Source organism: Haemaphysalis longicornis, unplaced genomic scaffold (genome assembly GCF_048455015.1).
Source record: "Haemaphysalis longicornis isolate Haplotype H1 unplaced genomic scaffold, Haemaphysalis longicornis Haplotype H1 scaffold_6, whole genome shotgun sequence".
NCBI lineage: Eukaryota > Metazoa > Arthropoda > Arachnida > Ixodida > Ixodidae > Haemaphysalis > Haemaphysalis longicornis.
Genome location: NW_027526407.1, coordinates 65152067 through 65273612, shown reverse-complemented (window position 1 = coordinate 65273612; position 121546 = coordinate 65152067). Strand labels below are relative to the sequence as shown.

At 47.3% G+C, this 121546-nt stretch overlaps 3 protein-coding genes and 1 non-coding gene across 6 annotated transcripts in view; 3 read left to right on the top strand and 1 right to left on the bottom strand.

Moving 5' to 3' along the window:
- The first annotated feature begins 14861 nt into the window (after positions 1 to 14861).
- Positions 14862 to 64629, top strand: LOC144142849 (aldehyde dehydrogenase 1A1-like). 2 transcript variants are annotated; one of them, XM_077674644.1, is made up of 13 exons: positions 14862 to 15039; positions 15096 to 15207; positions 40100 to 40204; positions 45729 to 45869; positions 47353 to 47479; positions 50002 to 50063; positions 53852 to 54094; positions 55128 to 55230; positions 57159 to 57348; positions 58779 to 59096; positions 61198 to 61272; positions 63427 to 63466; positions 64464 to 64629. In XM_077674644.1, the coding sequence occupies exons 2-13, from the start codon at positions 15169 to 15171 to the stop codon at positions 64494 to 64496; spliced, it is 1476 nt and encodes a 491-aa protein (XP_077530770.1). In that variant the 5' UTR covers positions 14862 to 15039; positions 15096 to 15168; the 3' UTR covers positions 64497 to 64629. The 2 variants fall into 2 exon arrangements, with proteins under 2 accessions (XP_077530770.1, XP_077530769.1); XM_077674643.1 differs by lacking the exon at positions 14862 to 15039 and having other exon boundaries at positions 15046 to 15207.
- A 3615-nt stretch (positions 64630 to 68244) lies between these two features.
- Positions 68245 to 68316, bottom strand: Trnar-ucu (transfer RNA arginine (anticodon UCU)). Its single transcript has one exon. It is a non-coding gene; the product is annotated as a tRNA-Arg (tRNA).
- A 4357-nt stretch (positions 68317 to 72673) lies between these two features.
- LOC144142847 (uncharacterized) lies at positions 72674 to 107029 on the top strand. Of its 2 annotated transcripts, XM_077674641.1 has the most exons (9): positions 72676 to 73129; positions 75814 to 76101; positions 80346 to 80517; positions 83542 to 83748; positions 85625 to 85911; positions 89154 to 89357; positions 90081 to 90270; positions 99286 to 99494; positions 105988 to 107029. In XM_077674641.1, exons 1-9 carry the CDS (start codon positions 73111 to 73113, stop codon positions 106056 to 106058), a joined length of 1647 nt encoding a protein of 548 aa, XP_077530767.1. In that variant the 5' UTR covers positions 72676 to 73110; the 3' UTR covers positions 106059 to 107029. The 2 variants fall into 2 exon arrangements, with proteins under 2 accessions (XP_077530768.1, XP_077530767.1); XM_077674642.1 differs by lacking the exon at positions 105988 to 107029 and having other exon boundaries at positions 72674 to 73129; positions 90071 to 90270; positions 99286 to 99441.
- Positions 107030 to 116662: 9633 nt separating this feature from the next.
- LOC144141611 (uncharacterized) overlaps positions 116663 to 121546 on the top strand; it is a 26129-nt gene continuing 21245 nt past the window's right edge. Inside the window, exons 1-2 of the mRNA XM_077673154.1 lie at positions 116663 to 116761; positions 121231 to 121506. Of these exons, the coding sequence (XP_077529280.1) occupies positions 116704 to 116761; positions 121231 to 121506 (334 nt within the window). The 5' untranslated portion in view covers positions 116663 to 116703. The remainder of the gene's footprint in view (positions 116762 to 121230; positions 121507 to 121546) is intronic.

The following is a 121546-nucleotide window of genomic DNA, read 5'->3' as shown; positions in this document are numbered from 1 at the left end:
GCTCTGCTATGCCAGGATATACGTAGCGTGAGCAATCCAGTCCAGTCCAGTCCTATCCTGTCCAGTCACTGCTCCTCTCGCATGCTCAGCACAGCTGTTCATGAGCCACGCGAAGCGGCTATCAAGCGGCTCCGGCGCCGCGTCAGACTTGGATACTGCGCAATTGAGGCGCACACCTTGGCACGTGCCGGCGCCAGTGCGTCTGCCGCGGCTATGACGCAACACAATCCAACACAATCCACTGTATTTAAATCCAAATCCAAGCCAATCCAATCCAATGCCCCTCGCGCTTGCGCAAAACGGCCCTTCACGGCCCACGCGAAACTGCTCAACCTCGGCCAGTGTAGCTCACGCTACAAAACCAAATAAGCAAAACCAAATTCGGCACGTGGAATCGACGCGTGTGGGCAGGTGGCTATCTATAAAGCCGGTGGTGCCGTCGACAAGGAAAACGTCGACAACTCCTCCACGTTGAATGAGTTTTACATGGCGTAGGCCGTCGTTAGGCTCCACGTTGAGCTAAACAACTTTAAGATTGATGATTGGCATAACACTCCCACTGAAGTGACTGGCCTGTGGCGGGGCCAGCTTATGTCAGAAGCACATAACTCTATCGATTCCTATATGAATGTGACGTCAACATACCAGCCTACAGTTCTCATATACCCACTCAAGCCTATTGCTAATGGCGCTGCCAGCTGTTGTCGGATGGTTATTGCCGTTTCAGTAATTTTTATTTTGGGGATACGCCAACATAGCAAGCCAAAATCTTCGACCACCCACTTAGTGGGATTCGTCAGTGACGACAGCTGCTGCCACGGGTTGATACATCAATTTCCTTTAACTGTGACGAAAATATATGAACTCCAAGGATTACTCAGGGAAGTTCAATTCTGACATTATCACTTTCGCATTGACACTCAAAAGAAGTGCAGAGATGTCCTCGAATCACCCCTGCTGAATTCCGTAGGGAGCTGTCATAGAGTCTCATACTAATGTACGCTAGAGGGGACACTGGCGATGCAATCGTTCAACTACCACGGGGCTGACTGAGTGACGTAGGGCCCTATTCTCGACTGCGCAAATTGCCGGCGATTCGCCATGTTTACCAGCAATTTCCCGGAAGTCGTTTAGATGCGACTGCATCTAATTCACTCGCCTTGTCCCTCCATACGTCGTTATTGTCCGTCCACACCCCTCCCACATTCTCCTCGCCGCGCGAGCTGCGCTCTCCGCCGCTCACCCCCTCTCATCTCCGATAGCGAACACTCTCTCGCGAGGGGCATTGGATTGGATTCGATTGGGTTGGGTTGGGTTAGGTTGGGTTGGCTTGGCTTGGCCTGAATTGGATTTCGATTGGATTGGATTAAAGTGGATTGTGTTGGATTGTGTTGCGTCATAGCCGCGCCACGTTGGGTCATAGCCGCGGTAGTTCCAGCACCGGCGTTCCAATTTCGAACACGTGCATAGACTTGATTTTCACTGCAAATTGCACGGTGGTCCCGTTACTTCACCATCCACTACCCGTACACTTCAGCGACCACAAGGCCGTCATCGTTAACGTTACGCCGCGTGGTAAATAAAGAATACATCATACGCGTTCCTCACACGTTTCACGCAATTAGAGAATCAACCCAACGGAAACACCAAGTGAACCCCCAAGATGCGTCGCATCTCCACAGGGTTCCCCTCGCGGGAAGGTGGGGTAATTTTCTGATTGGCTTTCAATTTTGGTCACCTGCTTCCGGTTGACAAAGCGGTTGTGTGTGCTGTCGTCATTTTGACGTTTTATGACGTTTACGGGCACTAGTTCTACAGTTTGCCTTATTTCTGTTTACTGAAAGCGCATAATTCTTCGCCGGCAATGAAAAACCAGACTAAGAGCACTAGACATGACAACGTAGGCCTGTCTTTGCTATTCAACAACAAGAATGCTTGTAATACACGCCCTCTCTAGGATTGGCTGAGAAGGCATGACGTAATTTAAACAGTTGGCGGGAACGATTACGTCATGCATTGGCAACTTCAGCCTGCGTAAAAGTGACGTAATGCTACGTAACAGCTTAAAAATGGCGGCTGTTTTTGTGGCAAAATATAAGCAAAATAGGGCGAAAAATTGCCCGGCTTTCGGCGCCGCGAAATATCCGCATGACGCGCTGTTTAAAGCGTGTTTTCTACCGATAGAATTAATACTTTCGACTGTTTCGAAGTTAGCGATTAGGGACCATACAAATAACGTGCCGTAGTTTGCTTTTATGTTTGACAATAAGATAAAAATTATTTGTTTGGCGTAACCGCAACATAAGAGGGCAGTACAAGTCTCCCCATGACAAAGATAACCCAATGCATGGTATTTGTCTACGCACCTCCTAGTAAGATGCTGGGTCACATGATCGAACTTAAGAGAAAAATAACAAAGAAAAATTTGCACCATCTTCCCGCGAGGGGAACCATGGGGTAGATGCAACGCATCGGGGGTTGCCGTTGCGTTTCCGTTATGTTAGCGATGTCAGCGTGTGGATTGCTGTTGTGTATCCTATTTACGCAGCATGTTCACCCCCGATGCGTAGCATCCACCCCATGGTTCCCCTCGCGGGAAGATGGTGTAAATTTTAAGTGCGAATGCACTTTATAAGCGACCCCAAACCATCCACCGCCGGCGGCGGCGGCGGCGGCGTCCGCAGTGCTCCTCTATATTTAAAAAAGAAACAGCATCCGGCGCCAGGTTTCGATTCGAGGACTTTGCGGCCGCAGCGCGACGCTCTACCGACCAAACCACGGACGCGACGCTGATATCAGTGTTAGTGACGCGCCTTATATCTTTAACGCATTCAAACTACGTCGTCAGCGGCGTGCGTTGGCGACTCAGCGGCGTTATAGCGGCTTGATAACTGCGGGGTGTACACGTGATACTACAAACCCGATGGAAGAGATGGAAGAGAAGGCGGCGAGGCGGTGGGCTGCGGGGGCCGAGCGCAAGCGCCGCAAGCGGGCCGACAACCGTGCATTCGCACTTTCACATTCTCCCCCTCGGGGAAATGCGGGGGAATTTTTTATCCAAGCGCAAGCTGTGCGCTAACGCACAGCTGGCACGGCGACGGGAGCGAGCGCAGCCGAGCGCAAGCTGCGCGCTGACCGCGCTGACGCACAGATGGCGCTGCGGTGAGAGCGGCACAGCGCGCAGCTGCCGCGGCGAGGAGAATGGGGGAGGTTGCGGACTACGTTCAAGTTTCCCGCCTACACAGTGCTCGAGCACCCCCGGTCTGAAACCACGCCAGCGGGAGTTCTGTTCTTTTTGATTGATTTATTGATTGTAGGGTTTAACACGCCGACTTAACGCAGTCGATGAGGCGCGCCGTAGTGGAGGCCTCAGGATTAATTTTGATTACCTGGGGATCTTTAGCGGGCACCGAAGTCTCGTACACAAGGGCCTTTTTGCTTCTCGCCTCCATAGGAAAAGCGGGCGCTGCGGCCGGGAATCGAACCCGCGTTCTCGTGCTCAGCAGTACAATGCCCTAGCCACTGAGCAACCGCGGCGAGTCTGTTCTTTTGGTGCTTGCTTTTCCTTCCGCACTTGCGGGCGTTGCACCGTCACGTTTTTTTGTTTCCTGTCGTAAAAACCAACCCAACTAGCGACCCTAATTAAATGAACGCGGGCGCTGCCAGTTAATTACTTATATTTTGCCTCAAATGTACCTCCAGTTTTCTTTGCGCTAAACAACGGGGAGATGTGTGACAAGCGCCGCCGGTTCATGAGTTTCGAACGCTTATGGCCACATAAACCGCTTGACTTTAGAAGGTTCTGGATTGCACCGCGACGACAGCCGCTACGACGGAACGCCGTGTGGCTCTACTTCGACCCAAAGAGAGAGGTACGACGACAAGGTGAGCCCCGAAAGTGCTCTGCACTTAAAATTCCAAGCCATCCGAACCGCACTATACAGCTAAAGAATTCCGCGCACTTAAACCGTAGGTTCACTGCAGCGTAGCTGTACTGGCTTATCTTTGTTCGTCTCCCGACGATGCCACATTTATTTCGTCCTTCGAACCACATAACGCCCCATATAATTTTACTTTGCCTTTCCTGTTGCGGCATTTCGTTTTCAGTTTTTCTCGACTGGGAACGGTGGAGGCAAGGGTATCACACCGCCCTTGAACAACTGTGAACAGCGGTGGGCTCGGGTGTACGAGGCGACAACTTCATGCAGTGCGCGATGCGGACTTCCATCAGCTGAATCTGGTGTGTTTTTGCGCGCGGTAACAACTGCTCTTGCAAACGCGCTGCTTTATAGTATCCGTTTGCACCGTAGCTGCGTCCCGCTCAAAAACGCCTACGCCTTCAGACGGTAACTCTCCCCTGCTTCAGTTGGTGCGCGAGAATTGTCTTTTGCATTGCCGTTTTATTGAAGGGCAATTTTTACAGTACGACGACGTGGAAATGTCCCCTATACGGAATCCCGAAGTAATGTTTAGACAGCTAAGGCGATATTTTCTCCTCTGGCGATTTCCTGCAGTTACTCGGTTGTAAAGAAATTCATTATTTTCCAATTTGCGGGATAGCTTGGTGGCTTTCGTAGCACGAAGAAATACGAACATGACTAAAAAAATGAGCAAAATATAAATGCAGCAATGCACGGGAAATCTTCTGCATAGTTTATGTCCATTTTCGTAGATGTGCTGTTTAACAAAATTGGAGCAGCTTACACTAATGGTGCAAGGCTGGAGAAACAGCAGATCTGGCGGCCCCTGAAGTTGGCAATTTCGTTTTTCTACGCTGTAAACATTTCACTCAACGTTTCTGAGTATTTCCTTCACCTCTTTAAGAGTTTCAGCTATCGACAGGTGAATGATTGTTGCACCAAGTGTTCTTGCGGGAGACATTCCTGAGAGGAGACATATTTTCTGTAAGCTCTTTGAATTTTTTCGAAAGAGAAGGAAAATTACGGGTTTTCTGTTGAAAAACCCGCGAGAACATTCGCGCGATGCTAGTAGGATCGAACAGCTGGAAGCATCTCTCAAGTCTGGGAGTGCATTATTTACTGTTTAACATTGATTTGAACACCGCAGTTTGACGCCGCTGCTCTAAGCCTAACGCCGTGGTCGGCACGTGCAACGGGTATGTAGTTCCGAAGTGGTGTCAGGCGCGGCAGCCGGCGCTGTGCGCATACTCCACGGAGAGAATGGGGATCGACACGACATGATGGAGACGCGAGGCTGCTACAATACAGGACAGTGTTTTATTTTCAACGATAAGGGTGCGAAGGTTGTAGAAGTATTGAGGAGTCACGAGAGACAATCAGACCGGGCGAACGCTTCGACTAAGGAGAAGCCCTCAAGCATCAACTTCTTGTGGGGATGTGGCCGGGAGAGGAGCAAAGGCGAAGACGACGACAGCAGTGCGCCCGGCACGAACTGTATCTCGGCAACCTGCTGGTGGACGAGATTAGGATAGCTGTATTTACACTATTCACAGAGCTACGAGGCACTGCAGCGGAAACACAGCAGCTCGCCGAGATACTGTTCGTGTGGGGGGCTCTGTGGTAGCCGTCTTCGCTCCCTTTTAGGCCACACTCACCTCAAGAAGCTGCTGCTTGAGAGCTTCTTCTACGCCAACAAGGCTATCCCGTAACCACACAATACTCCTTGTCTTGCAAATAAAAAACACCCACTTTTTAATACGAAAGTGTTTTATGACGGGGTACACAGGTCTCACCGACGTCATATCCGTCACTGAAATGGCATTACTAGAAACAGTTCCATCGCTATAGGATTCGAGCCCACGATCAGTCTGGCAACAACGGGAGGTGTGAAACGCTCTGCCAGCTGAGCCACAAGCAATGCCCCGATAGCTGTACGAACACGCCTTATGACCCTCTCTCTAACTTTTTCATTCAGATGGTGTTGCCGTCTAGGAGAGGTGAAGCGATGTAGTGCGTCATGACGCTAATGAGCTCCGATAGTTGGCGCCTCCATAGGGCAGCGTATAGCAGCAGAAGCTGCTGCCTTTATCCGTCCGCCGTCTGCTTGGAACGCCGCTCAGCTTGTAGAACGCCGCAGCCGTGTTTCACAAGCTGAGCTCGTCGCAACGCAAGCGTCTGGCGTACACGCCACGGAGCGGGACCAATATGGTCGCACCTTTGCCGAAGTGACCCGCCAGCAGGCCATCGCTTGCCAGCAGGACGTCGCTCGCCAAGCACACCCACAAGACTGCTGCCGACCCGCAAACCATGCTCCTTTCGCTGTGGCCGACCGGGACTTCCCCAAACGATTCGCTGACAACCCATCGGATTCGTTCGCTCGGTTTGCGAGCGCCTGGGGTTTCAATCGCATTTACGCAATGCTCCGGCGCGTGTAAGCCAGTGTCTAATGTTGATGTGTCTAGCGGTGCCATACTGACGATATATAAATAGTGATGTGCAAGTTCATATCGATGCACAATAAGTGCTGCTGTGAAGGCACATTTCACTTTCGTGTTTTACGGATTCCTATGAAAGAAGGATCAACCACATTTATTTTATTGTTTAGTTTAACTAATATTGCTTTTAACCAAATGATGGCAATGTTTGCTTGCGTACATTTATTTCTCGGTGTAACGCAGCAGCCACATTTTCTGTTCAGGAAGTTGGAACATGCCGCCGCCTCAACAACAAACGTAAATTATGTAATGTGCAACGGCAGCAAATCCTCTAAACGAATGCGGAAGTGCCGCCACAAACCATGGCCTCGCAAATGCAAGCGGCTAATTCGCAATGATTGTTATCGGCGATTGAGCGCCGTCCCTTCGGTGGCCTGTGGCCAAACTTACCGCTTACAAACGTAATTAAAAACTGATAAACAGGGTGATCGGTATTGGGATTTCGCTTGCAACGGCAGTACAGCTGCGGCCCTAGCTCGCTGCTTTCGTTCGTGGTTTCCCAGAGGCTGCATGGGAGCCGGTTGCGACGGCGACGCCACCTAAACCTGTAAGCACCTCGGGAGCCGTTTTGTACGTTGGGTTGAGGCAGATAGTTTTAAGACTGACCTTGGTTCTATAAACGTTGGTTCACCGAGCGATACCCTCCACACACAAAAGTAAAGCTGACACGGGTGGTATCCGCATTGCTTTCACACCGTTCATCTTCCCCAATGACGTTCCGGAAATGGCGCCCGGTCCCACGCACAACGCTCCCCTCGACCGGCGGAGAACTGCCTGTACAGGGACGCGGGAAACACAGCAAGTTTAATGTTACACTACAAGGTCGACATGTCACCCAAAATACTGGGTAAAATAAACAGAAAACGGGCAATGCTTACCTCAAACCGGCTCGCAGAAACACAACCATGTTTTCAATGAGCCACTCTCCTCTTGTGGTCACTGGATTTAGGCCTCGCGTTGGCTCTCTTCCGAACGGCTCTTGAAGGCCGCACGATGCAAACGCATTCCTCATTGGTTCCGCCTCTAGGCCTTTGTGTCACTGTTTAACTCGCATTCACGTTGCCATTTGTACACCGCGGGAACCAGCAAGTCACACAGATTACGATGACACCAACATCGTGGCCGTGGACCACCGCAACGGTCAGTTACAGCCATTTGTGAATTTGCCACGCTAGTATCTCCACTAGGCCTGACAGGCCTATTGAAGCCGCTGTCGTCGCCGGCGCAACATCTGCAAACGGCCGCGCCAGCTCCGGCGCATCGCCGCTCAGCGCAATACCCATCAAGGATAACATCGTGGAAGGAGAGGATATCGACCACAAAGAACTGTAGCAGCCGGGTGGGCTGCACTCCGCCACCGGCAACACGCTTTACGAGACCAAGCACGTGCGTCTACTGCAGCCACAAACACCTCGATCGCCGCGCCTGCACCCAAGCAAGAGAAAAAGCGTCCCCAGCATCGCCCGCCACCAGCTTCGCCTCTCCCGGAGTCTGATGCGAAAATCGTCCTTCGCCCTCGAGGAGGACTTGCACTGTCGTCTATAGGGCAAGCCAATCTAGCCGACGCAATCCAGGCCCAATCAGGAGTGGCGCTGAACCGGTAAAATGAAATTCGGGTACACTATGTGGCTAATTACCTCCTTATTAGCACACCGTCAGAAGACCGTGCCACCCGGTACACCGGAATTAGGTTCCTCGTGCTTCGCTGTCAACAATACGAAGTAGCCGCTCACGTGTCCGCGCCAGCTAATACTACCACGGGAGTTATCTTGAATGTTCGCGAAGACGACACCCGGAACTAGTGCTGGAGAGTATTTAGAATTATAACCCGGACTTACCAATTCTTGACGATTAACGTGTGAACACCTCCAACATAGTTCAAATCTTGTTCGACGGTCACCGAGTTCCTTTCTGGGTGCGATATAGGGCAGCGACGTATTGGTGCAAGCCCTTTCTCCGTAAGACGAAGCAAGCGCAGCGTGTTGGCAAGCTGGGCACCGGCAAGACGTGTGCCCGAACACCAAATCCCCTCGCGCTGCTTCAGTTGCGGCATCACGAATCCAACGGGGAACCACCCGTGCACTCCCCGGTGCAAACTGTGCGAGTGCCCTCACCTCACGGACTCCGCGGACTGTCCACGGCGCTTCCAACCCCGCAAGCGACCCCCATCGTACGCTCAGGTGGTCTCGGAACAAGGGAAATCAGCCAAGACTCCGAATGACCGCACCGCCGATTTTCCTGGCCTCGACCGCGGAACTTGTGCCGACCACCCTGAGCGCCACGCCTGGGGAACGAAAGACCGAAAGGAACCTTCAGGGGGACAGTGCAAACCTTGGAAGCAGCTGCCAACTGGAGGGCCAAGAAACTCATCGATTCACCAGAGTGCATACTCTTCTCCCCTGATGACTAACCTATACAAGAAGGCTACAACACGCACCCACCCACCACAAACAGAACAAGACCCTCAGCATTTGCAGGTGAGCCGCTCACATCTGCCCCCAATAATACCCCAACTCTCATTGCACCTCACTATTCCCCGGACCTCTTCGGGAACTACAGGCCATACGCGCCGAGATTGCACAGCTACGCCACGAAATTATCGGCCTCAAACAGGTAAACCGCGCTCTCTGCAATACTCTCGCTACCCTCAGTACCAAAGCACCTCCCACACTCCCCACGTCTTCCGACACCGACATGGAGCTTTAAGCATCCCAAGCCCTTTCCCACAAACGTAAAGCCCCGCCACCAGAAAACCCCCAAACTCATATCGATAACACAACGGATGATCGCCTCGGCTCCATTGAACAGGCTTTAACTAATCAAAGGCAGAAATATCTTCAGTTACACCGCACCCTACTAAGCACCCAGAACGCCTTACAAACTGCTATAACAGACCTTTGCGGAGAAATAGTCCTGCGTGCGGGCTCTCACAACAAATGCTAGCCTCGCCCCGACGGCCCAGCAAATCCTCCTCCCCCTTTCTGATTATGACAATGAGCAAATCTACACTTAATATTCTAGTCTGGCAGTGGGACTGCAGAGGTTTCGGTAAAAAACGCCGCAACCAGCAAATGCACATATCCAGTCACGACCCCAGTCCCACCATCATTGCGCTTCAGGAACCAGGGCTCAAAGTAAAACTCACAGGCTATCAAACAATACAATCCCGTAACAACCCCTTCACTGCTCCCATTGTGCACCACAACGTCTCGGTTGAGTCCACCTCCATTGAGGGTACGGACATACCACAATTTTATTATTCTATACCCTCCTGGACGACAAGCCGTTCGCCTCTACGTACTGAATGTTTACAGTAGCCACAAAGCCACAGCTCACAACTTCAACTCCCTCTTTACTCATGCCATCCGACGAGCACAGAATCACCCCCTCCTAATCCTTGGTGACTTTAATGCTCTCCATCTCGCGGGGGGTACCATCGCACCTAACCCAAAGGTTGCCGTCTGTGGGACCTTGTCCAAACCAAACGCCCAACTATTGAATCTGACCGAACCGCCCCCACGTGCATGGGAAACAGTGTTCAACGCGATACCATGCATGATCTCTCGCTCGCGCGCCACATCCATTGCTTACGCTGGCACAGCACACCGCATTCGCTCGGCAGCGATCCCTTTATCATTGCACTCGACCTCCAACCCATCCACTCGCTTGCATCGAAACCACGTCAGCAGTACCTCACAATTGGCTCCAGTTCCGTGCAGAAAGTGAACAGATTCCGCCACCAAAAAGCATCGACGCCAGCTCTCTGACCACTTGGATCGCCTAACTTGTAACAGCTAAATGATCTCAAGACAGACGAACCTGAAATTCCAAGCAACGTGGTTGACACTCGCCTCCATCATCTCTGGGAAGCGTATAGAAGTATTGAGCAAAGGTGGCGAGCTGGTATACACCGCTGCCGACTCCGCGCCAGATTAGCGCAACTACAAAAACCTATTGAGGCCCACGGCCTTGATCTCGCCCAACTACAGAGGGCACAGCTCTGTGATAAGATGCGCAAAAATCTGGGTATGCGTCGTACCTGGCACCTTTTCCGAAACCTACTGGACCCTAACTCCTACCGACCACAAACCCAATCACGACTCACTCAGCTTGTCCACAAATATCCTGGCACCAACATCAAACTCTTAGGTTATCTCCAACTACGGACATCGCACAGGGCCCACTTTTATCGCGCCCCGCTACTCTGGACCATAACACCCTGATTTAGATCGAGAAATCACACAAGCGGAGGTACGCACGGCGCTCCTTAGGATCTGCACCAACACAGCTCCCGGCCCGGACGGCGTAAAGAATAAACTTCTACGAAACCTCGATGATACCTCTATAGCCACTCTCACCAAATACTATTACCACTTCTGGATTACCGGCAATCTACCTCCCGAATGTAAACACGCTAAAATATCCTTCATACCTTAACCTGGCAATCCACTCGCACACGAACACCTCCCGCCTATGTCTCTCACTGCCTGCGTAGGCAAAGTGCTTGAGCATATTATTTACGCCCGCCTTACTCAATGCCTGGATGATTCCAACGCTTACCCCCCCCCCCCCCCCCATGCTTGGCTTCCGCTCGCGGCTATCAGTCCAAGACATCCACCTACAGTTCCTTCATGACATCATTACCCTCCCTCTCGAATGGACACGGCCGCCATTATAGCTCTTGATCTTCAAAAAGATTTCGACCAGTCTCCCATGAAGCTATCCTGAGCAACCTTGAAGCACTGAAAGTAGGCCCCCGGATTTATAATTACATCCGCTCCTTTTTAACCACCCGTACCACGGAGCTTCCCCTTGGACATGTCGCCTCCGCACCAATAAAAATGTCATCCATAGGAACCCCTCAAGGAGCAGTGTTGTCACCCTTTCTAGTCAACATAGCTGTGCCCGAGTGGTGCCCGAGTGATACACTTTCGCAATCCCAAAAACCACCCTCGTCGAAGACACCATCGACCCGCCGCGGTGCGTCTGTGGCTATCATCATCATCACCAGCCTATCTACGCCCACTGCAGGGCAAAGGCCTCTCCCATTAATCTCCAATTATCCCGATCCTGTGCTAACTGTGACCAATTTATCCCCGCAAACTTCTTGATCTCATCTGCCCATCTAACTTTCTGCCGCCCCCTGCCACGCTTGCGTTCTCTAGGGATCCACTCTGTTACCCTTAATGACCACCGGTTATCTTGCCTTCGCCTTACATGCCCTGCCCACGTCCATTTCTTCTTCTCAATTTCTACTAATATGTCCTTAACACGTGTTTGTTCCCTCCTGACCCACTCCGCTCTCTTGTTCCTTAATGTTACACCTATCACCTTCCCTTCCATTGCTCGCTGAGTCGTCCTCAATTTAAGTTTAACCGTGTTAGTGAGCCTCCAAGTGTCTGCCCCGTAGGTAAGTACCGGTAAGATGCAGCTGTCATACACTTTTTTTCTTCAGGGACAATGGTAGGCTGCCATTCATTATCTCAGAATGCCTGCCGGATTCACTCCACCCCATTCATCTCCTTCTGATTATCTCTGCCTCATGGTTGGGATCGGGGTAACAACTTGGCCTAAGTAGATATATTCGCTTACCACTTCGACTGCCTCGCCACCTATCTCGAACCGCTGTGCTGTCCTGAGGTTATTGAGCATTACTTTAGTTTTCTGCATATTAATTTTCAGGCCAACGGTTCTGCTCTCTTTGTCCAGTGCGGTAATCATGCATTGCAATTCGTCCCCCGAGTTAGTTACTTAACAAGGCAACGTCATCAGCAAATCTGAAGTTACTGAGGTGCTCTCCATTACCCCTTACGCCCACCTGTGCCCAATCCAATGTTCTGAATACTTTTTGTAAACATGCTGTGAATAACATTGGAGAGATTTTGTATCCTTGTCTGACGCCCTTCCTTATAGGTATTTTACTGCTCTCCTTATGGAGGGTGATGGTAGCTGTGGTTCGAGATGGTTCGAGATTTCGGCGCACATGAAAGATCCCCGGGTGGTCACAATTATTCCGGAGCCCTCCACTACGAGGCGCCTTATCACCTGTGTACCGCCTGCCCGTTAAACCCGTCATTCAAAAGTAAACAGATGAAGGATTCCACCGAGTAAATGTGCTGAACCTCACAGGCCTTCAGCAACAGGCCTTCTTCTTGTACTCGTGGTGCGGGTTTCTTCCGTCGCCACGGCTAGTGCGGGGCGTATAGACCGTTTTCAGCGCGTCGCCCTGAGCGAGGCCATGGTTCCGGCGTCACGTCATTCGGCATGGCTGGCCTTTTAGAAAGCGTTTCTCGCCGGGGCCTTCACTAGGGTGCCCGTGTGCATCGGCGAGTGTCGGCCCGGCTCGATGGGTGAATTCGACGATGTTGTAAGTGCAGAGCACTTTAGGGCCGCGCATGATGATGAATGCTCGTGGGTGAAGTGAAAGGAAGAAACGCTCCTTGTGTGCGGAATTGAACGTGGGTCCCTCGCGTTCTGAAGACGGCGTCTATCCGGCTGCTCCATTTCGTCGAAGCGAACGCAAAGCAGCCGGTATCGATTCGCGCAGTACACCCAAAACCCCAACGTTAGGCATACTGGCGTTGCACACCCGGTTGTTGCTGTGGGTATTTTTGGAAAGTGTGCGTCCTTCCAGAGGAGCACATACTCGCAGTGTGGATTGGCTAACTAACGAATCCATCACGAGAAAGCTTCACCTTCACCCATCGTCGTCGTTTGACGCAGGGGTGCGTGATTTTCTTGTGTTTTGTTTTTGTTGAGTTGAATACGCAAACTTAGAACAACGCCGTCTTTTCTTTATCCTTGATTTGCGATTGTATTTGGAACCAGGGCATGTCTGCTGGGACTATTGTCTCAGATCTGCGAAACCACTTCTAAATTTCAGTGCGGTGCACTCTAAATTGCTGAAAAGTGGAATAGCCTTTTTTGCGTTAAGGTCTGCGGTGTTTAAGTCCTGTTTGCATAAAACTGGAAAGAGTTTCAAGGCGCAGATTACCAGAATAAACGCCTCCGGTTTCCCGGAGCATATAATGCATAAGACTGCCCAGAAGTTAATTCAAGTGGTGGCTGCGGCAGCGCAATCTAGGAAAGATGGTCTTCTGGCAGAAAAAATGAAAACAGCTGTGATTCCGTATATTCACCGTTTATCACATGGTTTCAAGAATGTTGGCGGGCGTTACGGGGTTAGAGTACTTTTTTCTGCTCCGAATAAACTTGCTAGTGGTGTAAAATGGTGTAAAGGAAGTTGTCCGGCCAGAAGTCTGACAGTTGTTGCAATGTTAAGCATGCTTCGCCATTTGTCCCATGGTGCAACACGGGAATGGTGTACTCACTGCCATTATCATGGGATAACGTATATATTGGCCGGTCAGGCCGGTGCATCAATGTTCGACTGATGGAGCAGCGGAGGTCACTCAAGAACAACCTTAGTGCACATATCACACGGCATTGCGCGGACCAAGCGCAATGCTGTCCACTTTTCGAAAATACCAGCGTGTTGTGGCGACACAATCACCAATTGACACATGAGATAATTGAAGCTTTCTATGTAAGAAAGCACGATGATAAGTGTGTCAGCCACGCGTCGGTGGCACTGCATGAAAAGGACTTTCTGTTCTTATCAAATGCATTAACTGAGGTGTTTTGTGGGTTGTTTGTTGAATACGTACAGTGTAATCTTCTTTTTTTCGAATCGTAATCCTGTGACCTCTGTGTTTATCAAACCGCACTTTCGAGGGGTTGACCTGGGCACGTGTTCATTCCGAGTATATATTTGTGTTTATGCGTAATAAAATCAGTTGCGCGTTAGCGCCGCCGTGTGTCTTCTCTACTGTCACCCCGTTTCAAGCGCTACTAACGATGTATCTACACCAACTAGCCCAACTGTCAATTTTCTTGTATTCTGTTTTTTGAGTTATTTAGTTAGTCTTTTAGTCATTTTCGCGCAAACCAACCCGACGCAAACGTTTACTTAAAAGAACAGTACAATTCTTGCTAATACAAATTTGCTGTGAGTTATATCTGTCCAAGGATACCTGTGCTCTGAGAAATGATCGCATGTACAAACCACGCCACCTGCTCAATCAGTTTGGACAGGTTCGACCTACATACACTTCACATTCAGGTTCCTTTTTATGGACGTTTAATAGATATCGCTTGCGCATTGCAGGCGGAGAAAAAAAAAAGAACTGCAGACGCAAAAGTTCTGATGCAAACTTCCAACACACCGAGACCTCGCGTTACGAGCCAAAGAATCATACGCATAAAATCACATTTTTAGTGCAGTGCAGCTGTGAAGGCTTATCTCTGTTCGTTTCCCGGCCACGCCGCTCCTTTCTTTTGTCCTTGGAAGCAGGGAACGCTCCATATACTTCTACTGCATTAACTTTTGCTTTCCCTTTCCTGTGGCGGCATTTTGTTTTGATTGGTTGTGGACTGGGAACGGTGGAGGCAAGTGTATCAAACCGCCCTTTAACAACTGTGAACAGCGGCGGGCGCGGGTCTACGAGGCGACGACTTCATCCAGAGCGTGATGCCATCTGCTGTCAGCTGAATCTTGTTTCTTTTTGCGTGGCAACAGCTGGTCTAGCAAACGCGCTGCTCGATAACATCCGGCGGCCCTGTAGGTGAGTCCAACCCAAAAGCGCGTACTCCTCCCGACGGAAACTCTCCACTGTTTCAGTTTGCGTGCGGGAATAGCCCTTCGCAGCGTCCTTGTTATCGAGACGCAATTTTTATATTAAGACGACGTCGTAATGGCCCCTACGCGGAATCCCGAAGTGAAGTTTACGCAGGTAAGGGGATTGTTTTCCTCCGCCACATTTTATACTTACTGTCGTAGTGTGTGCCAGGCGCCGAAGAATTGCAACTGAATACATAGCCCCAGGCATTGCGGGCATGTGCTAGGCCTCAGCTAAATATCCCGTGCCATCTCCACTAACGTGAAACCTGGGGATGGGCGAAGCATGCAGTGTATAAGTGTAGTATTGGCACTTTGGCGTTTCTGCCAACGGAGATGAAACCGTTTGGGGTATAGATATACAGCTTTGCTCTAAAAGTCTCCTGCCTTTGTAGCACGAAGCTCTCCAGCGCGAGGCGTAAGCGATTTCCCCGGTGTTTTTATACGCGTTACGTTCTAGCGCGAGGCGTAACCGTGTTTTCCGGTGTTTTAGTACCGGTACTACATGTGACTATGATTACGACGACGACAGGAGACGCCAACCACCCCAGCCTCTAAGGGGGTTCGCCTTTAAAAGAAGGCGGTTGGCAAGGGGGTTCGCCTTTAAAAGAAGGCGGTTGGCAAGGGAATTCGCCTTTAAAAGAAGGCGGTTGGCAAGTTGTAGTTTCGAGGGGTCGTTCGAAGTTGAGGAAGAAGAGGTTCGTGCTGCGGCCTTCACGGGGCTCGCTTCTCTGTAGATACGTGTGTTAAATACACCGTCCTTTTCAAGTATTCCTCTTTAGCTGAGCCCTAGCAGATGGCCACAATGATTGGGGCTATGTATTAACTGCCCATTCTTCGGCGGCTGACACACACAGTGACAATACTCCTAAGTAAAGAAATTCGGTATCATTGTCACCTGTGAGTTAGCTTGTTCGCTCTCGTCTTACTAAGGAACGCGAATATTACTAAAATATGAGCAGGAGATAACTGCAACAAAGCACGCAAAATCTTGCGAGTTGTTCCTATTCAGAATTTTGTCTTTCTACGCTGTTCACATTTCAGTCAAGTTTTCTTTGTGTTTCGTGTATCTGTTGGAGTCTTTCAGCTGTCGACAGGGGATTGACTTTAGGCCCAAGTGTTCCACGCCTCTCGGTCTTGCGTCAGACATTCTACAGAAGAGACATTTCTCCCATAAAACTCGCCGAATTTTTTCTGAAGAGCATGGAGAAACACCTTAACCTCACGCGCTACCCTGCCAAATGACCACCACCGGTTGGCGATTCGCCCTAGGCCGCAAAAAGATGAAGAACGTTTGCTTGACGCTACCAGGACCGCGTAGAAGCAACTCTCCAGTTTGTGAGGGCATTATTTTTAGTTTAGGCTCGATTTGAAACTGTCTTCGACGCCGCCGCATTAAGCCTAACCCGGTGGTTGGCACGTGTAATGTCTGAGGAGCACTAAGCGGGGTCGGGTGCGGCAGCGGAAGCTTTGTGCATCCTTAACGGGAAACGGGGCTCTTGGCGACGTGTTGGAGACGCAGATCTGCTACAACGAAGGAGATTGTTCCAGTTTTAACGATAAAAAAGGGGGAGGGGGGTTGGTAGAAGGATTAACCAGGCACGAGAGACAAGAAAACAAGGCAAAAGTTTCGACTCCGCAGCAACTACAGGAAACAACTCCAAAGAGGCCCACTTCAAAACCACAGCGAGAAACACCTTGACCTCAGCCGCTGCCCTGTTAAATGATCACTAGAGCTTGGGAATTCACTCAAGGAACGCGGTCGGCTTTGGCTCGGTGAGCCGGGCACTAGGAAGACCACGGCAGCAGCCCCCATTATCTTCACTCCAATCCTAGAGTTGTGGGAGGCCGCGCTGTTCAGCTCGGGCCTGGAGGACACGCGGCGGTTAATGGTCCGGGCAAGCAGGACAGCAGCCGCCGCAGAAGCCCTGAGCTGAGGTCTTCTCCCGCTTTAGAGAGAGAACCTGCCTTCATTTGAAATAAAGTTTCACAATCAACTCTCGGCGGAAAGCGCCCTTAAAGGGGCGAACTTGACATGCCTGAAAGCCGAAACCGGCGTCTGCATCGACGTGACGTAGAACATGTGCATCGCCGCATGCCACCTGCAAAATCTACTCCCATGTCGAAACGACGACGCCGGGGGGAACCAGAAGCTTTCTTATCAGGATGATTGACTGCACTGTGTCTAGTGAGTTACTGGTACGGGCATTCAATAGCTTTCCCTAGCGTTCAACGAAACCACGCCACGCTGTTTCACCGACTACGGCTTGGCGTAGCCTCTACCCGTCGCTACAAGCACCTCATTGGCGTTACGAGAGCGGTGTACCAGAGACTATTTAGCATGTTCTCTGCCACTGTCCACGCTATGCGCATCCTCAAGAACAATTAGCGAGATCATTGGCCCGTTTGGACTGCCGTGAGGTGTCGGAGGAAGTACTGCTAGGACCTTGGCCACACGCGCAGCGTTCTCACAAGGCATTTAAAGCTGTGCTGACATTTCTGCGCAGCAGCGGCCTGTCAGCGATATTGCAGTTGAGACCCCTCCGGCTGAACTTTAACACATGCACAGTATAACTATAGGCACCTTCTGTACATAGCCATTTATTCATTTCTCCGCCAACTTCATCTCTCTCGTCCTCTATCCACGCTCTTTCCTCCACTTTCCCTTCCCACACACAGAATAGCTGGCCAGATATACTACCATCAGGCCGAGCTTTCTGTGTTTTTTTCGATAAAATTCCTCTCTCTCTCTCAACCATCGTCGTCACTAGATGGAGGGGTGCGTTTTCCTTCTTATATTGCACGTCCACGCGCCCCTCTCCACACCAAAACTTCTCCGACCATGTGGGAATGGCGAAATCGGAGAGACGTGGGCTTCGCAACGTGATGGACTCGGGTTCAATTCGGACCACGGAAAGAGATCTAATTTTTCTTCACTTCCCCCCACAATCCCCATCATCGTCCGAGAAAGTTGGCTTTCCTGCGGTGAGTTTTGGCCGGACTGCAGACGACATCAACGAGAAGCTGAAAGGTTTACTTTAAAAGCAGCGATGCAAAATACTCAGCTAAACGCCGAAAGAGGGACCCACCAGGACAGTCTCTTACAACTTGTGCGCCGCAGTCGCCTATGGCGCCCCATGGAGCAAGCTTTGGATCCATAACACGAATACGTAAGCTGCTGCCGCCTCTGAACGCCGTGGTTTTTAGTCGTAGCGGTAAAAGGTTACAAAGTACTCTTCTAAGCGAAGCTTATATGGCCATGGTTCCATGTATTTTTCATGACTGCGAACAAGATCTCCCAAGGACCCAAGTGTATTTTAAGTGCAAGGCGTTGGACTATGAACGTCCCAGTATGTACACTATTACCATACAGTAATCACCAAAGTCGCAAATCATTAAATGTATTTAGATCTCAAGCCTAAAACAATAGAATTTTTAAAGACTGCAGTCACTTTTTAGGATACTTAAACCAGAAAGGTTTGGTCTCTCTGTATGCCTGTCCTTTGGCTCAGCCATGCAGCCAAAAGGTAAAAGAATACTTCAACAAGAGGTTTATATAGCCAAAACTTTCACCGTCATCATCATCGTCGTCGTCGTCGTCGCCATCATCATCAGCCTGTCTACGCCCACTGCAGGGCAAAGGCCTCCCATAGATCTCCAATTATCCCGGTCCTGTGCGAACTGCAACCACTTTATCCCCGCAAACGTCTTGATGTCATCTGCCCATCTAACTTTCTGCCGCCCCCTGCAACGCTTGCCTTCTCTAGGGATCCACTCTGTTACTCTCAATGACCAACGGTTATCTTCCCTTCGGATTACATGCACTGCCCACACCCATTTCTTCGTAATTTCTACTAATATGTCCTCAACACGCGTTTGTTGTCTGACCCACTCGCTCTCTTGTTGTCCCTCGAAGTTACACTTATCATTTTTTGTTCCATGTCTCGCTGAGTTGTCCTTAATTTAAGTTGAACCCTTTTAGTGAGCCTCCAAGTTTCTGCTGCATAGGTGAAACTTTCGCGAACCACTAAAGTTGAATACATACTTTGTACATCTCAATATTGTTGAGCAAAAAGAAAGCATGCATATTTATTGCCAAATAACAATGCACAACTGGTATTCAAAGTGTTCTAATTGAAAATGAATTTTTGCCTAATATTTGCAATAAAAAATAAATATTACGCGTTTAAAACAATGCTTTTACCGAAAAATACAAAATGGCTGGTGCGACCCTAGACCTCGTGGCAGTGTTCTAATTAGAAGTTCAATAGTAAAAAAAGGTTCCAGTAGATGGCGGGAGTGGTGGAACGCGGGAAAATTTAACTGACTTTATCAAACCTCCTCCGTGTTTATCGTCGGAGAATCGAAAGAAAGGGAAACATCATGAGAGGCGGGACGGGGAGAAAAGAGCGGCATTTACGCGGCCGAGGTGGCAAAGGACTATTATTTTCCCGAGACATTTGCTTTTAAATGAGCAGATATACGCTGACAATATCTTAGGATGGAGGTTAAAAAGTAAATTTTAACCAATCGCCCATCCCAGAGAATAATAATAAGTTTGTGCCGGTGACCTACAGCGCGAACCCCTGCACCTAATTGGTAGTCACGCGATATTTGTGGATGCTGTAAATCATATTACATCAAACTAACTGCTGCTGCTTGTGAAGCAGCTCGGAATTCTGCAGTACCCAGCAGCTTGCGGGGGGAGTCATTTAAAAGAGAGTAATGACCAGCTCAGCAGAATCCTCAAATGTAACCGGAACAATTAGTCGGACAACTTCAAAAGGACGTAGAATGGGGCTAGTTGGTGATGTCTCATGTTCAATTGCGCTACTTATACAAAGACAAATAGGACGCTAACAGGACTCGGTCGAGGACTGAGACGAGGCGCCTCGTCGCAGTACTGTTAGCGTCCTATTTGTATTTGTATACGTAGCGCGATTCAATATAAAAGTCGGACAAGTCATTACGGCTATCAAGAATAGCTGTGCCAGAATATAGAGAACCTCGCACTGCTGCAAAAAATTGTCCTTGACGAGAACTTCGCACGTGGACGCAGAAATGGTTAGCGACCGTCCACGGAACCTAGAAAGCCGGACGCCTTGCTGGCTGGAAGGCCGCAATTTTATGGACATCTGCCCACTCCTTCCTGAGAGGCAACGAGCACGTCCGCGCAGGCCGCGCAGGAGACACAGGAACCCGCACCACCCACCATCTCCCCCTAATATACAAGACACTTCTATAGGCTCAGTAGAACATTCCCGGCACCGCACCCGGAGCTCACAAAGAACGAAGAAACCACACTCACGCTAAAACAGACAAACACGTTTCCCCACCCAGCCACGAAGCATTGGTTATACCACCCACAATTCAACACAGTTCAACCAAAACAACAGCCATGCAGCAAAGCTGGGGAATGTGTTGACGTGTTCATTTTTGCAACTCCATTCTGGGATTTAGTATTTTTTGGAACTTGCACCCCTTTTTACTCCCTGTAGTGCACAAAACTCAGTACATTCCACCTTGACGAGTGGCTCAGCAATTTTCCCTCATTCCTTTATGCTATTGTTTAATTTAAGTGTTCCTAGCAAACAGGGAGAAAAGGAATATTCTTGTGCTAAAAATTCAGGCAAAGAAGTAATTTCAGCAAAGACGTGGTTGAGCTTTTATGTCTAACAAAAAAATTACTCCCACCTCCCCTCGCGGGAACCGCTGTGTAGATGCGACGCATGGGGGGTTCCGTTGTTGTTTCCGTTAGGTTGATTCTCCCATCGCGTGAAACGTGCCGTGAACCCCCTGGCACGGCTATGACGCAACGTGGCGCGGCTATGACGCAACACAATCTAACACAATCCATTTTAATCCAATCCAATCCAAATCCAATCCAATCCGATCCAAGCCAAGCCAAGCCAAGCCAAGCTAAGCCAAGCCAAGTCAGTCCAATCGAATGCAATCCAATGCCCCTCTCGAGAGAGTGTTCGCTATCGGAGAGGAGAGGGGGTGAGTGGCGGAGAGTGCAGCTCACGCGGCGAGGAGAATGGGGGAGGGGTGTGGACGGACAACAACAACGCCGTATGGAGGGACAAGGCGAGTGAATGAGATGCAGTCGCATCTAATACTTAACTTAAGGCCATCCCTTTTAGTACGGCACACAAGCTTGCGGGCACCCAAGGATTACCAAACATTTAATGCAGAAAACAAGGATGTGCGAGTTAGTTTTTTTTGCCATCAGTTAGAGATGCCGTAGCAGGTTCACTCTCTCCCTCGGCTGGCCGTGTTAGCAAATTTCTGCTTCCCAGTGAACGTTAGTGGGAAGCAACAGGAAAGCTTCAGAAAGTACGGCTAGATGCCTTGGTGGACGCGTATCGCCAATAGTTCACGGGGGGTACTATTAATGACTTTGAATTAGATATGGTTACTGTTGCGTTATGAGTGCCGCAGGGATACTTTTTGGGTCCCCTGCTTTTCATTTTTGTAGGCCACAAACAGCATTAACTTTTTATCTCAGTTGCGGCTGTAGCTCCTCATTTTAAAGGGATAAAAAAATGAAGCGATGCTGCCTTGCACGAACGGTACATTTAGAAAAATAAAGGCCTTGTGGCATGCCAGGAATCACGATGCCCTATTTTCCAAAAAAATAGACAGTGAATGTTCACCCCGGTTTGTTACTTTATAGCTTTTGTTGGTGTTGCGAAGGCCGTTTGCGCGATGTTTTTAGCAGAGCAGCTGTTGTTACTGGCCGTAACTCCACCGTTGCAGGAAGAAATACCAACGAAATCATGCGAGAGAGAGAGAGAGAGAGAGAGAGAGAGAGAGAGAGAGAGAGAGAGAGAGAGAAGGAACTTTATTTGAGCCCAAACTGGTAGAAGGAAGGGGGTCACAGGGAGAAAGCCACCTGGCCTTCCCCGTTAAATGGCGGCCATGAGCCCGTGGGCCCTAGCGGCATCTTCCGCCAGCTGGACGAGTAGTTGTTGTAAGTCGGGCTAAGCCCTAAGCAAGGCGGCCTCCCATTGCTCTTGAGTCCTGATGTTTAATGCTCTATTAGGTGAACGAGGTTTCTGTAGGCATGCCCATATGATGTATTGTAGAGTGGCTTTGTCTGCACACCACTTGCATCTGTCGGAGTACGTGTCTGGGTAATATCGGTTGTAGAGAACGGGGTTGGGGAAGGTGTTACTGTATTCGTCTCCACGCAACCGACTGCCATCGGTTGAGGGAAGAGTGTGGTGCAGGGTACTTGAGGCGGCTCAACCTATAGTGGTGCGTAATCTCCCTGTACGTGGCCAGCCTGTCTCTGCTCCCCGTGAACGTATGCCCGATATCTCCGTCGAGGTCAGCCTAGTTGCCGAAATCTCGGGCTGCCTCGTGAGTCAGTTCATTCCCCGGCAGGGACGAGTGTGCTGCTGTCCATACAAGCGAACAAGCCTGCATCTGTCGCCAATAAACGTCGAAAGAATTTTGGCCGCTGGCAGGGATATTCGTCCCGCCAGGAAGTTTCTTATTGCCGTCTTGGAATCAGGCACAATAATTTTGGCTGCCGTGCTAGCTATTGCGAGCGCAATAGCCGCTTCCTCCACCACCTCAGGGTGCGCCGTCAGGATTGTGCCCGAGGTCACTGAGTTTCATTGCTGGTCTACCACGGCTACGGCCGCAGCCGGTCGGTCGTGATAATCCGCAGCATCCACATAGAGGACACATAGAGCCACACATAGAGCCACACAGAGCCACACAGCTGCCGGTGCAATGCAGAAGCTCTCGATCGGCTCTTCGGAGCGCGAACACCAGCTAAGGGCTATCCAGCGGCTCGAGGCTGCACTGGGCAAGCAACGGCGAAAGGAGAACCCGCACTCCTCTCGGCCTCCTCCTGCGGGAGCGAGGGCTAGGGGAGACAGCGGCGGCACTCCAAGTAGCCCGCGCCGACCAGACGCAGGCCTCGGGGTCGGCCCGACGCCGCAGTGAGCGGCGAAGACTACGGGACGGTGAAGCCCTGCGAGCAGTAGTATTAACTCTATGCCTGCGAGGCCTGACCCGTCCCCGACTGCAGGAGATCCAATAAAGTCCTTTCTCTCTCTCTCTCTGGCGGTTTTTCTGTCTTGATGATGATCCGGGTGCATATTTCGTGGTATGGGAGAACAATGGGTGTATGGTCGAGTGCTGTCATCCAGAGAGCATTTGATACCGTGTTGAGAGGCGAAGGAGATGCGCAGGGACCTTAGAATTGCGCGGCCAGTCTCTTTGCACGAGAGCCTGTGCAGCTGCGCCATCCTTTGTGCTTCTACTAGCTCTTCCAGGGTATTGTGCACCCCCATTGCTTGGAAGCGCTCCATCGATGCCATGACGGGTATTCCTACAGCTTGCTTAACCTGTAGGAAATAATGCGAGCTTGTGAGTGCGGGCCTTGTGGCGACAACCAAGCGTCCTCGGCACGCGCAGTGGTTTAGAAAAAAAAATTTCCCCGCATTTCCCCGAGGGGAAGAATGTGAAAATGCGAATGCAGGAGTTGAATTTGCGCGGTTCGGTAATGTTTGCGAAAGAGAGATCACACACACACACACAACTACAAAGAAAGAAAGATTCATTTATTCACAGACACCTATTTGTATTGTCGTTGTACTTGATTGCTAGAGCGGATCTCAGCTTTGAAATTTCGCGTCAGTACTCCTTTAAGCGGGTGCATTAGCCCTTCTCACGCCCGATTCCTGGCCAATCCCCCACCTGGGTATGTGCCATGCACAGACACCTATTTGTGTTGTCGTTGTACTTGATTGCTAGAGCGGTTCTCAGCTTTGAAATTTCGTGTCAGTACTCCTTTAAGCGGGTGCATTAGCCCTTCTCACGCCCGATTCCTGGCCAATCCCCCACGTGGGTATGTGCCATGTCAGCGGCCAGGCAGCGCGCGCCCATCTCCTCCCGTTGCCAAGGAAGACGAGGAGATTCCTGGCCAATCCCCCACGTGGGTATGTGCCATCTCCCCCCGTTGCCAAGGAAGACGAGGAGCGCGCGCACCCGCAGCTGTTGCTATGTGGACGGACGGCGGTCAACGGAATTCAGGGTCGCTTATAAAGTGCATTCGCACTTAAAAAAAGCAACAGCAGGGAAAAACCCCGAGGAGCGTGAAAAAGGCGAGCACGCGCGGCGACCACGTAGTCCTCGGCTCGCGCAGTGGCCTTAGCGAAAAGAAAAGGTAAACTCCAGTGCTGTCGTGAAGTGCTACGACGCATGCAAAAAAAAAAAACTCCAGCGTTAATGGTAAAGTTGAAAAGACTCCCTGCTTGAGACAGGCCACCGCGGCCATCTCTTTAAGCCATTATGAATGATTGGAGACATGGCTACAAGTGTGCCCATTCTTCCCGAGACAGTTTGCAGATCCCGCCACCGCCGCCTCGAGTTGATGGCGAAGAGCTGGCGGAAGTCTACAATGCTGAGGGTGACTATGTATCTATCACTCGCCGCGAAGAAGACGACGATATCTTCGATGCATATGACGACAATTACTGGCACCGAAACTATGAAAATAAAGAATGATACTGAAACTTAACTGTGTGTCCGGGAATGCTCACCTACAAAAGCTTCGCCATTCAAGTTGCACGTCAGTGCAAGCTTCCCTTAATTTTTCCTACCGTGTTTCCTGCTGCATGCCGGGAAGTAGGTTAGCGCATGGAAGCCAGCTGTATAGGACCAAGACGAAAAGGGTACCATGTCAAGAAGCACGGGGCTCCTATCCCCCCCCCCCAAAAAAAAAAAATTAAGCCATAGTCATTGCGGTTGATCGATTTTGCTTTACTATTTTGTTCCGAAGCTTCTTTACGTGATATTCAGCTGCTACACTTACTTGCACCTCCAGAGGCAATTGAAGTGGCGCATTACGGTAAGAGGTGTCTGGACAAATCTAATTGTGATTCTACAAGCAACGTTTGTGCTCTAGTAGATAAATAACCGTTTTACAACCAAGTGGCACCTAAGAAGGACACTGCTTGAGAAACACTGTTTGAGAAACTATAGACGTTGCCTTGCTAAGTAACTCCGGGGAGGAATTGCAAAGCATGCTTTCCGCACCGGCGAACAGAGTAGAACCGTGGGCCTGAAAATTAATATGCAGAAAACTAAAGTAATGATCAATAACCTCGGGACAGCACAGCGGTTTGAGATAGGTGGCGAGGCAGTGGAAGTGGTATGCGAATATATCTACTTAGGCCAAGTTGTGACCCCAGATCCCAACCATGAGGCAGAGATAGTTAGAAGGATCAGAATGGGGTGGGGTGCATATGGCAGACATTCTCAGATAATGAATAGCAGCCTACCATTGTCGCTGAAGAAGAAAGTGTATGACAGCTGCATCTTACCGGTACTCTCCTACGGGGCAGAAACCTGGAGGCTCACTAAGAGGGTTCAACTTAAATTGAGAATGCCTCAGCGTGCAAAGGAGCGCAAAATGATAGGTGTAACATTAAGGGACAAGAAGAGAGTGGAGTGGGTCAGGGAACAAACACGTGTTAAGGACATATTAGTAGAGATTAAGAAAAAGAAATGGACGTGAGCAGGGCATGTAATGCGAAGGCAAGATAACCGCTGGTCATTAAGGGTAACAGAGTGGATCCCTAGAGAAGGCAAGCGCTGCAGGGGGCGGCAGAAAGTTAGATGGGCAGATGAGATCAATAAGTTTGCGGGGATAAATTGGCCACAGTTGGTACAGGACCGAGGTAATTGGAGAATAATGGGAGAGGCCTTTGCCCTGCAGTGGGCGTAGATAGGCTGATGACGATGATGATGATGATGATGATGATGATAGACGACATCAGTGAGATGCTGAAAGCTTCGCTTTAATAAAAAGATTGAGCAAGTTTGTCGCATGAGCTCATTATTATTATTATTATTAACGCAATCAAAAATACAGTAATATCTCACAGTGATCACCATTTCCTTGTCACTGGGGACTTTAACGCACCGGGGATTTCTTGGGAGACTCAGCGGGTCAGTCAGGCGTCTCAACCAATATCTCCGAAGTGTGACTTTCTATTTGATTTTATTTCCTTTACTTCCTTGCAGCAGTGCAACCTCATTAGGAATTCATGTGGGAACGTCTTAGATTTGTGTCTGACTAGCTTGGAAGCTGTCGTCGTCTCGCGCAGTGATACTAACCTTGTAAAACCGGACACGTTTCATCCGTCATTACATATTTCATTGCCTAACGTATCTCTCTTTCATTACAGTCCCCCTGTTTGCACACCAGGAAGCAGTAGTTACGACTTTGCTCGTGGTGACTACATTGGTTTATTTCACTTTCTTAGTAACACTGATTGGTCACCAATAGGTAACCTGAACGAAGTTGATGAACAGACCAATTTTTTTTACTGAAGTTGTTCATGATGGCTTGAGGAGCTTTGTTTCCCGAAAATTTGAAAAGAAAGGCAATTTTCCGCGTTGGTTTTCTGCTGAACTTAAACGAGCTTTGGGGAGGAAAAATCGAGCGCACAAGCAAGCTAAGAAAACAGGGCAGGAAAGGTGGCAGAATGAGTTTCGTCAACTCGGATCTCTTTGTAAATGTCTGGTTAGGCGCGATAGGTCGAATTACATTGCCGCGGTTGAGGCTGATGCAACACGCAATGCAAAAGCTTTCTGGGGCCACGTCCGTTCTCAAACATGTGAAAATTCACCTGGGAACATTAACCTCATCGATGAACGAGGAGAGAGCATATCGGACGCTGCCAATGCATTTGCGCGACAATTCCGTTCCACTTATGGCAACAACAGTGCAGCTTGCCCCCCTCCACAATCTCTAGGTTACTGTAAAAACTCAGAAGTGTTGGTTTCGGAAAGTCTCGTTTTGAAAGCTCTGAAACAATTGAAATCGTCATTTTCATGCGGCCCTGACGGCATTCCTTCTGCCGTACTGAAAGCGTTTGGTGATATCTTAGTTCCAGTATTGACGTGTATATTTCAAACTTCTCTCAAGTCTGGCAAGTTCCCCTCTCGATGGAAGAATGCAAGGGTTGTTCCTGTATTTAAGAGAGGTTCAAAATTGGACCCCACGAACTACCGACCGATATCTATTCTATGTGCTGCTTCTAAATTGTTTGAGTCAATACTTCATAAACTACTCACATTCAGTATAAATACCACATTAATACCTGAACAGCATGGTTTTTTCGCGGGCCGATCGACCACTACCAATCTCGTCACCTTCATGCTGCATGCTTCGGAAGCTGTGCAAGGGAGAGGTCAACTTGATGTAGTCTACTTTGATTTAAGCAAGGCTTTTGATGTCGTCTGCCACGAGCTCTTAGCCAAAAACCTATCTGAGCTTGATATACAACCATCCCTGATATCTCTTATATGCAATTATCTATGTGATAGGTCATGTTTCGTGCATGTAAATGGAGTCTTCTCTTTTCTATGAGGTCACCAGTGGTGTCCCTCAGGGCTCAGTGCTCGGGCCACTTCTCTTCGCAATATCTCGCGGCAATATTTAATGATTGTAATTTTCTTTTATATGCCGATGATGTAAACATTGTAGGATCTCTTTGAAAGGGTTACAGCCGCATCGACATCGAGCGCCATAGGCCTGGTGTGGCCAGCCATTACCTGGACAAATACGGGTGAGAATCTCGGCAGCGATCACGATATCGTAGAGATCAGGACGAAATCAGACAACTTTAGAAGCAAGGCAAGAAAACAAAAGATCACTAATTGGGACGTTTTTCGAGAAAAGCTAAGAGAAACAGAAGAAATAGAAGACATAGACATCTGGTGTCATAACATAAGAGAAGCTCTCAAAGAGTCCACCAAGGAATTTGGACAAGAGAGCGAATACCTGTGTGTCGACAACCATCTGATCAGTCTATGGAACAAGAAACAAAAGCTAACTAAGCGATGGAAAAAGAAAAGACACAACAAGAAGCTAAAAGCAAGAATTAAAAAGATCACGAATCTAGCTAGGAAGTACGCGATACAACTCGCGAATCAGAATTGGCAAGACTTCTGTGACACACTCAAGAATACCCTAAATACCTCGAAGACATGGGCAATAATTAATGGTATGCTCAATCCGGAGACAACAAGAAGAGAAACCGGGCACAACATCAACAGAGTAGCCAAAGGTTTCGAAGGCACCAACGAGGAACTAATTAGAGCCCTAAAAGACAGATTTGAACTGAATGCGAAAATTCCACCCTCTACAAGAGAATACCGAGGTTCCCAAAATGCAAAGCTCGACAGTGACATCACAAAAGAAGAAGTGTATCAAGCCATCCTTGCCAGCAAACGAAAGAGTGCGCCAGGAGAAGATGGAATTGACAATAACATACTCAGGAACCTAAATGACTCACAACTGGAAGCATTAGCTGCATACATAAATGAAAAGCTATGGAAGCCGAACCGATTACCTATGCAATGGAAACACTCGAGAATTACGACAATACCCAAACCAGGGAAGCCACCAGCTATTGAAAATCTACGACCCATATCCCTAACCTCGTGCGTAGGAAAGGTGTACGAAAGAATTATCACGACAAGGCTTCAAAAGCACTTGGAGGAAAACAACATGTTTCCACACTGTATGATTGGTTTCCGCAGTGGACTATCCACTCAAGATGCCTTTCTACAGCTGAGACACGACATCCTCAATCGCAATGACGACTACGATCAAATTGTATTAGCCCTGGACCTGAAAGGGGCATTTGACTACGTATCGCATGAGGCAATATTGAAGGCAGCTGAAAAGGCAGGATGCGGCAAGAAAGTTTATGATTACATCAGAAACTTCCTGTCAAACAGAACAGCCACGATTGGCATTGGAAACACTAGATCCGAACCTTTCGAAATGCCTAACAGGGGAACTCCACAAGGGGCCATCATCTCCCCAGTGCTGTTCAACCTGACAATGATTGAAATAGCCAAGAAATTAGAAGAGAAAGAACACATCGGCAAATCAATCTACGCAGATGACATCACCATCTGGACCAAAAGTGGAACCCTCTCAGAAAAACTACTGATCCTACAAGAAACAATCAACGAGCTACAAGAGCCAATACGAAGAAATGGCCTAAAATGTGCCCCGGAAAAAACTGAACTCATTAGAATAAGACCCTCCAAAGAAGAAATTCCCTCTGGAAGCATAGTAATTGACAACCAAAACATTCTCTTCAAACCGACGATAAGAATATTAGGCATGCACATACAAAACGACAACAAGGCCACCACTACCTTGGACAAGCTAAAGAAAACAACACAACAACTGGCTAGAGCCATCCGAAGAATCACAAGAACAAGAAAAGGCATGAGAGAAGAAGACACTCTCAAGCTGGTGCAAGCATTAATAATGAGTAGAATTACTTACAGCTTACCGTACCACCACATCGACGCAAATCAACATGAGAGGGTCGACGCACTCATCAGAACAGCCTACAAGGCAGCTCTCGGTCTTCCCATATACACCTCAAATGAGAAATTCTACAAGTTGGGAGTGTGCAACACCTTTCGGGAGGTCACAGAGACTCTTCTAGAAGCCCAGAAAGAACGACTACTGAATACCAAGACTGGAAGAGAAATACTGAGAAGAGCCGGGTACTCTGTCCACTCAGAGTACATACAGAGAACGACAGAACTTTCTCCTCAACAAAGAGCAAGCCTCAAAATTGCACCGATTCCCCGAAAAATGAATCCCACATACAACAAAGGAAGAAGACTAGCACGAACAAGATACATAAGGAAGACATACGGCAAAGACCCGGACGCAGTCTACACCGACGCGGCAACTAACAGCCGTGGCAACGCCTCAGCGGTGGTAGTCAACTGCGACGGGAAAGCTCTAGACTTCCTAATGAGCAACAAACAGAGCATACAAGAAGCCGAAACCACCGCCATCCTAATGGCCATAAGGTGGGGCGAGCACAAAAAGGAAAATCTCACCATAATTACTGACTCCACGAGAGCAATTAGAAACCTAATTTGCGGAATAATTCCTAAAACAGCAAAGAATATAATGCCTCTGACACCGAAAGGCAAACACAAAATAATATGGACCCCGGCCCATCAGGGACTGGAAGGAAATGAAAAAGCCGACTCCCTCGCGAGGCAAATCATGGACCGCGGGGAGTCTGAGCATTCATACGCCCTTCCTCCATACAGTGCGGCTACCGACCGACTCCGGTTATGCCGACTAAGCAGAAAAACAATGCCGACACCTCATCTTCTACTAGACGCAGAGGAGGCCAGAAATCTTAGGAAAATTCAGACAAATACCTACCCACATAAGTCTAGATTAGCGCTCATGTTTCCGGATAAGTATAACGAAAAATGCCAGAAATGCCATCAGAAGGCAGACCTCTTCCACACTATATGGAACTGCCCGACCATATGGCAACAGAACAACTACAAGACATCAATAGAGTCCTGGGAAGCGGCACTGTCCAGCTCGGACCTCTCCAGTCAGCGAGAACTGCTGGAAAGAGCCAAGCTAGGGGCTTTCGCCACTGGAGTCCTGGAAATAGGATTCCACCCTTGACTCCACCCCCTCCTCTTCTACCTTTGTGAATAAAGTTTACCACCACCACCACCACCACCACCACCATTGTCTTGAAGGGACAGAGGTCAATCTCCCTGTGTTGGCATCATCGTCATGTCTCGGGCCACATGAGCTCACGCACTGTTTCTTCCTCTTCACTTAGTTCCGCTCTACGTTCCATTTAAGACAGACCTCCATGGTCGCTTCTCTCCCCACTTGACGGTCAAGTTTCGTCCTTGGAGGTCGACGGATCCCACAAACATATTTAAATCTGTTTCCAACTCTGCCAGCTGTTCCGCTCTCCAGAGAGCAATCTCGTCCTTCTCGCATTGGTGCTCATGCAACAAACTCCTCATTAATACATCTAAAACTAAGGTAATGACATACACAAGAAAGACTGACAACATCTTGTTTCCCTATAACATCAACGGTGAATTACTCCCCCGTGTGGTAGAGGTTAATGACCTAGGCGTCACTTTCGACAGTAAACTGAGCTTCTCTCCACATATTCAGGTAATTACTCGTACAGCTCTTCGATCGCTTGGCGTTGTCTGTCGCGTGTCCAAGGAGTTCAAGGAGCCGCTTTCTCTTCTCAAGCTCTACACAACTATATGTCGTCCTCAGCTTGAATATGCATCTGTTGTCTGGAACAGCACGTGCAAAACAAACCGTAAGCTTGTAGAAAGGTCCAAAATAAGTTCATATCTATCTTCAACCATCGCTTTGGCGATAGTAGTAATTATAACCCTGGATCGCCCTCTTCATTGACGCTATCATGCTTAACTTCCAGGCGGAACAAGGCTGATATTCTCTTCCTCTTTAAAATTATGCACGGCATAGTGTCTTGTGGTGAGCTGCTACATGTTCGTCTTTATGTGCCGCAAAAGTGCACCAGGAAACATGATACCTTTTGCAACCCCAATTGTCTGCGTGTCTTGTGCCCTGTGTTCCGACTGCAATGCACGTACAATCGGTACTCGGATTACCTTGATATATTTAATGATTGCCCTACTCTGTTTCGCAAACATGTCTGTGAGTTTGAATTGGCGTAACTGCCAACTTCTCTTATTCTGCATTTGTCTTTTATCCTTGAGTTCATGCACTTAAATGACTTTCATTCCGTAACTTCAACATAAGCTATCCTTTCGTTTTTTTGTATTTTGTATTTTATTTTGTATTTGAGAGATGTGTACATTATGTTTCCTGTGTTTCTGTTTCCGTGCGCCAGCACAAAGGCCCCCCCGGCTGTTCCTGGGCACGCAAATAAATGATTGATTGATTGATTGATTATTATTATTATTATTATTATTATTATTATTATTATTATCTATGTCTACATCTTCTTTGTCTACAAAGAAGATGTAGCCGACACGCCGACGTAGCCGACGGCGACACTTCTTTGTCTACAAAGAAGTGTCGCCGTCGGCTACGTCGGCTCCGCTGCAGTCGGTGTCTTCGGCTTTTCCGACACTGCCTCCCACTCCGTCCCCACTTTCCCCGCTGCAATCTGTGTCTGTGCTTGATCGTAACCCTCCTACTATTGAGAAGAAGCGCCGTAGCCAGGCATGTGTAGGTGCATCGGACACATGTGGACTCGTAGTCGTTCCGCAGCCGAAGCGCCCCAAAGCTATGTTCGTCTCAAAGCTTTCCCCATCCACCACCTCTGCTAGCCTTAATGCCCATCTGTCAACTTTAGGTGTCTCGTCCTTGAGCTGCCGACGACTGAAGACGAAGTTTGACACGTACGCATCCTTTTATATATCCGTCAGTGAAGAGTTTTTCGAGCGCTTGAATGACCCCGCTGTTTGGCCGAAAGACTGCCTCTTTAAGGAGTTTCGAGGCATGTTTCGCGAAGGCATGCTTCACAGCTCTGAGCGCATCACATAAGAAACGCAATGATGACTAGTACTTTGGATGTGTTTTATCAGAATGTGCGCGGTCTTCGTACCAAGGCAACTGACTTCTTTGGTAATGTTCTGGCTTCGTGTTTTCCGTTAATAGCTATCTCTGAAACTTGGTTGTGCCCTGATATTCTGTCCAGCGATTATTTCCCTCAAAATTACCATGTATATCGTAGTGATCGTGCCTTGACGGGAAGCAAACAAAAAGGGGGTGGGGTCCTTCTTGCCGTCGACAAATCTCTCCCGAGTGTGCTTTGTAGTGATATTCAGAATGCAGATGAGTCTGTATGGGTTGAAATTCTTATCTCTAAAACTGAAAAACTTCTTGTTGGGGTTTTTTACATTCCCCCTGATGTAGCTCCTGACGCATTCAATCAGTTAGTTTCCTCCATTGAACAAGAGCTTATTACTCAATGCAACCGCAAGGTCCTCCTTCTTGGAGACTTTAACGCTCCTGGCGTTCAGTGGAGCCATCTATCCTGTTCCCACCATAACCACCACATTGAACAGAAGGGTAATAGATTACTAGATTTTTCGTCTTTCACTTCCATGGCACAGCATAATCACATATAAAACTGCAGTGGAAACATTTTGGACCTGTGTTTTTCGAATTTTGATGATGTTAGTGTGTCACACTCTGATTGTCCTTTAGTTAGACCTGATAGATTTCATCCTCCTCTTTCTATTTCCTGTTCCCTTCCCACAATGCTCCACCATTCCGTAAGTTCCTGCAACACGCAACCTCGCTACGCTTTCGCCCGGGGAGATTACGTTGGGCTGTATGATTACTTTTCTGCTGTCCCTTGGTCGACAGTCATTGACGAACCTGATGTCAATGAACAAGTTGACCGTTTTACTGAGATTGTACTTTTGGGTATGAAGAAATACATCCCGCAATATTTACCAAAGAAGTTCAAATTCCCACACTGGTTTTCTTCTGAATTGCGGGATGCCCTTAAACTCAAAGAACGTGCGCATAGAAAGATGAAGCGCTCTGGTGCGAACCAGTTCACTCAGGAGTTTCGGCGCCTACGTGCCTTATGCAAAATATTGCACAAGCGTGATCATGCTTCGTACCTGGCATCAGTAGAAGCTAAAGCAACCCATCAACCGGGAGCCTTCTGGAAGTACATTCATTCAAGATCTAGTAAAACTAAAGAATCTATTCGTTTACTAGACTCCAACGGCAATGAGGTTGCGGAGGTGGCCGACTGCTTTGCTCGTCAGTTTTCTTCTTTTTTTGGAATTAGCGGTGGCAGTGATAACAGTAGCGCCCCTTGTCACCAGGGCGGTAACTCTGGTTGTTTCCAACTGGATGAGAACATCGTGCGGACCAGTATCAAGCGGCTAAAGCCCTCGCTTTCTTGTGGACCAGATGGTATTCCTGGCGCCATTCTAAAAACGTATGCAAACATATTCGTTCCAGTGTTCACTTCAATGTTTAATAACTGTCTCCGGTCTGGCACGTTCCCTCGCTCATGGAAAATCTCTCGCGTATTCCCTGTATTCAAGTCAGGCCCAAAAACTGACGCCATAAACTATAGGCCAGTCTCGCCCCTTTGTTCTGCCTCTAAACTATTCGAGTTATCTCTTCATATGGTGTTGTCTTTCTCACTTAAACACGTCCTCATTCCTAATCAACATGGCTTTATGCGTGGTCGTTCAACTTCCACAAACCTCGCGTGCTTCATGGAGCAGGCTGTCCCAGCAATCGTTGGTAGAAGCCAGCTTGATGTGGTCTACTGTGACATGAGCAAGGCCTTTGATGTAGTCAACCACTCGTTATTGCTTGCCAAGCTCATTCTGTTAGATGTCCACGCTTCTTTGGTGGGTCTTATACGTTGCTATCTCCAGCAGCGATATTGCTATGTAAGTGTTAACGGTCAAACTTCATTTAGGTACAAAGCAACAAGTGGTGTACCCCAGGGATCTGTTCTGGGTCCCCTTCTTTTCTCCATTTTCATTAACGATGTTGCTTCTGTAATTCAAAATTCTTCTTTTTTGTTGTATGCTGATGATATGAAAATCTTTAGAGAAGTGCGCAATATTCATGACTGTAATTATCTTCAGGCTGATATTGCGTCATTCCATCGTTGGTGCACCAAAAACGACCTAATTTTGAACCCCTCAAAAACGAAAGTTGTCTCCTATAGTAGAAAAACTCAACAGCTGCAATACTCTTATAAAATTGCAAGCACTGCATTGCCGAGGGTGACTGAAATTCGAGACTTGGGAGTACTATTTGATTCTTCTCTGACTTTCTCTTCCCACGTTACACAAATTACCCGTCGCTCTCTTCGATGTCTGGGTGCTGTTTGCAGGTATTCTAGAGAGTTTAAAGGTCCTCTTCCTTTTTTAAAGTTGTATTCGGCTCTCTGCCTACCTCTTCTCGAATACGGCTCTGTTGTTTGGAATGGAACTTGCAAGTCCAATAGTGACCGTATCGAAAGAGTTCAAAATAAGTTCCTCTTTATCTTTAAGCACCGCTTCCGTCATGTGCTAGAAGACGCTAACGGCAGTGTGCCTTTTCTGAAAAGTCTTCCTTCCCTTCGGTGTCGACGAATGCGAGCTGATATTATCTTTCTTTTTAAACTTCTTCATGGGGATATTTTGTGTGACGACTTGGTTACACTTATCAATGTCAACTTGCCGAACAAACTTTTCCGAACATTTCGAACTTTTAGAACAGATGCTTTAAGTAGAAGACGCTCGTCCATCTGCAGAATACAATGTGCATATAATGAATATTCTGATCGTCTTGATATATTTCAGAGCTCTTTTTCTTTGTTCTCAAACGACTTGAAAACTGTTGTAGCTTAAGTGCCTTTAGTCATTGCAAATTTATGTGCTGTATTTATTTTAGGCAAATCATGTTCTTGTTTGTTTGTTTTTCACATTTCCTGGTTTTGCGTTGCTTGAATTTCTGTAGGTTTGAGTGCCAGTGCTTGTAATGCTGAACTTCTTTCAAAGTTGAAACTTCCGAACATTTTGTTATAAAACCTTCGTGTTATGCGTATAACTTATCGCTGTCATGTTCAGTGAGTATTTCCTGTTTTTCACGTGCCTTGAACATTTCGCTGTCCGAGTGTCATGGCTTGCAACGCTAGGTCTCCTGTTTCTTTTCTTTTCTTTGCTTTTTTTCTTTTTTTTTGCTGTTTTGCTTTCTGAGATTACTGTAACTATCTTTACTTTATTGTTTCTTTCATGCATACAGTTTTGTGTGTTGTGTTGTCTTGATTTTAGTTTGTTTTTATGTACGATTTGTATATGGTGTACCAGTACCAAGACCCTAGGGTTGTTCCTGGGCACCGAAAATAAAGGTGGATTGATTGATTGATTGATTGATTATTATTATTATTATTATTATTATTATTATTATTATTATTATTATTATTATTATTATTATTATTATTACATCTAATAATAATCCACCCGGATGCGCCTGAACATTCTCTATCAAAACGTTCGTGGCCTACGGACAAAGGCTAGTGAGTTTTTTTATTCTGTATCTTCATCCGATTTTCATATTATTATTCTTACGGAAACCTGGCTTGAACCAGATATTGCCTCCGGGGACTATTTTACCGAAAATTTTAATGTTTACCGCAGTGACCGGGACTGTACAAAAGGTAAAAGTTTTGGTGGGGGTGTTCTCATAGCTGTGGATCGTTCTATTGCTTCCTTGAGGGGCAGTGATATCGAAACTGTGGATGAATCTGTCTGGGTTGAATTATGCGGCCCAGGTAAGCGGAATATATTACTTTCTACATTTTACTTTTCTCCAAATCTTCATCCACATGAGTATGAGTCAGGCATTTCGGCCATCGAAACCGTCGTCACCTCAAATCCCCGTCATGACTTCTGTATCGCTGGCGATTTTAACGCACCTGGTATCGACTGGTTGGATGGCACCGTCCAGCATCAATACCACTATGCCATACGGAAAGGCACCTGCCTTCTCGACTTCAATTCTTTTGCTGACCTCCAGCAAAAAAATGGTGTAAAAAACTGCAACGGAAACACGCTTGACCTTTGCTTTTCAAATCTTCATTCTCTCAGTGTTTCCAAGTCCGACTTTCATCTTGTGTGTCCTAACAAGTATCTTCCTCCCTTGTATCTCTCTTTACCGTGTTCCCCTCAGTTCATTCGCTCCTGTCCATCTGCCCGTCCTGCCTTTAACTTTGCCGCTGGGGACTACGTAGGTTTTTATAATTATCTGTCGGAGTTTGATTGGTCTGAGGTTTTGAACGCTGGAAAAGTTGATGAGCAAGTCGAGCAATTTTCGTCTATTATGCAAGAAGGTATGCGCAGATTCTTCCCGCGTAAGCGGCCCAGAAACTCTAAATTCCCCGCTTGGTTTTCAGGTGAGCTCCGCGTGGCCTTGAAACATAAGAAGCGTGCCCATCGGAAGGCACGGCCACGGTGTAAGAATAGTTTTACACCGTGGGCACGGCGGACAAATAGTGAGTCATGGCAACAGCAATTTGTCTATTATAGGTCTTTGTGCAAAGTGTTCTATAAGCGGGATCGGTTACTGTACATCTCTGCTGTTGAAAATGATGCTACGCGGAGTTCCAAATGCTTCTGGCAGTACGTCCGTTTTCGCTCCGGCACGAAGAGCCGAGAACACATCAGCCTTCTCAATGAAAAGGGAAATGATATCGCTTCTGTTGCCGATGCATTTGCTCAGCACTTCAGTTCAGTATTTGGACCCAATACCCTCTCCCGCGGCCGCGAACTGTCTTCTTCGAATTTCTGTATCAACCTTATATGCGAAGAAGACGTTCTCAAGGCACTCAAACAGCTAAAGCCATCTCTTTCCTCTGGTCTGGACGGAATTCCCTCCGCACTACTAAACGCTTACGGGGTCATACTAGCTCCGATTCTCGCTTCTATATTTAACAACTGTATAAAATCATCTACCTTTCCGCGCCTCTGCAAAGTCGCGCGTATTGTTCCTGTGTGTAAGTCTGGTGTGAAAACAAAAGTAGAAAACTACAGGCCAATTTCTATCCTCTGCTCGGCAAGCAAACTGTTCGAATCAATTTTGCACGTACGTAATTTTGTCGAGTAGTGTCAAAAACATCCTTCTTCCAGAACAACACGGTTTTTTATCTGGCCGTTGAACTACTACAAACCTTGTGTCTTTTATGTCATTTGCCTCAGAAGCTGTGCATTGGCGGGGTCAGCTCGATACCGTGTACTGTGACGTCAGCAAAGCGTTTGACGTAGTTGACCATTCCTTGCTTCTGCATAAAATGTCTACTTATAACATTCCCGTTTGCTTCGTGGAGTTACTCAGCAGCTATCTTAATAATAGGTCATGTTTTGTCTCTGTTAATGATAAAGAATCTGCTGCCTACTATGCTTCCAGTGGTGTGCCTCAGGGATCTGTTCTAGGGCCCCTTTTGTTTTCTTTGTTTGTTAATGACGTCTCAGCCTTTATAAATCACTCTTGTTTTCTGTTATATGCTGATGACATCAAAATATTGTAACGAGAAGACGAGGAAGTGGACTGCGCAGCCTAGTGAGATGGGCATCTTATACCGACGAAGACGAAGACGGTGGCGTGGAGCTATCGCTCGTGCTGTGATGGCCGAATTGTAAATAGCTTGCATCTCTTTCTGTAAATAGATCGCTTCAGCATCGACCATGGTTCATGTCATCCGTCCTACCGCCACGTAACATGGTTTGGTGGAGGTTGCGGTTCTGATTCCCTTCGTAGACCTCCAGCTACGCCCGTCTCAGTTTCTGAAGCGACCACCTCAAGGATCAAGGATCGCGTCGGTCCGCCCCAGCCCCGGTGAGCCATTGGCCTGCGCATTCCCCAGCCCGGTGTCCCCTGCCCGTGATCCGACGAGACCAGGCGACCTGACTAGCCGCGACCAGACCAGAAGCCGACGACATTCCCCTGCCCAGTTTTCCGGCGCGATTCCAAGAGCTTGAGGTTCCTTCGTGGCGTCGGCGGCATCGCTGTTCTGGGGCCCATCTTCATGAACCGATCAGCGTGTGCAGTGGCGGCAAGGACTTCACTGTTTATATTCATTTCATCTTCACCGCACGGGTTCATTGACTGTGACCTCGATCGGGACGGTCGTTTTGGATGGCGGGGGGTATGTAACGAGAAGACGAGGAAGTGGACTGCGCAGCCTAGTGCGATGGGCATCTTATACCGACGAAGACGAAGACGGTGGCGTGGGGCTATCGCTCGTGCTGTGATGGCCGAATTGTAAATAGCTTGCATCTCTTTCTGTAAATAGATCGCTTCAGCATCGACCATGGTTCATGTCATCCGTCCTACTGCCACGTAACAATATTTAAAGAAGTTACTAGCGCTGAAGATTGCCTAGCTCTTCAATCTGATGTGGATGCTTTTAGCAACTGGTGCTCCGCGAACAAACTTGCTCTTAGTGGCACTAAAACGAAGGTTATGTCCTACACTCGTAAACCAAACCCCATACTTTATCCGTACGTTGTGAAACGTGTGCCACTACCGCGTTTGCTGAAAATATCTGACCTTGGAGTGGTATTTGACAGTGAGCTAAACTTTTCTGCTCATGTGGATTCTATTTCTAAGCGCGCCCTTCGCCGCTTGGGGTTTGTCTGTCGAATATTTAGAGAATTCAGCAAACCTGTCTCACTACTAAAGCTTTATTTGTCTGTTGTCCGCCCTATTTTAGAATATGCCTCTGTTGTTTGGAACGGCACGTTCCAGTCGAACAGTAATGTACTTGACAAAGTGCAAAATAAGTTCATATCTATCCACAAACATCGTTTCTCCCGCCACAGTGGCAATGGTTCAGACTTTTTTACTTCTAATCCTCTCCAAAGTTTGAAGTCAAGACGAACCAATGCTGACCTAATTTTTTTATTTAAACTTGTACACGGGATTATTTCTTGTTCAGAGTTGCTTGCAAAATGTAAATCTTAGAGTACAGTCGAAACTTACCCGTAAGTCTCCTATAGTTCGTACCTGTAAGACTTGCAATAGACACTGCACATTGTACCGCCTTCAAGAAACATACAATCTCTACTCCCATAATATTGACCTGTTCCATACACCCCTTCGGTCTTACATGTGCGACCTTCTGACTTCTGTCTCTCCCTGATTTGGTTCCGACCAGTTTTAATTCTATTTTCATTGCCCTATTTCCGTTTATTTCGCTCGCCTTTGTTACTGTTCCTACTCATATATACCTATATCTGCCCGTTTGAATTGTCAAATTTTTATGACACTGTGTTTTATCGTTTCGTGATTGTTCCAACTTTAGTGTGCCCAAATCATTGATTTTGTTAAATGACCTTTATTCTTCATTCTAGTTTTGTTCTTCGCTTGTATTTTGTTGTTCTCACGCGTGGATGTATTTGTGTCGTCGTCTGTCTTTTTCTTAAGTGCGCCAGAACAAAGGCTACGGCTTTACCTGGGCACTATAATAAAGAGATTGATTGATTGATTGATTGATTGATTGATTGATTGATTGATTGATTGATTGATTGATTGATTGATTGATTGATTGATTGATTGATTGATTGTTATTTGAACCTGGCGTATTTACCGGCACGTGAGTGTTTTGTGAGTGTGTCTTACCTTGCACACGTTACAGCTGTTCATCAACAATGAGTTCATCAACTCGAAGTCTGGAAAGACGTTTGCCACTTACAACCCTGCAACTGAGCAGAAGATCGTCGAGGTGCAGGAGGGACAGAAGGTGAGAGCTCAAGCTAGTTTCTGGAATCTAGGTCATGCACCCAGAATACATTTCTTTTGTACCAGGGTATTACTTCCTTTTTTGCTTGCTTTCCCGATGTTCCTTTTCATTTTTTTTCTTCTTTTATTTGAGGAAATCAGGGTAAACGCTGGTGTGGTATGTACCACTCCCGAAAATTGTGTGTCTGCAGACCAAAACTACTATCGATACCCACATAGTGAATTCTATGCGAAGATAATCTTCTTCACGTACAGGTTTGCCAAGGTTGCGGCCTCATTGTTAACTTACGTCCTTTCTGAAACGCCTTTTCTTCCCAGCTCGAAGATGTTACAGTTCTGAGCAGGATTCCGCTGCCTGCCAGTTGATATAGGCTTTCTGTGTAGTTCAATGATAGAGTTGGTGTGACCATGATACAACTAACAGTAAATCATTTAGTAGCAGTATACTTTATTTATTTATTTATTTATTTATTTATTTATTTATTTATTTATTTATTTATTTATTTATTTATTTATTTATTTATTTATTTATTTATTTATTTATTTATTTATTTATTTATTTATTTATTTATTTATTATTTTTTTATTTATTCATTCAAGATACCTATAAAGGCCATCACGAGGAGGGTACTACATAGAAGGCGGGAGTTAGAAAAACAATGAAAACAATGCTAACAACAAGTTTAGGAAAACGAATTAAATACGAGTTGGTGCAACGCCAAAATAAACGTAAAGGAAAAAGGAAAGCTTAAAAAGCCACATTATACCCACCTGCAGTTACAGGCACCTACACAGACGTTGCAGTGAACGAACCAAAGCACGGACTTTCGAAAACCGTAGATTTCAAAATCGGTTGTCCACAGCCAGGTCAGTTTCCCCCTTTTATGACAGTAGTGCATCCCTCACCACAGCATTGTTTCAACGAGATTTTCGCACAGCTCGGACGTGCCCGACTCCCCAGACAAAAATTTGAAGCTACTCTACTCCGTGAAGGTGGACGACCAGCGAAGCTATCTAGCACATTGCAAGAGAGGTGCCACAGAATTTAGACGAAAGGAATGAAGCAACGATATTTCTCTCAACCGTTGAGGATGAAGGTCATCCATAAGAAAGCGTTCTGCGTCTCGGAAGCACTACACACATGCTACCGCAGCCATAAGTTTTAGAGTGGTTGAATGGGGTGAATCAAGTTTGTCGAGCTCGGTTTTCGGGTGACAGCGCGCTGTGAACATGAACACAACTGCACAGCAAAACAAAACACAGACGCTGTTCTGTGCAGTCACCGCAGTAAGTGCTAACTTGTGCTGAAGCTAGGGTGCCTGGATGTTCCTCCTCGCCGCCCCTCCGTGACGGGTGGAGACAACTGCGTCGTCTGCTACGGAAACCGCCATGTTGATCCCAGCGCGCTGCAAGCACGGGGATGTCCTATCGGATTCTTATATGCACACGCATTCCGTGGCCACAAACCGCTTCCAGAGGGAAGGAGAACTTATTTGTGGGCTTGTTTGTACGTCTTAACAGTGAAAACACTGCGCTAGCTAAGTCGACAAGAAGAAATAGCGGGAGAAACACGGCACACAGAGGCGCATCCGTGCCTACCGCCTATACGTGCGTCTCCTACTTTTTTGTTTTGTAAACTTAAGTCAGCGCAATGTCTCTACACTTTTAAATGTAACACGCATAATAATGCATCAATGAGGCTCGCTTCTTGATCGTTAGTTTTGGTGTTAAATCTCATCTGCGAAAAAGTTGCGTCTTATATAAGTGCGTTCGACCGGCAATGTATTGTGAAAAGACTTCGCGGGAGAGGTATGTTACATGAATCGCCCTGTTCTTCCACTAAGTCTGTCTGATTTCGCAGTTAACTGATATTAATCATGAGCCTTCTTTGCCGAAAATCATAGCCGCAAAAAGCATACCTTGTATATGCAAGATAATGCGCAAATGGCGAAGCGAGGACTCAGTTGTTGTAGTAGTGTATGTAGTTGTATCTCCAAGGGGAAAACAAAAGCTAAAAGTGAATGGACGAAATAGCAGAGGCTTATCTAAAGCACCGCGGTTAACACATAAAGAAAAAAAAAGAAAAATTGGCCAAGAAGCACCAAATGTAAACGCTTTGTAAATGAACAAAAATGCCTAATCGGCGAAGCCATTTAATAGGTACAGTAAATAGTGGCGCAGCATGCAGAAGTTAATTTTGGGTGAGGGGGTGGACCTTAGAGCTGTGCACGGGCCGAAATTTCTAGGCCCGGCCCGACCCGCCCCGATAAAGAGAAATTCATAAAAATTGAGCCCGGCCCGAGCTCGACGAATATTTAAAATCTGAGCGCGAGCCCGGCCCGAGCCCGCCAGAGTGTTGTTAAATATCATCCCTAGTCCGACAGGATATTAACATGAACTTGAAGATGTTTGTTGTTAACCTAAAAAGCGTAAGCACAAAGCGAATACGACTGTCTAAGATTTAAATTTCCTTTAAACTTGGACCGAACTTTGTACAACTTATCCTCACTTAGAAGCTTTTTTTTTTTTTCGGTAGCCGTGTAACTTCATTTGCCAGCCTTCGAAATCAAGGCACACTCGAGGATACCTTAAATGATTCCGAGTAAGGTGATTTTTTTTATTATTGTAATTCTTGAACAGATATTGCGCCTTGCGTTCTTTCATTCCTTGCTGAAATTTTTGTCTTTCCCTCTAGTTACGTTGGCAGCATGATTTTATCTGCGCTTCAGTTCTTTCTTGCCTTTAGTCATGGCTCTAAAGAAATTCTTGCCCGAAATAATTATGGGCTCTGCTTAGAAAATTGGTTCTTCAAACTCTGCACACACTGCGAAATCCAGGCCACGTTTGTTCTGTTTGTTTTAGTTTGAAAAGGAGAGAGCAAATACAATCATGTTGTAGTCGGTGGCTGGAGTGTCCTCGTTTCCTGGCCCGCTCTCTCCCACTAAGCTGATGGTTTGATTGATTGTAGGGTTTAACGCGCCGACGCAACGCAGTCGATGAGGTGCGCCGTAGTGGAGGGCTCCGGATTAATTTTGACCACCTGGGGATCTAACGCGCGCCGAAATCTCGTACACACGGGCGTTTCTGCTTTTCGCTTCCATCAGAAAAGCGGCCGCCGCGGCCGGGAATGGAACCCGCGACTTCGTGCTCAGCAGCACGAACTAAGCTGGTGGGACCCAGACGTTTCTTTTATTGATGTGAAGGCTTTCTAAGTGCAATCGTTTTTTTATCACATCTTTTAACGGCGCGGTAGTGAATCAGCACTTCCTTTTTTTTTTCACTTTACTGGAAATATCAAAAAACTTTCTCTTGCCAACAATTTAGAATTTGCTGCACAGGACAGCCGTGCCTCAGGAACTGCCCGGGCCGGATCGGACCGGCCCGGCCCGACAAAATTTTTGGTTCAAGCCCGAGTCCGGCCCGGGCCCGAAATATTGCATGCTACCCGGCCCGGGCCCGTGCACAGCTCTAGTGGACCTACCTCCAAAAATGGAGGAGGGGAACTTGTAAGAAAACTATCAGAAAAAAGAAAAATCGATTCACAAATAAAAGTAAAAGGATTGGGAATCATTTTGTAAAAAGTTAAAACAAACAAACACAACCAAACAAAGCGAGAAGTCATGAAATATAATTCAAGGGGAACTGATTACAACAGAAAGTCTCCCAGTTTGCTACACACAGCCACATCTCGTTATAATACTCAAAATGATGCAATGAAATCCCAAAAGTACGTGTCTGGTTCAGCACCTTCACTTGATAAATTAAAAATATTGCGCAAGATACCACCACAGAAACATTCGCCAACATTCGCCAACCATTCCTGCAGTGGTTTGTGCACAGAGGCACGCAGCAACCAGGCATTTTGAGCCGCTAATCGCGGCCAGACAGTTACAGCACGTCGGCCGCTGCAAAATTCGGCGGTTCCGCCGCAGTAGCGGGATTCGTAATGGCGGTCGGCGGCTCCGAAAACCGGTCGAGGCGGCGAGGGACCCTGCAAAGAATGTTTCCACCCTTCACGGAGGGGCGGGCGAGGAGGAACATCCAGGCACCCTAGCTGAAGCTTGCACGCAGCGCCACCTTGTATCATTTTCAACAGACTCGACAGCTGGGTTAGTTGGTATTCGTCCATCCTAAACAGCGCTTGACAACACGACGGCGAGGAAGAGGGGACTCAAGACGGCGCCGTCTAAGTGTCCCCTCTTCATCGCCGTCGTGTTGTCAAGCGCTGTTAAGGATGATTGTATCATTTCCTCATGACGCGTGCTCTTACAGTTCTCCCCTATCTGTCTCTCAGCAGCCATCTCTGCGAAACAAACGAGCGATTAGAGCTTTCACTGTCGAACGCACAAAACGCCGGGTTATCCTTGGCTGAGCCTGTCCTTACTCTCTCCGCTACCCCCATTTGCCGCCCCCTTCCCCTTTTAACGAAGGCGCGATTAGACGGTTGCACTGCGGAAGCCGTTGGTTTCGCGAATTGGTTGGGTTGGTGACCGATGGGTGGTCGGTAGAGCTTCCTTCGCCGCCGCGAAACTTTACCAGGCACCTGTTGGCCTTTGCTGAGCTTGAAGCTACTATGGAGTCTACCAGGCGTTTTGCTGGGTTTGTAACTAGAGTAATAGGCTTAGCTTGAAAACTCGTTTGCTTCCCTGTCGCATTCGTTACTCCGACGCGGCGCTATGGGAAAAAGGGGTTGAGTAAAGGAACGCGGTTGGAAGTCTGGTCAGGCGTGTTCCGAAGTCATATCCTCGCTTCACTGCTCTGAACCGCTGAAGATTAGCGTCATGTAAAAGGGGCAGCGCCATAGTTTTCAAAACTTTCCTCTTTATGCGTAACACTCTTGTGTAATGAGCCCGTTAGTTTTTCTGCAGCCTCTCTAACAGCTTGGGTAATTGAGAAGCGCTAGAGAACACTTAGCCAGACAGGTATTGGCTTCCATCGAACACCGAAGGCCTTCCTAGAAACAATGCGTAAAACCTGTGAAATTTAATTGGAGGATGAAACTCTTGAATCGTTTCTTCCTTCATTCCTTCCTGCCACGGTTCCTTAAATCACTCCTATACCCTTGTTTCCACTTCCTTGATATTAATATTTCAGACTTCTTCCCGCAACTTCATTAGCCAAAAGGTAAATATCATTTGCGGTTAGACGAACGTAGTTGCCTCGGCATCACCTACAAAGCACTCGGTTAATGTTAGCCATGAACTATTGGAGACAAGTCCTAGTGGTGCCGTTGCCACTATGAAAATGAATTTTCCTGCTCCTTGGCTTTCAAGCAACTACTAGCCACAATAAAGTGATGACCTGAAGAGTGACGTTACCTTACAGATGTGAAAAAACGTTGAAACGACCAGGGAGAGGAAATGTACCATTTCATGTCGCCTGGAAGAAGTCTCAAACAATGGTGCATCGATAGTAACTGCGTACGGAAATATTGAGGATTGCTGAGTAGATTGATTGCTTGCCTGCCGTTTCACGGGCATGCGCTACGCAACGTTCGCTCTACTACCATTCCCTCCAACGTGCAGGAGGACATTGATGCGGCTGTGAAGGCGGCCCGCGCGGCCTTCCAGCGTGGATCGGTGTGGCGCACCATGGATGCTTCCAAGCGGGGTCTCCTTCTCAACAAACTGGCGGACCTCATTGAACGCGACGCGGAATATATCGCGGTGAGCCATCAGCCTTGACTTTTGGTGAGACTATCTTGAGTGCAAAAAACGGAAGACACGGATAAGTTAGTCCCCGCAAACATAACACTAATGAAGCAATAAACGACTAATGGAACGTAAGTGGCAGATAAAATGAAACGTTTTCTTACTACAACGCTACTGACCGATGTTTTCGGACATTTCTGTAGTAAGTCGCGCAAAATGTTTTGCTCCAATAGCGATCGGTGTAGACTACCAAGTATAAATGCTAAAGGATCGTAGACAGCAAAAAACATGTTTCATGCGAGAACTGTGACCTGCTCACTCAATTTCGCAACGGCGGAAATTTCTTCTGGGCCCGCTCAAGACGCTTACACGCTCGGGCGAGGTGGTAGCTAATAAGATTTACGCTAACACGGCCCTAACCCCTCATGTACTACATAAATGGACCCACGGAGCCAGCTCGCACATCCAACGCTGCCCGTATTGTGACGAGAAGTGTATCCCTAACCTGTACCATTTGATATGGCACTGTGAGCACTTCAAGACCGATCGCGAGCCACTATTGGACCTCGGTTCCCCACCCGGAGATGAAGAAGCGCACCTGCAACGCGTTCGAGAGGACCCCTCAGTACTTGAGGAAGTTATTGAATACGCACTAACCAGTGGTCTTTACAAGCTGGTGTAATAACCTGGACCGACAACTCTAAAAATCGTCGCACCTATCTCTTCACGGTTTCTGCGAACTATATGTTCACGGACTTTACAATGCTATCCACCATTTAAGGTGATTGAACCTTGAACATTGTTCTTTTTTTTTCGATTATTCCCTCCCTTCCTTCATGTCCCTTTCCTTCCCCAACAGGGCATTCATGCCCCCTCTGATAGTAAAGGCATTCCTCCTCACTCCACTGCATTCGCAAATGAAAAGCTCATCACGCAATACATGCAATTGAAAGACCTCAACATTTTGTGACCTGTAGCAGTCCTGGTCACGTGTTGGCACAATTTCTTAGTTTTGTTTGCGCACTGGATTGTTAACTCGTCCATGTCTATAAAATATTTCAATGCACTCAAGTAACCCGGCGGCTATGACATATTATTTTGAATTTACCCGCCATTTGTTTTTAAATTCAAAACAAATTTGGTGAAACGAGCGTAGTGTAGGTGAGGTGTCTTGGTGTATTAAAGGTGTATTGGTGACCATGCTGCTGAAATGTTGTATGCAGCCTTGTTATTAACAGCACAAAATAGAAATACGATCATTATCTCAAAGTTTATGGGTGTGTGAAGGCTCAAACCAAAACGCCTTTTACAATACGCGATTTGACTGATAATTCGATTGAACTTCGGCGAAGCCTCATCAACCCGCTTCATCAATCAGCAGCGTTTTCGTCCCAGCATACCTGTACTGCAAGAACGGCGGAAATACTTAAGTGGGATTTTACTTTGAACTTTGAAATTGGTACCAGTTCCGATATAAAAAAAAAATGTTTGTTTTCAGAGCCTGGAGAGCGTTGACAACGGAAAACCAATCAGAAACGCTCTGGGTGACGTCTCAGTAAGCGTGAGGTGTCTGCGGTATGCTGCCGGATTTGCAGACAAGATCCACGGCAACACGATCCCAGCAGGTCTTTGACTTTTCTAACCTGTCTCCTGCCTTGTACGTTTCTCCAAAACTAGCGGCCATGAACGGAAGTTCTTGAACCACGAACGAGTACAATCGTCGAGCGGGTTTGTTGCTCATTTAGGCCTAGGTCGTTGGATAGGTATACTGTGGAACCCCGTTCATACGTTTTTCACCGGACGGGGAAAACAAAACGTTACGACAAGGAAAACGCAGCAGTCAGGAAATATTCGAAAATGAAGGGAAACATGCTAGCTTTGACTTGAAACCCTGTATTTCTGCAACTTTGCCTTACAAACTCGAGAATGTAGGATCGCCGCTTGTTGCGTTCGCTGGAGAACCCCAAGCGTAGCAATGCAAGGTCCCTAGCGATGTCGACTCTCTTCAGCGCTGGCTGCTGCTCTACTGCGTTCAGTACGTCAAGCTTTTCCTGAAGGGAAAGCGCCTCCAGTATTCGTGACCCCATCAAGGCACGATGAAGTTCGCGGTTGCAAGTTCAACGGAGTTCTCAAAACTTGAAGCGCACGATAACGACGAGAGCGCGTGCTATTCTTGCGGTGGTGCTTTATGAAAAACACGCACTTCCATCATTCCGAAGTCAGTTCAGTTCAGTTCAGTAAAACTTTATTGACGTTGGGGAAGGGATTAAAGGCAGAAACTTGGGTGGAGTCGTCTTTCCAGGGCCCCAGAAGCTTGTGCCCCGGCCCAGGCCCTGTCGACCAGCTGGCGCTGGTCCTCCAAGGCATCGCTGGCCAGAGTCACCTCCCACGTTTCTAGTGAATGAGGTGCATTGTTCTCTGAGTAAAACTTCCCTTGTAAGCGCAGTGATGATGGGGATAGCATAGAGTATTATAGGGCCATCTCGTGGTGACGAATTGCACCCACATGAGGCTTCATGCAGTCAGTTCCGCAGCCAAGCCTGGCCAGGGCTCGTCAAACGTCAAAATGGCGGTCCGCGCATTGCCCGGGCGGGTTCGGGGTGTCAGATTGCGACGAATGATCGGGGAACGTACTCTGAGCCACGGCGAAACACTGAGGATTTGAATACATGGGGCTCTATGTGAGCTGCGCCGGGTCTAGACAAAAACGACGTAGCAGCCGGGAAAACGCAGCACTGAGGAACGTAAGAGCGGGGTTCTACTTTATATAGCACTCGCAACCAGACAAATTGCCCATTAACATTAGCGGATTTTTGGCAACATGCCAAAGCTCTATCTCTATTATTTGAGCAGGTGGCAGCTGGTAGTTAGGGCAGGGAAATTCGTAGTTTTACGACATCCCGTTGGCGATTATACACAAGGTGATTTTGTTTACATACAAACGCCAGGAACAAGTTTGACCCCAAGTAACATTTGGACATCGTATTTGAATCTTTTGAAACAGACCTGACAGGTAGCGTGATTTCATAAATTCGGTCTGTTACTATGCAGATGTAAACACAAAAAAATCTCCGTTGTTTGACAGCTTTTGGCAAAAGTCGCCTCTTGTGAAACCTAACTACCTAATTTTAAAAGCCTTAATATTGACTCGTACTGCCGAAGATAGGCTTAGTTTTTACTGGCCTAGACCGTTTGTAAAGGGTGTACAGTCGAGCTTTCATGAATAAAGGACACAGAATAATCATCGTTTTGGATTTGGCGTAGACAGGGTGTAAGATTATTTCGGAGTACTTTAAAATACGTCTTGAAGTAACTGCACTACAGCTTTTAAGTGCGAATGCACTTTATAAGCGACCCCAAACCATCCACCGCCGGCGTCGGCGGCGGCGTCGGCGTCCGCAGTGCTCCTCTATATTTAATAAAGAAACAGCATCCGGTGCCAGGTTTCGATCCGAGGACTTTCGGGCCGCAGCCCGACGCTCTACCGAATAAGCCACGGACGCGACGCTGATATCGGTGTCAGAACGCGCCTTATATCTTTAACGCATTCAAACTACGTCGTCAGCGGCGTGCGTTGGCGACTCAGCGGCGTTATAGCGGCTTGATAACTGCGTGGTGTACACGTGATACTACAAACCCGATGGAAGAGATGGAAGAGAAGGCGGCGAGGCGGTGGGCTGAGGGGGCCGAGCGCAAGCGCCGCAAGCGGGCCGACAACTGTGCATTCGCACTTTCACATTCTCCCCCTCGGGGAAATGCGGGGGAATTTTTTTTAAGACATTAGGTAATTAGGTACTAAATACCGCCAAGTTTTGTGGAATTTAAGTTTTTCAGCAAACGGGAGAAACCCTGTTTTCCGCAGATTTAGAATTGGAACAAAACAGCAAAAATAATGTAGAAAATATTTTGTGAAATACGTGCTAGACCTTCTTGACAGGTATTCAATGAGAACAGAAGAGCAAGCCCTGAAGAAAATATTCTGAATATTTAACCAGTTATTATGGCTAACGCTTAAATGGTTGAAAATTACTTGTCAGGTGTGCGCACGTGGTACTTTGTCTCAAATTTTGTTGAAACAGACTGCATTTTTTTAAATTGCGCGTATTAGTGAAACATCTGTACAGTAATTCAACGTACTTTCTTGCAGACGGCCAACTTTTCGTGTACACTCGGCGGGAGCCCATAGGCGTGATCGGACAAATTATTCCGGTAAGAAACATACACGTTCTGCGACTTCTCAGGGGAACGTTAAAGTTGACCTCACACAACGCGATAGGATGCACCACCGAACGAAACGGGGAGGATGTGTGAGCTAATACACGGTTTTACTTTGGCAATTTACAGCGTTGCAGAATGCCCTTGCGTATACAGTAAAAGCTCGTTAAGTGGAACTCGAAAGGAACATAAAATTGTTCGATTTAAGCGGAGTTTGAATTAGCGGGCGGCAGCTAGAATGAACGGACAGCGCTCCACACTGTGCGGGCAGAACACAGAGAAGCCACCTCTGGGCTCGTTATCGCGAATTAGGCGCTACTAAACGTTTGCGGGGCCCAGACCAGCGACCGTGTCACAAAGAAAACCTGAAACGGCTTTCACGGGACCGGCGGCACGGCGCCCGCTGCGAAGCGAAATAAGTTGTCGCAACAGGGCAGAGCGCGCGATGTGCTGTTGTGTTTAAAGACGATACTCTTTGTTGGGCTACTTAAACCCAGACATTTTGGTCTGTCTGTATGTCTGTCTGTCTGTCTCTCTGTCTGTAACTCGATGCAGCCACCCGGCCAAAGTAAAATGCTTACTGTCCAATAGCCTTATACTCACAGCCAAATGTAAACGTCTCAGCCCAGTTTATATGTCCATACTTGTCAACTTTGTTGAATCATAACAAGACATTACGCAAATATAAGAGAGAAAATCAATGCATGAGTGATATTTGCAGTGTTCCTTTATTACAAAATTCCTAGATGCTTGGTTTTTCGATAGCAAATGATATTCTACATCTACTGCAGAAAACCGCCGCCTGCTGTTCTGTTGCCCGCACCACCTCCTGGCGGCATATGAGAAATCACGCGGCAACAGCAAAGAAAGGTTCCATTAGCTAGGTTTCACGTTCTGCTTGGAACGCACGTGGAGCACGGCAACGCGGTTTTATAAACCTTGAAGTCGGCCGACTCGATTCACGCGTGGCTCATCCGTACTGCACCGCTGGCAGCGAGGAACCCCGCCTGTAGCAGTGGAACGCGGTAAATTCAAATCGCCTTGAGAAAACCTTAGTGTGTTTACATTGGGATGAGCGCAACGGAACAGAAACAGCATGAGAGGTGACCGGTAAAGCAAAGGAGGACATTTCCTTGGCAAATGTGTACAAAGACTATCGTCTTTTGACGACATTTGCAACGAAAGGAGCAGAGACGCAGCCAATTTTTTGTTTCGTTGTTTTGATTGATTTATTGTGGGGTTGAACGCGCCGACTCAACGCAGGCGATGAGGCGCGCTGAAGTGGAGGACTCCGGATTAATTTGGACCACCTGGGGATCTTTAACGTGCACCGAAATCTCGTACGCACGGGCGTTTTTGCTTTTCGCCTCCATCAGAAAAGCGACCGCCGCGGCCGGGAATCCAACTCGCGACCTCGTGCTCAGCAGCGCAGCGCCTTATCTATAGCCACTGAGCCACCGCGGTGGGTGTTTCGTTGTTTTGAATATTGTCACGTGTTGTATAAGAAAGGGCACACGCAACGGTCGACGACGAGGAAGAAGAAACGGAATCTTCGTCTTCGGATCGCGCGCTGGGCCCGGTCCCTCGGTTCTCGAGCTTTAGGTTAGACCGTTAGACCCTTGGCTGTAGCCGCTTGGTGTTTTGTGCCTCATTAAAAACCCCTACCACCCGGAGCACGCATTCGCTGTACGCTACAATATCTAGTAAATTTGGTTTGATTTGGATTTGCAACACATTTTAATCACTCTGGGCCGACTTCTTCGAAGAGTGAGAGAAACCTGGGGATCCCAGTTCGAATGTACCGTTCTGCATACCTCCCCATTCGAATTATCGGGAGTTTTGCCTCATTGAAGTATACACGGCGGTGCCGGAACAAGGGCGTTAGTTTGAATTAACCGTAAGTTCGAAGTAACCGAGTCCGAATTAACAGCTTCACTGTATTTACAACCACAGGCATAAAAAACAAGCCAGGAGTCCACCGCGCTTTTTAGTTTATTTTGCCTGAAGCACTGAATTACCAAATTTTTATAGGCAGTTGAGTAATTTGTCTACAAGGTTGAAGTGAATATTAAGTGCGAATGCACTTCTTAAGCGACCCTGAACCTGCGTCCACCGGCGATGTCCGCGCACGTGGAGATGGGCGCGCACAGCCTGGCCGTTGACATGGCACATACCCACGTGGGGGATTGGCCAGGAATCTCCTCGTCTTCCTTGGCAACGGGGGGAGATGGGCGCGCGCTGCCTGGCCGCTGACATGGCACATACCCACGTGGGGGATTGGCCAAGAATCGGGCGTGAGAAGGGCTAATGCACCTGCTTAAAGGAGTACTGGCACGAAATTTCAAAGCTGAGATCCGCTCTAGCAATCAAGTACAACGACAACACAAATAGGTGTCTGTGAATAAATGCATCTTTCTTTCTTTGTAGTTGTGTGTGTGTGTGTGATCTCTCTTTCGCGAACATTACCGAACCGCGCAAATTCAACTCGTGCATTCGCACTTTCACATTCTTCCCCTCGGGGAAATGCGGGGAATTTTTATTAGGGAAAATGAACGGGTGGTCTTACTAACGTTAGCAAAGTCATGTTCCGAAGGACTTCCGTTAGAATAACTGAAAGTATTTTGTATCTTGAAGGGACTTCTTCAGAAGGCAACTCTCACTTAAGCCATGGACAGCCCATTAATTACTGTAAAGGAACGTCCGGAAGGAAAAAAAGCCAGGTGCGCTTCAGATAAATTCTTCAAGGCGTCCTCCTCAAAGGCACGTTTTTGGGAGCAGGTTAGGCTTCTACAATCGTGGCTGGCGTGCGACGCGCCAATCGTCGGGTGCCCTGTGGCCGGGACTTGACGCCGCCGTGGCCCCAGCTTTAAAGGGCGCACAGATCAGCCAGCTCTATCGCAAGCCGGTCCACGCATATTCTTAGCACCCTCTAAGGATCAAATATCTGCCGTTATCCCAAACTTGCAGCAGAGATAATTAGAAGGATAGGACTGGGGCGGAGTGCATTGGGCAGGCGTTCTCAGATAATGATTGGCAGCCTACCATTATCCCTGAAGAAGAAAGTGTACGTCAGCTGCGTCTTACTGGTGCTCACCTACGGGGCAGAAACTTAGAGGCTCACTAAGAGGGTTCAACTCAAATTGAGGACGACTCACCGAGGAATGGAACGGAAGATGATAGGTGTAACATTGAGGGAGGGAGAGAGAGAATAAATTTTATTTAAGAGGCGTTCATTGCGAACTCCACAATAGACGGAGGTGGTTCCCTCACTCCACGGGAATCTACATGCCGCTCTCGCCGCATGGCGCCTGGGCAAGAAGATAGCGGTGTAGGTCAGGAAACAAACGTTTGTTGAGGACCTGTTATTAGAAATTAAGAAGATACTGGGCGGTGGGCATAGATAGGCAGATGATGATGATGATGATGATGGTGATGACGATATATTTAATCACCGCTTGCATTAGAAGCGAATGGCGACCCCTTGCGTAAAAGTTTCACAAGCTATCATCCCCTTTACAGTATTTGTAACGTGGTTTCCGCCATTGGCTGCGCTGTAGCGAAAGGCGAAAAACTGTAGCCCCACCCGCCTGCGTCGTGACATGCGCAGAGGCACCGCTATGGTGGCGGCATTCCGGCAAGGCACTTATTGCAAACCGCAAGAAAATTTTCATATTCGGCGAGCTACGGCTCCTGAAATAGTTTGAATTGTTACGGTTGAAGAAGCGAGAAAAAGTTGCATAGGAGCAGCCGGTTGATGAAACCTGCCTTCAATGCATCCGCAGTGGAACGTGCCCATGGTCCTGCTGTGCTGGAAGATCAGCTGCGCTCTGTGCGCGGGCAACACAGTGGTGTTGAAACCAGCCGAGCAGACCCCGCTGACGGCGCTGTACGCGGCAAGTCTTGTCAAGGAAGCTGGTTTTCCGCCAGGCGTCGTAAACATAGTGCCGGGCTTCGGTGAAACCGCTGGTGCGGCACTGTCGAATCACCCGGATGTCGACAAAGTTTCCTTCACAGGATCTACGGAGGTACGACGTGCAAGGACATTGTGTCCTTCGCGGGCTTCTAGCATTCTTGGAAGCTGAATTATAGCCCTTCGTCTTTGCCACCGTCATTGATCGGGGAAGGTTCAGTGTTTGAGTGAGGTCGTATTCACTAGCTAGCGATCGCCTGTACCCCGCTCACTAGTCGCAACAGGGCGAAGGCCCCTCAGTGAGGTCATTTTATCTTTACAACTTCATTATTTTGTATTTTTGCCTCGTGTATTTTTAGCGCGAAAGCACTGGGTGCCCTGCCTCTTAAAATGGCTTCTGTCGTGCGAACCCTCAGTACGGGTCACAGAATGAAATCATGCCGCACTACCATGAAATCGCGGTGCAAGACGAAGCCGCTCAGTAAAGTTAACAAGGGGAAAAATGCCGCGCAAAAAAGAACAGGCGTTGCTAGGCGACACCCACGAGCTTTTGGTCATGAGCGTTTAGAGAGTGTCGTCTGCTGCCGTGCTTCACTACGGCTCTTCCTTTCTACCCACCATTGCGCGTAATAATCTTTGTAAATACCTAATGCCGCTGAGTCCGTGATCACGCTGCACATAATGCAGAAAGGACAGTATGCAAAGGAGGTTAGCGTATAAATAGCGGGGTTCTAAATTGCGTTATTATTACAGTGTATTGCTTCCACCGCCTTTATCGTCAACCAAATGGTTTCAGAGAGTGGATGGGGCGGACACTCCCACCAATATCGATGCTCAATGTCGCGCTCGCCGCGCTCAACAGAAGCGTACACAACGCAGCGCTCAGCGGGCTTCCGTTCAGTCTTGAAGCGGTATAGCTTAAATAATTTAATGACCCAGGAATAGAATAGCCAAGAATAACCAAGCGAGGCTTGCCCGGCTTGAGTGCAGCTCTCGCATTCAGCTTAATGAAGTAGTATAGCCACACTTAGTGACAACACTGTTTTCAATACCGGTCAGACGAACCAAATTTTGACATTGCGTGTTCGCTAGCTGTTCATCCTCGCAACAATACGAAACGGTATTCTTGTTCAATTTTTTTTTCACAGGTTGGAAAGCTCGTGCTGATGGCATCGGGAGCCTCAAACTGCAAGCGTGTGACCCTGGAACTGGGAGGAAAAAGTCCCCTCATCATCTTTCCCGACGCGAATTGTACGTATTCCCCACCGATACCGCTAGATGAGCGAAAGAGCCTGTTATATCTATTCCGCAGCATCATTGTGTTGCAAGTCATCACAGGTTTGGGCAGGTAGGATGAAGTTTTTATTACCACTTCTTGTGCGGCAGTGGTTTTCAGTTATCAATACTACCTACCGTATTTACTCGCATAATGATCGCACTCGCGTGATGATCCCACCCCTGAAATTCTTCGTCAAAATATGAGTTTTTTTTATTTCCCGCGCAATGATCGCACCCTGAACTTGCCGCAACCATATGTCGTATGTGTGCCAAGTCTAGACAACGATTCTCGTGCTTACGTTAGTTTCCTCCTCTTTCAAAGCGGACAGGGCTACGTTATTGCCGCGGACGCGATTATATTAGCGATATCGGCAAGCGTGAGTTCATTATTGGTGCGGAAGAAACTCTCACTAAATGCACATTATGTACTCACAAAACATCTACAAAATGTGCTCGGCTTGCTGTGTCAGAAGCCGTGTCTTGATGTCCCACACTGTGACAGCAGCAGCCACTTATTCGTCGACCTGTTCTCACGTCACACCAGACTCGTTCTGGTGCGTTCCGTATTGAAAACACTGCATTTTGTATCATTCAGTGGTCATTCGGTTGTCAGTGGAGTTTGTTATGTTTTTATTTGTTATGTTTATTATGCTCATGAGACTTCGTAAACATTGCGTTTTCTGCGCAGAAACTTTTTCTCGAAAAATTTACCTCGCGTAATGACCACACCCCTAACTTTGCATCATATTTAAAAAAAAAAGCGCGATAATTAGGCGAGTAAATACGGTACTTCCTTCCGGAGTAGTGAGCCTGAAGGGTAAGTATTTATATACGTGATATCTTGGGGCATAAATACCAGTCGTGGCGCGCGCGACCTACGCATCCCAACAGTGGGGGCACACGGGATACCGTGAGCCAATTTTAACTAGGAGACAAGCACACCAAAAGAAATTGCTCGGTTTATTTGATTAAAAGTTCTCAACATATTGGTTATTGCGAAAAATTGCCTGCCGATTACGATACTCCCTAATCCGATATTTGGGCGCAGCAGCAGTGCGCTGAGGGATCACTCACTCGTGGGTTCCCTCGACGGCAGGGATGATGAGCCTCTGCGTCGGCGGCGCGAAGTGCGTCTCAGGAAGGGACCGTGACCCGCGTCTTAGGCAGAGAACGTAAACCATCGTCACGTGTACGCCCTCCTCCCGTTTTCACCAGCGTCGCGCAGACAAGCGTCTCGTGCGGGCACAGCCTACTGACCCCTCCTCCCCACCACAAACTTTCGAAGAGCGCTCGCACCCCCACGGCGAACCGCCATCCCCTAACAATTTCGTGACACTTTCCACCTTACAGAATACTGCTCCCCTCCCCCACCCCACACTTTCGGAGAGCGCTCGCGCCGCCACGGCAAAGCGTCCTCCTCTCACCATTTCTCGACAGTCTCCTCATTTGCTTTCTTTCACTAGTCTGTCTCGCCATCGTTCACTCGGTATTTTCACTATTCGGTCTTGCCATCGCTCACTCGGTTACGACGACGACGCGGCTCAGCCCAGAGACGGCCGCCAAAAGGCCGCGCCCTAAAAGAAAACCCTGGGTTTACAAAACCGGCGTCTCCGGGAAGCGAGACAAAGGCACCCCCAAAGAAAATGTAAGAAGAAAGGCTGGCTACCGCAGTCGCGAGCCGCTTGACAAGCAACAATAACAAAACAAAAAAAGCGAAGAGGAATGGGGGGGAGGTTGGGGTTGAGGCGTCAGCTCGAGCACCGCCAACAACTACGTTCGGCTGGTTGGAGCTCCAAAAAAGTGGTAACTTCCTCGCAATCGCTGTTTAATTGTCGTCATTTTGTAGATCACATTGCATGGTCCTATTTTCAGAACTTCGCTGCCGGGATTTTATCTTACAGTGCAAGTGGCTGTCGGCGTAGCCCACCACTGTTCGTTCGCAAACATGGGCCAGGTCTGCTGCGCACCGTCGCGCATCTTCGTGCACGAGGACATCTACGACCACTTCGTCGCTATGTCGGTGAAGATGGCCCAAGCGAGGGTGTTGGGAGACCCGTTCGAAAATACCACCAACCAGGGTCCGCAGGTGAGGTGCCTCTCTCGTGAGATAAGTGCAAACAAGAGTAAGAAGCAGGCTATAAACTTTCGTGCTATTGTTCTCCTGAAGAGGGACTAGCAGTTCAGCACCCTCATTTTTACTCCGCGATAACACCACGTCGCTGCGATGGTTAAGCTCAACCAATATCCCCGTAGACATTTAATTAATGATTTTAACAGCAGCGGTTCGGCAGCGCATGTGTACAGCTTTGGGTGTACACCATACATATATAAACGGTATAAATACATACATACATACATACATACATACATACATACATACATACATACATACATACATACATACATACATATACGAAGTGGAGCAATTAAAACAAATCCGTATTCTACTCTGCGGATACGCGTTCCCTTGCGAAACATAGAATGAATAGGTTCTCGCGCCGGACTACTGTAATGTAAACGTTACTTCGAAGGCAAGTCCCTTGCCGATACGCGAGTAAACATTGTTCTTATTGTTTCTTCCGGGTTCGACTGTTTCCGCATACGATTTGTGCGCGCTGTTGGTGAGTGCTCTCTCTCTATTTCTCTCTCTCTCTCTCTCTCTCTCTCTCTCTCTCTCTCTATATATATATATATATATATATATATATATATATATATATATATATATATATATATATATATATATATATATATATATATATATATATAATCTTGTTTAAGTTCGCGAGGTCCCTCAGATTCGAAGAAAAATGTGTGCATATGTGCGTCTGTATGTAATCATGACCGTCTGTATGTTAATACAAATTAAGTGCAGGGCACTTAAGGGGCACGCCTTGTCGTTGTAGCTCGCTCGCTAGAACCAAGTAGAGCCACATGGCGTACCATTCTAAGGGAGTCCCCCAAAGCCTTTAAAAATTAATCAGTTTATATACTCATAGTCATTCTAAACTCGTGAACCACTGGCGCTTTTCATACATCCCCCCGTTGTTTAACGTAAAGGAATCTGCAGGTACATTTGAGGCAAAATACACGTAATCAACCGACAGCGCCCACGTTCATTTAGTAAGGAACGCTCGTTGGGTGGGTTTTTGCGATAGTAAGGAAAAAAAGTGGCAGTGCAAGAAAAAAATGGCCCGTTGAAAACTGCGCAGTAAGGCGCCGGCGGCGCCGTCCCACACGGGAGGACAAGCAAGCACAAAAAGAACAGAACTCCCACTGGTGCAGTTTCAGGCAGGGGGCGCGCGAGCACTGCGAAGGCGGGAAATTTGAACTGCATTGGACAAACTCGTTTCCATTCACCAAGAGAGGAGTGAGACAAGTCGGCGAAGAGCGTGGGTAGTAGCAGTGAGCGGATAACGGCGCTACAGCCCATTATGGCGAATCACTGTTCTGCACTTCCGACAGCTTTCACATTGAGTGGAATGACTTTAATATTGCTTGTGTTGCGTCATGCAGGTGAGCAAGGAGCAGATGGACAGCGTCCTCGGCTACATCGAGTCTGGCAAGCGCGAGGGAGCCAAGCTTGAATGCGGCGGCCAGCGCCACGGCAGCCGCGGGTACTTCGTCCAGCCCACCGTCTTCTCCGACGTGCGGGACGACATGAAGATCGCCAGGGAGGAGATCTTCGGCCCCGTGCAGAGCCTCTTCAAGTTCAAGACCACCGAGGAGGTCATCGAGCGCGCCAACAAGACCACGTATGGCCTCGGGGCCGGCCTCTTCACGCGGGACCTCGACACGGCCCACAAGGTGTCCCACGCCCTCCAGGCGGGCGTCGTCTGGTACGCCAATGTTTTTTTTTTTTTTTTTCGCGTTGTGCCTGAAGCGCCGTCAAAATGCACTTGGGTAATTTCATTGTTTGCAACCGAATTGGTATTTTTAGTTGGGGGCGAGACTGTAAAGAGGCCTTGGTGGAATCCAGAGCTTTATGTATTAGGACGGGTTATTTATAAATTATCAATGGCGTTTCAATCGGTAGAATTCTTTCACGATGGTGATGGAGGCGAAAAGCAAAACGCCCGTGTGTACGAGATTTGGGCGCACGTTAAAGATCCCCAGGTGGTCAAAATTAATCCGGAGCCCTCCACTACGGCGCGCCTCATCGCCTGCGTTGCGCTGGCGCATTAAACTCTACAATCAATCAGAATTCTTTGACAAGTACCCCCCACCCCAGCCAAAATTGTGTAACGCCGTACGTTTACGCAAAAATCCAGATTTGGCGGTAGTAACCATAACAGCGTAAATGGAGATAATTGGCTGAAATGAATTTTAAAATACCGGAACAATAAGAGAAATCGAAAAATACAAACTTCATGGAAATGATCTGATGAAGACAAAAATAGGCATCCTACATATCTACCCCCGCAACCCAAAAATAAACAGAGAATTTCTGAGCGAAAACCGTTCAAAATAAAAATGCAAAACCGGCGAAAAACCATGATACACCCTGCATTTCCACGAAAAATTCAGATTTGGCTGAAAGCACCTGTAGGACAAAATTAAGAAAACACAAACTTAACAACACGTTTTAACAAGAATGATCTGACAAAATCAAAAATATGTATCATACATTTTCACCCAAAACACAACAATAAACAAAAAAAGCCCACAAAAACATTCTAAATGCGCATAAAACAAGGCGAAAGGCAAGGCGAAAGGTTCCGAAAATCTGCGTAACGTCCTGAATTTCTAGAGAAACGCTGATTTGGCGATAAAAAAATTCTAGTAGTCGTTGCAGTAGCGTAAACGGAGAAAATTTGTCGATGGGAGTTTTAAAATGCCATAAAAGTAAGAAAGAAGAAAAAATAAAAGTTTCAGTGAAATTATCCGAGAAAAACCAAACTGTGCATCTTATGCATCTCCCCCCAAAAATGACGAATGAAAAAAAGTCCGCAAAGAATGCTGGAAATACGCACAAAAATAGTGGAAATGGGCGAACTCTGTAGTACCGCTTGCTTCGTCATGAAAAAAAAAAATCAATAGTTAGCGAAGCAAAGGCACTTCGTCGCTATAATGGCACATATGTGCATCATCAGCGAAAAGAACCAAAGGAAAACGTAAAAAGACTAAAATGATCCAACGTCTTTGCCTACTCACAGCCATATTAGGCAGTGTGGCATAAAAAGGCTACGCATTAGGAGACAATTGTCTGTATTTCTGCAGATTTTTTTCGATTACTGGAAACCACCGTCTTTGCAAGGGAAGCACCACCTATGTCCACACCGGTTCCTTGACGGTGGATAAATCCTCTCTCGGTAAATCATGGATTTCAGTCGGCAGTTCTGTCGTTGCTACCACTTAGAAGCAATTAAGTCCGTAAACGATCGTACGGGGAGAAATCCGGCGCTTATGTTGCTAGCGAATTCCCGCTCAAGGGGATTTTTCAATGCCTATCACAGCTGCCATTAGACGCTTACCGCCAATTCACCACTTCTTATTAGATGCGACGCTGAGAGGAGCATCTCTTGCCGGCGGCCCTGTCCTGCGTCCGCCGTCGTCGGTGTCCGCGTCCGCACAGCTGCGTCTCTCCTCCGCTCACCCCCTCTCCTCTCGCCGTGATAGCGCGCCCTCTCCCCCAACATCTGTGGCGCGCAGTGCAGCGCGCTTTCTCACTCCGCCGGTCAAGCGCGCTGTGCGCATGTGCAGCGCCCTCTCTCTCCGTGGTCTCCTCTACTTCGGGCGCGCTGCGCATATAAGCGGTCTCTCAGTCGACGGTCGTCCGCGCTACGCTTGCTCTCTCTCTCTCCCTCTCTCGCATTACCCGACGATTTTCAATATTACTACCACTGATCCCCCCCCCCGCCCCATGTAAGCGTCTTGAGCGGCACGTCTATTCGAAGAAAACTGAAAAAGTTTTGCTTCCACTCATCTTTTCGCTTTCAGGATCAACACTTTCATGGAGCTCCCTCCGCAAGCACCGTTTGGAGGTTTCAAGATGTCGGGAATTTCTCGCGAAATGTGAGTTGCCCGAATCTGCATTGGTGTCATTTGTGCCGGATATTTTAAACTACAAGCTAATCTGCTTTATGCGCCTTTCTGTCGTGTTTCGACGTCGTGCTTCTCTGATTTGATAAGGCAGGGTCGGCACTAACGAGGCTGTCATGCCCGTGTAAACTTTTAGAAGCAGCAGGGAGACAGATAAGAGAATGTACACGCCACCACCTTTACCAACTTTCTCTTACCCTGAGAAGACCTGAAGTTATTTACGTGCATAAAAGCTGATTAATCAGTCGAAGGAAAGCGTGTGCGCGCAGTCAGAAGAGGTTAAAATACATTTTATGACAAGTGATAGAAAATTTTGATAGTTGTCTGTTGCTGCACGTGCATTTTCAAGGCGCCTTTCCATTTCTTCAACCTTAAGTTTCCTTAGTTGTTTCGAATGAACACAGCAACGCCTGCGTAATTACGTCAAGGCGTCGGGTGTAGCATGGACCACGATTTCTCAAGTTATTCTCAGTTTTTTTATACTTCTGTTCTTTTCCTCTCAGGCGATTCCATTAGGGCGCTCGACCAAATATACAGGGGTGTTTTTACCAGTTCGTTCGGAGTTGAAAAATTTTAACTCTTTCTTTTATATGATATTTGTTGATGCTATTGGATTGTGCAGCCTTCATAGTGTTACCACTTCATGAAGTATACTGACGTGTTTTGTGTTTCCAATCTTCCTGCGAAGAATGGTTGCCAAGTTGACGATCAATTACCAAAGTACCATATTTCGCTATAAATATCCATATCAGGGGACTTTTTGTTTCATACTGGTATATTTATTTTTCTTTTATTTCGCTATCAAAAGACGGGGCTTGTCGGAAAAATTTATTGTCGCTCAGCGGAGTTGCGTCTATCTGTCAACCAAGCGCACCACAGAAGAACCGGAGACGATAGTGCTGGGAAAGCGGCCTTCGCAACGACGGCGGCGTTGCCATTGAGAAGATAGGTCGAATGCAGCTCGCAAGCTATTTCTGCCTCGACAAGTCTTGGGACTCCCGCATCCGCTTGATTGTACGCGTTCAGTGTGGGGTGTGCAACCAGTGCGTGGGGAAGAAGAGAAACGAACTGTATTTACGGCGAGTAAAAGCCGGTGCTATTGGGGGCAACAAAAGGAGCGGCAGGTAGCCGATGCCGCCGGTAAAGTGAGCCAACGGGACCACTCAGACGGTTAGAACGCTAAGCACGCTGGGTATACCAGTACCCCGTATACGGGGTACGAGGCATGTGCAAGAAAAGTCGCGTTGCAAACTGATGAAGCCGGAGCAATTCGCGTGCATCGGGCTGAGCTTTAAAGGGACATTAAGGCGACTGGCAAGTTTGATTCAGACGAACGTTCAACTGTACCGTAGCCCTCTCAGCGTTTATTCGCCGGCGGAATATGCTTTACATGCCGAGTAATTGCCAATTGCAAAACTTGTTTCTCTCTCTTTCCTTTTCCTCGCACCATTTCATGATGCGAAGGAAAGTTTGACATTCACCTAAATGCAGCCATACGGCTACAAAGAAAAGCTGTACAGCTTTCTCAGAAACTTCGCAGTTGAAGAAAAATACGTCCTGGTCCAGGATTCGAACCCGGGACCCGGGACAACATTAACACCATTTCATGGTGTTTCGCGTGACGAAATCCGCCACCGGAAGTGAGTGGGACAGCCGTGTGGTTTAGCAGGAAAACTAAAACCGGTTGGAATGGTTTGAATTATGCCTGTACATTTAAACCGTTGATGAATTGTGAAGGTTGACGAGCAAAAAAAATATTTTATGGGTTTGTTTGAGAGCTTGTATGCGCGCTCCTCTTACTGCTGATTGTCACATGACACTTGGCAAATCCGGTCAGCCGCTCTGCTGAACGACGGGATGGCTTCATTTTTTTTTATAATTCCCGAAGATATTTTGAAGGCACTGTCCCAGAGACTGGTATATTCGTGTTTTGAGGACACCAATTTATCTATTTAAACCTACTTCGGTTTTGAATTCAGTGTCCCTTTAACCTCGCCAGGTAGAACGATGAAATGCTCACGAAACATGAAAGATACGGCAATGGATGTTCCATTGTTTTTTTCTTTTTTTTTAATTTGCGTTCGTCGAGGGCCTTAACAACCGACGTTGCTGCTTTCCTTTTTTTAGGGGTGAAGAAGGCATCCTGGCGTACACCGAAGTTAAGACGGTGAGTGAAACAAAAGAGTGAGAAGTTTCGATCTGAATGCGCTCCTGTAAGGTTGAGCCTAAGGTTTGGCTTTATACTGATTTCGGTATCCGTTTTGGTTTCTTGTGTGACCTCAATTATTATGCACAGCGTGAAGTGGCCCATTGAGTGAAAAAGCAGGATTCGGGCGTCTGACGTCCGTAGCGGAGAAACGGCTCCAAAACTTCTAATTGGTTGTGGTGTGTGGCACAGCGATGGGCACGTGTACTGACCAGCGCTTAAAAAAGCCAGCGACAAAGCAATCACGCGGTGCCTGTAGCAGAAAAGCGGATCCTAGACATCCTACGTCCTGTGACGCCTTTCAAAGCGATACGTAGCGTATCGCTGTGGAGTGACCAGCACCTGCAACACCGGATGCCGTTGCCTCGTGAATAGTGGAACATGCCCGCCTTCTCGAGGCGACCGCATATGCGTCGAAGCAAAATTAAAGAGCCTGACTTGCACCCCAAAACTCGAAGGAGAATGTTCGTAAACTGCGCTTGAGGTTACTGAGGACACAGTTTTTTTAAGGAAAACAAACGACCGACGTGTACAGCCCGAGAAGCAATGCGCTCGCGCTGTCCGCGTCGCTCGTGCTGTAAACGTCGTTCGCTCGTTTTCATTAAAAAAAGTCTGTCCTTTGTAACCTCAACCGCAGTTTACGAACATCCAACACCAACTAGCCCAATTCCTTACCTTACTGTCGAAAGAGAACTCCGCAGAGTTCCATTGGACTAAAGCTTCACGTCGGACTAGTTGGGTACACATGACACCCAGGGAACCAGGGAGGCAAAACTAGGACTAAGGAGAAGACAGACAGGCATGAGCGCTCGTGTCTGTCTGCCTTCTCTTTGGTTAAGCTTTTTCCGGGCTGTTTCCTTAGGTTCCATTGGACATGAATGTTTTGGCAAGAAGTCATAGGAAGTGCTTATCTTTCGTGAGAATTTTTTGCACAGAAATTCTTGTTTTACCCCTACAGATTATAACGAAGCTGACCGAGAAGATCTCCTAATTAGCCGCCCTTCTGGAAGGCCTATTCTGTGCGGACGGCTGGACGTGGAGACAGAACGCCTTTTTTTTCTTGTTCCCTTTCATCATCACTACAATACGTTCGACAAAGCTGCAATAAACAAAGTTGAGAAATATTGTGGTTGCCGATGATTCATGCCACCTGCGATTTGATTTTATAAATTCTAAGTATAACTTCAACACAGCACTTGCTTCGCAAGTGGTGGGTACTTTGCCTACTAATGTTCACCGATTGTAATGCATTAGTAGGCGTCCAATCAACGTCCTGCTACGGAATTTATTGCAGCCTGCCCAACATCCGTACCAAACACTGGTGAAGGGCTGTAGAAGTAAATGCCTTGTTAAAGGGACGCTGAAGTGAATTTGTCAAGCTCCCTTTTTTACTTGCACTGCGTAGACTGGCTTAAATTAAAACACTTTTCTTCGTTTAACCGGTTGATAAGTCGGTAATTATTTTAGAAAGCCCGAAAGAAGAAAAAAAATTCACCCGCATTTCCCCGAAGGGGAGCATGGGGAAGTGCGAATGCACAGGTGATGCGAAGGAACTCTTCTTGGGTCGCTTAAGAAGTGCATTCGCACTTAAAAAAATGGCTTAATTTCACGGGTTGATAGGAATTTTGTTTCGAGATCGTTCATGAATATATTAGCGTAGTTGGGTGCCATTCGAGTAGCCATCGCAGTGCCGTTATTTTGTAGGTAATAGTGATTGTGGAATTAAAAGCTATTTAATTCCACACTAGCCTGGTCAAAGTTTCAATGACTTGTGGGCTTGGCGCCTCGTGATCCCGATGTATGCTATAGGATTCAACCAGGGCTTCAATCCCATCTCGGTGAGCTATATTTGTGTACAGAGAAGTTACATCTATAGTTACAAGGAAGGCGCCATCAGGGATTTTTATGTTGTTAATTTCCCGTAGGAAGTGGTTAGTATCACGAAGATATGCCGAATGGGTAGCGAAGGAACTCTTCTTGGCCAATCGCCCTAAGTGGGTATGTGGTGGGGTCGCTTTCGCACTTAAAAACTCTTCTTGGCCAATCGCCCTGAGTAGGTATGTGGTGCGGACGGACGGACGGCGGTGGACGCGTGATTCAGGGTCGCTTAAGAAGTGGATTCGCACTTAAAACACAATGTGCGGTCTGCGGCAGCCGCACCAGCTAAGTAAAGGCTATGACGTCGGGAGGCGGTGCACCGTGATTGCACGATGTCCAAGATTAGCATTCAAACAAGTTTCAATTTTCGGTTCAGTAAAACAACATGCTTGAGATCCGGCGTTATATCGTTGGGTGGGCATTCTCGATATCTCAATAACTGTCATACCATGCTTCTACCATGTTGTCGGCTGTAAAATGGTTGAGATAAGCCTCTCAGGACGGCTTCGAATCGTAACAATCACTAGCCGAGGCCTACGCATTGGATGAACGCCATCCGCGTCACCGCAGACGCCCTATTGTTATGCGCTTTTCCCCCATATTTAGAGCTTGCCTCACTCATGCCTGTATCGTAAAAAGGGGGTTCGCACCAGGTCAAGGGTCTGCTGATTCTGGCCTGTGCCCACTGCCCGCAAACAGTTGGTGCTTATGGCAAGAGCACGCCAACGAGAACTCGCTGACGCGTCAGTGTCAGTCTGCGCGCGTTCTGCGAGCTCGCTTGGAGCAGTGAACGTTACGCCCCAAAAATGGTGAACTCAGTATATAAAACATCGTCCAGAAACAAAAAAAAAATCAACTTACAAAAAAAAGGTTGTACCCTGGGGGATTCGAACTTACGACATGCAAAGTAAAGTTTCTAGCGCTCCCAACCACTCGGCTACGGGCAGCGCTGAAGGCTTGGAAATATAAGGTGTATAATGTACGACAGTTTACACTTTTATTTAGTTTTAGCATTTTAAGCAGCTTACGGGATTATTTCTTGTATAGCGCTCGTGCAGTAAGCGTCCCCCAAATTTCCACAATATCTCACGTCTAGCAGTTGCATTGCTTCGACGGAAATGAGTTCGCAGCTGTGTCGTCGTGCTGCTGGCCGCTGTGCTTGTTCACCCAACGCAAAAAAAGTGGTTCCTGCTCCCTAGTTTTACGCTGAACGGTAAAAGTTTCAGTTGATTTTATTTCCTTAGTACCTATATTGAATTCGCTGACTCTTGTCCCGCCTTGAAGTGGACGTAGATTTTCCTACTAGCGTACCAATCACCGAAGCGTCGCATCGGCGCTTGTGCAGCGCTTGTGTGGAGCGACCTGGACTTGAATCTTGATAAAGTGTACAAACTAACAAAGTAATGAAAGGCACATTCTTCCATTGACAAACGTATCGTAGCTTAGTTTCAACTGAGCGAACGAATTGCGACGACCCGTCAGCGGCCGGTGGACTAAACGCTGGGCGTACTAACTCTGTATGAAGGTCGGCGAGCCGTGCAGTAGCGCTGTCAAGCCAAGTCATTTCCTCCTGACGTCACACGAAAACGCCACAGGAAATGGGTGAGGATGCAAAGAAGGGGACATCATTTCGAATTGATTTTTACACTAAATAAATTCACGTAAACGCACTCAGAGTGGGTGAAACATGGCCTATAGACTCCGGATTTCAATTTGCGATAGTAATCCCGCAATGTTTACAAATCACTTCAGTGCCCCTTTAAACCCTGTTGAATCGCTCCCGTACTTTAAATTATTCAGATGTGTTAGAAACTGGCAAAAATAACTGAATTACTATAAATACGCTTTTTGTGCACTAAAGTATCAAAGCTGGCGATTTCTAGCACAGGCACTGCCGCCCTCAGAAGCCGAGTGTAGCAGACGACAGCGGCGCGAGTCCCTAAGCCGACGTCATGGCCAGAGGGCGCCACTCAAACATCTCACTGCCAATATACGTGTTTCAAAAAGAACGAATGGCCACCCTCATCTTTCCCTTCGCGTTCCTTGGCTTTGTTGACTGCCTACCCTTATTTCTGTGTTCATAAACGAGACACTCATTTCCACATCTCAGTCGCTACGTTATATATATATATATATATATATATATATATATATATATATATATATATATATATATATATATATATATATATATATATATATATATATATATATATATATTCTCAGTTGGCAGTCAAGTATGCCTTGGAAAGCAACGGGGAGGATGCGGTATGTCATTGAAACAGATGAAGAATTTCGAAAGACAGAAAGGGGAGAAAAAATGCCCGCCGGGTGGGATACGAACCCACGACCTCCAGAATACGGGTCTCGCTCGATGACCACTACGCTACTGGCGGGGCAGTTTTCCATTAAAGTTAAGGCATTTGTTTCCTGCGCTTGGGGGTGGTAGCCAGCACAACGCCAGTCGGACGAGTCGGGATGAAGGGCGGGCCTATATATATATATATATAGGGAGTAGTAGAACTTTGAAGATGGCAGAGAACACAAGAGAAGAAAAACTTTGAGAAGAAAAAACCACAATCGTGCTTTTACCTTGTTCGAAGTTTTTCTTCTCTTGTGTATATATATATATATATATATATATATATATATATATATATATATATATATATATATATATATATATATATATATATATATAGGGTTTGGTACTGAGGGGCTCGTTAGGAAATACAGAAAGAAATGCCGGCAGTCTACAACGCCAAAGAAGGCATAGGGGAATGGTTAGACGATTTTTTACCTTTAGTGACGTTACATTAGTTTTTTATTAATTACGTGAGAAAGAAAGAAAGAAAAACACCCACCCAGAGTGGGGACCGAACCCACGCCTTTCGATTAGAATTCGAATGCCTTACCAATTCGGCTATCTGGGCGACTGTGTTCTCCCTCATTTTCTGGGGTATTTATATTTACTACAACTGTATCTGACGCTTGAGGGTGGTAGCCAGCGCCACTCAGACTACACGGGGAGAAGGGGACCTTCTCTTCAACCCCCAGGGCGTGTGACGTGACCTTCTACAGCCTGTCATAAGCGGGTAACTGGCGGGAAACCCTCTTATGCTACCTTGGAATCAAGGCTGCAGAACCGAGGCCCTCGCTAAGCTTTCGCACAATAATAGGGTTTGGAATTGAGGGGCTCGTTAGGAAATACAGAAAGAAATGCCGGCAGTCTACAACGCCAAAGAAGGCATAGGGGAACGGTTAGGCTATTTTTTACCGTTAGTGACGTTACATTTTTTTATTATTAATAATTACGTGAGAAGGAAAGAAAGAAAAACATGCGCCCAGAGTGGGGACCGAACCCACGCATTTCGATTAGATCTCGAATGCCTTACCAATTCGGCCATTTGGACGACTGTGTTCTCCTTCACTTTCTGGGGTATTTATACTTACTACAACTGTATCTGACGCCTGATGGTGGTAGCCAGCGCCACTCAGACTACACGGGGAGAAGGGGACCTTCTTTTCAACCCCCAGGGCGTGACGTGAACGTCTACAGCCTGTCATAAGCGGGTAACTCGCGGGAAACCCTCTTATGCTACCTTGGCATCAAGGCTGCCAGAACCGAGGCCCTCGCTAAGCTTTCGCACAATAATAGGGTTTGGAATTGAGGGCTCGTTAGGAAATACAGAAAGAAATGCCGGCAGTCTACAACGCCAAAGAAGGCATAGGGGAACGGTTAGGCTATTTTTTACATGTTAGTGACGTTACATTTTTTTTATTATTATTAATTACGTGAGAAAGAAAGAAAGAAAAACATGCGCCCAGAGTGGGGACCGAACCCACGCATTTCGATTAGATCTCGAATGCCTTACCAATTCGGCCATTTGGGCGACTGTGTTCTCCTTCACTTTCTGGGGTATTTATATTTACTACAACTGTATCTGACGCCTGATGGTGGTAGCCAGCGCCACTCAGACTACACGGGGAGAAGGGGACCTTCTTTTCAACCCCCGCGGCGTGACGCGAACGTCTACAGCCTGTCATAAGTGGGTAACTGGCGGGAAACCCTCTTATGCTACCTTGGAATCAAGGCTGCCAGAACCGAGGCCCTCGCTAAGCTTTCGTGCGAAAGCTTAGCGAGGGCCTCGGTTGGAGTGCCGGAGCTGGAGCGCCGGAGCCGCCACCGCCGCGCGCGCCTCGCCGGTCTGCGTATTCCACAGGAGTGACATTATAGCCATAGCAGACGCACTGGCATGGCGCATGCCCAGCATTGCGCCTCTGTTGCGCTGTAGCGAGTCTGACGCTGCGCCGAACCACTGAGCCGTCTTTGTGGCAATAGAGAAGCAACCAGACGTTGAGCAAAAATAAGTATACATGTGTCACACAATGCGAATACTGGGTGTGTGTCAATAATGCAGCATTAAGAATGATAATCAAGCTAATCCTATGATAATCAAGCTAATCCTATACAGCCATAAAAGCTAAGAATAACCAGTTGAACATTACCTCACGCTACGTATATTCTGGCATAGCCGAGCTAGCCACTGCTAATTTTTTGTCTGCCATACGTGGCCGCTGCTTTTCTATAATTATCGCAACCACCGCTTCACTCCCTCTTTATTTGCTAACTTAATCTGGGTTAGAATTTCCTCGTATTTTAGCAGTAGAGAGCGTGGAAGGAAAGCTCCTCCTCTCTCTCTAACGATGTACTGCGGTGTAATATATTTCGAAGAGCAGCTATGACTTCCTGCAGTGCGCGCAGCCGTCTACCATGAGCCGCCGTTTTTTTTTTTTTTTTTTCACCGCGGCTACAGCTGCTTTCGCTGATGCCGTGTACAGAATATCTGTATTCGTTGTATCTTTTTCCCGTGCGAGTACCTACAGGCCTTCAGACGGAAACACGACTTGCTTTGACGGTGCGCGCGAGTGGAGTTCGCAGAGGTCTTTTTTTAAGTGCCATCCTTGCATTACCATGCCGGCAAAATGGCCCCTTTAAGGAATCCCGAAGTAAAGTCTACTCAGGTAAGAGGATTATTAGAGATGCAGAAAAAAATTTCCCCGCATTTCCCCGAGGGGAAGAATGTGAAATTGCGCGGTTCGGTAATGTTCGCGAAAGAGAGATCACACACACACACAACTACAAAGAAAGAAAGATGCATTTATTCACAGACACCTATTTGTGTTGTCGTTGTACTTGATTGCTAGAGCGGATCTCAGCTTTGAAATTTCGTGTCAGTACTCCTTTAAGCGGGTGCATTAGCCCTTCTCACGCCCGATTCCTGGCCAATCCCCCACGTGGGTATGTGCCATGCACAGACACCTATTTGTGTTGTCGTTGTACTTGATTGCTAGAGCGGATCTCAGCTTTAAAATTTCGTGTCAGTACTCCTTTAAGCGGGTGCATTAGCCCTTCTCACGCCCGATTCCTGGCCAATCCCCCACGTGGGTATGTGCCATGCACAGACACGTATTTGTGTTGTCGTTGTACTTGATTGCTAGAGCGGATCTCAGCTTTAAAATTTCGTGTCAGTACTCCTTTAAGCGGGTGCATTAGCCCTTCTCACGCCCGATTCCTGGCCAATCCCCCACGTGGGTATGTGCCATGCACAGACACCTATTTGTGTTGTCGTTGTACTTGATTGCTAGAGCGGATCTCAGCTTTAAAATTTCGTGTCAGTACTCCTTTAAGCGGGTGCATTAGCCCTTCTCACGCCCGATTCCTGGCCAATCCCCCACGTGGGTATGTGCCATGCACAGACACCTATTTGTGTTGTCGTTGTACTTGATTGCTAGAGCGGATCTCAGCTTTAAAATTTCGTGTCAGTACTCCTTTAAGCGGGTGCATTAGCCCTTCTCACGCCCGATTCCTGGCCAATCCCCCACGTGGGTATGTGCCATGTCAGCGGCCAGGCAGCGCGCGCCCATCTCCCCCCGTTGCCAAGGAAGACGAGGAGCGCGCGCACCCGCAGCTGTTGCTATGTGGACGGACGGCGGTCACCGGAATTCAGGGTCGCTTATAAAGTGCATTCGCACTTAAAAAGAACCAGGACACTCGTTCACGCCTCGTGCTAGAACGCTCGGTGCTTCAAAGACACGAGACTTTTACAGCAAAGCTGTATACCTCCACCCCCAACGCTTTCATCTCCGGGGGCGAAAACGCCAAGGCGCCAAGAATACACTTATACACTGTATGCTTCTCCCCTCCCCAGGTTTCACGTTAGTGGAGATGGGCCGCGAATGTTATTCCCACCAATTCAAGTTATTGAACCTAGGACCGCGATATCTTTTCGATAATTCACTCTCTCCGTGTCCCTCTCCTTCGCCACCAGGGCGTTCATGCTCCCTCAGACAATAAAGCTATTCTGTCGGCTGTCGTTTTTTATAGCGGTGACTTCCCAGTTCGGTCATTGCCACTCGCTCTTATCCCTCACAAAAATGAACGCTTACTTTGTATTTACTTTGTGTTCGCTGAGTTGCCCTTCTATTGACTCTTCCCTTAAATTGAATGAATAGAGTGTACAGTCAACAGCCTATGTTGGAGCGTATAGCAGGAATACATAAATTACCTGCGTTTTTTTTTTCAGCCTATACGAACTAAACTGATTCCACATCAATCTATATAATCGCCTAAGCAAAGTGCACTTTTGTCTTCGTGCGACCGCGCATGTACTGTGATTGATGGATTGATTGAACAGAGTTTATTTAAGCCGGCAGAACGACGTTTTTACGCGCCACGACGCGGGCCTCGGCGTCGTCCTGGTGGCTACCCTGCCGAGACGTGAGCTCGCCGTTGCCGACTCGCAAGTCTCGTGGCTTTCGAGCGCCCGCTGACAATCTGCGAGAAAAATCCCATCTTTATCGGTTGCAGTCGAGCTAACACGCGAGAAAGAAGCCTGACTCCCCGCGTGCTGTGAGCAAATGCGCTATCGTTGCAGGAATATTACAGCAATCTAGTGCAGAAGACTTTCGGAGGAACTGAAAAAACGGCAACTTTAGAAATGAACGATCTCTGCAGGCTAAACTGTGTCGCCTATGATGGCACACGGTGTAAAGAGTATTTTGTTGTTGATGGTCTGAACAGCCTGTTCAATCACGCCTACATAACCTTTCACAACCCTCGCCGAATACTTCTTACGTTACAGCTGCCGAGACGGCTATCACTCATGTTACTCTCCAACGCTTCAGCCGCTCCGCGGGTCACAGGTGGCCGGTGGCTGCCAGAGTAGGCGGCACAACAGCTGCTGTTGCGCCGAAACAATTCGACTCCTGGCGGCCGCTGCGCGGTCGTTCCCGGCAAACAGACCTCGGAGGACGACTCTATTTCCAAAGCAGACGTTTTCCCCAAGTGCGCCGCATTGTGTTATGGTCGAACAAATTAATCCACAAACACAGATGAAACTCTCTCCCGCAGAGCGAGCGTCGGCGTTCGCTTGACGCGTTAGGCCTAAAGCGAGCTAAACCAGATGGGGATACGTCTTTCAATGCTTGGCGTACGCCGGCGCTAACAATATACGTCCCGGTACGTGAAGAAAATACGCAGACTGCGAAAAAAGAGAGGAAGGAGGTCGGAAAGGGAAAAGACGGTTTTCAGTTTCACTAACATGGGCTGCGTAAGAAGTGGTTTCCAATGACTGGCGTGGTATCGGAGGCGCCAACATCGTTGTAGTAAGCTCTAACACGGCGGCGGGTTTTCGGAGCGTTGTGCAGTTAGGTGGGCCCCGAGGATGACGCAAGAACCGGAACGTAAGTACGAGTTTGGAACTTCGGCCCAGATATGAATCATTTTGTTAAGAACATTGGTGAACTAAAGAACCCTTCCAGGAACCCGGCCACAGCATGCTTGGCACCGCCACCGTGCTGGTTTTCCGACTCATAAATTTATAACAGAAATTTTCTAACGCTGAATATCAGGCGAATATTAGGCGAATACTAGGCGAATATTATGTGAATATTCGGCACGCTATTAAAAGTAATAAACACGCCAAACGGCCGATGAAACTTAAGAAGCTTCCTTGTGTTTTGTAATTTTGTGCTGTTTATTCTTTTTAATATCTCGATTTGCATATCATACGGGACAAATTAGCTTATTGTAATGATGCCGTCACGCTCAAAGCGCAAGGTAAATTTCCCGGCTGAGTGTTAGTATTGGCCACTTACCAAAAAAAAAAGACCATGGAAAGTATTTTGTTTTAACAATTCAGTCAATCCCCACTCCGGCAAGCAACGAAGAGCCACATCCCTGTGTCAAAAGACAGTAGGAGAAGTATATTAATTTCACCCGGTGTCCCGCCTACTACACTATATAAAGCGTGCCACGCTGGTATGGGGCTAACGGGTAGAGCCCCCCGCCTCAATTTCTTATTATAGACAGTGAAATATTTATAACAACTCTCGGAAAAAAAATCTTAGTTAAACAAATCTCCTCCATGTTGTGCGCCCGTTGTAGTACTATCATTGAAACTCCTGCTCGGTTGTCCATGCTCCCTCCGCCAAGGAACGTTTGGAATAGAATACAATAGCACTTTATTGATGTCACAGAAGGGTACATCTTTAGAATATAGTCAATACAGAAAGGGGTCCCAGAGTAATAAACTGTAGTGGGACCCCTTGTTATTGATAGCATACACAGACATAGTTCAATTGCAGCTGCTAGCAGCGATGATACCGATTTTATTACCCATGTTATACTACGAATAAACAATAACGAGACTACGTGTAAATAGTGAATTGTTAAGATTGCAGAATTTAGCAATAAATAAGGAACATATTGTACCAATAAAACACAGCCTTGCCAATAACAGTTAGGTATAATAAAATAAAATAAAGTACCGTATAAAATAAGGGACACAATAATGAGTGCAGTCAATCTATATACGTACTTAACAGTTGTTTAACCAACTCCCTTCCCCTCTTTTCTCAATAAACGTTTTCAACAACAACAGCAACAACGTTGGCGGGAAGTTACAAGTAGGAACTGGATATTTCCGTTTTCACGAATATATTCTCTTGCATTTAGGAATTTAGCTTACGCCAGACTGCGCCGAATTTCACAGCGTGTTATCATTGATCACACAGGTGGGAGGCAGGCTTTCGCCGCCCCCACATTCAATTGTCACAAGGCTACCTTGCCAATACGTTGCATTTCGTTAACTTCGTCACTTTTCTGCAATGAGTAAAGGCCTCATAATCGACAGGGAAAGTAAAAACCAAGCTTTTAAGGTCAGTGTATTCTTCTCGCTCGCCTCCATGTGGCGAGTAGGGAAAGGTTCGGAGGGAAGAATCATACACCGCAGCAAATAAAGTACAGCCACTTCCCTTTTGGTCCAACCGTAGTTTAGAGTGATTGATTCTGGTTTTCAGCGCAGAAGTCATTTTCATCTCAGGTGTATACACTCAGGGTGAACGGGAACCTTCTCGGGTGGCAATGGGACAATGATAATACGGCGTCAAATATACTTACGGGCACAAGCCATTGCGGTTTAGCGATATGACAAAGTAAGTTCCTCTGCGCAGTTCATGAATACAGCCTTTATTATGAGGTTCCGACCCATGTTCATGTGAATGCAACGAGCAGCTTTTAGTGACGGAAGAGGTAATAAATAAATAATCCAATAGAAAAGCAGGAGCCTTTGAAAGCGGATTCAGCTCTGAAACATAAATGCCAACACCTGCTTGCTGCGTTTTTGGAAAATGTCGTACTTTTTTTCTGCGCGGCGTGTTTACGGCGCCGTGTACAATCATGCTTACTCATAGCCTTTCCGCACTTCTGGTGTTTGGTATTTGCGTTAACGATGGGTTAACGATGAGAGATGCGTGAATGAGTTTCTCGTTGTATTTCTTTGCTTCCTTCTTTTTTGAAACAGTTCTTGTGTTCTACCGCCTTTGTCTTTTCATCTTTCTATGCTTTGTTCTACTTTTTTTGTCAATGTCGTTCTTTGCTTTAATGTCGAAGTATTTTCCTTCCTGTTTCCCTGTTTTCATGCTTGGCCATATCGTTCATTGTTTTTCCTTTCTTTTTCGTAATCTCTTCAACATTATGCTGCATTATTTGTGTTTCTGAGCTTTCTGCGTCGTTTTTTAATCATGTTTTGCTTTTTCTTAGTGAGTATTTTCAAGACTTCCTTCGTCATTGCTCCCTTTTTCTCTCTCGACGAGGTCGTGTTTGCGTGTGGGTCTGCGTCTGTCTGTCTGTCTGTCTGTCTGTCTGTCTGCCTGTCTGCGCCTGCAGGCATGTGTGCGAGCGCGTGCCTTCCTATCTTTGTGGCTGTGTGTTTGTCTGTCTGAGTCCCTCAGTTTGTTTCGGCGTCTTTGCGCAAGACGCGCACATGCGTGTTGTGTAAAACACATCTCCCATTGTCATATTCCTTGTTCCTAACACCGACTTCGAATTTAGAATTAAACCGAGGCGTTTTTTTTTTTCTGTGCAGGCGATCAGGACCATGCGTTCCAAACACTCCCGTTAAACGACGGCGGCGACGACGGTGATAGGAAGACAGCGCCGTTGCCTGCGGTCGCCTCGGCAGCGGGTGGCGTCGGTGTTCGTGAAAGCTGGTGGGAGCGCAGAAAGTGCTGCTACGCACAGCAGTGGAAGAAGAAAGACCGAGTGTGGGGCACCCGACCTGCCATGCTCGGGCTGCCGGCCACCACAGCAGCCTTGATGGCCCACCTCGTTGGCTTCGGGATGGTCTCCATGCCGCTCGCCTTCTCCGGCATAGGTGACGACCCCCGGTGCCACTGAAGTCCACCAAGATTCAGAACTGGGCTAGTCGGTATACATTCATGGAGCTCGAACAGTGCAACCGCAAGGGGACCAGATAAGGACACAACACAAGCGCTGTGTCCTCCTCTCGTCGCGTTAAACTTGCGCTGTTTTATCATAATGCTACTCAACGCTTGCAGTTGATAATTACTTTTACGCATGAAGCTTGGACCAAGTAAGCTGTTGCATCACGGGAAGTACATTTTTGCTGTTAGAACACGTCGCTTAATTGGCAGGGGAAGATGGCTACAGCAGTCACAATAAGACCATACTATGGTCATCGCGTTAATTGGCGTATTCATGGGAAATCATCGCGCTGCATCCCACCGGTACTCACGTGCGGGGCAGAAACTTGGAAGCTGAGGACGACTCATGAAGCAATACAACGGAAGATGATAGGTATAACATTAGGTAACAAGAAGAGAGCGGAGTGGGCCAGAGAACAAACGCATGTTAAGGATATATTAGTAGAAATTAAGAAGAAGAAATGGACGTGGGCAGGGCATGTAGTGCAAAGGCAAGATAACCGTTGGTCAGTAAGGGTAACAGAGTGGATCCCTAGAGAAGGCAAGCGGGGCAGGGGCAGCAGAAAGTTATATGGTCTGATGCGCTCAAAAAGTTTGAGGAGATAAATTGGTCGCAATGATCACAGGACCGGGGTAATTAGAGAACAATGGGAGAGGCCTTTACCCTGCAGTGGGCGTAGATATGCTGTGATGATGATGATGATAATGTTTATCGCGATGCCATACTCCTTTATTGTTGCCTTCTTTTGTGCGCTGTCGGCCCGCAGAGCCGCACTACCCTGCTCGTGCAGCGAAACAATGAAAAAAAGAGACAAGTCGTACTGCACGTTCCACTGGTAAACACATTACTTAGACATAACAACAAGCGGCCCCTTAGAAAAGTACCCTACGCAAGAAGGGACGGTTTTATTTGATTGGTTGAGTTCTTACAAAGTACCCTCGAACAGAAGAAGGGGTAATTTGAAGGATTTTTTTTATATCACAAAAGGCTTCTTGTCATCATATTCGGACGAAACAATCCCTACCCAGTGGTGGGCAAAGTTGCTAAAGGAACTACACAAAGCCTGTTTTAAGCGTAATTGGTAAAATATTGTAAAAGAACGTTTCTTTTGGAGTACACATATGCCAAGAAAAAATAGAAGTACAGTGGTACTGACTGATTGCAAAGTAAAGATGCACATTTTATCTGTAAAGGCCACCATTGAGTATTTCTTGTCCTGGGTGGTAATCTGTGAGAGATGAGAAGCCTTCTGCGTGAGTGGTTTGGCGGCGCTTTAGGTGGATATGCCAGTACTATTTTTCCACAATTACACCGCACCCCGAGACAAAAGATAGCGGCAATTCGTTGTCGTATCTCAACAAAACACGGTGGGGGGATGCGGCAACGAATATTGAAATAACTGTAACGAGAATTAAAAAAAAATGGAAGAAACTCGTGCTAACGCTTCTTGAATGTAGCGAAGCTGTACGCAAGCTCCACGACCATCACCATGGTGTAAGTCCACGATTGAAGCTGATTTCAAAGTGTTGCCACGACTACTTCGAACAATGAAGTCTTTTTGCCAATCTTGATTCACTGATTAGTTTTAACGGGCCGACAATACACAGGTGATGAGGCGCGAAGTATAGTGGAGGTCTCCGGATTAATTTTGACCACCTAGGGGTCTTTAACGTGCGCCGAAATCTCGAACACACGGGCGTTTTCACTTTTCGCCTCCATCAGAAAAGCGGCCGCCGCGGCCGGGAATCGAACCTGCGTCCTTGGGCTCAACAGTACAAAGCCATAGCCACTGGCCACCGCGGCAGTTTTTTTGCCAGTATTAGCCGATCTTCTTAAGTCTGCGTATCTGGATAAACGTGCGCCGGGGACGATGGGCAGTCGCCGCAAAGCACGCACACAGCATTGTTCGGCATTATCTTGGTTGTTTCAGCTACGGGGCCGTCGCCGCAACCTTGGCCAATCTCCCTGAGTATGTTGGCTTGACAAACGTGCGCAGGGGACGCTGGGTGGTCGTAGCGAGGTCCACGATGACGTGCGCGTGCTCGGCAATTTATTGGTATTTTTAACTGCGGACACGAAAAATTACGATTTGCTAAACAGCTTCGCTGTTAAAATGACGGCAAGAAAGTTTGAACATCAGGCATGATGTGCGAGGAAACTCACTGCAACCTCAAGGCGACCTTAATGTTTAGAATTTCTTCCTACATTTGACGGCGCCCTGGACTAAGGGTGGATAGGAAATTAAAGTTCGCTTGCTTCCTTCCCTCCTAAATTTTTTGGACACGTTCTCTTTTTCTGTATTAGTGTATATGCTCCGTATAGTTTCGATTTAAAGGGACACTAAAGAGTAAAAACGAGTTGGCCTGTATCGATAGATCATGGTGCCGAGAATCCAAACACAGCATTTTCGCAGCCAGCAGATGTTAAATAATGCAGAAAACTCCAGAAACGTGAAAACAGGCGACGACGCCACGTACGCTTTCGGGTACTCCGGTTTGTGACGCCACAAACTTTGTGAACGGCGAGAGTTCATTCGAGAAGCATCTATAAATGTTTTCCTCGAAAAAACAGTTCCGAAGTTGTTGAGCAAGTAAAATGAACGTAAATCAAAACACTCTGTGAGCTCATATCCTATCTAAAAAAACAGACTACAGCTTTTATACGCTGCGAGGCAGGCTGCGTCGGCTGCTTCCCCCACTCTTGCCTCCTTTCTTTCATCACCACTCTCCAGTCAGCCATCACGTTTCCAGTGTCGTTTTCTAAAAGTATTGGTGCGCATTTAGCGAAGTCAATAACCTACGACAGTTGACGCCCGAGCTCTTGCAAGCAATATACCAGGGAGGAAGCGGCTAAAGTCCCTTCATTAAAGCTACAAATGGAACAAGACGCCCTGCAGGTGGTTCAGCGGCCTGCCTGATACTCCAACCTCCCGTTCTCCGCGCGCGCATGTTGCTATCGGTATTGCATGCAGGCGCCCTGTTCCAACATAATCGCCCGTGAAATTAGCTTACTGCGACGGGTTAGCTGACGGATCCGCGTTCGTGCTCTGCCGTTCGCCTCAAGCCACCGTCCTCAAGCCACAAGCCACTGTTGATAATTCAGCGTGCGTCGCTCTGCCCTTGTGTTTGAGCTGGGAGAAGCACAGGGCAATGACGACTACGCTACACGGCTGCCGTGAAGAGTATTTATTTCATGCTACGCCACGCGAGAGAAGGTAATATGAAATGGATGTGATCGCCAGCCCCAGCCCGGAGTACGCGCAGCAGCGCCTGATATTCGAAACGGAGCTTGTTGCTTCAAAAGCGGCTTCGCTGGAAGCCGGCTGGATAGGGTCTGGGAATCCGGAGTAGGCGAGCACACCGGCTGCTCGAGCATCTAAAACATTTCTCATTCCGTCGGTGAAAAATCACAAACTTCCAAGCCAGCCTCTTCGGCCAGAGAAACGTTGCCGTAGTTCGCCATGCCGCACCGCTGCTTCTGGTTCTTCGCTCCTAGTTTGTGACGCAACGGCTACGTCACAAAAAAAAATGAAAGGGAAGCGGGTGAGCGAAATAGACGCTTTTTTTCTTATTTTTCAGCAAATAACGCGTCGTTGCTCGTAGAACAAAAGCCGAGAGATCTACGAAACCTATCATTTTTCAGTTAAAACAAAATATCTTACAGCCTATAGTGTACTTTTAAGTTGCGGAGTGGGTTGATGGGTATGACAAGGCGGTGTTCTATGGCACACCTTGTTATTCCATGAAGGCTTCGGACAAGGTGTGGAAGGTACATGACAGTGCCTGTCATTAGGCTGTAACGACTTCAAACCCAACTAATCTTAGGCTGTTAAATAGGCCCTGCTATGTCGGTTATCATTATTCTCTCCGGAGTTCGGGTACATGAGTGCGTGCGCCCGAGTTAGTTCACAATAATGAGTAATCCCATCTGTAATCACTGACACTTTTTCGTGTGCTAGGCTGCACTAACTCAACACCACTTTTGACATTTAGGTACTAGTAAAAGTGACTGCCATAGTACACTGACTGGCAAACTTTGGAGCCATTATGAAATAATTCCCATTCAATAAGTGGTTAAAGAAGGCGGATTTACCTTTACACTTCAATACGGCCTTTAAGTTCTACAAACGCATTCGATTTTTTCAACGACCTCTTCTTGATCTCAAATTTTCAGGGTGGACGGCCATAATCCTGGTGCCCCTGTTTGGTGCCCTGTCGGCCTACAACGCGGCACTGCTCAATTCGTGCTGCGAAATACTGGAAAAAAGACACGAGCAGTACCGCACATTCTACTGGTACACGCATTACTCAGACATAGCAACGAAGGCCTTGGGACCATTCGCTGGGTAAGAACTACTATTTCTATACTGGTGACGTTCTTTTCATCTTCTTTTATAAATAAAGTTTACGCTTTCAGACAAGTTACTAAGTTGTGCACATAAAATTTTAATTGCGTGAGGGTTAAAACGGAGCCCTCCTGAATCGGAAAACGAATAACGTATAGGGATGATGCACGAACCAGTTTTGAAAGGCGAGACAAGCTGCCACGAAAATCTATTGTTATAAACAACGAAGCCACAAGCTGTGAAAACGCAAAAGCAGTTATGTCCCCAGTTAGGCGAAGCAAAGGAAGTTGTGCCTAATGAACAATACCACTTGTACGGTTGTCTCAGGCGCCGATGTTCTAAGGCATACAGCAAAGTAGTCGGTATATACAACGTACCGATGGTGTCATTATAGTACGTGCATTTTTCCATCTCCCAGAAAGTAGGAGTGCAACAAAAAAATTTATTTTGTTTGTGTCTTCAGTTCCCTTGACCAGCAAGTGATCTATTTTGCCTGAATATGTCTCACCCCTCCAAAAAAACTGAAACGAGGCTTCTTCTAAAGTTTGCCACAGTTATATTTCAAGGGGGTTTTGAAGTTATCTGTACGTAACTGCGAGAAGGAAGAAAAATTTGATAATTTTCTGTTAAACCACAGCCCCAAGCAGGAGCAGCACAATTACAGCCATAGAATCTATACATGCAAAACACAGCTGAGGTAAAAGATATTTCTGCAAGACACAAGCGAAAAGGCAATTATTCGATCGAAGACATCCAGAAGGTTGTGGAATATGATTATGATAATGATGATAATGGTGGTGGTTATGGTGATGACGATGATAAGAAGAAGAAGAAGAGAAAGAAGACAGCCTGGGTGGGGGCCAGAAATGGAAGTAACCAGACATTCCTTTCATGCAGATATAATGTCTCGGTGTAATGAGCTCGCAAGTTGTTACCTCCTGTGATAGTCCGCGGGAAAAAAGAAAATTTAAAGACATTTGTAGGCATCGCAACCCTTTAAATTTGTGATATTGTGACCAGCCTCGAAAAGCGCTTGAAGTGGTGTCCAACCGAAACTTTTCTAAACCCATGAATGTTCTGACCATCTGGATCATCTGAGGCACGCTTGCGGTTACAACTAAGGTCACAGTGGGCCTATGCCACTTGCAGTATACAGAATCTGATTGCGCTAGTGCTGAAGGTAAAGTGGCGTTGACAGGAGAATTTTGTATACTACCGTGCATTCACAGTGAAGGTAAGATTTAAAGCTTTGGCCCCTCCTGTACTTCTGGGTGGCGGGTTAAGCAAATGTCCAACAGGACAAGGTAGTTCCGGACTCCTGTGCGGCCCTCCCAGATAACCGTGTTTCACTTGTCCTGACCAACACGTAAATTGTCAGCAAAAGTTCCGGACCACGAGTGAAGATTTGTTGAACAATTTGCCTCATTGCCGCACGACCTCTGATGATCGTGTTTTTCAGAGAATTCCAAGAGCGAATTGTAATTCACCAAAAGTACCAATACCGTCATCTGCACACTTTCCTGAAAGAAGAGTGCGGATGACGCCTAAAAGTGTCCGGACGACGGAGTATCACAATTAATGTTTTAAGTTTATTTACACGCACTTCTTGACTAGTACTTTTTAAAGACGTCTTTATTGCGCTACTTAAACCCTGACATTTTGGTCTGTCTGTATGTCTGTCTGCCTGTCTGTGACTCGATTCAGCCACCCGCCCATGGCAAAACGGAGACTGCGCAATAGTCATATACCCACAGCGAAATCTAAACGTCTAAGCCCGGTTGATATGTTCATACTTGTCAACATTGTTGAACAAGAACAAGTCATTGCGCAAATATAAGACAGAAAATTAGTACACAAGGGTTATTTGCGGTGTTCATTTATAAAAAAATTTATAGGTGCCTGATTTTCGCGAAATCAATGATTACATCCACAGCGGAAAAGAAAATTCACACAGTCGCCTGCTGTCAGCTGCACCCCTATAGATTCTGGCGGATTTGAAAAAAAATGATGCGGCAGCAGTTACGAAAGGTTCCACTAGATAGGTTCCACGTTCTGCTTGGAACGCAGGTGGACTAGGGCAATGCGATTGTATAAACGCTGAAGTAGGGCACCTCCATTCACGCGTGTCTCCGCCGTACGGCAGCGCTGGCACCGAGGTACCCGGCCTGGAGCAGTGGAACGCGGTAAATTTAAATTGGCTTGAGCAAGCCTTTAGCGTGTTTACCTTTCGAGGAGCGTGACGCAAGAGGAACAACGTGAGAGGTGAGCGGGAACGTAAAAGGAAGCATTTACTCTGTAAATGTCGACAAAGACTATCGTCTTTTGTCGACATTTGCAACGAAAGGAGCTGATACGTGGCCAATTTTGTTTTCACGTGCAACTTTGTAATGCATTATATACCTCACTGCGGGTACCTCACTGCGGAAATTTTTGACTCATATAACCATTTTTCTTGAGGGGCTTGTTTATGTTGTACGATGTATTTCACATGTGTACTGTTTTTTATCGACTCTTCCTTACCTGAGCATCCTTGTATACTGACAGTACTTGTATATATAGAGGTTGTTTTAGCCTGTGCTTCATTTGTTCTTTTTCACGAAAAACATGTTCTTGACTTGCGCTGTCATATTTTTAGAATGCAATCTTTGTTTATTTACTTAGTTGTTGGTGCGCATATATTTTTGACTTTGCATACTTTTGTTATTACAATAGGATTGCAACACCTTTCTGTGTTTTAGGTTGAATACTGTGGAAACTGTGCAGCATGCATATTTCCGTCTGCTGCCTAGCGCCAGAATTCAGCTGACGGGCTTGTCAAGCTGCTACTACGTAGCATTTATCGCCGGCCTTGCCCGGTACTAAAGCGGCGAAAAAATCGTTGAATCCTTGAATCCTTGTGGCTGTACCTAATACCTCAACACCAGTCTTCCTGCAACCAGTCATGTACCATTTTCTCGCGCCAAATTTTACGTTGTTGATGCCGGCAGATTGAAGTGCTCCTTCTTCAACGTCTCTACTCTGTAGGGGGGTGGTTGTCGCCCTTCGGCTGCTGTGCGCGATAGGCGTGCAGGCGGTGGCGACCCTGTTAGCGGCAGGCGCCTTCACAGACCTGATTCTGGCATTGACTCCACCGCTGCTGCGACATGGCCTCGTCTTCTGCATCTGCGTCGTCACGTTCGGGGTAATGGCAGCCGCTTTCCAGGGGCCCTTGTCTACAGACGTGAGATACTGGTGAGAGGCCCTGAGAACACTTTTTATAGCAGCAAATTTTCACGTATAACTTCCTTCAAATAGAAGTAAGTCTCGAGTACACAGTCTTGGTAAAAGGTTCTGAGCCAACTACACTCTTCAGTTGCTCATACTCATTTGTAAGTCGTGTGGGCCTCCCACCCTGTTTTGGCAAATGGGTGAACTGAAGCATTTTATGGTAACCTGGGAGCTGGTACGTGATGCGTGGGATTTCTAGCCCTTGGGTGGAGATCCAAAACAAACAGGCAATAGATCATTCCACGGAGCCTGAAATAACTACCTCTCTACTGCACCACTACCCGATTTCTGAACGCAACTAATTCACTATCCTTAGTGGTGTTTGCCTCCCAAGTTAAAAAGCTCACGTGTTGCAACACGTAACTTCTGGAAGTTTCCGCGCGCATGCGCTAATAATACAGTGAATGTTTTGATTACCTTTTGCATTACATTTTGGTGTTAGGCTTTATCGCACGAGTTGTGGATGCCATGTGCGCAGTTACCGACCTCATTCTTGGTATTCTTCATCAAACAATGCTTGATATTTTACCGAGAATTGACATATCGTGAACCCCCTGAACCTTTGTGTGCGATTTACGCTTCACAGGTTTGAAAGATTTTATGTCAGCCACTTCAGAAACCACTCCTTTGTTTCTTGTATTTATAGAGTGCATGGCATATTTCCTGGTCTGTTCGCATGTGAAAATAGCCCATGATGTGTGGCCGTATTATTAGCGCAAGCGGCACGATCTTGTTCGGTTCGGGTATTCATGCACGTGTAGTGCACGTTTTTAAGCCTTAATTGTCACCAGAGAATGCCTCCCTACATCAAGCGTCCGGCTCACAGTGGGTAAAACCTTAGGAAATGCTTCGAAGCAGACTACCCGAAGGTGCGCCAAAGCAACATTTCGGGGTCGGATACTCCTTCCGGTCAAAACGAGAACGTGAACACCTTTAGGGAAGTTCGCGCGTCGTTTGTAAAAGTTATTCTTGGATGGCGGTACACATTTATTTATTTATTTATTTATTTATTTATTTATTTATTTTTTTTTTTTTTATTTTTTTATTTATTTATTGATTTATTTATGAATGCTGCAGGCCAATTCTTTGGCCCTGGCAGGAGGGGTATCACAGTGGACTACGCTAGCACAATGGGCGGAGATAAGGCTAAAACAAAAAAAAACAGGAAATAGAATAATCGTCACCACTGAGAACATAAGAGCGCGAACTTAATAAAATGCAGAACACAAAACGCACGAACCACAACCTAATAAGCCAACAAATAAAACAGAAGAAAAAAAAAGCATAAAATGTATTAGCACCTTAATAACCACAAAATAGCAAGCACCAACACAACTACGGTTTCTACAGATCCTGAAAGAAGAGTTCCAACTCTTGCAAAAAATTGTAGGCATTGACAACATTTGGTGGCAAGTCATTCTGTTCAATCACCGTTCTTGGAAAAAAAATATACTTATTTCAATTATTCGTTGCAAAACTTTGGTTTATGGCGTGTTCAGCAGTGTGCGTTGTTTTTCGTGTCACAGCAGGTTGGATAAGATTTGTCTCATTTAGAGCAATTTTTCCTGAAAGACACTTGTGAAGTAAAAGCAGTCGGTGTATTTTCCTGCGTGTTTCCAGTGCAGCAATATTATTCTTCTTCATAATCACTGATGGCGAATCTGTCATTTTGTATTTGCCAAAAATAAATCTTACGGCCTTCCTCTTTACGCGTTCAAGATTTCATATATCTTCCTTGACATGTCAGCGGACGGGCTAGTCTGTGGTGACCATGCAGAAGCGCCCCTGAAACCGTTCGAAGAGTGTGATGCATCAAGATGATTCTGTACTCTGGTTGCAGGTGCAACATCATCGTGTTGCCGCTCTCTACAATTCTGTTTGTGCTGCTGCTCACCGGCGCAGCAACAGACATTGGTAAAATTGAGGACCATCACGACCGAATAGGGGGCCTTCTCGGCCTTCCACTTTCCCGGCTGGTCATGTGCTCGGAGCAATCAGCCGCATCCTTCTTCGTAAGCCTTGGAATCATCTCGTTCAACTTCGCCAGCATCGCCGGCTTCACACATGTTCGGGGTGACATGGGTGTACCTACCGATTTCGACCGAGCGGCTGGCTGGAGTGTGACAGGTGAATAGGCGCATTCGGTCCGCCACTCGCACAGATCCGCCGTTCGCATTAAAACACGCCATTGGTGTTGTTACGGTTGTTCTTGGACCCTTCTGTAAGAAGAAGACTGCGGGAACGGCGATGGTACAGGGACCCCATGTTGAAACATTAGGCAGTGTCTGTTATCACGGTAACCGGGAGAATTACCGTTAGACATTTCTCACGACAGTCGCCTCTCATTGGCTAAGGACGCTACGCGGAAATTCTGTGGGATAAATATTCCCTACAAAGACACGTATGCAGCTGCCCCTGTAGTGCTGTGGTATAGTAGTTGCTTTCAAACGAGGAGGCTCAGGTTCGAGTCCGACATAGCGATTTTTTGTAGCTTTCGGAATTTTTCGGTCATCGTGATTTTGTTCATGATTTTTTTACTCTAATATTTACTGTATCAAGAGATCGATGCACAGGACTTCAAGAATCGGTTTGATAACCTTTATGTAGGTTGTTTTCTGTGTCGTTGGGCTTTGTAAGATGAGGTTTGTTGCAGTTGGGCTGGATTTTGGTAGGTTTTGATGCGTTCGGTTATTTTACGTTGGGTTTGGTAAGGTTAGTTATGTTAGCTAAAGCTCCGTTAAGCGCAGTGGAGAAAACACCCCTACGTTGTCATGTTGTGTTAGGTTAAGTTGGGACGTAATATTATTCAGCGAACTTTAGGCCAGCCAGCTTTTATGGAAACTGCCGTGAGAATTTCCTGGAGGTAATTCTCACGGCTGCCGTGAGATTAGACGCAGCCTAATTATTATGACTGTTATGATTGGTTACATACGGCAAAGCAGTACGCAAGAAACATTCCCGAGACGAGTGCAACAGACCGCAAACTGCTACAGGCTTTGCAAAGTTTGTGCGCTCACAGAAAACAGAGATTCACGATGAAACACCAATAAGCTATAGTCATTGCCGCATAAAAAGTATCCTATTTCCTCGACTTCTTAGTAGGGTAGCATCAGAGTTAATGAGAACTTAGCGTAAATACGCTGTGTTTTTCAGGCTTTATTTAAGTTTGCGTACGATGAAAGAAGAAATCCTGCGCACAGACACTTTGACTTCATGTCGCTAACATTCCCAGCAAGCTTCCGCGTGCAACGTCAGATCCCCGGTTAGGACGTGTTTCCTGGGCCCGCGCTCCCGAATGCAGGGAATTTATATTTGATGGTGTGGGAACTTAGGCAACAGTTTGAACATTTTGTAGTGCGTAAGCTTACCTTTGTCAAACAAAGCAACCACCTTGTCGTGAGGTTTCAAGACGGTCGCCGAAGGCAGAGTGTAGTATTGGGCGAGTTGGTGATTCACCTTAACAACACAGCGCAACAGAAAGAAACACTTTAAGCTGAGGCACACAGGGCGAGCACTGACTTCCAACTTTACTTTTATTACAGAAACACCTCATATTTATAAACACTCATGCACACACCTACGATAAAACATTCGACCCGATAAGTAATCTATATCAAGTGTGACGAAAACATGAGATGCAAAACAAACTTCATAATCATTACCACTCCCTCGCTTACTAAGCACGTGTGTGTACATTGCGATGGCTAGCTATGTTGCGTCGTTTCGCACGTGTCCACAAAGGAACTTGATTATCTACACGTACGAAACGACACAAGATAGCTACTTATCTCAATGTACACACACGTGCGTAGTGCAGGGGGGAGGGGTGGAAATAATTTTGGCCTTTGTTTTGTATCATGTTCTGGCACAGTTGATATAGATTTCTTATCGTGTCGAATGTTTTATCGTAGGTGTGTGCATGCGTGTTTATAAATATGACATGTTTCTGTAATAAATGTTCAGTTGGAAGTCAGCGCTCGTCCTGTGTGCCTCAGCTAAAGTCTTTGTTTCTGTGGCGCTGTAGTGTTAAGAAGGTCGCCGAAAGTGTGGCAGAAAACTTTGAAGTTGTAAGCGTTGATAGTACGCCTGCATCTTCACAGAGGTGAAGTATTTACTTTCAACGCAATCAGACATTTTGGAACATTGAAACTCAGTGAGCAGAAATGTAAAGAAAATAGTGGGGCAGTAGTATATTCGCTACATAGAACTCCTGGCCGCCCATTGCCATCTCACCCATGTGTTTCTGGTACGTGCAATGCCGGGCTGAATTACCAAGCCTCCGAGCAAACTGACATATGCATGATGTCAATGGCTATGGTTCTTTCTTTACTGCTGCGGCTGGAATATATGTCTACCGCCAAGAAGACAAACTGTACCAGGTTATCACCTGGTGAAAACCTTGCCAGTTGTATGTTCGAATGTAGTCAAATTTTTAGCGCTGGCTTAACTTGCAGCTTGTTTCTTCATTAACCAAAACAACCTTAAATTACTATTTATTCATTATATGCGTTTATCACCATAATGAAACAACGCAGTCATAGTCCTTAGCTTGTCCCACTGTTCGCCCTCACTGCCCCGTAAGCGCATTTTGTGTCGGGCTCATTTGTTTCTTATTCTCTATTATACAACAGGGTGGCTCTAATTCTGTTCGGTGGTAAGTGCGGTAGAGAGTTGATGGCGTCAAAATTATTTAGCCTATCACCGTAGTTAATGCGAAAGTTAACAAAGACCTTTAAATGCAAGCTTCTATAATCTTGATTTATGTCAGTCGACCTTGTAGAAACAAAGTTGCTAGGTACTAATACGTGGCGCGGACCACTTGGCGGAATGACCGAGGGTGAAAAAACCTCCTCGCACCATCTACAACATTCTGTTTCCAAGCCAGCCCAGGCCGTGCGCTTCTAGTGCAATGTAGAATTTGAATTATACGCGGTGATTGGCTCCCCTCCAAACTTAATCTGTCCTAAAAGGTACTAAGCGAGTGTTCTTCCGACAAAATAAATCCTGGAAATAACCAAAAATAAAAAAAAATGATGAGGCTTGAATTCAGGCTGTCAGCTTTAGAACCCGTGACGCTCCCTCATGCCACAGAGGCCGAATAACCACCTCGTTTTAGTGGTTAATCAACAGGATTGCGGCAGTGTTCGAAGATAACCACCAGACGGCGCTACCTGCAACAGGAAGTGCCCCGCCTGCACTGACTTGGAAATGGAATGCGTCGCACCATACTAGGTCTGCCAGCTTCCTTGCTTACTACAGTTCTTGCTTACTTTGGGGCTTTCTCAGACAGAAAGTTTATTTTGTGTTTTGTGGGCGGGAAAAGTTTGAGAGAAATGATTATTGTCAGTTTCTTTCCTTTTCTCCTGCAGGAGGCATCGTGGCATTTTCTGTGGTTGGTGGCGTGGGATACGGGGCTTACGATCTTTGCCTCAACGGAAACCTGGCTCTTTCGATGAGAGACGCAAACATTCGGCTAGCCACCGAATTCTTCGTTTTCATCTGCTGCTTCGCGACGTCCTCTCTCGTCGGACTGGCTCTTGACGCCCATGACACCGCCGAAAACTACGGAAAGCGTGAGTGTGTTGTAAGAAGCGTTTACCAACCATGTCTCACAGAAAGCTACGCAGTGCTGCTTTGCAATTTTTAAAATTTTGTTCAAATACATCCCAACAATGAGATTTAAAGTTGTGCTAATATTAGGAGATCACCAAAAAAATGATCAATTACATGTCTTAGTTCAAAAACAATAAAACCAGGAATATATATTTATATTTGTCTAGTGTCCTAAGAACGAACCTACCAATAGGTCATGGAGGACAAACCACGGGCTGCCTTTAGCAAGCACTGATGAGAACAGCAGGTGTGTCCAAAGAGAACCACTAAATGCCACTAGGTGAGCACAAGAGGTGCCAGGCTTCTAGTAGTATGGGAATATAATGTCGCAATACGAAGGCGATGCAATAAATTGGCAAGGGCCCTTCAAGCTGTTTCAACGGCTTTTTTGCTGGTCATCCTGCAGCATGACTGGGGAACTCAATTCAGTTCAATAAGATTATCGCGTTCATCATCAAATTCTCTAAACGCATTGAAGACAAGTGATACAAAGTGATTCAACCATACAATATTAAAGGTTTCGCCGAACGCAGGTGTTGCCCGTCCTTCGTTTTTCACCGCGTGGTCGTACTCAGAATTTTTGAAAAGATCCTTTCTCCATCCGCCCTCCACCAATAATGGACGTTGCTAATCAGACCTGACAGCGCGAGAATTCCGCTCTTTGAACGGCCAGCGCCTTGCAGGGTGTGTGTGGGGACGCGCGAAGCTGTCGTCCCCGCTGATGCTGGCAGCGTGCTTGCTGGCCCTGTGCGTTCCCTTCGAGGGTCCGCTCATGGCGCTGGTCGGCTCCGTGGTCGTGTGCCCCATGGTCTACCTGCTGCCGCCCATCTTCTATGCCAGCTTGTGCCGGGGATCATCGCAGCGCCGCAGAACGTACGCCCTGCTTTGTTTCCTTCTTTGTGGAGATGGCAAGATTTGAAGCTCGAATGTTTGAGATTTGTCAGGAAACTAGTGTTTTTTTTTATTTACACCCACCTCACGCTGGTGTGCAGTCATTGCGCGCTTTAAAGACAGGACTTGTTCCGTCTCGTCCCTCTAGACACGGAGGCTCTACACCCTCCAAATCACGACATAGATTTTCTGGAAGCACTAGGCAATTATGACATCCAGAGTGGCCTTGCGAAGTTAGTGTACCCCGGAGGTTACTACTCATCCTGAGGACAGCCTTGTCAACATCATGGATGCAAAATGAGGGCTCAAAGAGATATTCCATTGTGTGAGGAAGACCTTTGCTATTCCCCCGTTCCTGCACTTCCAATTCCCATGCACGGCCTCCGGGCCTCCCCTTTCCTCCAATAAAGGTTTCAATCAATCAGTCAATCACTTAATCCGCGGTAGAGACTCCTGTACTCTGCTGTTCATGGCTATCGTTTTTTCGTTGTTGTGCACACTACTTGCTGTTTTGATATATATACTTGTGATGCATGCGTATGACTTTTGTATTCGTACTTCCACAATTATTCCGGCATTGTCTCTTGCCCATGCGGCAGCCTTGCACTGTAAGGGCCGGGGACCCGTCAAGCTGCGAACGCAGCTTTTTTCCGCTGTCCTGCCCAACTGAAACTTGGTAAAATAAAATCTCGAAAATCTTGAAATCTCGGAACTTAGAGGAGCGAAAAACAGTAATGGGTGTTTCGAAATCCACAGGCAATAATGTTGCGAAAGTTTTCAAGACTGTACTGTGCTCACGTTGCAGTAGGAAGTTAGCGTACATTTGTGGAAAAAAATGGGATGGTTGAAGGTGGGTAAACCAAGTTTATCGAGGGACACCTCTGTTTTCGCGCAGAGAGCGCACGGTGAACACTCAAACAACAGTACCGCAAGACAAAACACAGATGATGCTTATTGCAGTCCCCATAGTTGCCGCGAACGCTTAGTGAACTTGAATGTAGCCACCGACTCCTGTTATAATTTTTCCGACGGCAGGCGCACTTACTCTTTCTCTTTATACCACTTCCCCTTACGACGATCGAGCGATTAGATGCTTTCCCACCGCAACCACACAAGCCACTGGCTTGAACATGTATAAGCTTGAATGTCAGGTTAACAGAACAATGAACTTTCTGGGTTTCTACCTGGAGCATCAGAGCTTTCGCTGTGTTAATTTTTGGGACTTATTTAAGGTTCCATGGCTGTCTGAGTCATCCTCAATTTAAGTTGAACCCTTTTACTTTGTCTCCAAGTTTCTGTCGCGTAGGTGAGTACCGGTAAGATGCAGCTGTCATTCACTTGCCTCGTCAGGGGCAATAGTAGGCTGCCATTCGTTATCTTAGAATGTCTTCCGATTGCACTCTACCCCATTCTTATCTTAGAACGGGGAGCAAGTGGGCTGGTTGGGGCGTGTTTAAAAATGTAAGAAACAGCGTAAAGGACAGGACGTAGAGTAGACGACGAACACGCGGCGCTGTGTTTCTTATTCTTCTAATTATCTCTCCCTGATGGTTGGGATCCGGAGGCACTACTGTTTGGAAACGTGGCTTCCCAGATATACGAACAGCGCGGGAATATTGCACCTCAAGTAATAGTGTTTTCCGCATTTTGCGTGTTTTGGTTGATATTTTTGTGCTCGTATTTAATTTTTTCATGACTGTACTCTGCGGCACAAATTTTCTTGGGACACTCTGTTATCACACAGAAAAAATTCCGCTACCTCGGCGCACATCAGCCGGCTTAGTTCGCATGTGGTGCATGGTAATAAGGACATTATCCTTACAGGCGTACCAGGTTCTTCTCCTCCGAGAGGAAGAAACATTAACTTTCTTATCCGAAACCAAGCTTTACACGTGTTCTTTTTGCGTTCCTCGTGCGTTCTTTTCGTAAGAAAGTGCGTCCCAAAATGTGCGTGTTTCACGCGAGCAATTTTCATGACTCCCGCAGCATTCCACTCGAATAACAGTACTTCCAAGCCGCGTATTGAGAACTTTTTGGGTGTATTCCTACATGTCGGCATCGCGCAAACGCCGTCCAAACTCTAAAAGTTTTCTTTTATTCTTATTAAGCACCACAACTTTCTTTTTATACTTCTTCGGCAGCCAGCGTAAGATGCGGCCGTTTTTACTCAGCGAGTACATGCCCCCTCCTTGAAGATTCTCCCAACGGGTGGATAAAGCCTGTGCACCTGCTCCTAAAAGTGGCACATGCCTGCTCAGGTGGGTTCGTCAAGATAACTGTCTCACGCCTTTAAGAGTGCGCCAAAGAATCGCTCGTGGCCACTTAGGTGGAGGTGCCATGTTAGGATAACATCAGTCCGCAAGCACTAGGAGCACCGTTCACTGGAAATTTGTGCGCATCTCTGCAGCCTTCAAAGCTCGCCGACAATGCACACATGCTGATGATAACAAGTGAACTATTCTGGCAACGTTTGTGATGCAAATACACATCCAAAAGGAGGAGTTTATGCAAAATGTTGTGCGCCAGGGGCGTAGCAAGGGGAGGGGGGTCTCGGAATCGGAACCGAGCCGGAGTCGGAACACCCCTCGAAATTTTCTCAATGATACATTCCCCCATCTCTCGCCTCATCAAGTCAACCTTTTTTTTGTCCATGCTGTTTACACCCCGCAAAAATATATTAGCATGTGAAAAAAAAAATGCTCGCAAAACAAAAATGATACGATGTTTGCCAGAAGGCTGTCTTTTCTTTCGTGTTTGTTTTTTGCACGCGGCGTATAACACCCCCGGAAACTTTTTTTCGGCTACGGCACTGTTGTGCACAGACGCACAATCCAAAAAGCATGATCAATTAGTTCAGAAGCATGGCCCTGTGGATATGGTATGGCGCTGCCCTGCGGACGACTCCCTAGGTTCCGCCAGCTGGCCTAAAAAGGTCAGCAGCATAGCTCAACTACAAATAACGCTCCCACATTTACACATAAACCAAAATTAGGTGTCCTCCACAGTACATTTTTCTTTTATGTTTCTGTTTTTGAAGAACAAGCATCAGAAATATTCAATACGGGGCTAACGATATTGTCACGTGTTTCATCGGCGCCAAGAGACGACTGTGAGGACGAAGAAGTGGTTGAGTGCGCGTGCTCTCTCATCATTGTCATTCAGAGCTCTGGCGCTCGCGCTCGGAACCCTGTGCTCGAGCTATCCGATTAAAGAGGCTCCGGCTGCTTGTTCTGACCCGGTCGTCTCCTTCAAGGACCCCGGCTCAGTATCTGCGTGCTTATAGTACGCGACACTGGTGGAGGTTGCTGGGTACGACTACCCCATGCAAAGGACCCCTTCGGCCAGCCCGGAACGGCCTAGCCCTGTCCACACACCTGTCCATCGGGCTAGTCGTCGCAAACGCGGACTGTCTCCAGAGTACGGTCGCCTTGACTTCACGGCACCTAGACGTCAGGCTTCGGAACCTCAAGTAATGGCGCAAGCACTTACTCCCCAGGTGACTCTCCAACAGCCTCGTACTCCGGCCATCTTTCACGGTGAGGTTTTTGAGGACGTCGAGGATTGGCTGGAGCAGTTTGAGCGGGTCGCATCGTTCAACCAGTGGGATGCTCGCCAAAAGCTGCGTGAGGTCTATTACGCGCTCGAACATGGTGCAAGGACGTGGTTCGAGAACCGCGAGGCGAGGTTGTCTACGTGGGAAGAATTCCGGCAGGAGCTTCTGGAAAGTTTCGCCACCACAGACCGTCGGGACCTTGCACAGCGGCTGTTGGAGTCGCGGATCCAGAAACCCAATGAAACCGTGACGATGTTTACGGAGGACATGGCGCGGTTGTTCAAGAGGGCTGACCCTGAAATGTCGGAGCCGAGGAAGCTGCGCTACCTGATGCACGGCGTTAAAGAACAGCTCTTCGCAGGTCTCGTACGAAACCCTCCTCGCACGGTGAAAGACTTCGTCAGGGAAGCAACAGCCATCGAGCGAGCCCTGCAAGAGAGATGCCGGCAGTTCAACCGCGTGAACGGCACTTCGTCCGGTACTGCTGGCGCCCTAACAAGTATGGCCAATGACACAACCCTTCGAGACATCATCCGCTCAATTGTACGAGAAGAGCTGCAATTGAGTGGGATTGGTGGGCTGGAACCTGCGCCTGCCTCGGTTGCTGATGTGGTTCGCCAAGAGATCCGACAAGCGCTTTCAATCGTGGAGCAGCAGGTACAGCCGCCACAGGCGAGTTATGTAACAGCTCTCCGTCGCCAGCTGCCCATCGCACACACACCACTGCCGCCCCTGGCGCCTCGAACCGACCCCCGACTCCAGAGAGCAGATTCCGCCACGTACTCTCGGTCCCAACAACAGAGTTCGTATGGAACGCAGGTGCGCAAGACGGACGTTTGGCGCGATGACAACAACCAGCCACTGTGCTATCATTGTGGCGAAGCAGGCCACGTTTACCGCCGTTGCCCGTACCGTGAAATTGGACTTCGAGGCTATTCGCCCGCCGCCTCACGACCTCGCTTTGGCCAAAGACCTGCGGAAATCGAAGCTTACCTTGCTGCCAGACAAAGTCCCGCGCCGATCCTCCGACGTTCGCAGTCACCTCCCCCGTCGATCCTCCGACGTTCACAGTCACCGTCTAGCGGCTCGTCACCTGACCGTCGAGACTCCCGAGGACCGCCGCGTGGAAGATCCCCTAGCCCTGGGCGGGGAAACTAACCGCCGCAACCTCAGGAGGCAAGGTTGCTACCGGCAGGCCTTGGCAAGACCTTCGAAAACCAACTACGCCGCCGACTGAAGACACGACCTCGCCGATACGACAAACGATGACCTCGTCGACCGAACACGCAGCGTCCCCAGCAGAACACGCGGCCTTGCCGACAGCACCCAGTATCCCGCCGACGGGAGCCACGACGTCGCCTTCTGACCGCACGGCGAGTAGAATAAGTATCGGTGAAATTGGCAGCGCGGACATTTTGATCTCCATAGACGGGCACCAATTAACTGCTTTAGTCGACACTGGTGCGGACTACTCCGTAATCAGCCAAACACTCGCTGATCGCCTAAGAAAAGTAAAGACACCGTGGTTCGGGCTCCAGATTAGATCGGCTGGTGGTCACCTGATGACGCCTGTGGGCAAATGTACCGCCAGGATTGGTATCGGCGACTCCGAGTTCGTTGCAAGTTTTGTCGTCCTCCCCGAGTGCTGCAAGGATTTAATTCTAGGAATGGACTTCTTAAGTGAGCACAACGCTGTCATCGACGTTGGGGAACGCTCCATTAAGTTCGCAGCGAGCAATCGCCGCCCAGAACATGGAGTACGCCGTGCGCCGTTGCGTGTTATCGACGATGATGTGAACGTGCCGCCGCGGTCCTGCATCATAGTTCCTGTGATGTGTGATGTTCGCTGTACCGTCGATGGTATCACCGAGCGTATGGACGCCCTATTGCTGAATCACGACATCGCAGTTGCTCGAGGCGTGCTGCACCTCACCGAGGGCCGTGCGGAATTATTGCTGACCAATTTTGGCAAGGAACGCCGCCACGTCGCTAAGGGTGCCACCGTTGCTTACTTCGAGGAAATCGCGGGCAACGATGACTGTTTCGTATTAGAAGGCACTGAACCTGGCGAAGGCGCTCCCGATCCTATCCTTGACATCAATTCGAGCTTACGTCACGCGGAGCAGCGAGCCCTTCGTGAGTTGCTAATGAGCTTCAAAGGCTGTTTTTCATCATCGTCTGCTGTGCGTCAAACACCACTGACGAAGCATCGCATCATTACTGCCGACGCTGTGAGACCAATTCGCCAAAACCCGTATCGTGTATCTACCAAGGAGCGCGACGCCATCCGAAGCCAAGTAGAACATATGTTGCAAGACGATGTTATCCAGCCATCTCGGAGTCCGTGGGCGTCCCCCGTGGTTTTGGTAAGAAAGAAGGACGGGACATTGCGATTCTGCGTAGATTACAGGAAGCTTAACCAAGTCACAAAAAAGGACGTGTACCCGCTGCCGCGGATCGACGACTCCCTCGACAGGCTTCGTCATGCCCGTTACTTCTCATCGATGGATTTGAAAAGTGGGTATTGGCAAATCGAGGTTGATGAGCGCGACCGCGAGAAGACCGCCTTCATAACACCAGATGGTCTTTATGAGTTTAAGGTTCTCCCTTTTGGGCTGTGTTCCGCCCCTGCCACATTTCAAAGGATGATGGACACTGTTTTATCTGACTTGAAGTGGCAGACGTGCTTGGTTTATCTCGACGATGTCATCGTGTTTGCACCCACATTTGAGGAACACTTGCGACGGCTATCTTCCGTTCTTCAGGCCATTCGATCGGCCGGTCTCACGCTGAAAGCGGAAAAATGTCATTTTGGATACCAGGAGCTACTTTTCTTGGGCCATGTTGTCAGCCACGCCGGTGTCAAACCCGATCCTGAGAAGATAGCAGCGGTGACCAAATTCCCGACCCCTGCGGACAAAAAGGCTGTTCGACGATTTCTAGGCCTTTGTTCCTATTACCGGAGGTTTATAGAAAACTTCTCAAACATCGCCGCCCCGTTACGTGGCGGCAGGCCAATGATGAGGCGTACCATGGGCGACGATGAAGTGATCTATTTACAAGATGTTGCCGCAGAGCGATGCGATCTATTTACAAGCGGCCATGATCGCTCGGGCGAGCCGCATCCTCTTCGTCGTCTTCGGTGACGGGTTATGGCGCTATGGGGGCATTGTCCACATAGGTGTTCCGTGACATCACCCCTCCGGCGGAGGACGACCGTCCCGGTCGAGGCCAGGGTAAAGACAGGGTGGCGAAGCGGATGAGCAAAGCGATGAGAACATGTACAATGATGTCCTTGCCGCCACTGATGATGGTGATGGTCGCGATGAGCACCGCCCCGGAACAGCTGGGACCACCGCCGACCCCACGAGGCAGCGTCCAAAGCTTTCGGAGAAGCGCCGGAGATCTGGGCGGGGGGGACGTCGTCGGCTATACGTCTGGTCGTGGCTCGTCAGTTCGTCTGGTCTCGGCGGGGCATGGGCAGGGGACACGGGGCTGGGGAATGTCGCGTCCGTGGCTCACCGGGGCTGGGGCGGGCCGACGCTTTCCAGGAGCCAGGATGAGACTGCTTCATGAGCCGAGACGGGGTGAAGCTGGGGGCCGGGATGGGACTGAAACCCGCACCTCCACCAAAATGTTACGTGGCGGCAGGCCAATGATGAGGCGTACCATGGGCGACGATGAAGTGATCTATTTACAAGATGTTGCCGCAGAGCGATGCGATCTATTTACAAGCGGCCATGATCGCTCGGGCGAGCCGCATCCTCTTCGTCGTCTTCGGTGACGGGTTATGGCGCTATGGGGGCATTGTCCACATAGGTGTTCCGTGACATCATATGTGAATATAACAAAAGTAATGATAAATATACATACTCAGCACGCCTTTTTCAAAAATTACTGGAACAAATAGAAGAATATAACTGCCTAGGCTAGATGGTTAGTGCTGATCCGGGCCACGAGAAAGAAATACGGCACAGAATTGAATAGGTTGGGGTGCATTCGGCAAATACTCGCACCTAATGAAAAGTAAACTAGTTGAATCCCAGAAACAAAAGGCATTCAACCAATGCATCCTGCCTGGGATAACTCATGGAGCCGAAACTTGGCGCCTTACTGAACGATTAGAAAGCAGCTTGGGTCCACCGAACGTGCCACGGAGCGAATAAAGTTAAGAGTAACACATAAGGACAGAAAACGAGCCACCTGGATTAGGGAGCAAACTAGAATAGAAGACATCATAGTTTTAGTTAAGAAAAAGAAATGGACTTGGGCTCACCATGTAGTACGACAAACTGACAACAGGTGGACGCGGGCAACAGAATGGATACCTTAAAATACCTTAAATACCTTAAAATACCTTAAAAGGGGAAGGCCTTAAAATCGATAGATGGATGACAGGGAAGGTTGGAGGCAAAGTACGGTCGCGGGCAGCGCGGGACAGAAGCGGGTGGGCGTGAATGGGGGAGGCAATCGTCCTGCAGTGCACCCAAATAGGCTGTTGTTGATGATGATGATCGATGATTATTGATACCGAAATCACTTTCAACATCCTTTGTTGACTGTGTATATTCGCTTGGTACAATCTAAACATGCCACAACTTAAATTTCGTCAAAATGGAGTAGTAGTCGTTGTATATCGCATCAACAACGGCTCCGCTTATGAAACGAAACTAACGATCACTCACGACATCTTGAGTAAACATAACCTATGGAGTTCTGCGGTAACAACGCTCGAAGCTATTTTAACACAAAGGTGTTTTATGCCCGGACACACATATCCGTCCCGGAAATGACATCGCCACAAAAAGTTCCATTGACGCGGCTGCGCCGGGATTCGAACCACGAGGTACACAGCGCTCTGCCTACTGCCCTGCGAATTTAAGTGCAAGCAGGGCTACGAACACGCCTTATATCTTTCGCATGACTTTCTTCATTCTGTTGCCGTCTAGGAGATGCTGCCGTCTAGGAGAAGTGAAGGGAAGTAGTTCATCATGACACTAATGAGCGCCGACAGTTGGCGCGTCGGTACCAGCGTCTTCGTGTACGCGGGATGCAGGTGAATTGAGGCACGCTCCGCCACTTACTGCTTTCAGTTTCGGTTTCTTTTCGTTCGCACAGTTTTCAAGGAGTTGTGGTTTCAGTCAGGTTTGCGCAATGTTCCGTCGCGTGCAATCCAGTATCTAACGTTGATGTGTCTAACAGTCCCATACCGAGGTCATATAAATAACGATGTGCAAGTTCATGTGGATGCATAATAAAGGCTCCTGTGAAGGCACGTTTCAATTTCGTGTTTTACCGATTCCTATGAAAAAGGAATCAACCACATTTTTTATATGTATCTTTTTCGCCAGCCTCTAGAGATCCTGGGTTATTCTGCGATTACATTCTGCGATTACCCTCTCTTGTTGCCGCTAACTGTGCATTGTTCTCGTTGTTGCATGCAGGCCATTAAGTAGGGAGACCAAGGGGATCATAGCGGTGGTGCTCTTCGTGGGCGTCCTGGTGTTCCTAGGCGGGACGGTGGCCGCCATTGTGGAAATAGTACGGATGAGCAAAGACACACCGTACTCCTGCATCACAGCGTTTTGCTATGACGACCATTTCCAGCTTGCTAAATTGCCCTCTATTTACCACGCCCTCGAAGGGGCTACAGGTAAGCAAATTTTTTGTGCTCATTTCGCATTCGCAAACTAGTCGCAAAGGAGTTATATTCATTTATTTATTTATCATTACTGTAGGTCTTCTGCAGACCCATACAGGGAGCGGGCATAACCATTCCCAGGTATCTAATTAGATACAAAGTCAAAGAAATACAATATTTTCAGGGGCGATAAGCGGAACTGTGGAACAGTTTCAATAGCGAGTACGTCAATAGCACGTTGGTACTCTTCGTATACGCGAGAAGAAAAAAATACTAGAAACCGTGTGCTACGCATGAAACGAAATATGTACAAAAAATGCAATGCAACAATGCAAGACATTTTCTGCGCTATCACAACAACAACAAAAAATAACTATACAGGCCCCATCACTTGCTCCACAAATGAACAGAATTGATCAATATTTGTATTATTAACAGCTTCGCTTGGAAGCGCGTTCCAAGCGTTCACAGCGCGAGGGAAAAAATATTTCAGCGCATTAATATTTCAACACATTACTAACACAGTGCACATTACTATGCGCCCTCAGGGGCTGTATGCATTTATCGTGGTTTGTCCTACTATATTGGGAGCTATGCATTGCGGAGAGCGAAATTATTTCCTTTTTCATTGATTATTTTACGTAACCGTGAAGTCTTTGAAAGCAGTTTTGGAAAAATAGCATACGTCGCATGAGATAAAACAAAGAAATCCACATCGACAGATATACCAAAGGAATAATAACCAAACAAGTATTTAAAAAACTGTGTCGTAAAGGCAGCACCCGCGTTCATTTAGTTAGGAACGCTCGTTGGGTTGGTTCTTACGAAAGTAAGCGAAACATCAAACCACCACGCCGGAACACACGCCGATCAACGAACGCCCGCGCAGCTTCCCTGCCGTGGTTTGAACCGTGGCGACACCGACCGGAGCGGGCGGAAACTATAGTGGCAAACTGTTCGCATGGCGACGCAGTGAAACATCCCCCTCGCGAGGGGCACGATCATGCAGAGCATTTCCGGGGGCGCACGACGTTAAGTAGTTTGCGTTACGTTAATGTTGTTGCACTTGTGGCAACTGCTGACGAGAGAGCGCTCGTCAGCAGTAATTTGAATGAGTCAAGGATATAAGGCGCGTTCGTAGCCTCCCATTCTGTGTCGGCTTTGTGGCGCTGTGGGTAGAGCACCATGTACATTGCGTTCAGCCCGAAGGGTCGAGGGATCGAAACCAGGCGCCGGATAGTATTTTTTTATATAGTGTAGGGGGAGGGGTGCGGACTACGACTACGGACGCCTACGGACGTCAACGCGGGTGACATCGTGAGTTACTGAAATGCTCTGCATTTAAAATGCCCTAATTTCACGAGTCAGCATTCAGCTGGGTGCCTAGATAAGGGTGATTGGAATGAGTCATTTTTCATGACTATATAACATAGGAAATAGTTTCACTCAGGGCTTCTGCGTGGCATGAAGTAACGAAGAGCGTTAATTTTACAAATTCTCATGTGCACGTCGTTAGGGTGTTATATTGAGGATGCGTGATAAGATGGGTTTCTTACAAAGTGATGGTTCAAGCAAGATAACAGCAGTTCTTATGAAACAGCTTTAGGCGTAGGAGTTACGCCTCTGCATGCCTCAGTACCACGGGGCAATAAGCGGCGCTAACTGATGCTGCAGGGAGACTTTAACAAGATAAAATGAAACTTCCAGAATCCCCTTAAATCATTCCATGCAAAGATGTTAAAATGTAAATGCAAAAACTCCAAATATTTGCAGCATATTATCATTTCTAGCGTATTAAGGTTTTCTGTATTGAAAATTTGTATTGACTGATACCGTTAGAAACTTTCTGTGCACGTCGTGTAATCCGTGTAAACATCATTATTCCCGTATTATATACAAATTTTCAACTTAAATCTGCCGTTATTTGACGCTAAATAATTGTAGGACGTTACAGGCTCCGAAGTGTGATTTTGCGAATACACTTATTCGGGTTAGAATGTGAGAAATAAAGAGCGAGGGAGGGAACGGACTTTGGCAAAATAGACATTAAAAAGTGATCCAGAAGGGTCTCAATTTAGATTTTAGTTTTCTCGGAAATGCAGATCGGGACTCGAATGGCGAACCAGTTGTATTACACCTCGTGGTACGCTTCTGTACGTGGCCGCATTTCTTTGGATGCAACTGAATTTCTTCGCAATTAGGTCCCTGCTCTAAAGATCGCGGCACAAAATAGAGGGCACGGCCCTACAAATATTGCCGCTAGCAAAAGCGACAACACTAAACTTAGAAGCACTATAGGTATGACGCATCCGACGAAGTAGTAGTCCTTTATGCATCACGCGTACGGACAAACAACTAGTGGGGCAAAAGCAAAGGAGGACATACAAATAACCCCGGGCGCACACATCTGTGTATCTGCAATGCCTTGTATTCGGCCTCCTTTAGTCTTCGACACACAATCTTTTTTTTTCAGGAATGATTGTGGTGGCATCCGTGGAACAATATTGTTCCGCCCTGTCAGGGCCACTTCCAGCTTCTCAGACCTCACTTTGCCGGAACCACGCTGACGGCTATAGATTGCCATCACTATAAGGAAGGGAGAGCGAAAGAACAACGCAAGAAAAGCAGAAAGGCAATCACGAAGAGCTTTATTTACGACCTGCAGTTCTCGCCTATCGTAGGCTGAGCATGCGATCACTCCTGGAAGAAGCCCAGGAGCATAAATACTCGCTGCCATCAATATATGAGAAAGAATGAGGGGACGGTGATTCAGAATCGCTCGCGTCGATGGATGTGACGCGAAACTGAGTAAAGGAGTCGCAGCGTGAACTAAAATCGCCTGTCCATACGCCTCGTTTTAAGGAGCGAGCCTTAGATCTCAATGTTTTATCGAACGCGTGAGTTACAAAAAATTGTTGTGAGTTACACAAAAACGCAAAGAAAATTTAAGCGAGAGATGCGCACCGGGTATAGTCCGAAAAAAGAAACAGCAGTGCTAAGAGAGGGTTCGGGGGAAGGCAATGGGAAAGTCCGACGCAGCGCTGAATATAACCTGCGTGTGTATGTATATGGTCTGTACATAGCCTTTTAATAGCCTGTTATCATATTTAATTTTCTATTGCCCTTTCACTGCCTTTTTTTTCTTCAATGCTCTTTTCTTACCCGGCGACACCTGGACCCTCTGTCGAGAGGCAAAACTTCGGATTGTAAATATTTTCAGTTTAATAAAAACTTTCTCTCTCGCGAAAGGGAAAATAATTTACAAAGGAGAACAGGCCGCGGACGCACATGTAATGCGAGCCACGCCTTCAGAAGTAGAGCTACTGACGAGGATTAACAGGTTCCTTCTAGTGATGGAGTGAAACGGTACCGAGGGTATACTGTCCACGGGTCTGGGAAAGTGGTCACGTTGGGGCTGCAAAGTTCGATAGAAAGTTCAATATCACATCAACAGAGGTCAATCTAAGCTTTCGCTTCACATTCTTAGAGAATCCTGAGCATCTCAAATATTTTTTGTTAACTGTTTACACTTCTACAGAGCTAAATAAAAAAACATGAGGTTTGGAAGCCGCTTCTCTACAATGTACGCGTGAGCATTTCGCATTGTGTTTAGGCAGTTTCATCCGTTTCTTCATAACATGCTTGTGTTATATTGTAGTTTTTCTTATTCTGCGCATTGAATTGCGGTGTAGGTTGCTGGCAACCCATAACACGGCGTGTTGTATAGCCGACAGCCATTATCAGCCGTGTTAACCTACTCTATTGGATGCCTAATCTATGAACATGCGTACTCAACAGAGGTAGTGGTCTGCTTCATTTTGGTTTACGTTGTATTTTTCGTTTGTAAACTGCAAAGTACGCGAATTAGAAGGCGTTTGTGGCTGATTTGCATCCCTGCGTCTGTACTTTTGCATGGCTAATTGATTCTCTAGAGGAAAGTAGTAAAAATGCCATATTCTCAAATTTCCATCAGGAACAGAGCGACAAAATCTGTATTTAAAATCTTATAAAACGTACAGAACGGTGTAGTCTCAAATATTTCAGCAACATGGCGTCGTTTGCAAGGTTTTAATGCAAGAGATATGTATTTTACACTTTCCTTCACTCGAGCTATTTTATACAGCATATGTTACGTAACTAGGCGTCGACTGTGACAACTACAACGCGGAACTTGAACGGCTGATTTTGCAACACTTTTAATTATACGGCGTAACTATGCAAAGCATGGCAGTACAGGTTCTATTCTTTGGCCGTGCTGCCTCTCGAAACCCAAAATAAGCGAAAAAAAATGTGCCGTTGTGGAACGCGGCCAAACTAAGTTTGTCGAATGATACCTCGATTTTGCTCGCTTTGGGAAGACGCAAAACCATGTATTTAAAGAGATTTTACTTTCCTAAATGCATTGGATTAAGCAAAGACAACAGTGTTGTTTTGCAGAGTGCCACTTTTGTAGCAGCAACTGCCTCATCTACACTAGCATTACAGGCAACGCTTAAACGCTGCTTGACACCGTCGGCGCTTTCGACGCAAATGTGTAGTGACCTTAGATGAGGTAGGGTACACGGAACAGCTCGGGCTACACACGCAAAGTTCACGAAGCCGGTTGACGCGGGTTCAATGGCCTATGCTGACGCTGTCCACTTTCGGGGGAGATGTGAAAGGTTGCGGATAAAATGATCCGAGCCTGCCAGTTATGGAAAACTTTCAGCGGCAAGTTCGGAAATTCATGTGAACTGCAGCAGCTGGGTATCCGATGAAGGGAAGGGATAGGGCGACAAAAGAAGAGCGTCACTCGAGAGAGATATGAAGTGACAGAAAATTTTACCGACTCTCGAAGCATAACACCGCAGAAAACGTAGCCGAATCTCCAAGCATAACCACACATAAACTTAGCCGAACCACGGATAAGCTGGGCAGGACCGCCAGCTTCACTTTTCTCCAGCCTTGCACCACTGGTGTAAGCTGCGCCATTTTTTTTCGCTCCGCAGCCGTCAGCGCAACTGGCTGCATCTAAGTTCTGCCGTCGCTGAGCTTAAAGGTCATATTTACAAATCTAGGCATTTTCTGGGTATGTTCCGCTTGTATAAAAAAATCCGGTGCATTACGCTCGGAGCTCACACAAAGAACGCTATGAATCATTCATTGTCAGCATTCCACAGTGCCACTCACCTTCTACGTTTCCCTGTCTGGCCACAAATATCAAACTAAAATTTCGTTTGTAAAAGGGTGCAAATAAAAACTGCCAGCAGTCCGTCAATAAAAAGTAAGGACAGAACCATAGAACAACTCACCAGCAAAAGTTCTTTGGCTTTAACATAGAAGAATTTTAGACAAAACCGCTAACAAAACTACCGTACCGAAGCTTTACAGTTAGGGAGTGGCCTTGGCCTTTGAACCAAGTTATGCCCCTCACTGCGCACCCGTACAAAGCCACAAGAGGAACCAACTGACAAAATAAATATTTCTGTTAAGAATGCAAAATAGGAGTCCCACGATGAAAAATTCTCGCTGATTTTTTTTCACGTTTCACGTTTTACATCTTGACTAAAGCGTACCTGCCTCCTACCCAAGTATACTGTTTAGGAAAATTTGTTCAATAAGCATAAATAATGCTAGTTCGTCATACTTGTTGCACAAACAAAGGCAGGTTGGAGCCTTCAATTTTACGTGTGCTTTTACTGACCCCGAAAGCAACTGGGGAAGTGAGCGGGGCGAGTCTTTCAAGAAATCAACCTTGGTAGATAGGATTATCTGAGGTACGTGCCAAGACATGTGTTGCGTCTTTCAGTTATCGCAGAGGGAGGTTCTACGTTCGCCCTGACGATCCTCCACGTACCTGGATATTTAACAACGCAGCTACTGTAAGTCGAGCCTTTTCGTCCGTCTTCTGAAGGTCATGCGTCACGCACAGGGATAGGAGCAGGTTCCCAGAACCGTCGGTGCCGCGAAGAAACCTGTTCTAAGACCCACCGATAGATGGCGCAGTGGTCTCGCAACAGCGGTTTTCTCCAAGGACGCCTCCCGCAGCGGCCATTAACAAACCGTAGAATTTGCGTGGCAATGAGGCTGCCGTTCTGTGTGAGTTGCCATTTGACGTTCGAGCTGACACGAGGGAACCATGGAACCATAGCTCCGTTTTTACGGAAGCGTTCACACTGCGTGCAACTGGGTTCAGTTTCTAGCGGTTTTTTTTTTGTAAACACCAATCTATTCCCGAAACATGATTGGCCCATCTGGCGCAGTGTTCGGCGTGGGGCAATAATGGGTTAAGCATGCAGTATCGAGAACGGCCTTTGTTCTGTATAGTCTGATGAATGCATGAATGAATGAATGAATGAATGAATGAATGAATGAATGAATGAATGAATGAATGAAATTGACTTAAGTTTTAGGCTTTCCTGATATATGGCGCCTATGTTTTCGTTGCACGAGATCAAGCCATCGAAGCATCCCTAATAATTGCGATAAACTCAACACGAATAACTGTTTTTTGCTTGTGTTGCAGATCTCAACTTTCAATTCTCCAAGCGTTGCTACAGCAATTCGTCCATTACGGAACCCACGTATCCATTGTGATGAGCACCACGGATGAAAAGTTGTGCCCTCAGTCGCAGACCTTTTGCTGTGCTGTCCTGCACAATATGCAACTGGCTAGACTCACTGTGCACCGAGACTGCGCCTCTGAGCAAGCGAATGTGTTGTTTTCGAAGCAGAAGATATCTCGGAGGGGGCTGGGAGTAACCATTTCAATCACAATGTGTGGGATTTGCTACGAAAAGTTTTTGCATACTCTACGTCATGTACAGGACACAATACACTGCCAACTGCAAAGACTGGCTGCAGACCGGCAGCCTGCACCACATATTTTGTGAATGCCTTCACGCTGGAACTGCCACCAAGCTCCTATCACTCATTTTGCCGGTGAGTGGAGCTGCTCACCAGCCTTGACATATTCAACCAGCACACGTGTTGGTGGAGAGGGCAAAGACGACCGCAAGATTCCGAGGGGTCTTAGGCACAGAACACAGCTGCAGGACCCATCTCACCGGGAAGCTCTTTGGTGTTTAATAAAAAAGTGTTTCATCACCCTCCTGTCTTCGGGCGGGCTGCACACTGCGACTATTATCAGACAGCGAAAGACTTTATTAATGCTGAAATGCAACTGTATTAAATCAAAAGCTGCTGATACTTCGAAAAGATGTTTCGTTGGCCTTTATCTTCGTAAAAACTTGTGAAGGAACGTCCCCGCAGTTTCAGATTGAGTGCACACGTTCTTCATGCTTCCCGTAGCAGCGTCGCTTTCTGAAAAACCACACGCTTGGGATTTCTAACAGTCGCAACATAAATACGAACTACTTCGCAGAAACGTCGGTGGGGAGCAACCACGCTTCATCTGCTTGTTTACCCCTAGATTTTTCAAAATTTATCCCGCTTGCATGGTTTGCAACCATGAATTTTTGCAGAACTTCAGGCTGATCTCCTACATTCTCGATTTCGACGGAGTACTCATCTACGTTCTACTTACACATGTTGCGGAAATATGGTAATCTTGAAACATGTTCGGTTTTTGCTGCATACGTGGTCAGTAAGAGCACCACAAGAACGGACCGTCGTTTGTATTCGCGAAGAAGCGTCAAAATTTTTATCCGATGGCACACGATCTCGTGGCGGATTACGGAATAAGTTAAGAATATAGGTCATGTATACCAGAAGGTACTTTTTCGGAGAAAATTTCTCGGAAAGGGTAACGTGTAGCTGAAGTAACCTTTCACTAAAGAGCCATCATTTCCCGTATGATCGCATTATCTTCGTCAGAGGGTACCAGCGTTGGCTTCGAAATAAAGAGGTCGTAGTGAGACAAACTTACAATAGGGAAGAAGACAATCGAATCATCAGCAAACTTTACTCGTTGCCAATTTATCGTCCTTTTAACAGAAAGGACGAGAAATTTCACTTATGACATAGCACCCTCACATTATTGTGAGGGTGCGATGTCATAAGTGAAATCATGGCGCTGAAGAGGGTATTCGAATCATGTTTCTAGGGTGGTCAATCAGCGTGCTTTCGTGCTGACAGCAGTACCTTATATTATCATTCAAGATTTCGTTTCGTTCATTCATTCGCGCTAAAGGGAGTTTTTTTCTGCTAAAACTATTGCAGACAATCAGCACTCAAATAGAAAAATTCGATGCTGCCCGCAAATTTTGTTTGCATATCTTCATAGACAAGAAAAAAGGATTTGAAAATTTGCCATGGGATTTAAGCGCTTACCTACATATCAGCCCGAAATACGTATTGCTATTTGTTATTTTATACCGGTCGAGAGCAACAGATTGTTAAGGTGTTCTTCCTAAAGCGAAAACTACCTTTCGTATCCGAGCTGTCAGTGAACGAATGGGCGCATGGCTTACTTCCAAGGACTGATCCTTGGGATCTATGAATCCCCTTCCTTTGCGATCTCATTTCCTAACGCATTTAGTGACAGGTAACATGAACCTATCTGACCTATCCTGCCTGCACCAACTAAATATCTTAAACATTTCCTTTTGTGGTGATATTCATATACATCGGAATTGGTGCTCCGTTCTACGAAATCATCGGTACAGCACCACTTCATTGTTGAAGATCAGATAATCATACAGTTGTCCTTCTGTCACTTTCGCAATGAATACATCGTCGCAGTCAGTTTGTCATGCCAACACAATTCACAGATACTGATATCACAGAAGATAGGAGGCGCAGTGAATATTACCCCGTATCAAAAGCATACGTGACAAGAACATGTGACAAACAATAGGCCATATTCTGGGTTGTCTCCCTGGATAAATTCCCGAAGATATGTAGTAGCTACCTCGATAATCTATCAACAACTGCCAACAGATATCGGAAATGATTACTCGGACTTTTCGTGTTATCGAAAATTTCATGAGTGTTGAATAAACGAACCAGGTACGTCCATACGGATCCTTTAATTAATTTTTCCCGCAAATTCCATAAGGCGGTCAAGTCATCAATCCTTATTGAAGCGAAACCTTAAATCTCCGTTTTATGGAAAGCGCGAGGTTCACAATAGCGTACCAAAAGTCGTTGCTGGAAAGAAATTCGAGAGCGAGCCAGACCTGGCGTCCCGGGAAGCGTCTTTCCAAACGCTTCACTGCACAGAGCACTCACGTGACAGGTGTGATGCCACTGCGCGGGCTATTCTTTTGAGCGCCTGCTAAAAGGGGCCCACGGTTCGGGAGGGATTCTGCTTCCGGCCACCACCGTGAACGGACGCAGAATGCCGGGCTCCTCAGGAGCGGTTAATGCGGCCACGTCTGGCCGCGGTATCAGGTTTCTTGTGCAGGACGATGAAGAGTACCAGGTTTCTCTGCCAACTTTGCCAACAGGTCGTATTGTTTTTAATACTGTTTTTTTGCACGGTGATATGAGGGCCCGTCCGTACCGCGTCGAAGATTTCCGAGACGCGTTGGCGCGTCTGGAACTGCTTCCCGAGGTGCTTTCCTTGGGAGCGTTCCAGATGAGTCACGTTTGGGCAGTGACTTTCAAGAATGAGCAAGCTGTAAAGAAGATGCTCGAAGCGAAGGACGTGAGAGTGAAGGGACGGCAGTGTATTGTCATCGACCCAGCAAACCAGGACCTCCGGGTGAAGTTGCATTGGTTGCTACACAATGTGACCGAAGAAGACGTCCGTGTTGCCCTTTCCCCGTACGGCAGAGTCACCGACGTTACCAGAGAGAGGTGGAGAGTTCAAGGCATTCACGACAAGGGCTCGACTACGCGGGCAGTTACCCTCAAGCTCAAGGCGGGCGTGAGGGCCGAGGACCTTCCGCACCAGCTCCGAATGGCGGGCGAGTCAGCGCTCGTGGTCGTGCCCGGGAGAGCCCCGCAGTGCCTGCGCTGCCAGAGTACGGGACATATGCGCCGGGACTGCAAGGTGCCGCGTTGCAGTGTCTTTCGCCGCTTCAGCCACGAGGCGGCACAGTGCACGCGGACGTACGCCGCCGTAACCGGACCCGTGCCAGACGACAGCTCGGCCGAGCTTGTCATGGACGCGGAGGAAGCCGAAGAGTTGGCCGCGGGAAGTGAGCCGCCACGGCAACCGACGCAGGAGGCCGGAGCAGAAGTGCCAGGGAGTTCGGCTCCTCCACCCAGGGACGAGGAAATTGTTCGTGAGGAGGAGACTACATCGCCGGTTGCGGCAACGGTTTCAGCTGCCAGCGTCGCACCGGAGGCCACCTTGTCTCAACAAACGCCGACGCGAGCCACCGAAGACGCCGGGGACGCCGCCAGTAACAGCGACGCTAATGAGGTGCGCGGTGAAGATGGTTCGGTGACGAAACGCCCCCGGCACGAACGAGACAACCAGGCGGCGAAGGAGGACACGGCTACTGACGGTAAACCGGCCCCTAAAGGGCTAGTGACTCGTCGTTCGTCCCTCAAACCAAAGCCAAACAGTACGCCGTACGAGCGAACGCCAGCCACGGCCAAACCGCCGTGAAAGTGTGCGTTCATCCGGGTATCCCTCCACCGTTTTTTTTGTTTTTGTCGCATTCTTTGGCTCATTGAGAACGCTTGTTTGACGTTTACCAGTGTTCGCGTCAATATGAAGAATCAACGAGAAGTGTTAATGACGCCTTTGACGGTTTGCAGTGTGGCGCCCGTGCGCACAGGTTCCCTCGAGGCGTTTCCCCCGTTTTTGAATGCGCCATATTCGCCCGCGCGTCCTGAGTTGTTCGCTGCCTCAAAATGCTAAATTTTAACACCCCTGTTCGTATCGCCATGCTAAACGTTCGTGGTCTGGCTGACAGGCGTCGGCAAAACCAAGTTTACCGCTTGGTTGCCGATAAAGAACTCGATATTGTGGCGATTCAGGAAACGAAAGTTGAGGGAGAAGGGCAAACGCAGCGTATGGCGCAAACGTTCAATGCGCACCACCATGTCTGCGTAAGTCACGCAGTTGGCGTTTCTGGGGGGTGTATGCTGTTAATTAAACAGAGTTTGAGCGTTGCAATTGAATCCGTCACGGCTTGTCTTGCAGGGCGATTCATAGTTTGCGATTTTAAGTTTTTGTCGCGCGATTGGCGTGTTGTAGTTGTGTATGCGCCGACACGAGCGAACGAAAGGAAAGTTTTTTTTGAAAATATCCGTACACGAATGGACACTGAACGTATAGTTGTTTTTCTAGGAGACTTTAACTGTGTATGCTCTGCGCGCGACAAGTCCAGTGATACGCCATTCCGTGACTCGAGCATCTTGGCGTTGATTGAGGCAGCATCAGACTATTGTTTAGAAGATGTCGGGGATGCGCTTCTTGGCGTAAGACAAGTGCATTTCACCCATTTCCAGGGCACAAGCCACGCCCGCTTGGATCGGGCTTATGTTTCGCTCGAGCTATTACCTGAGTGCGGTGATTATTGTGTGTCACCCGTGTCGTTTAGCGACCACTGCCTGGTTTCTTTTACCCTTGGTGGGCGCAAGCCAAGCGCAAACACGTTTAATTGGAGTCTTTGGAAAATGAATAGTAAGCTATTGCAGGAGGAAGAATTTACAACTGAAATAAATGAAAAAATACGGCGTTTACCAGATAAGAAAACTAGCTGGTCCTCTAGGTGGGAAATTTTCAAACAAGAAGTAAAGTTGAGTGCGATAGAAAAATCAAGTGCACGGAAGTATCGTGAGAGACAAAGAGAACAACTTCTACGTAAAAACCTCGCATCGCTTACTAATGAAGAATCCCAGTCGCCGGGGTCGCAAACGGAAGAGATTAAAAGGGTTAAATCGGAGCTTGAAGTTATAGACCAGAATAAATACCACGGTGCCCTGGTGAGAGCAAGGGCGGAAAAGTTGCTATTGGGTGAAGCGCCCACCAAGAGAGCACTTACATCAGAAAAGCGCTACGCTTGTAAAAATCATATAGTCGAAATCGAAAATCACGGAGTGCTAACGACTGACCGTACGCAGATAGAGGGTGCTTTTAAGGATTTTTATGAAGCCCTTTTTTCTGTTCATAAGGTCGACGCCGATAATTTCAGAGACGAATTCTTGAACTTAATGCCCAGAATAGAAGACGACATGAAGGCTATTCTTGAGATGCCAATCACCATAAATGAAATTTTGAGTGCCATTGATGATTTAACCCCAGGTAAAACGCCAGGCCCAGATGGCCTAAGTGCGTGTTTTTACAAGGCATTTAAAGACACACTTAGCGTAGTGTTATGTGAAGTTTACGCCGAAGCGTACGAAAACAACAGACTGCCACCATCCTTTACTCTATCTCACACAGTTCTCATTCCAAATACTGAAGATGCCATTAAACTGAGGAATGTAAGAGCGTACCGTCCAATTAGTCTCTCAAATGTCGACTATAAGATATTAATGAAGGTCTTAGCCGCTCGGTTGCAATTAGTAGTGAAAGAAATAGTCGGACCACACCAAACATGCGGCATTAAGGGTCGTTCTATTACGACCAATACCCACGTGGCCCGTAGCATCCTGGAATGCTCTGACAGCCTTGGGCAAGGAGTAGCAATGGTACAAATAGACCTAGAAAAAGCGTTCGACAAGGTCTCCCACGAACTGCTATTGATGATTCTTGAGCGCACAAACGTAGGAAAAATGATTACGGATGGTGTACGCATGGCGTATAGGGACTGTAGTACAAGTTTGGTGGTCAACAAGTCGGTAGGCGCTCCAGTTCAGGTCAGCCGTTCTGTGCGCCAGGGGTGCCCACTGTCCTCGCTGCTATTCTGTATGTTTATTGAAACGTTTTGTGTAAACATCCTTAAAAATGAGAAAATCAGCGGGTTTTCATTACAGTCCTGCGAAGTTCGTGTGCTCGCTTATGCAGACGACATTGCTTTGTTTTTCCAAGACACGAGTAGCATCCACGAAAGTATAAGTGTTCTTAAAAGGTTCTGCCTCTACACTGGTAGTTCCGTCAATTGGGATAAGTGTATTGGTTTCTGGCACGGAAGCTGGTTGTGGAAGCCACATACATTCGCAGGTATCAGCTGGGTAGACACGCCAGTGAAATACTTAGGTGTCCCCCTAGAAAATTATCGTGACAGTGATCCTTTCTGGCGCAGGCAAGCCACCGAAATCCGTGATAAAGCGGATAAGTGGGGGGGTAAGCAGTTGTCCGTGTTCGCGCGAGCGACTGTGTGTAATCTATTCTTTGTGTCAAAACTTTGGTACGTGATGCAGGTTCTGCATTGCTCGCGTGCCAATGTTCCAAGATTGCACAGGGTGTTTGCTGTCTTTATTTGGTGTTCCACTTGGGAGCGCACAAGCCGAACCAACCTGTTTAGACGAGTGCGCTGTGGGGGCCTTTCCCTGGCGCACCTTTTTCTACGCCAGGTAGTGAACCGCTTTCTTTTTTTACGTGATGTGCAAAACCCGTTTTTGCGCACCGTGTGTCAAGTGCGCCTAGGTAGAGTTTTACCCGAATTTGTTGTTACTTCTTGTGTTCGTGACGGTGGCATTCATGGCTATCTACGTGAGGTGGTACTTTCGGCAAGATTTTTATTCTCGCGGTTTTCTTTCGAATATCTGGCTACCGTGCACAGAAAAAAAGCTGTATAGAGACCTTCTTGACACCACTTTGCCGACTCCTTTGTACTGATCCCTATACAGTGCAGGGCCAGGACAAAATGTGTGTCAGCGTGTGAAAAAAATGACTGTACCGCCTTATGTAAAGTCTTTTTTCTTTAAATTGCACGTGGGAGTATTATCCGTTAAAACTTGGATGATTGAAAAAGGTTTGTTTGTTCCCTGGGGGCCTGACTGCTTGGTTTGTAAAAAGCCAGAAACAGTAGAGCACGCATTCATAGACTGTTGGGACGGGGTGTTCCTGTGGGACGTTTTGCAGAGAACACTAAAAAAGGATTTCCCGTTGGATAGCCATGGAATCAGGTTCTTGGCCGTTGAAAACTACGGCGGCGTCCCGTATGATCTTTTGATGTTGCTGGCCCTGCATAGTATATGGAAAGCTCGAATGGCAGTTCGTCATAATGATGTAGATGTGAAACCGAGCAGAGAGTTGTTCTGCCAGAGTGTGCGGGAGATCTTAGAAGTGTATAAAGCCCAACCATCTCCACCCGACTGGTTAAATGTGTTGGAAAGTGTGGCATGGCTTCGGCCTTTTTAACAAGCGCGCACTAGCAAGTGACGTGCTGATGTCTTTTCGCACTTTGTACTTCTTTTTTTTGTTCTTATTGTGTATACCGAAAACAGGCAATAAAGAAAAAAAAAAAAAAAGGCTCCGTGGCCTCGGTGTGAAGTACTGAGTACTGCCGCTGACGGCTTGGGTTCGAGACCCAGCAGGTATATCTCTTAGTTCGTTTGCATTGCTTACTTTTTTTTTTCTAAATGTAATTTGTTTTCTTATAAACTCAAACCTACGTGTTGTTTTTGTTACTAATAGTGATTTAATATGTTATAGGTCGCTTCAGGCTTGGCGCGCAGCCAATGACGACGTTTAATTACCGTTCTGCATCGCGCGAACACACATGTCACGCTGGTGCTCTGTGCAGCGAAGCGTTTGGAAATACGCTCCCGGGAAAGGGAAAAACAGCACTGGAGAAACGCTCTCAAAAGACGTGGCAAAGCGCGGGCAGAGAAAGGCAAACAACAACGCCAGAGAGGGTTCTCGGAAAGTCAGGGGCACCATAACATGTCCCAGAGACGCCTTGCATACGTGACTGCGTCGGCTCAGAGCTTAATTCAACATCGCTGCAGGTGATGACGCACCAGGCCCTAGCCACGGGTGGGGCCGACCAAGAAAGTAGGCCATTTGAAGATGAGACTAGAGCAGCTCGATATGGCGGTCATCGTAACTGCCGTCGAGAGCATAGAGTTTCATACTAATATACACAAGAGGGAAATCGGTCGCTGCAGTTGTGGGATGCCGTAGGTGGCGCCATTGCCGCTAGTGACGTTCCTCGCCTACTTGGCTTAGCTAGTCATATTGCTTTATTTTGTGTCTCGAAGCCAAAATCAACCAAAAAGGGTAACATTTTTTCTTGTTCATCGTCTATGAAGCTTCTGCATAATCACTGACAAAAAAAACCTTTTTGGAGGTTCACTTTTATAATAATAAAGCAATTTTGACGAACCTTCTACAGTAATAATGTTGGTTATTCGCAGCCAGAGCGAACTTTTCAGCCTATTCATGAGCCATGCCAAGGACAAATGGAACGTGCCTGCCCGGTACATGACGGAACGCCCTCTGAAGCGCGGGCTCCCCTAGACAGTGGGGGCAGATTTCCCTCTAGTGTATATTAGTATGCAACTCTATGGTCGAGAGGAAGCGGCGATGGACGAGGCTGCGTAATGGCCCCAAGACAGGAACGTGACAGTTCAACAGCAAGATCGACAGCAGATCAACGGAAGTTCCAACGTGGCTTTCGGGGTCACATTGTTTGAAAGTGTATATCGTCCGCCATAATTTTATTGCACCTCCATCTTGAGACGTTGAAAGCTGGTCATGAAGCCTGCACAAACGTTGCTTTTATGAGTACCGCAATCCTGGCAAACAGACCTCGACAACAGCGCAAAAGAAATTTGCAATCTTTCTAGACAATAAAATAGAAAACAAGCAAGGTCAAGATGTAGATGGCAATTTCTTGCAATTCACTCAATAAAATGCATTATATCATGCCTAACTCCTGCTGGATTTACGTCATCAAACGCATAAATCCGCGCCCTGAATTAATGCCAAAGGCGGTGAATGCAGCAGCAAATACAATATACGCACATTCATCAACACGAAGCGAAAATTAGAACTACCGTAATTAACCGATTCTAACGCGCCCCCGATTCTAATGCGCACCCGATTTTCCCTGCAAAAAAATCGAAAAAACTTGCACCTCCGATTGTATCGTGCACGGAACTTTGCGAGCAAGAAAAACTAATGCGAGAGAAACGGGCGATTTATTTCTCGAAGTAATCTCACTCATCTCACTCCTCGTCGCTCTCCGCTGACCACAACATCTCGTCCTTGGTGCCGTCAAGCGCGTTCGCGATGCCACACTTCTGAACGAACGTTCAACCATGGTCGATGGGATCGTGGCCCACGCCTCGCACGCCCATCTCGCGAGCTTCTCCAGAGGCGCACGCTTCAGCCGACCGCTCGTTTTGAACGCGCGAGAGCCGCTGCTGCCATTGCTGTTATCAAGCGCGCAAGTGGTACGATTTGACGATTTGTGTGAACGCCGATAGAAAAGCCTAGGCGTCTATGCTTCCGGCGTCCGAAAAATCGTTGCTAAAAGCTTTGGCACCATCTTGAGATGGTGATGACGATGGGTGGGACGAAATTTCCACTGCTTCGGCAGTTTCGGTTTTGTATCCGATTCTAACGCGCGTGCGATTTTTCTACCTATTTTTCCGGAAAAAAGTGCGCGTTAGAATCGGGTAAGTACGGTAATTAGAACAGTATTGTATCCCAGATATATGTGTACATTTTCAGGCGGTGCTTTACTGAGGGGTAAATGGTTTAAGGTGTGAAGGTTGATATCGCAGATATTGCTTCCTATAGTCTCTCCAAGTGAGGGGAATCTACGAATGCGGGATGCGGCGGAGCGTAAAATTTTTATCTATCATTATCCTACGAAAACCTGTTTGCAGTGCTTGATTCTCTGAACTAGGGTAGCACGAGTATCTATATATATAGTGATTTCTTTAGAATCGCGTTTAAATCGTTGAATACCTTAACACAATGCGGATTACTCCTAACATACTTTAGGCAAATATTCGCCCTAGATATCTCAAAACTAGAACTGCACAAAAATCAGGTACTGTACTTTGCTTCGTTCAACAACGACAGCCTTTAAATGTTCTGGATTAACTGGGGATTTCACACATGATGTGGCGGATTAATATTTCTGTTAAGCTTATGCTTCAAGCGCAAAAAATAATAACCTTTTTGCGCCACAAGAAATATAATTATCTCTTTGGCTTTTTATATTCCCAATGACCTTCTACATCGAAGCACGGCTGCGATGGCTTCAAGCAACATATAATTAGCCGCTGAATCACGTACCGCTACTGATAAGCCTGAGAGTTACAGTACGCGAACCTTGAGCTCCAGTATTCGTTACCCTGTCGCGATATTACCGAGACTGATAATGTCGATAAAACTTAAGCTTTTAAGCTAGCCTCCGAGTCCCATTGTCGACCCTTTGATAGCCCTTCTGTTAGAAGTCACTCAATAAGGCTGGACATGCATGCGCCGGAGGAGATGCAGGCATCACACCAAGCAACAGCGCCGCAACACACCCGTAAGTTCTCCGGCAATTTGACTTGTGTGAAAACGATTTTAATGGCAAGCGTTATATTGCTAGGCAAAAGATAAATTTGGTGATCCTGTGTACGCAGAAAATTCCTCCAGCACCACCCCGTGCGCATGCGCGAAAGACCAGGCTGGAGAAAGCTATTAACGAAGAGGAGAGAGATTGGCTGGGTTAATAGATGACGTACCTACACTTTCGCATCTACCAAAACTCGTAACGTGGAACGGCGCATGACCCGAGAATAATGTGGTTGATCCCTCCTTCGTAGGAATCGGCACAAACACGAATGTGAAATCTGCCTTCACGGAAGTTGAATGTTTATTCTGCATCGATGTGAACTTGCACATCGCTATTTATAGTTCATCGGTGTGGCAGCGTTAGAGGCAATAACATCAGGCACTGGATTACACGCGCCGGAGCACTGCGTAAATACGACTTAAACCACACGCGCTCGCAAACCTTGCGAACGAAAACCAAGTGGTTGTCAGCGAGCCGTTTGGTGAAGTCACGGTCCGCTGCAGCGGAAGGAACATGATTTGCGGGTCGGCAGCTGTCTTTTGGGTCTGCTTAGAGCCCGATGTCCTGCTAGCGGGTCGCTTCAGCAAAGGTGTGAACACTTCGGTCGTGCTCCGTGGCATGTACGGCAGGTGGTTGAGTTGCGAAGAGCTCAGCTTGGGGAACGCGATAGGAAAAGTTCGCGGCCCGCAGCAGCAGCGCCAACTATCGGCGCTCATAAGCGTCACAACGCTTTACTTCGCTTCACCTCTCCTAGACGGCAGCACCGTCTGAATAGAGATCCTTATAGGAAAGGATATAAGGCGCGTCCGTAGAGCTAAAACCGGCGTGAGTCATAGTTCAATTGGCAGAGCGTCTCACCCCTCCCGTTGCGGCCAGAGTGATCGTGGGCTCGAAACCTAGCGCCGCAACGTCAGTGAAACTTTTCGTGGCAATGTCATTTCCGTGACGGATATGACTTCGGTGAGGTCTTGTACCCCGGAATAAAACAGCTTCGTGGTTAAACGCTGACGGCAAGTTGCATCCTCGCTGGTCAACCGTCTTTACAGAGTGCGTGGGCACATATTTGTACGGCGACAGGTATTTAAAGCACGGTATCCTTACCGCAGCACTCGCTCAAGCCTGTCGACGTAACACCATACCCATTAGACGGCGAAGTAGCAGACTGAGCCATTAAACTGTTCTCGGAATGTTTCCCCACAAAAGTAAATGCAGCTTTGAAAGAATACACAACGGAACCCTGCAGTCCAATTCAGTTTTATGATGAGGGCCAATAGATCGGACATTCGAGTGAAGCTGACAGGCTCTATAGGAAAACTCAAAAGCCCAGCCAACACGCGGCCTACACAAGACAACCTAATGGTAACCGAAAGGCTGTCCCCAAGGTATTGAGATCTGATCTAGCACCACCTTGCAACCTGCTTTTTTAAGTGCAAATCACTTTATGGGCTCGCCTTGACGTCGTAGCTCGCTAACGGTAGATGTGACTGCCGGAATTAGGCGGCGCAGCGAGATAACGGACCCAAGTAGAGCCTGATGTACCGTCGTCATGGGTTCACACAGAGGCTTCGGAACCCGAGCGGTTTAAATAGTCGTAAACGTTCGAAACTCGTGAACCGCTGGCGCTTGTCATACATCTCTCCGTTGTTTAGCCAACAAAAATTCAGGTATATTTTGGAAAAAAATTATGTAATTAACTGGCAGCGCCCACGTACATTTAGTTAGGAACGCTCGTGGGGTTGCTTTTTACAATAGTAAGCGAAAAAAGAGGCCGCGCAAGGGAAAAAAAAATGGCGCGTTCGAAATGCCGCAAACAGCTCCAACATACGAAATTAAAGCAAGCACAAAAAGAACAGAACTCCCGGTAGCGCAACTTCAGGCAGGGGGCGCGCGAGCACTGCGAAGACGGGAAATTCGAAATGCATTGGGTGGCAGCCATGAACTGACAACGGCGCTGCAGCCCTTTATGGCGAATCACTGCTCTGCACTACCGACAGCTTACACGTTCAGTGGAACGGCTGTAATTTTTTTCCTTCCTTTGACCACATCCTGGCCAAAATGAAGTTAGCCTCTATTTACTACTACTACTATTACTACCGCTACTACTACTCACGAGCACTTGGGGTGATGTGTTGGCCGGTATTTCCCCGTCGAGCCTGAAAGGCTCCCGGAGCGACGTTTGGGCCTGTGTTTTTTATGTATAAGCACACGCCCATCACACGTTGCCCCTTTATGCGTGCATGAACAGGTGTGAAGTGGACGTGCAAGCACAGAAAGGCTTCATACGCTCACCGATGACACGCTTGTTGCGTTGGTGCAAGACTTCAACGGGAACACCTCACGGCCCGATGCCACCTGACCGCTGTCTTCCAAGGTCGAGTGGTTTCGGTTGGTTTGTTACACAGAGAGTAAGATGCCTACGACGGGGGAGGGAAACGGATAGCCCAATTATTATCCGCTAGAATAAAACTCGAGTGCTTAGAAATTTTATTCAGCTGATTTTTTTATAGTTTTCCGTCTCATTATTGTCTTCCCAATCTTCCATATCCACCTGAATACATTGTAATAATCTCATTTGGCGTAGCAAGCAATGCAGATAGGAGAGCTGATTTCTCCAGTCAACATTAAAAGTTATATATATCTCTCTCTCCTATTCGCGCAAGCGTCGCCGTTTTGTGGGCCGTGAAAGCGTGTGTAGATGGTGCGCTTGAACTGCGCGAAGGCACTCGCCCGTCTCTGCGGGGGCCGCCAAGGTGAAGGTTGTCGGTGCTTAAAGGAGGCTGAAGCCAACGCGCCAATGGTCCGTTCTCGCCAAGGCTTTTGTAGCGACGTCGGGACCCTGGCCGCGCAACCTTGGCTTCTTGCGCCGCGCCTTCCTCAAAGGGACTAAAAAACATTTATTACAGCCCTGGTTTGATTCTTTGGGAAGCCGCCCACCCGGATCTTGTACCATGGGCTACAGCTCCAGACGGTGTACAGCAAGGGTGGTACCTTCGGTCCAGGTTCCCAATGTTTTTTTTTTCCTGGACCAGACTTTGTGTGTGTGTGTGTTAACTTGTAAATATGCCCCTCTCTCCCTTGTGTTCTGTAAATATGTCACCTCTATCCTCTGTCTCTCCTGTCTATGAATCTGTCATCCTCTGCCCCAACTCCAGGTGTTCCGGTGCCCACCCCTAGGTGTGACAATTTACGCCTGCTGGTGGTCTTTCCTTTCCTTTTCCTTGACAATAAATTCATTCATTCATTCATTCATTCATTCATTCATTCATTCATTCATTCATTCTGCGTTGGGGGCCCGCAGGGCAAGAGCGATGTGTTCTTCTTATAAGTCGCTGGCAAGCACTGCCTCCCATCGGTCCGCACTGACGTTTTATATACTGAGGGCAGCCTTTGTGTTTTGGCCTCCTCAGGTGGTGAGATAAACGTGGTTTTTTTTTATTGCACCATGGGCCCGAGTCTGCATACTGAGGCCGTCAATTTTGCTCAATATATTTAAGTTAGGGAATATGCCCGTCTGCAGCTGTCTCCAGTCAATGACATCTGCTCTCGTTAAGGATTCGTGTGGCGGAGGGTATCACGTTCTGATACCACGGTTTATTAGCCAGTGTTTCACGGCATTCCGGGGAGACATAACGGAGTTCTTCGAGGTCGGAATTCGTCTTTTCTCCGTCTGCTGCGAGCGCACTAGTTTCTTGCTTACATCATTATTTCAATGCTTATCGCGGCATTCCCTCGTTGGCTTTCTTCCCTTGGCATCGCTCACTGGTTCCCAATTCGCTGCGGCTCCTGGTTATTTTCGGGGGGATTGCCCAATCGTCTCTGTCATTGGCGCCGCTTTTATTTTTGCGCGTTCGTATTATTTTGGCCCCACCATTCTCTTGTTGTTGTTGTTCCTCCGGGTATGGTGCATGCCTTTCTCTTCGTGTGGGCTCCTCTTCTTTGCTATCCTACGAGGCGATTGTCCTTGACGCACAAGTATATTCTTTTTCTTTAATTTCTTCGGCAAATAAGCGACATTGCAGGACTAATAACATTATTTTATTAACTTTGCCGAATAGGCAGCTTCACGCAGTTAATTGCGTTAGTTGGATGGTGCATTTTTGCCATATTGGTGTTTGAGGTTTTTCTTTTTTTGGAGGGGAGGTTCTTGCATTTTGGCGTCATCACGTCAATTCCTTTCTCATGTATTTAAATTTTGCTTTTATCTATTTAAATTTGCCTTAAAATACTCCACATTTTCAACATCATAGAGACGAGATAAGTTCAGCTCGCCAATCACGCATTTTTATACGAGTAATACTGGCAAGGAATACTTTCAAGGAATACTTTTAGGCAAGCAATACTTCCGTAAGATTATGAAACGAAATATATAGATATTAAAGCATAAACATTGCCCCAAATACCAGTCAGCGACATTTCCCTCTATCTTTTATTGCACGCAGCCGAAGACAAGAACATGTACGCAATGGAGATCGCTGAGAACTGCGTTTCAAGCAGCGTCCACGGCTTACCCGTCCCCGGGGTGGCGATTCCAGGAAAGGGTGAGGAGGGCTGGTGGCAACGAACGAAGAGGATCTACGCCCAGGAATGGAAGATAAGAGACACCGTGTTCTGTCCTCAGTCAGCCATGCTGGGGTTCGGCGCAACTACGGCAGCACTCACGGGAAACCTGATGGGCATGGGAATAGCCACCATGCCCTTAGCCTTCGCTGGAATAGGTGACGTGGATTCTTGGACCGTGAAATAATGGGCATCCTC

Bases quoted from the DNA above. Each gene is read 5' to 3' on its own strand.
- LOC144142849 (XM_077674644.1), top strand. From the start codon at position 15,169: ATGGCCCCTACGCGGAATCCCGAAGTGAAGTTTACGCAG. The intron at 50,064-53,851 runs GTAAGAAACATA...ATGCATCCGCAG, and splicing joins TGATCGGACAAATTATTCCG to TGGAACGTGCCCATGGTCCT. The intron at 55,231-57,158 runs GTACGTATTCCC...TTTATCTTACAG, and splicing joins CATCTTTCCCGACGCGAATT to TGCAAGTGGCTGTCGGCGTA.
- LOC144142847 (XM_077674641.1), top strand. The intron at 85,912-89,153 runs GTGAATAGGCGC...TTTCTCCTGCAG, and splicing joins GGCTGGCTGGAGTGTGACAG to GAGGCATCGTGGCATTTTCT. The intron at 89,358-90,080 runs GTGAGTGTGTTG...AGCGCCTTGCAG, and splicing joins CGCCGAAAACTACGGAAAGC to GGTGTGTGTGGGGACGCGCG.